The sequence below is a fragment of the Malus domestica genome, chromosome 07, assembly GCF_042453785.1.
Source record: "Malus domestica chromosome 07, GDT2T_hap1".
NCBI lineage: Eukaryota > Viridiplantae > Streptophyta > Magnoliopsida > Rosales > Rosaceae > Malus > Malus domestica.
In genome coordinates this window covers 34,104,941-34,210,635 of record NC_091667.1, presented here as the reverse complement: position 1 = coordinate 34,210,635, position 105,695 = coordinate 34,104,941, and the positions used below count along the sequence as shown (strand labels likewise).

Genomic DNA, 105,695 nt, shown 5'->3' with positions numbered 1-105,695 from the left:
TGATTTTGGACTTAAATTCTAACGAACTTCACCACAAAGATTTAAATTCAAATTTTTTACCATTAAGCTGTCTTCCGAGTACTATATCACCACGAAGACAATTTAGCTAATTAGGCCTAAATTTAAAGATAATTTCATTGATATTCCTCATAGACCCTTTTACAAAGGAATCCGGATTTTCGCCGGATCCTCTTTGTGAGGATCTCGGAAATTCGTGAATCGTACATTGTGCGGTCATAAGTCATTGATATTTTTATTTAAAATTAAACATAAACAGTACCGAACAAAACTGACAGCATAATGTACGATGAACAGACATAATTCACGGATTCTCATGATTCTCACCAAAAGATCCGGAGAGGATCCCATTGGTTTACAAAGGTTACCAAACTAATAATAGGGGCATTTCCGTAAACTCCGACTCGATTGGTCGCATCTCCCAGCAAGGACTCTTACCCCTAGATAAAAAAAACCGATTATAAATAACAGCTCTACTGGGATGGAACTTTCTCATCAGTCTCTACAGCTAATCAACTATTTTCATTTATATTATACAGGGCTCGCCTGTTGCTGTTCGAGGTTAGAATATTCAATATTTTTTCTCATATCTCTAAGATAATCAGCAGTTTAATCACCATGTCTAAGTCTCTTTTTTTGCTAAACGTTCTGTTGATTCTATCGACTTGCTATTTCAAAGTTTAGTTTAAATTCAATGCTAAGTTTTACTTAATATTTATACCATATTTTCAGATTTTGCGATGAACGAATTAAAAATGATATATCTGGAGAGATGTCTTCAACTGCGAAGCTTCTTGGAATGGAAGGGATAGGAAAGAAAAAGACTTCAGGTATCTCATTCAAGGATTTTGCTATTCGTTTTGTATTACTTTCTTTTCTTGAAGATTTCTGTATTTCTCCATTACGTCTTATAGTTTCAGACTTTCAGGGGATATGCCAGCACCACAAATGGTAGTTGCCGGCCACCAAGGTTGGCCTCGACCACATCAGCTTTTCTGCCACTGTCACAATCAACGGCCTCAACTTCTCCGCTTCATCTTTCTCACAGGTAAATGGTAGTACTGCATGTGGAAAGAAACTTTGTCTTTTTATTTACATGCATTTGGGTTTTTTTAGGGTTTTTATTTAAACGCATATCCTGAATTGAATGACGAAATTCGGAACTTGTGAGAATGTTGAATAACTACCTACCACTTGTATTTGATTATCTCGGATATAATTTATGTCTCAATAGAAAATCGAAACTTGTGTAAATGTTGATTAAGTACGTTAATTACCATTTGTGTTTAATTATCTAGGAGATAATTAATGTCGCATTCGAAATTCGGAATTTTGGGTGGATGTTGATCAACTATGTTAGTCACCATTTGTGTTTAATTATCTGAGAGATAATTTTCTCATTCGAAATTCGAAACATGTCTGGACGTTATCAACTATGTGTGTAACGATTTTGTTTTGTTTAATTATCTAGGAGATCATTTCTCATTCACCGACAGTTAACGTTTTGAAGATTATTTCACAAATATAAAGAAAGATATAAAGAAAGATATCTTGGAGAAGCTTCTGTCTGAACTTATTTGTTGGTGGAAACCGAGCCTAGAAATAACATTTTTCATCTCAATTTTGGAGCTAGGTTGCTAGAAACTGGAAATTTGTGTTATATGCTCTGCATTTTGTTAAATGTGATAGTTTTGAGCATCTCTAAATATCTCTTCTTTTTCTTTTCATAGAATACTTTTGGTTTATTTAAAAACTTCCTCCAAAAATTGATGCAGATGGAAAGCTTGTCTGGTGGATCTCATATGCCGGTTTTCGTTTCCTCAGTGGAAATAAAAAAGAGAAACTTTTATGGATCAAGAAGCAATATTTCTTTTCATAGGATAATTTTGGTTTATATAAAAACCTCCTCAAAAAATTGATGCATATGGAAAGCTTGTCTGGTGTACCTCACATGTCAGTTTTTGTTTTGTTAGTGGAAATAGAAAGGAGAAACTTTTATAGATCAAGAAACAACATGCAAAAAGTGCAAGTGTATTTTACTAGCTACAAATTAGTGTCATTGGCTAAGTATTTATATTCTTTTTAATTTATTACGATGTTTCTTTATGTAAATTTGAGTGCTTAAAATAGTTAAATTTCTTTCTATTCTTTTATTTATTAAAGTTGTGTTTGTATTTTCAAAGCATTCGTTACATCAAATTCCATGAATATGTTACCTATAGTTCTGATGGATTTTTTTTTTTCCAGTTTCATAGATGTAAGTAACTATCCTATGAAATGTGAAGTCATGGAGGATGAAAAGGGATGGAAAGGGTTGTTGTTGGGGTGTGTGTGGAGTTGATGGTTTGAGAAGGATTGTCGTTGTTTCAACCATGAAAGCGAAAAAAACAAGGATTGCTCTAGAAACCATGTAAAACTTAAGAACCTAGGATTTCACTTTGATGGCATACCCTCCAACAGTAGGAGAAAGAGGAGTTCGGTTAAGCCACACAATGGGCTATATAATTTGGTATCAAATTCGTCATTTATGAGATTCGAACCGAAAACCTCTTACTTATAAGTAAAGAGAAATATCATCAGATTGTAGTACTGAGTGACAGGATGCATATATTTATAATGGTTTCAAGATTACATTCAGCTCCGTCTTCAATTTGATCTTGCAGCTGCATGAACCAGAAGAGAAAGAATTTTTAACTGTAAAACAAAAAGTGTAGACTACTAATATCAACATCAGACCACAACTCACGTGAAGTAAGTGCCATATAATATGAGATATGCGTACTTTTTAATATACGTACCTTTTAATCTGAGATCGTTTCTCCATACTTATAAAAGCTGATCGAGAACTCACTATACTGTCTTCCAAGGTGATGGGGAGCCTCCCAAGAAGAAGTTCTTGTTGCGAGTTAGATATTAGTTAAAGTGTAAATATAGTCTGTTCATTAAAAAAAAAAAAAAATAGTAGTTGTTGTCCCGCATTGATGAAATACATATGTAATACCAATTATAACTCTTATATATACTCCACTTTGGAGATTAATGAATATATAAGGGTCTGTTTGGTACTCTACTTGAATCCAACCTTTTAAACTCAAAAACAATTTTCAAGCTTTAGGCCTTAAAAACTTGTTTGCTATGATTATTTTCAAAAACTGAACGCAAAACTAACTAAAAAATATAGTCTATTAAACATAAAAAGTGAGTTTTTAGAATTTTTAAACTTAAACTCACTCATTTCTTTTATCTCCCTCATCCCCTCTCACTCCAATCTCTCTCTCTCTCTCTCTCTCTCTCTCTCTTTTCATTCTCTCGATTTTTTCTCTTACTCTTCTTTCTCTCTATCTCGTTTGATCCTCTCTCTTCTTTCTCTTTCCTTCAATCATCTCTTACTTTCTTTCCTCCTCTCTCCTCTTTCTCCATCTCCTGCAACCCTCTCTTTTTAGATCTCTTTGTCTAATTTAAGTCGTAAAATATAAAAATTTTAAATCGCGAATCAGTCAAGTTTTTTAGTCTTAAAGAAAATTATTTTCAAGAAATGTTTTGAAAAATGATAAAAAAATTTCAAATAAGATACCAAAGAGACCTTAAGAAATTCACAAATATTGTCATATATATTTTTGGTATTTACCATGTTTAGTTTAATAGTTCTACGACCTGAAGATTTCCTTGCTCGATGAGATCAGTCGGCAACATTTGGCGACACATGAGAGGCAATGAATGCATGTTCGCTTTCCACCGAGTTTACCTCTTTTTTAGAGTTACTCCATTTTAGTTCTCATAGATCAGATTAATATGAATAGCAAGATCACAATAAAATTTGCTAGACCCCGTTACTGAGTGAGCTAGTCTTAAAGGATAGTTTGTATGACATTAAAATGATCGTTTCTCGCTACCATGTGGATATGTAATGCTTGTGATTATACTCATCTTTTGGCTTCATAGTGACATAAAACTCTCGGGTCCTAAAAGAGTCGTCCCCTTGAGACTTATAACATATTTTGCACTGAAAGAAGGACTACAAATTAAAAGACCGGTTCGGTCGTATTCTTTGCTCGTTGAAATGTAATGGTATTTGTTTCCTTTGCTTTTATTCAGTATATCAATGCCACTAATTTTCAAATACTCAATATAGCTTACAATGAAATACCACTTGAAAACAATTATTAACAAATAAAACGTAGGGCCCAGGTGTCTAGAGGGGTTGGAGTACTAGAGGCAGGCCATCGGAAGGTCTCAGAGATAGGACAATAGAAGGGGCAGAATGTTGGAGAGATGGTAAATGAAAACCTAGATAGAATTAGGGTTAGAACTATCTTGTACTCCAAGAAAGTCAAGTTTCTACCAATGCACATTCTCCCTCCAAACCCAAAAGGCAAGTACCCCATCTCGTGCTTGCACCCCCCGTGGATGTTGTCCTTGAACCTCTCCGGCTTGAACTCGTTGACGTCGTCGTCCCACAGGGCCGGGTCGTGGTGCATGCCGACGATGTCAATCCACATGTTTGTTCCACTCGCAATCGACAGGTCGTGGCTCACTTGAATGTCGGCTTTGGCTTGCCTTTGTTCATTTGGTGCTGAAGGGTATAGCCGCAAGACTTCGTTCATCATCACCCATCCCATCTGCATGATTAAATTAATCACAAGCGATTAGTTCTCTAATCATTATTAAGAACTTAAGATGCTTGATTACTGATTGGACGGTGAAGCCACTGGGGTATTGCAAGGTGGCATCCGCACACATACAAAAAATTGTTGCTCTGTTATTATGTGTGACAGTGACGTGTTTTTCTTGAGCAAAAAGGATGCAATGGGAATATCATGAGCACCTTTCTCACGTGACAAAGAGCGTGGAAATGACTCTGTTGTTTGAACGCTGACCATTTGACCAAATATGTCTGAACAAAAGCTGGGAATACGGTTCGGTACACCAAGTTTCTTATACAAATAATTGAAATTTTTTCTTCAAGTATATCCAACCACTTGTATTATGATAATTAGTGTAGCGAGTTGTGTTCTCAACATACTGAAAAATCTCTTCATAAACCGAATTAATTACGATGTGGCACGTCATATGTTATTATATAAGTATAATGACATATGACGTATGTGATTGTGTTTCAGACATGCTGAAAAAATCTCTACAAGACCAATATTTATGGACCAAGCTATTAGCTCGGTATTTGGTCGACGTACTTTCATAACCATGCGTTGGTTCTATATTTATAGAATTATAAGCGTTAGACGTTATCTTTATAGAAATTCTGATGCACCATATATATATAAGTTTATAACATGCATGATATAATATGACGAGACAAATGTGTGACGTATAAAAAGAAAAAAAGGGTAACTTTATGTATTCTGGTTTGTCCCATGATAGTGTTTATGAAGCGTGTCTTTTATTAAAGAAGCATTCTTTTGTTTACGAAGTTCACGTTTAAATTATGAATAATCTTTTATCTGTTATTGTACAATCTTACGGAGTTTAATTAACGTATCTTATTGAATGAAAAAAAAAAAGGAGAAAAAAAGGTTTACCTTCTTTAGTCCAGAAAGCATGTTCACGTCAATTTCTTTGTCTCCGACCACTTCCCTAATCTCCTCTCTCAACTGATCTTGCCAATCCTGGTGGGTGGCCAGGAGCAACATTGTCCATGTGATTGCCAATGCAGTTGTCTCATGACCTTCAAAGAAGAATGTCTTGCACTCATCCACAACTTCTTTTGTAGTTAAGGACTTTGTAAACCTTCCATGTTCAGTCCGTTTAAGCAACAAGCCAAGCAGGTCGTTCTGCGGCCCCGACCCTCTGATCATTTTGCGTCTTTCGTCAATTAGTGACAAGAACAATTGGTTAATTCCTTGCCCAAGTTTTCTGGCCTCTACGGCTTTCTTAGGGTGCATCATTTTCCCGAAAGGAACTCCCACGAAACGGATCGTTTTGAATAGTGTCGTTTGCAAGGCTCTTAGTTTTTCGAACACTAGCCGGCCACTTTGGTAGCTGATGCCAAAGCTGGTTTTGGCGATGATCTCTCCAGCGGTTGCCGTGATTTCTCTCTCGACGTCGAATTCTTGAGTGCCGGAATCTACGAGGGTCGTCCAATTGTCTAGCATTTTGGTGGTGGTCTCCACCATTAAGCTCACCATTGCCTGTATACCATTGATTGAATGTGAAATATAATTAGTGGGTTTGATAAAAAAAAAGAAGTTAAAGTTAAAGCACTAGAAGAACAAATGTGCTTCACGAATTAAGGTTTATATTATTTTTGTGGAACATAATAGTTGCTTATTTCCGGTTTGTTTATGAATTACACATTCTAGTTAAAAAATGCACCACACCTTTTCTTATTAACCTGAGTTAGTAAGAGCTTGATCGTCATTAATTTATAATGAAAAAAATATATTAAGTACTTTATTCTGATACACTGTGTTTGATATATATATATATGTTAGGTTTTGAACTTACACATATCATGATAAGGATACCCAAACGTGGGTTTAAACCAATTAGGAGTCATGGCCATGTCAATAACTGATCTCCTAGAATTAAGGGATATGGGACGTGATAAGGATGCTTGCATTGCTCCACGTCAAAGGAAACTGATGGCTGCAGTTCATAGCAGTTGCTATCCAATCATCATGATAGATGGAAGTTGGAGAAGTTCAGTTCAATATAATAAAGGATTCCCTGCTCACAAAGAACACGTTCTGTAATCAGGGGTTCTATCACCATTGGAACATAAGGTCTTGAGTGAGTAGAAGAATTCTTATGCGTTACCAGTCAACACATCCTGCACCAGATCTATCAATTGGTGTTGCTGCTGTCTTTGTTGCTGGACAGATGGGTTCCCAGGTATGGGCGATCTCTTTTTAATGCCAACTCTTGTAATGTTATATGTAAGATATGTTGTTTGTGATCCTTGTTGAAGACTAACCATTTATAGTTCCTACATTTGGTATCAGAGCAAGGTTAGTCTAATCGGATTCAAACTTAATTATCTTAACATTTATACCTATATCATTTACTGGAAATATTTGTTGTACGGGGAAGAAAATTGCCTCAACCTAGCCCCTAATGTTAGCATCGGTGATTGTTGCCTTGATTCATGACAACATCTAATTCCCTACTTCATGGCTGCCTTGGTTAATGATATTTCATTTATTATTTTGAGGCATTTATTTATGACTATTGTGATTTCTTGGTTCATGGTTGCCTCGATATCTTGTTGCCTAATTCCTAATTGCAAGTTCCTGTAATGTTTCTTGATTGTTTATATATGCAAGAACAAGTAAAAAGATGATTCGATCACCAAACTTGTGAAACTCAATCTTTGCATAGAGAACCTGCATGTGGCGTTCATCTTGGTTGAAAAGACACAAAATTAGGCAAATTCTACAAAGAAGGGAAATTTTGAGTAGTTTGTTTTTGTGCTATGTTGCATGCTCGTAAATTTTTCTCTTCATAAGCATGCGTTTTTTTTATTTCACTTTTCTTCCTTGATCTCCTTGGGTGCATGCAAGTAAAGTTGAAAATAAACTATTTTCATGCACCGGTTGATGGTGTGTAAATGAACATTGCGAGACGATGGTGTGTAAATGAACATTGCGAGAATGTATGGTAAAATTATACTGCAGTGTGTGTGCTATCTGCTGCTGTAATTCTTCTGGTAAAGTTTCCTCGTTAAACAACAGATTGAGTGCATGCTCTGGGACATGACTAGTCAAATGATGTTTTTCATTAGTTTATTAGTATGATTATATCCCATTTATTTAAAAATGGAAGATGAAGTGGCTTTATGATCTGCATATGCAATGTGTTTGGCTGCAGTGAGAATGCAGTTTTCATCTATTTCTGTTGTGATCAATATAATGATCCGTATATTGTTGGAACTATATCACTTTGAGTTTTATCTTTTCTGCTACTATACTAACAGTTTGGTTTGCAGTAAATGTCAAGAACATTGTTCGATTACAGTAAAGGAAGAATGTTTGTGGTTTAAAACTCAAGTAATGTTCACATTCTTTTCCAAAGAAGGGGATGTATAAATTATTGGTAGTTTTAATCAGTGTATGGCATCATGTAGATCAGGCCATATTCTTGTCCAAAGACTTGTAATAATTGCATGATAAGATCCTTGAATGATGGCTATACAGTGAAGGTCAATGGCAGTTTATATCTCTTGCCCAAAGGTGTGATATAAACATGCATTTAACAATCACTAATGATTGTTTCAAGTTTTCCATGTCTTCTTAAGATAGTCCGTACAGTTTTCCAGATGATTTCAACTGGCGTATCAGGATAGATTTAAGGACTGGGAATCTTCACGTTTTGAGATTGTGCCGCTGTTGTGTTATGCGGGCAGAAGCAAATGCTGAGGTATCATTCTAATGCCTTCATTCTTTCCCATGTGCGCTGTCAGAAGCATTCCCATGTGGTTACTGTTAAAGTGTAACCTTCAGACTTCTTTCCCATGTTTGTTACACAAATCTTTCCCATGCGTGCTGTCAGAAGACAGCAGATGGTGCTACTGCATGTGTGCTGCCATATACTTGATATAATTGCATGAAAAGATCCTGTAATGGTGGTGTACAATAAAGAATGAATGGTTGCTTATAGTTTTAACTAAAGGTATGTTATAAGCATGCATCTCAACTATTTTTCCATATCTTCTTCAGTGAATACCTCGGCTATGAACTTGTGATAAGAAATCCTAATGCTTTATGCATGTATAAAATTCGTATGATGATTGCTACAGTTTTTTTTCTATAGCATGATTAATTGTTCTAATGCCATATGTTGCTGCCAAAGTTTTATTCACTGCAGGAAAAGGAATATATGGTTTGGAGATTAAAACATTGTAAGCATTGTGCTTTTATCATTCTATAATTGGTAGTCATGCAAATGATGATCGATATCTGATTGAAATCAGTTTCTTGATATCTAAGTATGTATTGGCAATAGCCATTGGTGTAGATTGTAGCTTAGTAACTTTATGTTGAACTTGAATTTGGCTGGTAGATTGCAAGGTTGAACCTGATACATGTGAAAATAATCTATAATTAGATTTTACTTGTGTAGAAAATTGGTTTTTCATTTGACGTTTGGATGATTTCTACAATCAAATTGAAATGCTATAGTTTTATGCAGGTTTTCAACACTAATAATCTCTATACTTGAACAAATGTTTGAATAAATCTTCATCAAAGTGGGAATTATTAGAAAATTTTGTTCAAGGGATTCTTAATTGAATTTTATGAGTGACAGTTCATTGCATAAGACCAATCTTTCAAAAGAAAGAAATAGTGAATGGCTTGAACTGTGATATAGTGTGTAGTGTTTTATAAAAGTTTTAAGTCAACTTTGTTCCCTTGTCCAAAGACATGATTTGAGTTGTAACTTGAAATTTTTGTGAAATAGCTATGCAAATAAGGATGCATGATTAAGATTGCATAACTGATATTTTATGTCTCTTGCCCAAAGGTGTTACATAAATTGCATGTCATGGTTATTCACTCAATGACTAGTTTATCTGCATAAGGCAGAATTAGGCTTGGTTGGAAGCATTAGGCAAACTCATTGGAGTTTGATAAAGGATCGGATATGATTGTATCATATTTGATGTTGTTTTATATATATATGTAGTGTTTGAAATGATGAATTACTAATCAAACCGAGGTTTAATGAGCTGGTTATTGTAAAAGGCTTATCATTAGAGCCAAACAAAGGCTTGACAATGATGTTTGGTTTGATCAGTGGGAGTGTAAATAATAGACATGTTAAATATGTCTATTTGCTCTATTAATATCATGCATGAGTAGTTTTGGGGGATGTGATTTCAGAGTGTTAGTACAAATTATGAAGTACTAATTTTCTGGGGTTCAACTTTTGAAACTATTCATGGCAGATATGAGTTGTTGTATGGTTGACATGACTTAAGTGATCACATAAGGAACATGATAAGTGGAAGTTCAAAAGTGGGAGAATGTTAGGTTTTGAACTTACACATATCATGATAAGGATACCCAAACGTGGGTTTAAACCAATTAGGAGTCATGGCCATGTCAATAACTGATCTCCTAGAATTAAGGGATATGGGACGTGATAAGGATGCTTGCATTGCTCCACGTCAAAGGAAACTGATGGCTGCAGTTCATAGCAGTTGCTATCCAATCATCATGATAGATGGAAGTTGGAGAAGTTCAGTTCAATATAATAAAGGATTCCCTGCTCACAAAGAACACGTTCTGTAATCAGGGGTTCTATCACCATTGGAACATAAGGTCTTGAGTGAGTAGAAGAATTCTTATGCGTTACCAGTCAACACATCCTGCACTAGATCTATCAATTGGTGTTGCTGCTGTCTTTGTTGCTGGACAGATGGGTTCCCAGGTATGGGCGATCTCTTTTTAATGCCAACTCTTGTAATGTTATATGTAAGATATGTTGTTTGTGATCCTTGTTGAAGACTAACCATTTATAGTTCCTACAATATATATATATATATATATATATATATATATATATATATATATATATAGAGAGAGAGAGAGAGAGAGAGAGAGAGAGAGAGAGAGAGAGAGATGTATACCTTCAAGTTTGTTGGGTTAAAAGCAGGAGTGATAACATGGCGGTGACGTGCCCAGTCATCGCCTTCGGACATGAATTAGGCCATTACCGAACATCGCCGCTCTATCGCGTCGGAACACCGCAGGCTTCCCCCAGTTCTTTGCTGTCACCTCCGTAGACAGTTTTTTCAGTAGCCCTGGATCTGCCATGTACAAAAATGGCTCCGTCCCCAACCAATAAACGAACATCTTCCCTGCAAATATACACAAACACAAATTAATCATTTTATACCATTTATTGAAAAGAATATTTGAACGTGGAAAAGTGTTCTGAGATGATTATCAAAGGAGCCCATAAGCGTGTGACTATACGTACCGAAAGAGTTATGCCAGCGAGCAAAAAAGGGAAAGAGAGTCGAGTGTATGTCATGGGAGATACTTGAGCTTTTAAGATTGATGTTCTCCTTTTTCCTCTCACTGATATTTCCGAAGGGAAAACTTGGAGATGGACCATCTAACCCATTTTTCTTGAGCTTCCTCTATGCAAGAACTGGAAATTGGAAAACCCCACAAGGAAAATATTAAACTGCAAAAGACGTACAGCAGCACCATGACGATGGCGATGATGAAAAATCGAACGATGATCTCCATTTCTCTGTCTTTCTTAACGTGTGTAGTAATATGCAGGCTTATATTTTTGTGAGTTGTGAGTAATAAGAAGAGAATGGAGGGAGTATTTATAGAGGAGGAGGGACGACGCTGAATCGCTTCAAAAATGTCGGAACTCGAAAGTTTGACCATGACCTACACAACTTCTATGAGGTGGCTTGTTTTATTGATGACTTGACGGTCTTACTAAGGGCGGGCCTTAGCTTCGTTTGAATGGATTTGAAGGTATTCCTTTTTCTCCTCTATACTTTTTAGGGGGTGTGTTATCCGCACACACTTCTTTACTTCTCACATATCTTGTAAATTTTCATTTGTCGGATCGAATGAATTGAAGAATATTAAATAATATAAATAAACAAGGCGTTTGTGGAAACTTGAATGAGTGTGTGGATGCACCACCTTACTTTTTATTGTAGTAGCTAGTAACTTAGCAATCATTCAGAAGCATTTTTAAGATGGCATAAAACATTTTTAATGAAAAATATTTTTGAAACTAATTCTTAGTAAAAACACAAATGAATCTTAGAAAAACACTCATAATTGTTTTTCACAAGAAGCAGATAACTGGTACTTCTTATATGAAACATTTCAAATGTTTTTAGAATCCAAAAGCATTTTCTGTAAAAGTGTTTTAAGTTGTTTTAAAAGAACTTCCAAATGAGCCTTAAATGTTTATCGTGCAGCTTTACAACTATGAGTTAAGTCAATTGATTAGAAAATTATGTCTACTTTTTGTACCTTCGTTGAATTTTAATTTCAATGTCTGTGAATTTAGCTAAGTCTGCTGGTTTATAGCTGTAAGTTAGACAAAAATGGTGTTTGCTTTTTGCATCTTGGTTGAATTTTTATTTCCACATATTTGAATTTAGCTAAGTTTACTGGTTTACAGCTGTAAGTTAAGACAATTGTTTATAAAATTGTGTCTGTTGAATTTTTATTCCCAGATATGTGAATTTAGCTAAGTTTATTGGTTTACACTTGTGAGTTAAGACAATTGATTAGAAAATTGTGTCTGCTTTTTGTACTTTGAATTTTTATTTCCGCATATATGTGAATTTAGCTAAGCCTACTGGTACTAGAGCAATGTGTTCTCCTCCATGTGTCAAAGTTTGAATTTCTTCTTTATAGTTTAGATCAATTTTTTAGAATAAATTATCGATCGTCTAAAAAATAAAGAAAAAAAACCTCATTCCCTTGCATTGTTGTAGTTTTGAGTCAACATTGCTTTGCTAATAAAAAAAACGAATAATAACACACTAATAATATTAAGCTTTATTAGCATGTGGAATTCGTTTTATATCCTTTTCTCCATTTACAAGTTAGCAATTTTAGGTTTGTTTGGTATTTTACTCGAATTCAACTGTTAAACTCAAAAACCGAAGTGTTGAAAACTTGTTTGGTAAAACTTTTTTCAAAAACCGAACTCAAAATAAACTTAAGAATTAGCCTAGAGTTTTAAATTTAAAGCTCCCCTTCCTCTCTTCCTTTTCCTCTCACACCTAACCTTTCTCTTCTATCTCTACCATTTCTCTTTCTTTCCCTTCCAATGTTCTCTATATATCCTTATCCTCTCCTATTTCTCTCTCCTCTGCCTCTCATTCTCTCTCTCTCTCTCTCTCTCTCTCTCTCTCTCATCTCCCCTATTTCTTTCTCCTCTTTCCTTTTGTAAGAGTATAAGTAAGGACAACAAGCATCAAGAGCAGAGTCCAAGTGAAAGCAATTCAAGGGTCTAGATGAGGACAAGTGTCACAAGATCAACAAGGAAGTTACAAGGCTGTTAGGATATGGTGCTAAGGTTGTTAAGTTTGTTAAAACTGATATATTTCATATCTTAGCTTATAGAGCAAGATATGTAAGGATATAAATACAGATATCCAAAGATGTAAGACGATGATGAAAAATACACAAGAAATATAAAGAAATCTTCTCTGAAATCTCTCTGTCTCTATCTCTCTAAATTTCAGTTTCTTCGACTACCTTCATTGAAGCTACTGCTTCAATCTTCACATGGTATCATCGCCGATCCGACTGGCGCTTCCGCATCTCAATCAAAGCTTTCATTTCTTCTCTCTATCCTCTAGTTTGCAAACTATTCTGTGATAAAACAAAATATTGGCGTTGTTCGGATATTACAGAGCCTCCAGAACTTCGTCTTCGCCTTCTGCCTATCAACTGTTTGTTAAAAGGTCTCAGTGAATTCCTTGTATCCCAACTCAAAAATGGTTACTGCTGATCAGCTACGGATTGTTCAGTCTCCAATCACCGGTCTTATCTCTACCATTTCTACGTCAGTTACAGTCAAGCTTGATGATTCCAACTACTTAACCTGGAGTTTTCAGATTAAACTTCTCTTTGAAAGTCATGGTATTCTGGGTTTTGTTGATGGATCACGAAAATGTCCTCCAAGATTTGATACGGATGCTACAACTGAAGGGATTGAAACCGATGATTATCTTGTATGGAAGATGCATGATTGTGCTCTTATGCAATTAATCATTGCCACCTTGTCTACAACTGCAATGTCCTGTATTATTGGGAGTAACAGTTCTCATGAAATGTGGGTTAATCTTGCTGAGCGATTCTCGGTAGTCACAAAAGCAACAATCTTTCAGATGAAAACTGAGCTCCAAAACATTCAAAAAGGGTCTGACTCTGTCTCTGTGTATTTGCAAAAGATCAAAGATGCGAGAGATCATCTTGCTGCTGCAGGAGTAATTTTTGATGATGATGATATCATCATTCTTGCCCTGAAAGGTCTTCCTGCAGAATTTAACACCTTTAGGTGTGTTATAAGAGGCAGAGAAACTGGCATTTCTCTAAAAGACTTCAGGTCTCAACTGTTAGCTGAAGAAACTACAATTGGTCAATCTTTTGAGTCTTCTCCATCCTTTAGTGCTGCAATGGTTGCTAGTGCTACCACTGACAAAGGGAAAGCTCTCGTTCTTGATCAAGATTCTTCTCATTCTGCTGAGTTTGGATCTAGTTCTGGCATCAATGATCAATCATACAAGAACAATGGTGGTGGTTTCCGTTCCCCTAGTTATAATTCTGGTGGGCAGTATTATACCAATGGGAGTCCATCTAGCAATTTTGGCAGTACTTCTCAGGGTTCTTATCACTATGGCGGGTACAAGGGTAACAACTTCAGAGGCAAAGGACGAGGCAGGTCATATCAGTCTGGTTCCCGAACTTATAATCCTTTTCCAAATCCAAGTCCTTGAACTCTTGGTGCCCCAAGACCATTTCAGTCTCATTGTCCCGATCATCCCTCTGACATACCAACTTGTCAAATATGCAACAAAAAAGGGCATGTTGCAGCTGACTGTTTTCAGCGCCATAGTACACCGGTCTCAGCTTCTCATTCTCCGATTCAATGCCAAATTTGCTGGAAGTTTGGTCATTCCGCTATTCAATGCTATCATCGAGGGAATTTTGCTTATCAAGGAAGGCCACCAACCCCACATCTCTCTGCCATGCATGTTCAACACCATCCATCTGCTCCTGATGATCAATTCTGGGTTGCAGACACAGGGGCAACATCTCACATGACCTCTGACCTAGCTAACTTGGAGTTGGCACGACCATATCAAGGCAATGACACGATTACCACTGCCAGTGGTGCAGGTTTACCTATTTCTCACATAGGCTCTTCCAAATTGCATACATCCTCTCATACTCTTGTGTTACAGAATGTTTTTCATGTTCCCAAGCTATCTCAGCCTTTACTCTCCATTTATCAACTTTGTAAGGATAATCGATGCCGATTTATATGTGATGATGTTTCTTTTTGGGTTCAGGACAAATTCACAGGGAAAATTCTTCTCAAGGGGCTGTGTAGGGCTGGTTATTATCCTATACCTTTTCACATTTCTCCGAAGCTGCCATCTGCATCATCTTCGTTTCACAAATGCTTTCTTGCACAACCAGTTAGTACAAGTCTATGGCATCGACGGCTAGGACACCCCTCTAATGCAATCACTTCTGCCATACTACATCAACATCAACTCTCTGCATCTTAAGCCTCTTGTAAAACAGTTTGTACACCATGTCTAGAAGGGAAATTTACCAAGTTACCTTTTTCTTTTCCCACAAATAAATTTGTACATCCCCTAGCAATCATTCATAGTGATGTATGGGGCCCTGCTCCTATCTTGTCATATGAAGGGTTTAGATACTATGTAACCTTTATAGACGAATGTACACGATTTACATGGATTTTTCCTTTGAAATTTAAATCAGAAGTGTTTGCTACATTTGTCAAGTTTCATGCATTTGTGTGTACTCAATTTTCTGCCAAAGTTAAAATTTTACAAAGTGATGGTGGAGGAGAGTATATTAGCTCTCAGTTTCAACATTTTCTCACCACCAATGGTATCCTTCATCACAAATCATGCCCACACACTCCTGAGCAGAATGGATTAGCTGAACGTAAACATAGGCACATTGTAGAAACTGCCCTTACTCTCCTTCAAACTGCTAAGTTACCTAATCTCTTCTGGTTTCATGCTTGTGCAACTGCAGTCTATCTCATCAATCGCTTGCCCTGTGTCATTCTTCACATGAAATCTCCTTATCAACTGTTATATGGTCATCTTCCACACATTGGTCATTTCAAAATTTTTGGTTGTGCATGTTTTCCTCTATTGAAACCATATAACACTTCCAAATTACAACCCAAAACAGCTACTTGTGTGTTTCTGGGCTATGCAGGCGATTATAAAGGTTTTCTATGTTTAAATCTTATTCAAAACAAAATGTACATATCTAGACATGTGCTTTTTGATGAATCCACCTTTCCATATGAAAAGTTCTCTGTTTCTGTCCAATCCTCACCTTTGGTAGTATCATCTCCATCATTTCATCCTTCTCCGTCATTACCATGCATTACATTGACTAATCAAGTCACACCATCACTTCATACTCATGCATCCTCATCTCATCCTACAACTTCAATGCATTCAGCATCTAGTACTCCAAAATCCTTGCCTGCATCTAGTGCCTCAGATTCCTTGGCTGCATCTAGTGCCTCAGATTCATTGGAAACACTTACATCTGTCCCACATATGCATACTTCTCTTCCTCCAAGTGTTGACATCCCAGGTACCATGCCTACACAGTCCCCCATCCATGTGGATCCTGATTTCCAACCCGATCATCTTAATGTTGTTCTCTCATTACCACTGAATGTGCACCCTATGGTCACACGTTCCAAGAATGGTATTGTCAAACCGAAGGCTTTCTCTGCTAGCATTGGCTCTCCGTCTCCTGTCTCCGAGCCAAAGACATTCAAAGCTGCTTCTAAAGTTGTCGAATGGCAAACTGCAATGCAGGAAGAGATCGATGCCCTTCATTCTCAAAAAACATGGTCCCTAGTTCCTCTTCCATGTGACAAGAACTTGGTTAGATGTAAATGGGTATATAGAATCAAGAAGAATGCCAATGGCACTGTGGCAAGATATAAAGCCCGGCTTGTAGCCAAAGGGTACAACCAAGAGGAGGGTGTTGACTACGGTGAAACATTCAGTCCGGTGGTTAAACCTACAACCATTCGTCTTATTCTTGCCTTGGCATCACAGTTCCACTGGCACCTCCGGCAACTTGATGTCAAAAATGCCTTCTTACATGGCGTTTTACAGGAAGATGTGTACATGGAACAACCTCCAGGATTTCTCAGCAACCAGTATCCATCTAATTATGTCTGTAAGCTTCACAAGTCCCTCTACGGGTTAAAACAGGCTCCAAGAGCATGGAATGATAGATTTACAAGTTTTCTCCCTGCCTTGGGATTTCAGTCTTCACATGCCGATCCATCGTTATTTGTTCAATCCTCTCCACAAGGCATTGTTGTCTTACTGCTTTATGTGGATGATGTTATTTTAACTGGCAGTTCCTCTCAGTTAATAGCTCAAGTCATCAAAGCTCTTACTGCTGAATTTGAAATGAAGGATTTAGGTGATCTCCATTATTTCTTGGGGCTGCAAATTAGTCCCACTGCAGAGGGTTTATTTGTTTCTCAATCTAAATACATCAGTGAGTTAGTTGCCAAGGTGGATTTACAGGCTTGTAAACCTTGTGCTACTCCCTGTTTACCATATCATCGGCTCTTAAAGGATGATGGCAAGCCATATCACAGTCCTGATCAATACAGAAGTATAGTGGGAGCTCTTCAATATCTCACATTTACGAGGCCTGACATAGCCTTCTCCGTGAATCAAGCCTGCCAGTTCATGCATAATCCTATGGAGTCCCATGTCATTGCAGTCAAACAGATCATCCGCTATCTCAAGGGTACACCAGATTATGGGATACATTTTAAACCTGGTCCCCTCTCCCTTCTATCCTATAGTGATGCCGACTGGGCTGGGGATCCAAATGACCGCCGTTCCACCTCTGGCTTTATTGTTTTTCTTGGATCCAATCCTATTTCCTGGTCCTCAAAGAAGCAGCATACGGTCTCTCGGTCATCCACAGAGGCTGAGTATAGGGCTCTTGCTATCACAGCTGCTGAACTCTCTTGGATTCGACAATTGCTTTGTGATTTACATATTCCTCTCTCTCACGCCCCGTTGATTCACTGTGATAACCTTTCGGCCATTGCTCTTTCCACGAATCCTGTCTTTCATGCGAAGTCTAAACACATTGAGATTGATTATCATTTTGTTCGTGAAAGGGTGACACGAGGAGATCTTCATGTTCATCATGTTTCTTCTGCTGGTCAGTTTGCTGATATTTTCACAAAGGGTTTATCTGCACCCTTGTTTCAACATCACTGTGGCAATCTCATGCTCAGTTCCCTAAAGCATGAGATTGAGGGGGGATGTAAGAGTATAAGTAAGGACAACAAGCATCAAGAGCAGAGTCCAAGTGAAAGCAATTCAAGGGTCTAGATGAGGACAAGTGTCACAAGATCAACAAGGAAGTTACAAGGTTGTTAGGATATGGTGCTAAGGTTGTTAAGTTTGTTAAAACTGATATATTTCATATCTTAGCTTATAGAGCAAGATATGTAAGGATATAAATACAGATATCCAAAGATGTAAGACGATGATGAAAAATACACAAGAAATATAAAGAAATCTTCTCTGAAATCTCTTTGTCTCTATCTCTCTAAATTTCAGTTTCTTCGACTACCTTCATTGAAGCTACTGCTTCAATCTTCACACCTTTGATGTGCTCTCTCCTCTGATGCTCTTTCTCCTCTTACTTTATGTTGAATTTAGAAGTTCTCAGTGTAGGATGAGATTTTTTTTTCTTTAAAAATAATTGTAGATTTCATACTAAACAAATTTTTTAATTAAAAAACTGAAGCAGCTGGTGTTGTTCATCGAGAGAAATTTGGAAGAGAAGGTAGAGTTATTATTCTATACAGCGATGTGCTTTTCTTAACATAACTCTCTTTTAAGTTTTAATCAATATACAGCGATGTACTTTGTGAATCAGGTATGAGATGCAAAGATTAAAGTTCTTGCAAGCCTGAAGCAAGGTACTGAGGAAGAATGCTTGGAGTGGAATAAATTATCGTCTTCTCTCAAGGTTAGAGCTCATATTGTTATGGTATAGATGAAATGATTTAGGTCAATATGATCATGAATTAACTATTTTAGGTCATTTGATGACATGTAAAGGAAGTTTTATTTGATCTCAGTTTCCGGCATTGTCGATATGGTAGGGTTCTTACATTGAGTTTGTTTCATTCAACGTGGTTAGTGGTGCTCTGACTTCTGAGTGACATGTCATTAACTTTGCATATGTTACACATGGACACGACACTCACATTTGAGCTTAATTTAAATCTGTTCCAGAGCTATGAATTTTGACCTGTTAATTTGTACTTCCAGTCGGTGCATGTATAGATATGTATGTAACAATTATATTTGGTTTCAAATTGAGCATCTGCTTATTAAAGCCTAGTTTGGTACTGAGGTGATTCTGAAAAAAGCTGGTATCAAAAAAAGTTAGGAGCTGTTTTTGTGTTTGGTAAACATTCAGCATCAGCTTTTTTTTCTTCACAGTTTTGGGTGAAAAAAGCCAAAAACAAGAAGCTGCAAAACCCAGCTTTGAAAAACCGGCTTTTTTTCACATCTGTTTTACATAAAAGTTTACCAAACACTATAATACTACTTTTTTTTTCAAAATCACTTTAACAAAAAAGTTTACCTGCTTTATTTTACAGCTGTTTATTCTCACATCACAGCAGAAGCATTTTTTTTCTTCAAAGCACAGCAATACCAAACCAGCACTGTTGAGACAAGCTATTGAAATTGTTATATTATGCTTGAGGTTTTTATAGCATCTATGGCTCACATGTTGCATGTACCTTATGTTTCTCTTTTCAATCTGAATATCCTAAATACACCCCATTGCTTGCCAAGATATTGGAAGCTGTACCTTCTCGGAACAATGACAAGGACAAAATCTCCCATGAAAAAGAGGTAGCGTAGTGATAAAGTTTGTTTGTTTGGATGATTTTTGGTTATATTTTTGGATCGGTTTTTGGGGTAGAATGGCAGAGAATTGAGAGGATATTGGGGTGTTGTTTTCAACTTCAAGGTTGTGCTGAAAATGCAGCAGCCATAGTTCATTAAGTAGAGAAAATGTGAAAGGGTATGGTACATTTCCATCACCCATACTTGTGTAAAAAAGTTGGTGATTAGACAATATTTAAACACTAAAATCACCTTACTACTCCAGATTAAATCCTAGCCCTTCATTGGGATTTAAGTGATTTAATCTGGAGTGTACATTTGTCACTCACACATTTAAACAAAACTAGCCGTTGGAGGCCAACTCTTCATTTCTTCTTCTTCCTTCTTCGATGCAGAGCCCTTTGCTCAGGAGATCCTTGCTACCTTCGACCTCTCGAGGACTCCAGGAGCTGGTTAGCTTCCAACACGTAGTACAACCATATGGCCAAGAACGATGTAGTTTTGTAAGTTTTTATTCACTTGCAAGTGAAGAAATATAATTCATGTTCCACTTCAAGAAGTTGTGGGGTTTGTTGCCACGTGATTACCTCGCCACATGTTTTGGGTTTAGGGTAATTGTTCATGAGCAATGGATCTCCATGCAGAATAACCCATCTTCATCATTTTTCAATACATGATGAACCGATTCGTAGTTTGTATAGATAGTAGGTGTATACAACCTTTCTAAGCTCAAGGTGCGGGGTTTGTTTATGCAGTGATTTAATAACATTTATCACGTGCTTTGCTTTGCAGGTTATTGATGCAGCAAATGAGGTGGTTGACAGTGTTGACAGAGATGAGCTGGCAAAAAATTTTACACTAAGAAGTGATCCCGATGATGAAGAGGCAGAGGTGTGTTATTTGTTAAAGCATACTTCTTGTTTTTAATCCGTCTTTCTTGAAACCATTGTGAAGAGCTGCCAAAATTATTTCAGAGAATCAACAATTCTTACCTGCTTTTTTTCATAAGTTTATCTATAGGTTAATAATAAATATTACTGATTCTTGTCATAGAAAATTAAAAAGAAGATGGAGACAACCCGTGATCAATTAGCAGAGGCATTGTACCAGAAAGGACTGGCACTAGCAGAGATTGAATCTTTGCAGGTTGGAATAGTTAATTTCTTTCGAAGTACTTTCATGGTCATCTAAGGTTAATCTTCTGTTTCTAAAATTTGGTATAAAGTATGTGAAAGTTACACGGCCAGATTTTATTTGAGTTGGTCAACCTCAGATGGTTGTATGTTTGGTTATGTCAAGCTTACTTCTTTCAAGGATGTTGAGCTTAAAAACTTATGAGGAACTTTTTATTTTCGTAGAAAAGCATCTACGATTGCCATGCGGATATGAATATATAGATAAGCTTTAATAAGAGGGGTATTGTGTGGGATTTTTTTTAATGTTTCACTCTTTTATTCTTCCGACTTTTTATATAGAGATAAAAAAAACACCACCCGTGAATTAAGTGGAGCAACACCAAAAGTGAATAGAAAGAATCTCCATATAAGATTAATTTTGAAATAAGGAGAGATTTCGTTTGGAAGGCTTCCTCAGATAAAGCAATGATTGGTTGCGTCACGCTTGAGAAAACAATCCAAAGTCCAAACACAAAACCATGCAAATGCCCACGCATCTGCACGGCTGTCCAAACGCAAAACCATGCAAATGCCCATGCATCTGAAAAAAGAAAGAAAAAGAATTCAAACAAAAATTCTTAGGTGCTCCGAGTATCAGTAAACTTGGTTGGTCACATCTTCTAGCAAGGACTCTTACCCCAAGATAATAGCCCTGCAGCGATGAAGAAATTTTTAATTGGGACGGGAAGATGGTACATTATGATTTTTTATGTAAATGATGGAAAATTTTAATTTTTAAGTTATTAACCTTTTAACACACAAATCCCACTATTTAATTTATATAGGGACATGCGGTGTACCATCTCGTGTGACAATCACACTAAAAAATCTCTTCCAGCAATGAAGCTTTCTCATCGGTCACTGGTGTAGTCCCATCAGCAGGAGGCACTGGTTGCGCAGAGGGCAACGTGGGTGACAGTGCCAACTCTGGGTGGCCATCAGAAAAACCAAGGTCATTTTGTACCACAGGAGTCGAAGCCATAGTAGAAAGAAATGGGCAGTCATCCTCGTTGAGTCGAAGCCATATCAGGAACCGTAAAGGTGTAAAGTTATAGATAAATAAATAAAAATAACACCACCCTTGAATTAAGTCGAGCAACGCCAAAAGTGAATGGGAAGAAGAATCTCCATGTAAAGATTTCAAATTTATGAGGAGAGATTTCGTTTGCAAGACTTTCTCCGATTAAGCAATGGTTGTCTACGTCATGATTAGAAAACAGTTTAAAGTTCTAACACAAAACCATGCAAATACTCATGTTGAGATGTCAATTCAATTCAAATTAAAATTCTTAGGTGCCCCGATTATCTGTATTTTCAGTATTTTTACCATAAGATCTTGATTTTATATATTTTTAAACAAAGATTACAAAATCCTGAGAGACTAAATTGTGAATAATTTGTTCTCAAACTAAATTACAAACTATATTTATAGAGAACTAAATCTAAGAAACCCTAAATCGAATGCGCTAAGTACAAAATACCAAACATTAAAATAAATATAAATAATAATATTTTCCAACTAAGCCCAAAATACCAAACATTAAAATAAATCTAAATAATAATATTTTCCAACATAAAGTATTCGAGGTATTAAGTAATCTAGAGAAACAAGAAAGTCACACTTCCTTGAATACGCTTGCTTCTTTACAGCAATTTATGCGAAACGGGTTAAATGTCGTGGGAACCCTAACGAGCTGCTATATAAGTCGAGCTTCAGCCGTGAAGTTCACATTTCCTCTTCGCTGCCGTTTAGCTCTCTCTCTCTCTCTCTCTCTCACAGAACTGAAAACCCCAGCTGCTCCTCCATAGCTGCCTCACCCCATCTCTTCTCTCTAACCTCTCATCCGTTCTTGCATCTCAGAACCAAAACCACACAAATATCCCAAGGTAAAACCCCAAACTTTTTCTTTGCCGTCTCCATTTCTTGATTTCAGAACGAAAAATAAAATACTAACACTTGCAGGTGGTCTTTCTGTGCTACCCCAACGCCGATCTGCGCCTCCAAGAGGGACAAACAAAACCGCTTAAAGTCTCCAGATCCGTGAGCCCAAGGTATAGATCTGTACTCAGTGCATGCTCAGTCGTGATTTTGTTTTCTGGAAACTCTGAATCTGTAAACTCTTAATGAATTTGTCATGCATGAACATATAGATCTGTGAATTTTCATCAATGCTCATGTATCTGTCTTGTTTGTTTACTAGTCCTCTCTCCCTTGATAGTTGTGGACCTTATCATGTCGGACCGACAATCCCAACCCTTGACCTCACAAATTGGAGAGGTACTAACTGATTTAACAACGCTGATTTCTCAACTTCAAGTTGAGGAGTCATCGGTATCGGCAGAACCTGCACGTGTCGATCTAAAGCAGGCATTTATCGACAGGTTTTTAAACCTGTTGAACACGTCTTCTCTAGAAGACCTAGAAAATATGAAGGTGAAATCGCTTACCCTGCGTTTTAGCGTTTTATTTTGGTCTACTTTGAAATTTCTAACTAATTTGAGTTCGAAATTTCGTGTTTAGGGTATCGGCGAGACGAGAGCCGCAAAAATAATGGAAGTGCGCGCGGAGGAGGAAACTCCTTTTACGAGCGTAAGTTTTTTTTTTTTAAAGCACACACAGTTTTGGGAAATTCGGAATACTAAACATATTTGAACAGTCTCTTCTCATTCCCTCTCTGTATGGTTTTCAGTTGCAATGTGTTTTTTGCATCGGTCCGAAAGAGTCCCTGCTGTGTATTTCAAAATCTCCAGCATTCTTCTGTTCAATCACTTAGAAAAGTCTCAAACCTTTTACAATTTGTTTCCAACTATCAATTCAAATAAGCAAACCCAAAAGGACTCAAATAAAACATTTTTGAAACTGAAGGGTAAGTTCTGGCTATATATAAAAATTTTCCTTCACCATTTGTTTTCCTATTCCTTTTTCTTCAATTTGCTCATTTTGTTTTTCCTGAATTTTTTTCTTGTATCAAACTATCCATTGATTTGCTTGGTCAATTAAATTTACCAACTTTCTCAAATGCCAAAAAGGTAAAAACTTTAAAAATGCAGACACTTAAACCATTTATTTATTTTAAGTTTCGTCTAACCGCTTCTTCTTTTTTTCAGCTTGCTGACCTGGGAAAGATTGGCCTGTCGATAAAGCAGGCTAAGGGTCTTGTGAGGAAGGAATTCGCCAGGATGCTCGATTAGTGCAATATATTTTATGTGTCGTTTGATAGGATTTTTACTACTTATGTGAATGCGATAAAAACCTCATATTTTACTTGCAAGAATCACAAGGTTATTGTAGTATAAACGGATCTCGCAAGGTCATTCTCTACAGGGATTATTAAATAATTCGAAACAAACCAGATTCCAATTAATGATTGGAAAGTACAAATTTAGATGATTGATTTTATAATCTACTTAAATTAAAAACGAAATTAACTATTAATGATAAGACAATCTGCAATATTAAAACTAGAGAGAAAAGAAAACAGTTTTGAGAGAAATCAAATTAAGAAAGCACTAGGGTTCCACCATCACCTAGCAATCCTACGAATTTTTACCTATTACTTATGATCTATACATGCTACTTTGAAGGTTAGATTTTCCTAATTCATATTCTACTTGGAACCTCCAACATAGAACATATATCTAACATGCAACCCGTCCGGACGTTCGGATCAAATCTAAACATGAAAGACTCATTATGCTTTATGAAAATCTTTTGAAAAACCATGCAATCCTTAAGACGTGATATTCATCCTAAGAGAAATTACAATTATTAATCACAAGAAGCCAACATCAATTTCAGGAACCTTCCGACCAAAATTGCATCAAATTACTTTTCTAAAAATCCTAATGGTGATCAGGCATTAAAACAATTAGATAGTTTTTATTCCGGTGATTAACAATTCAAAGTACGCATGCAATCAATCATAAGTAATTAAATAAAAATCACATATTCATGCTAAGGCTCAAGGTTTTGCCCTAGCAATAGAAATTAGTTCCGCATATTCATAATTGAAATCATAGAAAATATATTCAAGAACAGGATTGAAAGCACCTTCAAGTAAAAAAAATCTTCAAAACCCTAATAATTCTCTCTGTCTCAAAAAATTGCATAAAAGAAAGCGTTTTTTTTTAAACTGTAGACGGCTAGACAATATATTTGCCAAGCCACCACCCCAAAACCCTAGAAAACATAACCCTAAATTAAATGATAAAAATTCGTCTAAAATCTGAACAGCCACGTTTTTGCCCATAAGCTGCTCCAAAACTGGCCCAATATAGCTGGATTTAATGTTTGGGATATTCTGAACACTTTTCCAGAAGGCCACGAACCCATCCGATGTCATCTTGGGCTTCAAAAACGCAATTAAAGCCCAAAAACGTCATTTTCCAGCACCGCACTGCTTCTTTATTTCATCGCCAGAAAATAACCGCTTGGTGGAAAAATCCCAAATTTTGATACGATAAAGCTAAGTGACTCACGAACGTCCTCCAACTGGAATTACTCCAAAATTCGTCCATTTGGTCCTATTTTGCTCAAGAGGAAGTCGAAAGTCCTATATTGAAAATACAATTCAAAGTATCAAAATTCTTCCAAAATATTAACCAAAATATACTAAGATTAGGGTAAAATATATAATATAAAATATACTCATCATCGTTCTTATCTGAGTAATTAGTAGTCTGTCAATTGCTCAAGTCAGCTATGAAAACCTTATATAATGTATGTCACGTCTAAGGTCGAAACACCTTTGTTAATGTAGTAGAAATTTGACTTATGCCTAATGCAGCTTTCCAAATGTTAACGTCCTAACGTCCATGGCAGTAAACAATGCGACGTCCGACAATTAAACGTGTTTACATGGCAATAAGGAGTTCTCAGAGATCAGATTAATATGATTAGCAATATCACAATAAAATTTGCTAGACCCCGTTACTGAGTGAGCTAGTCTTAAATGATAGTTTGTATGACATTAAAATGATCGTTTCTCGCTACCTCGTGGATATGTAATGCTTGTGATTATACTCATCTTTTGGCTTCATAGTGACATAAAACTCTCGGGTCCTAAAAGAGTCGTCCCCTTGAGACTTATAACATATTTTGCACTGAAAGAAGGACTACAAATTAAAAGACCGGTTCGGTCGTATTCTTTGCTCGTTGAAATGTAATGGTATTTGTTTCCTTTGCTTTTATTCAGTAAATCAATGCCACTAATTTTCAAATACTCAATATAGCTTACAATGAAATACCACTTGAAAACAATTATTAACAAATAAAACGTAGGGCCCAGGTGTCTAGAGGGGTTGGAGTACTAGAGGCAGGCCATCGGAAGGTCTCAGAGATAGGACAATAGAAGGGGAATGGCAGTATGTTGGAGAGATGGTAAATGAAAACCTAGATAGAATTAGGGTTAGAACTATCTTGTACTCCAAGAAAGTCAAGTTTCTACCAATGCACATTCTCCCTCCAAACCCAAAAGGCAAGTACCCCATCTTGTGCTTGCACCCCCCGTGGATGTTGTCCTTGAACCTCTCCGGCTTGAACTCGTTGACGTCGTCGCCCCACAGGGCCGGGTCGTGGTGCATGCCGACGATGTCAATCCACATGTTTGTTCCACTCGGAATCGACAGGTCGTGGCTCACTTGAATGTCGGCTTTGGCTTGCCTTTGTGCATTTGGTGCTGAAGGGTATAGCCGCAAGACTTCGTTCATCACCCATCCCATCTGCATGATTAAATTAATCACAATCGATTAGTTCTCTAATCATTATTAAGAACTTAAGATGCTTGATTACTGATTGGACGGTGAAGCCACTGGGGTATTGCCAGGTGGCATCCGCACACATACAAAAAATTGTTGCTCAGTTATTACATAATATGTGACAGTGACGTGTTATTCTATTCCGATCGAGCAAAAAGCATGCAATGGGAATATCATGAGCACCTTTCTCACGTGCCAAAGAGCGTGGAAATGTATCACTCTGTTGTTTGACCGCTGACCATTTGACCAAATATATCTGACCCTTTTTTCTTCTTCTTTTCTTTAGGGTTTTAGGGTTGCACATTTGCACAAATTTTTTCAATACGCGGGGAACACGGCTCAGTATATCAACTTTCCTATACAAATGGTTGAAATTTTTCTTTAAGTATATATAACCACTTGTATTATGATACTTAGTAGCGAATTGTGTTCTCAACATACTGAAAAATCTCTTCATAAACCGAATTAATTACGGGATGACACATCATATGTTATTATATAAGTAGAAATTTTTTTTTAAGTGTCCCTCCACTAGTATAATGACATATGACATATGTGACTGTATCTCAGACATGCTGAAAAAATCCGGACCAACATTTATGGACCAAGCTATTAGGTATTTGGTCGACGTACTTTCATAACCATGCATTGGTTCTATATTTATAGAATTATAAACGTTAGACTTTATCTTTATAGAAATTCTGATGCACCAGATATATATAAGTTTATAACATGCATGATATAATATGACGAGACAAATGTGTGACGTATAAAAAGAAAAAAAGGGTAACTTTATGTATACTGGTTTGTCCCATGATAGTGTTTATGGAGCATGTCTTTTATTAAAGAAGCATTCTTTTGTTTATGAAGTTCACGTTTAAATTATGAATAATCTTTTATGTGTTATTGTACAATCTTACGGAGTTTAAATAACGTATCTTATTGAATGAAAGAAAAAAGGGAGAAGAAAAGGTTTACCTTCTTTAGTCCAGAAAGCATGTTCACGTCAATTTCTTTGTCTCCGACCACTTCCCTAATCTCCTCTCTCAACTGATCTTGCCAATCCTGGTGGGTGGCCAGGAGCAACATTGTCCATGTGATTGCCAATGCAGTTGTCTCATGACCTCCAAAGAAGAATGTCTTGCACTCATCCACAACTTCTTTTGTAGTTAAGGACTTTGTGAACCCTCCATGTTCACTCTGTTTAAGCAACAAGCCAAGCAGGTCGTTCTGCGGCCCCGACCCTCTGATCATTTTGCGTCTTTCGTCAATTAGTGACAAGAACAATTGGTTAATTTCTTGCCCAAGTTTTCTGGCCTCTAGGGCTTTCTTAGGGTGCATCATTTTCCCGAAAGGAACTCCCACGAAACGGATCGTTTTGAATAGTGTCGTTTGCAAGGCTCTTAGTTTTTCGAACACTAGCCGGCCACTTTGGTAGCTGATGCCAAAGCTGGTTTTGGCGATGATCTCTCCAGCGGTTGCTGTGACTTCTTTCTCGACGTCGAATTCTTGAGTGCCGGAATCTACGAGGGTCGTCCAATTGTCTAGCATTTTGGTGGTGGTCTCCACCATTAAGCTCGCCATTGCCTGTATACCATTGATTGAATGTGAACTATAATTTAGTGGGTTTGACAAAAAAGAAGAAGTTAAAGTTAAAGCACTAGAAGAACAAATGTGCTTCACTAATTAAGGTTTATATTATAATTGCGGAACATAATAGTTGCTTATTTCCTGTTTGTTTATGAATTACACATTCTAGTTAAAAAATGCACCACACCTTTTCTTATTAACCTGAGTTAGTAAGAGCTTGATCGTCATTAATTTATAATGAAAAAATATATTAAGTACTTTATTCTGCTACTGTGTTTGATATATATATATATATATAATATATAGAGAGAGAGAGAGAGAGAGAGAGATTATACCTTCAAGTTTGTTGGGTTAAAAGCAGGAGTGATAACATGGCGGTGACGAGCCCAGTCATCGCCTTCGGACATGACTAGGCCATTACCGAACATCGCCGCTCTATCGCGTCGGAACACCGCAGGCTTCCCCCAGTTCTTTGCTGTCACCTCCGTAGACAGTTTTTTCAGTAGCTCTGGATCTGCTATGTACAAAAATGGCTCCGTCCCCAACCAATAAACGAACATCTTTCCTGCACATATACACAAACACATATTTGAACGTGAAAAATTGTTCTGAGATGATTATCAAAGGAGCCCATAAGCGTGTGAGTATACGTACCGAAAGAGTTTTGCCAGCGAGCAAAAAAGGGAAAGAGGGTCGAGTGTATGTCATGGGAGATACTTGAGCTTTTAACATTGATGTTCTCCTTTTTCATCTCACTGAGATTTCCGAATGGAAAACTTGGAGATGGACCATCTAACCCATTTTTCTTGAGCTTCCTATATGCAAGAACTGGAAAAACCCAGAAGGAAAAGATTAAACTGCAAAAGACGTACAGCAGCGCCATGACGATGGCGATGATGAAAAATCGAACGATGATCTCCATTTCTCTGTCTTTCTTAACGTGTGTAGTAATATGCAGGCTGATATTTTTGTGAGTTGTGAGTAATAAGAAGAGAATGGAGGGAGTATTTATAGAGGAGGAGGAGGAGGAGGGCCAACGCTGAATCGCTTCAAAATTGTCGGAACTCGAAAGTTTGACCATGACCTACACAACTTCTATGAGGTGGCTTTTTATTTTATTGATGACTTGGCGTCGTCTTACTAAGGGCGGGCCTTAGCTTCCTTTGAATGGATTTGAAGGTATTCCTTTTTCTCCTCTATACTTTTTAAGGGTGTGCTATCCACACACACTTCTTTACTTCCCACACATTTTATCAATTTTCATAAATTGAAGAAAATTAAATGATATAAATTAACGAGGCATGTGTGGAACTTAAATGAGTTTGTGGATGCACCACCTTACTTTTTATTGTAGTGGCTAGTAACTTAGAAATCGTTCGGAAGCATTTTTCAGATGGCATAAAATGTTTTTGGAATTAATTCTTAGTAAAAACGCAAATGAATCTTAGAAAAACACTCATAATTGTTTTTCACAAAAAACAGATAACTGGTGTTTCTTAAATGAAACATTTTAAGTACTTTTAGAATCCAAAAATATTTTTTGTAAAAGTGTTTTAAGTTATTTTAAAAGAACTTCCAAATGAGCCTTAAATGTTTATCGTGCAGCTTTACAACTGTGAGTTAAGACAATTGATTAGAAAAGTGTGTCTACTTTTTGTACCTTCGTTGAATTTTTATTTCAGCTTATGTGAATTTAACTAAGCCTGCTGGTTTATAGGTGTAAGTTAGACAACTCTTAGAAAATGGTGTTTACTTTTTGCACCTTCGTTGAATTTTTATTTCCACATATGTGAACTTAGCTAAGTCTACTGGTTTACAATTGTAAGTTAAGACAATTGTTTATAAAATTATGTCCTGAATTTTTATTTCCAGATATGTGAATTTCGCTAAGTTTACTGGTTTACAGTTGTGAGTTAAGACAATTGATTAGAAAATTGTGTCTGCTTTTTGTACTTTGAATTTTTATTTCCGCATATATGTGAATTTAGCTAAGCCTATTGGTACTAGAGCAATGTGTTATCCTCCATGCGTCAAATTTTGAATCTCTTCTTTATAGTTTAGATCAATTTTTTAGAATAAACTATCGATCGTCTAAAAAATAAAGAAAAAACCTCACTCCCTTGCATTGTTGTAGTTTTGAGTCAATATTGATTTGCTAATAAAAAAACGAATAATAACACACTAATAATATTAAGCTTTATTAGCATGTGGAATTCGTTTTATATCCTTTTCTCCATTTACAAGTTAGCAATTTTAGGTTTGTTTGGTATTTTACTCGAATTCAACTTTTAAACTCAAAAACACTTTTAAAGTCCTAAGTGTTGAAAATTTGTTTGGTAAAACTTTTTTAAAAAACCGAACTCAAAATAAACTTAAGAATTAGCCTATTTAGAGTTTTTAATTGGGTAAATTACATAAAACTACCTCAACTATTGGACCAGTGACAGTTTCATATCCCATCTTTAAAAAATGTCAATGGCATACCTCATCTTACGAATTTGAGACAATTTCATACCTTCCATCAGTTTGTCTGTCAATCTTCCGTTAAATAGTGAAATGGCTTAAGATGGGATCCACTTTTTATTAAAAAAATTAACAAAAAACAAATTAAATATTAAAAACTAAAAAAATAAAATCTTTTTTTTTTTGCATGGGGGACCCACCCTGTTCTCCCTCACCCTTTCTTCCCCATCCATCCGTGCTCCCCCAACCTACCTTCAATGCCAAAACCAGACACCCCCTTGGGGCCCTCTCTTCATCCATCTCCACCTCCCTCCCATGGCGCTCCTCCCCCTCCTCCTACACACCCATCACCCTCACCAAATTAATCCCTGTAAATATCCCAATTCCACCCAAACCCTAACCCTAAAATTTGAATTCGCCAATTTCGAAAAAAAGAAAAGAAAAGAAAAGAAAAGCTCATCTCCCCCACATGAATGAGCTGTGACACAAAAAAGTGTGAGCAGTTTGAGGGCGCGAGTCTGCATTATTTTTTAAGGGAGTGAAATTTTTTCTCTGTGACCGCAGCTTAGCGGAGTTGGAGGTTGAAGGGAATGGCTACTTTGATTTCCAAGACGCAGCAAGTTCAAAGCTTGCTGTGATTTTGGGTTGAAGGTTGCAGAGATTGGGAATCGCCGTGGAACACCTCCGGCCACCCGCGCGGTTTTTGGGCTTTAAAATCCCCAAATTTGGGTGGAGATTGTAGAAGGGAGGTTGTCGGTGTTGGATGGTGGTGATTCGACGGAAAAAATGGTTAAAATCGCCGGAATTGGTTAGGTTGGGTGTGCTGGTGCAAGTATCGACAGGAAGGAAGGAAAGCTTTTTTTTTTTTTTTAGGATGTGCTATTCACACATCCCTTTTTACTTCTCATACACCCCTTGTTAATTTATGTTCGTTGATCTTCTTCAATTCATTATATCCGACAGCCGAAAACTAAAAATGTGTGGGAGAAGTAAAAAGGGACGTGTGAATATCACACCTTTTTTTTTTTCTTCTCTTCTTTTTTCCCCCTGATTCCTGATTGGTCAATTCCCCTTGTAGCTGATTGGTGAACTTGTTGTGATAAGAAAGGTGTGAGGGGGATAAGGGGTGGTCCCCCATGCAAAAAAAAAATTTATTTTTTTAGTTTTTAATATTGAATTTATTTATATTAATTTTTTAATGGAAGATTGATAGACAAACTGATGGAATGTATAAAATTATCTCAAAATCGTAAAATAATGTATGACATTGACATTTTTTAAAGATGATGTATAAAACTGTCATTGGTCCAAAATTAATGTAATTCTATGTAATTTACCCTTTTAAATTTAAAGTTACCCTTCCTCTCTTTCTTTTCCTCTCACACCTAACCTTTCTCTTCTATCTCTACCCATTTCTCTTTCCTTTCCAATCTTCTCTATATATCATTATCCTCTCCTATTTCTCTCTCCTTTCTCATTCTTTTTCTCTCTCTCTCTTCTATCTTCTCTCCTATTTCTTTCTCCTCTCTCCTCCACTCTCTCCTTTGATGTGCTCTCTCCTCCCATGCTTTTTATCCTCTTACTTTATGTTGAATTTAGAAGTTCTCAGTGTAGGATGTGATTTTTTTTCTTTAAAAACAATTATAGATTTCATACTAAACAAGTTTTTAAATTAAAAAAATAAAAATATTCTCACGAGATGTTCTCAGTTTTGAATAAAAAAAAATATTTTGAAAAATGATGAAATTTTTTTAATAAGATGCAAAAATGCTCTTAGTTTAAAGTTTTTTTTTTATTCTAAAGAATAAAAGTATCCAGCGTGTTTTCTTTTTTGACCACAAGCCCCTTTTGTTTTGTCAAAGGATTTGATCATTCAATTCGTACTAGTACCGGGCCTGCGGCCGAAAAGCGTTCTCTGTCAAGCGTCTGCGTGGGCGCCGGCTCACCGTCCTTCACTCCTTCTAATTCAATTTTTTTTTTAAATGCCAGTTGTAGCACATTGATATATCATATTAGGTATACATGTAACGTCAATAATGAATTTAGTTGATTAAATGTTAATTGTATGTATCACTTGTCAAATAAGATGGTATACCAATGTAATTAAAAATATGGTCTTTTAACATTATTTTTTTCTTCTAATTTTTTGTTTTATAACATCACATATTATCTTGTACTACCCCTGTGGTTCCAATCGGCAATTGTTTTGTGGGAAAAGTTCGAAATTATTAGAATGATATTGTGGTTTGAGAAGTTTTGAACTCGTAATGCATGAATGTAAACCTAATATCTTACCACAAGATATATTTAAACACATTTTGTGTGTTTAAGCACTTAATGCAAATTTTTTGAGAACGTTCAATCACTCAGTGCAAAATTTTCATCGGAGGTAGGGTTGCATGAACTTATGCGTGCTGTGTGAAAATAGGACACGAGAGCATTTTTGCTCACTATCATATCTATGATGTATGCTTACTATAAACCTAATAATTTATCATGTGTATCATTTCACTTAACTTTAGTTTTTTTTTATTTTTTTTCAAAATTCAAAAAGTAACATTTAATGCATTAGGTAACCGGTTTGCTAACATGGAAAGGGTTCCGGATCCCTTTCCTGCTAACATGATGAAAATAATGCATTTGTCGAATAGCATGTTATAGACAGATTTTGTTTGACCATATTTAACCAGAAGCTCCATGTGAGAAACTTCTATGGAGGCTGTGAAACAAACGTGCATCAGTTTAGAGGGAATTATCTAAACTAACGTGTTTCATGCATTCTTTTACTGCTCACCGATAAATTTTTAATTGTGACGGGTACATCACGTGTTTTAATAGAAGTGATGATAAATTTTATTTTTTAAGTTATTAACTTTTTAGCACATATATCCCACTATTTATATAATAATACGTAGTATACCGCCCGTGTACCTGTCACACTAAAAAATTTCTCCTGCTCACCTTACAATTTTGCAACGGACTGCCATGGTTTTCACGTTTGAACCGAATTTGTAACGATTGCCGCCACAAATCAGTTACCTTCTTCTTTCTTCGTCGAACTCCAGATTGGTGTCCTATCCATCATTACCAATAATGCATGTTATCTGTTCGTTCAAGTTCTGCATCATGAAATAGATAACAATTTAAGGATCTATGATACAGTTAAAATATTGACGTTACAATGATGATCATATCGACCACCTATAAAAAATCGTGAGTTTCAGTATCAACGACAGGCATCATTTTAAGGAATGTGGTTAACTGCAACCTATAAAAACCATATGTATATGTGTATACGTATGTATGTGTATATAATAAGATAACGTATAAAACTTGTGCTCTGTATGAACTTCTACCTAGCTTTGCCTGGGCCGAAGGACGGTTCCAAGGACAAGGCAGTAGGGACGCATTCTCGTCCATCCTGTGAGGAGAGATTTTTCAGTGTTACCGTAATATGAGATAGTACACCATATGTTTTTATATAAATTGTGGGTTATGTGTGTTAAAATGTTAATAACTTAAAAATTAAAATTTCCCACCACTTGCATAAAAACACATGATGTAACATCTGTATTCCGTTACAACTAAAAAAATTTCCCTGATGAGAGTCCCAGTCTTGATTCTTTTGCGGTCAAAATTCTAGAGTTGATTGCCAATTTCATTTCCTTTATTGTTTTTCTATTTGAATCATTTTATAAGTAACAAAATTGACAGTTAGAACAGCTTAATTTCAACATTAAAAATAATGCATGCGAAGAATGCAATTGACTTTTCTGCCACACGCTCTCATATACTAATTCCATGGTGATAATTTTACTACAAGTGCATGCAAACGGTTTTCATACTTTTCTACGTTTCTCCAAATTCTCCTTTATTTCAAGAGAATTTTAACGAAAATTTTTCGATACTGTTCTTTTAACAAAAAACCACATTTTTACACTAAAAAGTCAATTTTGATACTATTCACTTTACTATTTATTTTGTCTTTATCGTTAAAACTCAAAGTTTTCAAGCATTTTTAATTAGTTTTCCTTAATTTCAAGTGTAAAGTTGACTTTGACACGTTTTTGAAAAAAGAAATATATACTTAGATTCTGCATGACATGCGGAATTCAAATTAAGAGGGTGTATTCAATTGCAATTTTAAGGAATTTTAATAAATTTATAAATTTATGAATTTTGATGAAATTTAATTAATTTTAAGAGTTTTTTTATATTTTATTTTATTTTAATTTTGAGAAAATTCCTTGACAATTGTATTTTTCTTTTTTATTAGTGGAATTGTCACTTAATCACTTACTTATGATAGCAAAGTTGGAATGTGATTGGCTTTGCAATCTTAATATAAATGGTAAATTACACAAAATTATATCAATTATGGGTCGAATCACAATCTCATACCTCATATTTAAAACATGACAATGTCATACCTCAACTTATGATTTTGTTGCAATATTATACCTCCGTTAACTTTTATGTTAATTTTTCTGTTAAATCCTGACGTGGCATGTGCGGGGCCCACTATTTTGCTAATTAGAATAAAAAATTAATGAATTAATAATAAATTTTTATTTTTATTTAACAATTAATATTAATTATAAACAAATAATTTTTTGGCCCCCTCATCCCAATCTCTCTCCTTCAAACTCTCCATTCTCTCCCAACGCACCCCATAAAACAGGCACCAGCTAGCCGGAAAATTTCTACTCCGTTCACCCTAAAATCTCTATCAAAACACACGAAATTTATCTCAAAATGAAGATCACAGATCGAATAGTAGAAATGCACCATTTTTATGCCAAGTCATGGTCGGATAATGGCATGAGAACGGCCTGAGGTTGTCAACCCAAAACTAGGCTTTTGGTTTCTCGAGAAATCGAGGCAGATTCAAGTCTCCCATGCTCGAATCTGAACCTCACGATGAAGGGGAAGTGATCCGTGGTCCAAGTCTCGTCCAATCTGACCAGGAATTAACAGATTTTCATCTGAAAACTGTGAGGTGGTTTAGGGTTTAGTCCATCTATGTTGTTGTATAGAGAAGGTGAGAGGTTAGAGAAACTGGGGAGTTGAGCGTTGAGGGAGAAAAGAAGAGAGAGTGACATGGTTGTGGTGGTGGTCTGGTGATGGCCATTCTCTGGGGCTCAGCGTCTCGGTGAATACAAAGAAGAAAAGATGGTGAGCGTTGGGAGATTTTGGGGAAAAAAGGAAGATAAAGGTTTTGTTTTTTTTAAATTAATTTTTAATTGTTAAATAAATAACAAATAATTTTTTTTATTAATTAATTTTTTATTCTAATTAGCAAAATAGTGGGCCCCGCTCATGTCACATCAGCATTTAACAGAAAAGTTAACGGATGGATAACATTGCAACAAAATCATAAGTTGAGGTATGACATTGTCATGTTTTAAACATGAGGTATAAGATTGTGGTTCGATCCATAGTTGAGGTAGTTTTGTGCATTTTACCCTAATATAAAATATAAAAAACTTGCACAAATACCACCTTCTAAACTTTCAAGATCATGTTTGTTTACCACCTAAAACAAAAAAATAATTCCTATTATATCTTACCCAAACTTTAATCTGGATTATCAATTAAAATAATTCCTTTTTGAACATATGATTCATATTCACAATACATAAGTCGTGAAGTCGTTTATCATGTTGTAGCTAGAAAATGTCAACTGCTAGTTCTGAGTTCTCATGTCCAAAACAAATGGAGCGAAGCTAGATACGTAATATGTTGAACTGATCCTTTATATGTTAGTGACAATATTTTAGTCATGTCAAGTTTTCAAGTAAAATGTTGGAAACATCATGTTACAAAATTTTTAAGGGAGTTTTAACGAAACACTTTGTGTACTGTTTACTTTTAACAAAAAATCACATTTTTACCTTTTACTTGTACTATTTACTATATCTTTATTTGTTATTTTTTATTAAAGCTAAATTTTTTTTAACTTTTCGTTAATTTATCTAATTTTTAATACTCATTTACTATTTTGACATCACATCATGGAAGGTACAATAATCCAAGTATAAAATCATGTTTGTTGCATTCATATTAGCTTATAGCTTATAGCTTCTAGAGTTGGGGGCTACTAGTTAGTTTGTAAACCACTAGTTTGTTTTCATTGGGAGGTCGTTGACTTTGTTTCAACCACTAGTTTGTTTGTAAAAATTTTAATGCTTATCTTTGTTCTAAGATACTTATTTAGACTAATATAGGGAATGTTATCTCAATAAAAATATTTGGACATAAAAAATTGACACATTTGTTGATGATATACTCGCTAATATATTTGACGATATATTATTTAATGGGATAAAATTCAAGAGACAAACATTTTAATAAATATTTTTTCATTTTTATAAGCTCTTGAATCCATTTACATGTGACACTTCTAACTAGAAGTTAAGATGACTTCCAAATGACGCAATGACTTCAAATAAAATATTTTTATTTTGATAAAGGAATTTTGTGAAGTTAAAATAGCTAGATCTAGCCTTCATCTTCCTCTTCTGCCGGTTAGGTCTGCAACTCTCCAACAATAGCAACAAGTTATGCGATATTGCCTTTGACAAAATTCATCTTTGTCTTTGATGCCGTGAATAACATGGGACATGACCTATGCCATGAAAAGAAAGGGCTAATAGGAAATCCAAACATGAATATATACTATTCCCAAAAATTTATGTTATCTGCGATGAAAATATGGTTTGTCTTCCTCATTCATTTACAATTCCCTCGTGAAATTTTAACATCCAAACATCACATGGTTATTTGTTTTGTAGTTTGTTGTAAAAAATTCATGCGACAAACATTTTACATTTTACATGCATATATGGTTATTTGTTTTGTAGTTTTGTTGTAAAAAATCCATGTTATTAACATGTTACATGTATATTGTGATCACTTACTTCACTAAATGGCTTCCTCCCTCCTTGTTCACGTTTGCAGAGTTTTCATTTGTTTTCCACTTAAAAGTATGACTCTCTATAAACTCTTCGTCATTTCATCTCTTTAGTATAATTCTCATGTTAATATTATAAAATATTATGCTAAAAAATTGAGGTGACGGAAAGTAATTAATCACAGCACTGGAATTCAAAGGAATCTCCATCCCCCATTCTCCAAAGATGTGGTAGACTTTGGCTGCGGATCTCCATCCCCCAATCTCCAAAGATTTGGTAGACTTTGACTGCGAATCCACACGAGCCAAATAGGCTTCTTGGGTTTTTGTTGTCTGAGAGAAATTCCCTGTTGTTATTCTTTTTAAGTTTTAATCTTTATTTGTTTATTTATTATATTAGTTATAATTCACATCATCATTCATGTCATTTGATGATTAAAAGTCTCCACAACACACTTAATTAGGACATTTGGATGTAAAATCTAAACGTTCATAATAAATGTAAAAGCATTTGTCAAAAATATTTGGACATAAAAGACTGACACATCTGTTGATATACTTTCTAATATATTTGGCGATGGTTTATTTGAATATTTTATGGTTTTTGTGGCTTATTTTTCCAAAAGGCAATCGAACACAACTCTCTAACACAAGCAGTTTAAATCAACATCTTAAATTAATTTCAAATTTGTTGCCCTCGATCGTCAATTTAGAAATTTAGGAGTTGCCTTGAATCTGAAACTCACCAAAAGCGTTACAAACGAGAAACTTTGGGGGGTTTTCTTCATTTATTTTTTCAACTAACAGTGAGAAGCCGTGTTAGAACATACATGTAGAACCTTTTCACATTAGAGTTTAAGATTTTGATACAAATGCATAAAAAATAAAAATAAAAATGCATAAGTAGTTCTAGAAAACTAATTATTGTTACTGATCACTGTGCACAGACGTTAAATAAACCCTAAAGTTTGTAACATTAAAATGTGGGTAAATCATCTAACATTCCGAAAAAGAAAAACGTTAAATTGCGAATGAGTATTGTGGAGCAAAAAATAATCTTAAAAATCATGGAGCTGACACGTGGATTACTTCCCAATAAACACAAGACTGCCTTTATTAAATGAGCAGAGACCATTCTCATTCACCACGTGCAGTTGAGATAAAGCAAGCAAAGAACCATGACTGCTCAAAACACCTCTACTCGTTTTGCTATACATAAAAACTAAACACTCATTCTCTTAAAGTTTCTGACTAAGCATTGGAGTTCTTTTGACGAAACACCCCACACACCCCCCCCCCCACTATACAAAAAAAACTAAATATTCATTCTCTTAAAGTTTCTGACTAAGCATTGGAGTTCCTTTGACCAAACATCTCCCCCATCTTATAGTGGGCATGCGAGGTTTTTGGTCTTTGATCAAAAGTGTTGATTGTTTTACAGGTGTAGTTTCGTCAATCAAAGGAAGGTGGAAATTTGCATCGATAAGTATGATCACATGTCCCTCTATGCCTACATGCATGTCAATTCGAGTTTTTGTGATTTGTAAATGAGTTATTTTAGTGTTATTTCTATTTATTTATAAGTGAGAGATTTTAAGTTCGACTTTTATAAATAGTGAGTTTAATGTCAATTTATTCGTCATCCCATAATATAATTCACAACTGAAAATTATCTCCTTAACTCTGAATAACATGTACTAATGTTGGTTAGAAATGAACTTGAAATTGCAATAAAAACAAGGGAACTTTAACAAAAAGCTCACGATACTGTTCACTTTAACGAAAAATCACATTTTTATAATAAAAAGTTAATCATAGTACTATTCACTTTACCTTTTATTTTGTCCTTATCATTAAAACTCAAAATATTCAAGCCATTTTCATTAGTTTTCCTTTTTTAACCTTAAAAAAAATTATATAAATTAACATGGACTTCCGTCGTGAGAGATCCTTAAGAAAATAAATTTAATCTTTTGCTCTATCTAGCTGGTGTAATAGAAAAACGTTTACAGCGATTATATTAATTTCAAAATGATTGGACTAAATATTTTGCCCATATGCAAACATGACGCCCGCAATAATTTACTCAAACATATTTCTTATTTTAATTAGTAAGCATATATCAATTACAACTCCAAGCCTTCTAACGCTGCCATTATAGAACCTAACACACTCATCAGAGTTCCTTCAATAAAGAGAGTAAAGGATATGGGACGCATGTTTTGATACACATTTTGACACTTAGTTTCTGTTGGATATATGTCAACAATTTGTGATAAATTAATGTATGCTAATAAATAAACAGTATATGAACAATGAACTAATATTAAATAGAAATATTGAAGATCGAGGCTTGCGTACCGCAATGTCCTTGAAACATAAATTTCGCCCCTACTCAATGCTTGTAGTTCTCCGGATGTCTGTTTCACCAGGATTTAACGATCAAGTTAGAATTTCAGCACCGAAAAACTTAACTTCTGACGAATTTCCTTGTGGTACTCTCAATAAGAATGCTATAGATTATAGAAAGAGATTTATGTTTTCTATGTTCTAAATGTGTCATGCAGACGGTTGTATATATAGAGGGATTATGGCGAATTTCCTTGTGGTACTCTCAGTAAGAATGTTATAGATTATAGAAGGAGATTCATGTTTTCTATGTTCTAAATGCCATGCAGAGAGGGATTATGCATGTTCGCAACAGGTATAAGAATGTGATGTGACTGTTGGGAGACATCTCTTCAGATATGGTGCAGTGCTCTCTGCGTTTTTATTGACTTTCAGATGAAGTCTGTTCAAATAAAAATTAATTATATATTAATTATATATATATATATTAATTACCAATTAATTAGTGCACCTCAAAGCCCAACCCCAAGGGTGAGCCCAATTTTATTTTCCAAGGTCTATTACTCCAATCACTTTCTATAAAGGACAAAGCCTTATAAAGTGATGAAATTTTTTAGGAATGGCCAATGTGAGACAAAGAAATTTCTACTCAAACTACTTAAATTTCCAACAGTTTTGAGGACTCACTTCCTAATGTGTTTTATAGATCTAAATTATTTATATTTTAGCACATTATTCATAGACTATCCTTGCAAAAAATTAGACAAATCCACAACCATTATGACATTAATTAGTAGTGAAGCAAATGGACAAATACGATTTTACAAAGAAACACTAAATTTAATCCAACGGTGATATGATTTTGGAATTTGGATGATTTTTTGTATATTGACATGATTTTTGAGGTAAGACATAAAAGATAAACAAAATTGTAAAACAAACCACCTCAGCAGTATATCCAATGCTTGAATAATTTCCTTTTTAATGGTTGGAAGCGCCTGGAATGCATGCACAAAGACATTGGTCAAAATAAGCAGGCTTATTCGATACAAATTGAGATATTAGGACTAGCAGAAATATACCTTGTGTAATATCTCAAGCCCATCAACTTGCTTCTTAAAATCTGTAGAAAGAAGCCGCCCATGCACATCCTCTCTAAAGCACTTCGTCATATCATTCTGCATGTAATGCACGAGTAAAATACTTTTCATAAATGCAATGACAATGAAAAACTCGAGGAATTGTTCTGTGAAATCTGTACAAGTGTTCTATCCGAGGCTCTTCAAACTTAAAACTTTTTAGCTGCCAATCGCTCTCTATCCTCCTGCAGTTCAAATCCCCATTCATCAGCAGGCTCAAGATTAGTACACAAGTTCAAATTCCATGCTATTGTCATATGTACCTTAACTGAATCTTTAACATTTATCAAGGCCTGTGACTGGACAGCTATATCTTGGACGGACAGCATTGAATTTGATCCCTTCGTGGGAATTGTCCTCTTTGCAATTCAATGGACAATCAATTAATATGATCATAACGTCTAAAAAAAAAAGTTATCAACTACGCCGGAGGGACGTACTGAAGTAGCTTTGGCTCCATGCTTCAAAACTCCATTGGAAGCAGACTTTCCGGCCTTTGAAATGCTTTTGGCTGACTCAAAAGATTCTAAGAGGAAACCATTCAATTTAGTTAATTAGTTTAATGCATTACAAGCAAAAACACCATAGGTGAAAAGATCCATGAGGCTTCAATCGTTCAACAAGAGCTAAAGTTGGCCCATGAATATCTCTCAAAATCTTCACAACCTAAACCAGTAATATAAACAAATAAATGAGAAGATATCAATCAATCGAAATGTGAAAACACGTTGTCTAGCACGCTTTACCGTTTCATGCCCACTAACTCTCAAAATTTCAGAAACGCATGTCTCTGCTGCTTTACGAACATCTGAGGATTTATCCTATAAAGGATTCCAAGTCATTTCAGAAGCGAGTAATATATGAATAAACTTAAGCGTATATATATGTACTAGCATATACACATAACATACACATTTGTGTGTCCGTTGTGTCACGGAGTGTGTCTGGTACTTGAACTTTTTACATCATCGTAAGATTTTTTCAATGTGTGCTTTGATGGATGGACAGGGTTAAATAAGACAAGAATTTCTTATGATAATCAATTACAATTTACCGTCAAAGCAGAGGAAGCTGGTTTCAGAAGATGAGCAGCATCAGAGAAATCACTTAACCCAGAAATCTGTCTTGTCAACCACTCGAAAAGATCTTTCCACCCTTCTGCACCAAGCTTGGTGTCTGATATAGCTGCTGTAATACAAGGAGCCTACAACAACATACTGTTACACTACTTGACATGAGACTCAAATTTCAAATCACGAATAGAGATAAAAGACAGTCACCATTTTATCAAGATGAACAGCGGAGAGCCATGAGTCTAAAGCAGTTCAAGTGCATTGTCTCATATGCTTCTTATTGTCTCCTAGACATTTCAAAACATCCGACAGAATGCCCTGCAATTCGTGCAAAAGTTCAACTGTATTAAAAACAACAAAAAAGATGCTTCATATAAGTAGTTGTCAATTTGGATATAAACAAACCTTGCTCAACATTTCAGCTGGTGCGCCTATTGCAGATGCAACATTACCAACAACCGTTAAGGTTGCAGCGACCAAGTTCTTGGTTGCTAACTTGCTATCATATAAGCGCCCCCTTAAGGCAGCAAACAACTCCGCTGGCAGCCAAACAATAAACAAGTTATCAAGAAATTGAATGGCGACTATTCTGTAGGTAACAATAAATATATTGTTTGTACCAGTTAGTTCCAGTTGGCTGGATGCGCTTATTATCTTCTTCTAAAATTTTATTGACAGCTTCTTTTGACTCCAAGCGAACCTGGAAGATGGAAAATTAACACACCCAATATAGCTTCTAACAAATGACAACTTTCTTAAAACAACCATTAAAAACAGCATACAGACATAACATAATACAAGACATTAGTTGCCAATGAACAAGAGACAGATTAAGTAGATTCCGTTGTCCCAACACTTCTCTTGAGAACCACAGAAGCACCCTGGAAAATAATACAAGACATTAGTTGCCAATAAACAAGAAAGACTGATGTATGCAAACTTTGACTATCATAAGGAATACCTCAAATGGATTCTTTTCATACTCTGCGTCCAGTGCACTGAGTAGTGCAGGTTTAACATTAGTAAGAAACCCTTTAATATCTGAAACATAGAGATAATCTTAGAAGTGCCGAAATGAAGATGAGGTATGGAGCATCCAAACTAAAAAGACTAGTCACCTGGACCACCAAATTTATGTATAGCACCCAAAAGCTTAATAGTAGAGTTCCTAGTGGCAGCAGCACTGGACTGCAGTCCAGTTTCTTTACAAAAATCAATCAATTCCTGTAAAGCATATGATCCTCTTCATGTAAATTACTAAGTACTAATTGATGACTGGAACAGATGAAAGAAAACAAAATTGGCTAAATCGGAACAGAATCCAAAAACCTTAAGTTTCACATGTGCGACACCAAAGTCTTCAACTGCTGAAACCATCCACAATACTCCCTCGCTGAGAACCTTAGAGTTCTTGTGTTCTTTCATAATTTTGTAAAGCTACAATGAGCAGAAATACCAATCAATCATTCGAGAATGAGCAATATATAGTGCATGCTCATGGGTATAAGATTAAGCATCCTTGCTTTCAGGAAAAACAGAAGGCATCCAGAAAAATGGTGGCTAGTAGAAGAATCACATCTAAACTTACTCTTTCAAAAATTAATCCTGGACCTATGGCTTCAGAAAAAGCAGTGAGGCACTTCATGGCATGGGTCCGGGTCTTGATATCTGCAACCCGTTCACTAATACCTGTCAAAGTGCATAACACCATTAGAAGCTAGATTTGACAACCATATATGTTCATCCACAGCAACAACCTGAAGAGAGACAGAAAGCAAACCAAGCTCCAATCCTGATGTCTGATCTAAATTAAAATAAAAACTCACAGAAGACAAAGTACTACACATTTCTTGGGAAACTTCTTTGCAGTGGACGCCATGTAGGTAATAACTTCAATAACCTGTTGCTGAACCTGCATTACTCAAAATACGCGTCTTAATAAATTTTACACCGAAACACTAATAAGAAAGAAAAGCAAGCAAGATCTTATTAAACCTGCCTAACAAAATATTCAAAGCATAAATACCTGAACATTTTTTTTCACTCCAAACAGGGACAGCACAAAGTAAACCAACCAACATCTCAATTGAATGGTCAATGTCCTGTAAACCTTCGACTTGCTGTTTAAATGAGGATATGGCTGCAACAGAATCGAATATAATACATTCAACCAGAATATTGCATGGAAAACATGGGAATATCAACCATGTCAATTGACCACCAAGGACAAAAGGCAAACACATTAATCAACAACAGAACAGAGAAAAAAAAAACTAGTTTACCATTGAAGAAACTACTAAATATACATACAACACAATGGAAAAAAAAAAATTGATGAGATGTCAGAATATAAGTCACCTCAAAGAGTTTGAGCTATCCCCCGAGTTTGTTGGAACCAAGTTTGATGTCATTCTTGTTGATCCACCTTGGGTGGAATACGTTCATCATGCTCCTGGTGTTGCTGACCACACGGAGTATTGGGCATTTGAAGAAATAATGTGGTCCTGCAGTGGGGCTTTTGTGGTTGTGAGGGTATATGTTGGGTGAAGACGAACAAAACTAATACAACTCCTGGTTTGCAGCACGATTGTGTACATGTTCATCCTATTACCTGCCCTCCTCCCTTGATGAAAATGCTTTGTGGTAAGTTAATTGTGTTTTAAAATGGTTTTGTTCTGTTGCCAATACAATGAAGGAGCATTGCTTGATGGGAATAAAAGGCACTGTTCGACGCAGCACTGATGGCCATATAATCCAGGCCAACATTGATACAGATGTAATAATAGTCGGGGAACCCGCGTACGGCTAGTAACCACATCAAGAACGCTGGGTTTTATTGCTATGTGTGAATCACTGAATCATGGATATCAAGTTGAAGAGTGGTGTAGGTTTTTATCTCAATATTTCTGTGATCAAGTCTTATGATGTGTAGTGAGCTGGTGGCAGTAACAGTCTGCTATAGAGTTTGCCCTTGGAGGGATGTGTCTAAAATGAGTTGAATGTTTTATGCTGTTGGTTTTGTACCATAGTAACTCGGTATTCTTGTTATTTTAGTTATGTTTTAGACATTAAATGGTGACACAATGATCTCTGTAGTGAAATTTTACTTGAGCAGGTCGGTCCTGAGAATTTGGGGCCCTTAGCCAAGTCTTTAAAGTGAGGCCCTAAAGTTATTTGACTTCAGACCCTTTGTACATTGACATGTGTAAATTTTTTTCTTTCTAAATACATAAAAAGTTTATTTCTACAACAAATATCTTTAAAAATGAATATTGAATAAAGAAAGATATACAAACATTACTCGTCTCTCGTTTTTAGATGCAAATGCACTTATTAGGTTTACATAATCTAATTTTTCAACAAATTCAAACCGAAAGAAAAATCTCTTCCCAGTACGCCAAATTCCAATCATTTTTTATTGTTACAATGTCGCTTATTACGTTCAATAAATGAATGAATGGTTGAATTACAAAGACAACATCTTATATCCAGGGAAAATACTAGAGTGAAGATGATAGTAATTTTCGTATACGCGCCTAGGCGAACGAGATGGATTTGAATAATTTATTATATATTATATAAACTAATTAATTTGAACATTAAATAATGTCATTTAAAAAAAAAGGTGAGTTTTAGCCTTTTAGGTACTTAATAAAGATATATATTATATGGTGTGATATTAAAATAATGTAATAAAACCCCATAAAAAAAACATAAAGGTGATAGTTAAGAGATAAGTAAAAAAATAAAAATAAGATGGTGTTGACTATTTAAAATGGAGAAAACGTGCAATTATAAAAATAGATAATGGGATAATTTTAAGTAAAATTGTGTTTTCTTCTTCCTTGCTCAAGGCCAATCCTACAACAAAAGATTTTCAGATTCCGGCATTTACATATGAGCCCGCATAGCTCCCGCCCATCCCTGTCTAGACCTGTCTAAAAATTGGAGGCCTTAGGCAGACGCCTACTCCAGCTACCCTCATGCTCGACCCTGTACTTGAGGTGTAAACACGTAGAAAACAGTCATATCCTTGAACAGTTAACAAAATGAGGAATAGGGGTGAGAGAAAAACATTAAATAATTGACAAGTTAGGATTTCGTAAAGAGACAGGAAACTATTGTTTTCTTTCATACCAGTGGTTCATATTATAAACCTCATAAATTATACCTATACTAAAACCCAAACTCGGGTGCACTATTTATGAATAGTGTGTGGACGAAAATGCCCCTTAAATTGGTCTTCCCTGTGTTTTTTTTTTCAACTCTTTGCACAGAAAAATGGCGATTTTTGCCCTCGCTGTCCACATATTTTTCATCGTTGGCCTTCTCTTAGGGATGACAATTTAATCCGTCAAACCGATCTCCACAGATAACCGAACCGAATAGTTCAGTTCCGGGAATCAAATTTCAGGTTTTTTACTGTTATAGATAACCGTTGGGTAAATTGTTCAATTTCAAGTTCAGTTATAGTTATAGGGGTATCTGTTCCGAACCCATACTCGAACCCACGCCGTTTTCATTCTTTAACAAAAAAATATAAATATTTATTATTTATATTTTTTTTATGAAAGAATGAAATCCTTATTATTTTTTCTAGCAACTTTAATACTCCATCTTTAATACTGCATGGGGAGACTCAAAAAGTCTTGAGGTGCCGTGCACGCTTCAAAGCTTTTGAGTTCTTCCAGAAAACGTACCTCTTGAGATGCAGATTGTGCAGTGTGCAGACTTCAAACTTCAAACTTCGAACCCTAGTCTCCCTGCCGTTCGTCTCCTCTCCTTCGTACTTCTCTATTTTCTGGCCGCTCCCCACTCTTCTCTTCCCCTCCTTCCCCTTTCTTTAATTATTATTATTTTTTAATAAGTTCTAAGACCTAGCTGCAAATAAGCCCCTTTTACATCTCTGAAGCTTCGTCTCAGTGTAATTTCGCCGCTGAGGTTTGAGAAATTCGATGAAGATGGGTCACGGTTTGCAGCTGGAGGTGGTTTGAGCTGTCGCAAGTCTAAGCCTAGAAGACAAGTGCAGGTTGAAGGTGGAGCAGCTGCAGGTGCAGGGGGATAAGTCGCGGGGTTGCAGAGGCTGGGTTGGCCAGGGTCTGGCCCATATAAAATAAGGGGTTGTGCAGCCGTGGGTTGCTGGTGAAGCAAGTTTGAAAATTGCTGCGATTTTGGGTTGAAGGTTGCTGAGGGAGTGGGGTCGGTGATGGGAAGAGCTTCAGCAAATTGAAGCTTGCTGCCGCAGGTCTGGGGCGTGGGAGGAGGGTGAGACCGTGGGTGGCTAGGGCTCGTGGGTAAGGTGGTTGCACAGTGGGAAAACCGTTAATCCGTTACCCAACGGGTTTGGTTACAGGAAATACCTGTTCGGGTTTTCTACGGTTTCCGTTGCCATCCCTTTCTCTGCCGTTTCATTCTCCGCCTTTCGTTTTGCTTCTCTCTCTCGCCGTTTTCTGCAATTGCCATTTTTTTTTTCTGCCCCGTGTACACGTGTTGGTCATCGCGGAAAGGCCCATTTGCTTCCATTCGCTGATCTTAGAAAGGGCATCCCTCCGTTCTCGGGTTCTCTCAGAGGCGTCTTCTCTACCCCGCGTTCCCCGACTTGCTCCATCGTGGCAATAGCTTTTGCGCTTTCTTCCACCCGTAGAACCCACTCTATTCAGATTGTCTGGGTCCTGCGATTTTGTGATAATCTTCCATGGTAACTGACTTTTGTTTGTTTTGGTTGGTCTGACTTCAAATTATTTGTTTTGGCTTGGTGCGCATGATATAAGCTTCAAATGATCTAATCTATGTGTGTTAATACTTTTATGCAGGTATTTCTTATGTTCTGGGTGCACAGATTTTACCTTATTCCAATGGTGGCCCTGGATCGCATATGCACTGTTAATTTTTTTTTTTAATTCTTTCTTATCCCTTGTCTCTCTTCCCTCTCGCAGTTCTCCCGGGACTCAAGAGAGTCCTAACAACAACATTTGAGCTTTGCATATTCGAATTTACCCCTCTATCAAAGAGTTCAATAAGCCCAGTCTGCGGTGGGCTTTCCGACGAAGATGCGAGTTTTTTCTGGCCAATTTCAGGCCTTTCCCACCTTTTTTGGGTCCGATGAAGGTAATAGGCATACAAAAGATCTTTTTTTTTTTTACTTACTTTCAAAATTATTTTGTAAGTAATTTTTGTATTTGTGAATTGCTTGATTCAAATGTTATATCTCATCTGCATATTGAGGTTTTCTGGGATAAGGGTTCCGCACTCCACAATTTTGATATAAGGCTAGAGATCGACGACGTACTAAAACCATCTAATTTGTCTAATGGACCGCCATAGCTGTTGGCCATAATGCTTGAAGTGGAACCATGTAATATATCCTACAAACATGGGAAGAGAACGATGCTCCATATCAAGTTTTAAGAGATCACTTCAATCTGTTAGGGCTTTGCATACAATGGCTACATATATATATATACATATAGATACATACACACACACACATTTGATCATGTCGACCAAATTAGACTCGATTACTAATCTGTGGTGAACTGGATAGATTCATTTTATGCAATAATTTCTTATTCAAATGATATAAAGAAATTACTGAATAACTGTTAGATCAAACTTCAAATTTTGTAGTTTCTTTTTTCGCTTAAGATAATGATCTATAGTTAGATTTATGTTGTTTGATAGATGCATATTTTGCAGATAATGAATCTGGAACACATAAAAAATCTACCATGCAGTTTATGTAGATGCTTTTGCTTGGATGGATGGTCACGATTTATGAATCAATTGGTATATGACGATTATGCCACATCAACTTCCCAAAATTTTTAAAGTTATATTGAACTGTTTCTTGCGTTAATTATTTTGCAGCATCCTTATGTGCAGTGTACGGGGTTTTAGTGTTTGGAGCCCTAGCCGCATCTGTTGGCCAAGTAGCTGTGTCATCCCTCATTGCCCTTTTCGGAGATGCCACTACTGCTATGGTAATTTTCACTTCTTAATCTTTGTAATAAACTACATTATGAAATTGATACACGCATTTAACTGGTGAATTTACATTTTGTTCTGGTAATGCAGATTAAACAGTGAGGAGTTCCATAAACGCACCTCGGTGGGTTTGTTCGATGAGGATCCCAGCTTTCTTTGGCCAATTTCAAGACTTTCCGACCATTTATGGCTAGGAAGAAGGTGAAACTCTACACCCTTAATTAGCATAGGTTGTGAATTCAGCTCAGTTGCAGATAGAGTATTTAAACTAAATAGTAAGTGTTGAGTCCTTTAATACTTCAACTTCCATTCGTGGCTTTCTAGAGTTAATATAGCAATCAATGATTCAATATATCTACATACGAATGAAAATAACTGAAATGAAACCGTAGTGAACTGAGCAAAAAGACGACTTTACAATTGGTTACAGATCTGGGCAAAAAGGCCACTTTGCAATTGGTCACCAACGAGGGTGCAGCCACTTGCAACTGGTTACAGAACTTCCTGTGAGTTTAATTCTAAAACTTTTGATTGAAAATTTTTATGGTTTTTTTTTATAATTTTTGTTATCTCTGCTGTTGTTCTAGATTTTTTTATTTTTTTTTTTATTTGTTTACGATAACTCCGCCTATGTCTTACATGGCCGGTCCCAAGCCCGGATAAAGGAGGAGGGGGAGGGCGTCAGGTAGTCGACAGCCGGCACTCCATGATCACGTCGAATCCTTATGAAAATGAATCCAGAACAAAATCGCGCTAAAGCTAGGGCGTCACCCGTAAGTGGCGCGCTGTGTGGCCTGAGCACAGTGATAAGTGAGCAAGGGTCGCTGTATCTCCATCGGCACCCGGATGCAGTGTTAAATGAGCAAGGGGGCCATAGAAACTTCTTTTCGAACGACTCCACTCAAAGTTGTTTGGGAGCATATGCTCCTATCAACTTTACCCGGGACACACAAAAGAAGTACTTTGATCCTATTAGACGGGGGAGGGTGAAGAAGCTAGGACAGAAGGGTAGAGTTCAAGAGAGCAAAATGCGTTTAGGAACGTGGAATATAGGAACCTTAACGGGAAAATCTATGGAAGTAGTGGAAGTTATGGTGAGGAGAAGGATAAATATTATGTGCCTACAAGAAACTAAGTGGGTTGGTAGTAAGGCAAAGGATCTAGAAAACTCAGGGTTTAAACTTTGGTATTCGGGCACAAATAGAACGAGAAACGGTGTTGGCATCATCGTGGACAAGACCTTGGTACAAGATGTTGTAGATGTCAAGAGGGTAGGAGATAGAATCATGGCAATCAAGATTGTAATAGGACAAGAACTTATCAATGTGATTAGTGCGTACGCACCTCAAGTAGGGTTGGATACGAGTTCGAAGGAGAAATTTTGGGAAGATCTTGGAGACTTGGTGCAAGGAATTGCTCAGACGGAGAAGTTATTTATAGGAGGAGATTTAAATGGACACGTGGGCAGGGAGACAGGCAACTATGGAGGTTTTCATGGTGGCCATGGTTTTGGGGAGAGAAATGAGGATGGGGAAGCTATCTTGGATTTTGCAATGGCATATGATCTCTTCTTAGCCAACACCTTCTTTAAGAAGAGAGAAGAACATGTGATCACCTACAAGAGTGGGTCGTCAAAAACACAAATAGATTTTCTTCTAATGAGGAAAGGGGATCGTATAACTTGTAAGGATTGCAAAGTTATACCAGGAGAGAGCGTGGCTAATCAACATCGCTTGTTGGTGATGGATGTACATATCAAAAGAGTAAGACAAAAGAACAAGACTTGGAAGTGCCCAAGGACTAGATGGTGGAATCTAAAAGAAGAAAAACAAGCAATTTTCAAAGAGAAGGTAATCACCCAATGTGTGTGGGATAGAGAGGGGGAAGCTAGCCAAATGTGGGATTCCATGGCTAGTTGTATCCGAAAAGTAGCAAAAGAGGTATTAGGAGAGTCCAAGGGCTTTGCCCCACACCAAAAGGAATCTTGGTGGTGGAATGAGGAGGTACAAACAAAGGTGAAGGCTAAGAAGGAATGTTGTAAAGCCTTATACAAGGAGAGGACTGATGAAAATGGTGAAAGGTATAGAAAAGCGAAGCAAGAGGCGAAGAAAGCTGTCAGAGAAGCTAAGTTAGCGGCTTACGACGATATGTATAAACGACTAGATACCAAAGAAGGAGAGTTGGATATCTATAAACTATCTAGAGCAAGGGAAAAGAAGACAAGGGACCTAAACCAAGTGAGGTGCATCAAGGATGAGGATGGAAAGGTTCTTGCTACAGAGAACGCGGTTAAAGACAGATGGAGAGGTTATTTTCATAATCTTTTCAATGAAGGACATGAAATGAGTGCTTCTTTAGGGGAGTTGAGTAACTCAGAAGAGTGTAGAAACTACTCCTTTTATCGTCGAATCCGGAAGGAAGAAGTGGTTGTAGCTTTGAAGAAGATGAAGCATAAAAAAGCAATAGGCCCAGACGATATACCAATCGAAGTGTGGAAACTTTTGGGAGAGACAGGTATAACATGGCTCACTGACCTTTTCAATAGGATTTTGAAAACGAAGAAGATGCCAAATGAGTGGCGAATGAGCACTTTGGTGCCTATCTACAAGAATAAGGGCGACGTACAAAATTGCATGAACTATAGGGGTATTAAGCTAATGAGTCATACAATGAAGCTCTGGGAGAGAGTCATTGAGCATAGATTGAGGCAAGAGACACGGGTTTCGGACAACCAATTCGGGTTCATGCCAGGGCGCTCAACCATGGAGGCAATCTATCTCTTACGAAGATTGATGGAAAGATATAGAGATGGGAAAAAGGATTTACACATGGTCTTTATAGATTTGGAAAAAGCGTATGATAGGGTCCCAAGAGACATTCTTTGGAGGATTTTAGAGAAGAAAGGAGTACGAGTAGCATATATCCAAGCTATAAAGGATATGTATGAAGGAGCAAAGACTGCCGTAAGAACTCATGAAGGACAAACCGAAAGCTTTCCCATAACTGTAGGATTACATCAAGGCTCATCCTTAAGTCCTTACCTTTTTGCGTTGGTAATGGATGAGTTAACACGACATATTCAAGATGATATTCCTTGGTGTATGCTTTTCGCAGACGATATAGTGTTGATAGATGAAACTCAGGAAGGGGTAAATGCAAAGCTTAACCTTTGGAGAGAAGTGTTGGAATCTAAAGGTCTTCGCCTAAGCCGATCAAAGACAGAATATATGGAGTGCAAGTTCAGTGCAAATGGAGGCCAAAACGAGTTAGGGGTGAGGATCGGAGATCAAGAAATACCAAAGAGCGACCGTTTTCGTTACCTAGGATCTATCTTGCAAAAGAACGGAGAATTAGATGGAGATCTCAACCATAGAATACAAGTGGGATGGATGAAGTGGAAGAGTGCATCCGGCGTGTTGTGTGACCGCCGTATGCCACTGAAGCTCAAGGGAAAATTTTATAGGACGGCAATAAGGCCGGCGATGCTGTATGGCACAGAATGTTGGGCGGTGAAACATCAACACGTACACAAAATGGGTGTAGCGGAGATGAGGATGCTTCGTTGGATGTGTGGGCACACGAGAAAGGATAAGATTAGGAATGAGGATATCCGGGGTAAAGTAGGAGTAGCCGAAATTGAAGGAAAGATGAGAGAAAATCGGTTACGGTGGTTTGGACATGTGCAAAGAAGGCCTACTGACGTTCCGATTAGAAGATGCGACTATGGGACAGAGGTTCAGGGCCGAAGGGGTAGAGGAAGACCTAGGAAAACTTTGGAAGAGACTCTAAGAAAAGACTTAGAGTACTTGGATCTAACGAAGGACATGACACAGGATCGAGCACAATGGCGTTCTAAGATTCATATAGCCGATCCCACTCAGTGACTTGGATTTTCCAAGTCTCCAACCGAGAAGTTTTCCTCATTCGGGAAATTAAGAGAACACTACCCCAACCTACATGCTCCACTCAGAAAGCTTCAACATACAAGCTTTAACAAAAGAAAATTCAAAGAACTTAGCGAAGAAGGCTTTGGTGTATTTAACACAATACGTTGAAATGAAGGAAAGCTTATTTATTGATATCCCCGATAAGCTACAAATATGTACATATACATGAGTCAAAATAAGCACACAAGAGGGAGCCTTCACAAAGGTTGCTTAGGAGAAGTCTCAGCAGTCGGTAGAGCCCCAGAAAGAGAAGGCACCGGAGGGGGATCATTTGGAGCCTCAGTACTGGACAGAACCCTAGAAGGAGGAGGCATCAGAGGTTGATCATTTGGAGCTTCATTACGCGGTACAGCCCTAGAAGACGAAGGCAATAAATGCCTTTGGAACAAACCCACAAATCTCTGATGATCAAGTAAAACCTGACCATCAGTTTCCTTCATCTGGTCAAGCTTCCTCTTCATGTTTGTAGCATAGTCATGTGCGAGCCGGTGCAACTGTTTATTCTCATGCTTGAGCCCTCTAATCTCCTGTTTGAGACTCATCACTTCAGCCGCCAATGATTCAACTTGGCGGGTTCGAGCAAATAGGCGTTGGGCCATATTAGACACAGAACCTGCACACTGAACACTGAGAGCCAGCGAATCCTTAACAGCTAACTCATCAGACCGTTTGGAAAGTAGTCTGTTATCTTTGGGAGTGAGAAGGTTCCTGGCCACCACCGCAGCGGTCATATCATTCTTCATCACGGAATCCCCAACGGTAAGAGGACCAGTAGGGGAGACGAAGGATGGGCGCCATATGTTGTCTGGAGAAGCCGGGGCTGCCTTTTCAACAAGGTTCAAGTCAAAACGACGGTCAGAGGGGCCAGACATTTTCAAAGGTGTTGAAGAGAGAAGAGGTCGGACAAATCAAGATCTTAGAAGTGCAAGAATGAAGCTTCTACTGGTGGAGATTTAAGTGTGCTTTGGAACTTAATGCCAGCCCCTATAAAAATCTGCACTCGACGAAGCTTCAGAAATCGAAGAGGCGCCTGCTCAGAAATCGAAGAGGCGTTTGCTTTCTCAAAAGCTGGGCTGCTTAGAGATCACGAGGGTTGATCTCAGAAATCGAAGAGGCGTTTGCTTTCTCAAAAGTTGGGCTGCTCAAAGACCACGAAGGCCAATCTCAAAAATCGAAGAGGCGCTCGCTTTCTCAAAAGCTGGGCTCCCTAGAGACCACGAGGGCCGATATCAGAAATCGAAGAGGCACCTACTTTTCCAACCTTTTCCAGCCTTGTCAGCACCTGTCACACGCACACTCAGTTTTGCGGAAATTATGGGCATTCTGTCAAAGACTTCTGGGGAAGTAGAAAACACATGAATCTTACTGTTCAATCACCCACTTCCTACACGCAACAATAGCTCATGGGTACCACAGATAACTTTGCCAAAGTTCTCTGCCAAAGTTGAGCACGTGAAGCTTGCAGCTCCCACTACATCGCTCTGACCAAGAAGGGTAAAAGAATAGCAAAGAAACAGCACTAACAAAGTTTAGACCCATAAATTTTGAAGGTCTAGCTACCATATTATTACCCACAAGGGTAAAGGAACAGTACCACTGCTGGATAATTGGAAAGTCCCTGTGTGTCAACCTCTGTGCTTCGTGGCAAGGTAGACTAGCAAACATGCCCAACCTTTACTCACATTCGAGAAAACACTCCCAATAAGATTGCTTGCTCCAAAATCGAAGAGGCACCGTCCTCCGAATCTCGAGAGCCAGACTCCCAACATGACTACTTTCTTAAAAATCGAAGAGAGGGTAAAGGAACAGTACCATTGCTGGATAATTGGAAAGTCCCTGTGTGTCAACCTCTGTGCTTCGTGGCAAGGTAGACTAGCAAACATGCCCAACCTTTACTCACATTCGAGAAAACACTCCCAACAAGATTGCTTGCTCCAAAATCGAAGAGGCACCGCCCTCCGAATCTCGAGAGCCAGACTCCCAACATGATTACTTTCTCAAAAATCGAAGAGACACTGCTCCCCGAATCTCGAGAGCCAGACCCCCAACATGATTGCTTTCTCAAAAATCGATGAGGCATCGTTCTCCGAATCAATCGAAGAGGCGCTCGCTTTCTCAAAAGCTGGGCTGCTCAGAGACCACGAGGGCCGATCTCAGAAATCGAAGAGGCACCTACTTTTCTAGCCTTGTCAACACCTGTCACACGCACACTCAGCTTTGCAGAAATTATGGGCATTCTGTCGAAGACTTCTGGTGAAGTAGAAAGCACATGAATCTTACTGTTCAATCACCCACTTCCCACACGCAACAATAGCTCATGGGTACCACAAATAACTTTGCCAAAGTTCTCTGCCAAAGTTGAGCACGTGAAGCTTGCAGCTCCCACTACATCGCTCTGACCAAGAAAGGTAAAAGAATAGCAAAAAAACAGCACTAACAAAAGTTTAGACACATAAATTTTGAAGGTCTAGCTACCATATTATTACCCACAACTGTAAAGGAACAGTACCACTGCTGGATAATTGGAAAGTCCCTGTGTGTCAACCTCTGTGCTTCGTGGCAAGGTAGACTAGCAAACATGCCCAACCTTTACTCACATTCGAGAAAACACTCCCAATAAGATTGCTTGCTCCAAAATCGAAGAGGCACCGTCCTCCGAATCTCGAGAGCCAGACTCCCAACATGACTACTTTCTCAAAATCGAAGAGAGGGTAAAGGAACAGTACCATTGCTGGATAATTGGAAAGTCCCTGTGTGTCAACCTTTGTGCTTCGTGGCAAGGTAGACTAGCAAACATGCCCAACCTTTACTCACATTCGAGACAACACTCCCAACAAGATTGCTTGCTCCAAAATCGAAGAGGCACCACCCTCCGAATCTCGAGAGCCAGACTCCCAACATGATTACTTCCTCAAAAATCGAAGAGACACTGCTCTCCGAATCTCGAGAGTCATACCCCCAGCATGATTGCTTTCTCAAAAATCGAAGAGGCATCGTTCTCCGAATCTCGAGAGCCAGATACCACAGACCACTTTTTCAAAGTGCTCTGACAGAGTTAAAACATGTGAAACTGGCAGCTCCCACTACCGTGCTATGACCAAGCAGGGTAAAGGAATAACATTACTACTTGTTGTTAGGGAGACTCCTATATATGTCGACCTCCATCCCCAACGGACAGGCAGACCTGCAAAAATGCTCAACCCTTCATCATATCTGAGAGGGCACTCCCAACGAAGCCTTTCGAAATATTCAGCTTTCTTTCCCCCCGATAATACCTCTGCAAACAAGCTATACTAGAGCAAGAATATCTCATATCATCAGGGTTAAAAGCAAGAGTATCCCATATCATGCTTTTTCCCTGTCTTTTCTTTTGGCCTTGTTTTTACCTGCAAGACAAGGAGAAAGAGAGCAATCAGTCAGCACTTGGAATCAAGCTTCCAGCCAGGAACTGACTGCCTGGAACCCCTTACCTGATTACTTACCTGGCATTGCTCTCGAGTACTCATCTTCAACATCTTATGTTTCCAGGGAAGATTCCGCATCTGCTTGAGGAACAGATAGGGCAAGTGCGAAGGATACAAGGAAGCATGTGGAGACAAGCGTAACAGCACACGTGCCGATACATTCATTACTCTGTCAAAAGCAAAAGTATCCCATATCAGCAGGGTGGAACGTACTCTAGATTTGATGGACTTGTTTTGACCCTCAAATTCTTCAGTCGGCCTTATACTCTGGAGGAAACCAGAAAACCCTCCAGCTCAGTTCAAGAATAAGCCTGTGGAAAGTTACTTCTTCAAAAGCAAAAGTATCTCATATCATCTCTTCTCATTTTTCTTCTCTTTATCCTTCATGCTGCTGCAAGATGGGGAGAAGGTGAACAATCAGTCGGAGCTCTGATTGCTTACCTTGTCTGTCACCTCTTTCAGCAGACCCCCTAGCTCGGCGACTTGGGGGACTCCTACTACATGGTTTGTATCGCGCTTGACCAAGCCTGAAACTACAAGTAAGCTTCAAGTGAAATTGATACATTACCTTGTGCATCTCCACCAGTTAAAGATACCACCCCTGGATGGAGGAAGAGTACTTCCAGAGAAGATGCCACATCTACCTATGAGACAGATAAGGCAAGTCAAGACGACACCACACTCCGATACTTAGAAGTTTCGTGATTACGAGATCATTCTCCCACAATATTTCCTAATGTCATTTGTACTAAATCATTCACTTGTACTCACTAAATGAGAGCTTGAACCTATGTACTTGTGTAAACCCTTCACAATTAATGAGAACTCTTCTATTCCGTGGACGTAGCCAATCTGGGTGAACCACGTACATCTTGTGTTTGCTTTCCTATCTCTATCCATTTATATACTTATCCACACTAATGACTGGAGCAATCTAGCGAAGATCACAAAAAGCGATCGTTTTCGCTACCTAGGATCTATCTTGCAAGAGAACGGAGAATTAGATGGAGATCTCAACCATAGAATACGAGCTGGATGGAAAGAGTGCATCCGGCGTGTTGTGTGACCGTCGTAGGCCACTGAAGCTCAAGGGAAAATTTTATAGGACGACAATAAGGCTAGCGATGTTGTATGGCACAGAATGTTGGGTGGTGAAGCATCAACACGTACACAAAATGGGTGTAGCGGAGATGAGGATGCTTCGTGGGATGTGTGGGCACACGAGAAATGATAAGATTGGGAATGAGGATATCCGAGGTAAAGTAGGAGTAGCCGAAATTGTAGGAAAGATGAGAGAAAATCGGCTCCGGTGATTTTGAACATGTGCAAAGAAGGCCGACTGACGCTCCGGTTCGAAGATGTGACTACGGGACAGAGGTTCAGGGCCGAAGGGGTAGAGGAAGACCTAGGACAACTTTGGAAGAGACTCTAAGAAAAGACTTAGAGTACTTGGATCTAACGGAGGACATGACACAAAACCGAGCGCAATGGCGTTCTAGGATTCATATAGCCGACCCCACTTAGTGGGAAAAGGCTTTGTTGTTGTTGTTGTATTTGTTTACGATTTTTATCCGATGTATATGTGTAGGCACACAAATTAGAGTTTTTTGTTTTTATTTTGAAGGAAAACGATGGAAAGATGGACTCCTATAAGATTTCGGTTTTTTGTGGGTTTTCAAGTTTTTCCTTGGCTTCAAATTTTTTTTTTTTGAATCTGTCTGCAATGTTTGCATTGACCATTTCATTGTTTTTGGCTCGCATAAATTTTGTTCTGGTAATGGTGCAAGGAAAGACAATTAGAGTTGATCTCTTTCATTATTATTATTTTTCGTTTGATTTAATAGGTTGTCAATCCATCGTCTCAACTTTTAGTTCAGAACTTCATTTATCACCCACATGTGTATTTGTTTACATAATCATTGGTTGGTTACCATTAAATGCATGTATAATTACTCTTTATTAGTTAGGTAAAATAGCTTTTGTTAGTTAAAGGGCAGTAGGGAACAAGCAATAAGGTAAACCATATGGTTGGATAGAGATCATGGATACAGATTTGTTAATTAGGTTTAATCAATGATTATTTGCTTTGTTAGTGTATTGTAACAAATTTGGCATATAGATTTCTAAAAAATTTCAATCGTGTGCCTTGGCCGAAGGCAAATAATTTTTGTTCCCAGTTGGTACAAAGGGAGAAGAAAAGAGGTAAAAATTTTATGATTCTTGTTTTATGCTTTCGATTGGTGCTATGTGGTTTTTAATGTTAGTTGTTCAAACTCTATTAATTAGGTAAAATAGTTTTTGTTAGTTAGAGGGCAGTAGGGAACAAGTGGTAAGGTAAACCGTATGGTTGCATAGAGATCATGGGTACAGATTTGTTAATTATGTTTAATCAATGATTATTTGCTTTGTCAATGTATTGTAACAAATTTCTTTGGTGTATAGGTGTCTGAATATTTTAACCGTGTGCCCTGGCTGAAGGCAAATAATTTTTGTTCGCAACTGATACAAAGGCAGAAGAAAAGAGGTAAAAAATTTGTGAGTGTTGTTTTGTCCTTTCGATTGGTGCTATGTGGTTTTTAATGTTAATTGTTCAAATAATTTTTAATTTTCTTTACCCTCTGTTTCATATCTTTATTGTTTATTTTCTTGGTGTTTATTGGTGTTTCTATTTCTTTTGTGTATGGAGATTAACTGTGTTTTGTTTGTAGTCATTGTTGGTTTTAGCATGTGAATTAGAATGTTATTATAATTTTTTTTCAGCTCTATCAGTTTTTGGATTATGTTTATTACGTTGGACTACAATTTTCGACTTGGTAATAAGTGCTGGTTATTCTCTACTAAGATCCGGTGGTTGACTACTGTTCACCAAGGGCAAAAGTTATGCTTGAATATGGACTCCGCAACCAAAATAATGTAAGAAAGAAAAGTCACAATTTAAAATGCTTAGAAAACAAAATCACTCTACCTTATAGCCATTGAGTGCACTGTACCTTATAGCCATTGAGTGCACTGTGCATAAGCTCCGATATTTCCACAAAAACATCCTCCTGGGAAGCCTCGTGGTGAAATATTATGTCAAAGGTAAAATGATGATTTTGGCTTGTAAAGTTGACAAAACATTTATGGTGAAATTAGATCCAAATAATTCGTCTCTATGATTTTAAATTAGATAAGAAAAAAAACCAAGCATTAGAGTGCCCATACCATTTTGTAGCAAGATGATGTCTCTGTCGAGAGATTTTGTTGCGGTAGGATAAGAAATTGTAGGTGCTTCATCCTCATCAGCTAGCCATGGTCGGTAGGATAAGAAATTGTAGGTGCTTCATCCTCATCAGCTAGCCACGGTCGCACTCGACAAAAGATCTTAATATTTCCTTTTAATTCGTATTAAAGAAGAAGGTTAGTACCTAAAATCTTCAAATTACGATTCTCTTTTGCGTCATATGTTGTTAAATACATCTTATATATTAAATACACCCCACTTATATTCCCAAATTGCCCTTACACCTCACACTTTCTGCATATATCTTACTCTCTACATACATCCCACATCTAAAAAGAATCAAAGAAATACACAACTAGGTTTCTATCATGAATATTAAACATCAAATATGAATGTTTTTTTCTCCCACGAATATCAAATACAGAAATCATGAATATTCATAACAAATGAGATATTTCATTTGATATTTGACAAGCACGAGATTTATGTCAACAAACAAAAAAATACGAACAAATATGGATGAATGATAGTAAACATGTGAAACAACCAATAATTCTAGGATTTTTCTTCACGTTTAGATTTTTGTCAATTTTAGGGTTTAGGTCTATCAGTTTGGGGGTTTATGTGAATTAGGGGTTTATGATTGAATTGGTCACTGATCGATCAACCATGTCAACATCACTTTTATGTTGTTTGGAAGAACATGTGCTCAATAAAAAGGCAGATTTGACTATTGCATTTTTCATGGGATCAACATTGTCATTGACTAGACATTTAAAGAGTAGAGCAAGAAGAAAAATATACAAATTGAACATAACGTAGTGTTATGATCCCGCATCGACTACACTTATGGGGTTGTAGGGGTTCTTAAGTCATTGGGGTCCTCCCACCTATTAGACTAGTTTTTTGGGTTGGGCTCTTCCCTTGGGCTTGAGTACCTAACATTGGTATCAGAGCCTAGGTTCCCGACGCTGCGGAGGAGGCGACCTGGAAAGGACTACCTTAACGGGACGACCAAGGGTGCGCCGCCGCTAAGAGTGAAAGCCACCAGAGTAAGGGCCGCCGTGGGCGTCGGCTTCCGAATGGTGGTGTAATGTTATGACCCCACATCGACTACACTTATGGGGGTGTAAGGGTTCTTTAGTCCTTGGGATCCTCCCACTTATTAGATTAGTCTTTTGGGTTGGGCTATTCCCTTGGGCTTGAGTACCTAACATTGAGTACCTAATATTGGTATCAGAGCCTAGGTTCCCGACGCTGCGGAGGGAACGACCTGGAAGGGACTACCTTAACGGGACGACCAAGGGTGCGCCGCCGTTAAGAGTGAAAGCCACCAGAATAAGGGCCGCCGTGGGTGTCGGCTTCCGAAGGGTGGTGTAATGTTATGATCCCACATCAACTACACTTATGAGGGTGTAGGGATTCTTAAGTCCTTGGGGTCCTCTCACTTGTTGGACTAGTTTTTTGGGTTGGGCTCTACATAGGGTGTATAAATAAAATAACTTATATTAGAAAATTTATGGGATCTAAATAGTTATTTTATATTAGAGTGTTAAATTATTTAATAATAAAACAATATGTGGGGTGCATTTAACAAAGTGTGAAGTGCTAATAAAAAAACTTACCGTAATAGTGTTATGGAGTTTTTTTTTCTGAGGTTTTCTCCTTCAAGCACGATTCTTTTCTGTTCCATCTTCAGTTTTTCATTTGAAGCATCTAAATCATGCTTCAGTGTGTATTCTCTTTCCTGGAAAACCATGCTCATAACAAAAATAAATAAATAAATAAAACGTTTTGAAGTAAATGCCTTAGTATTTAACATTTTAAATTAAATATATATTCCTTTTAAGATGAGGGGGGATTTTAATTTTCTCAAAAAATAATAAAAGCAAAACAAAAGTAAAATGAATCCAATACCAATCTTAATCGACTTCACTCTTTGGGCTACTAATGTAACACTTTCGGTCAAACGTTCCAGCTCCTCAAAGTGCCTCACTCTTTGGTCCATGATTTCTCCCTTGCCATCCCAGTCATGTGGCACCTACACGTAAATCATAGATGTTATTTTATATATCTATAGACCAATGGAGCTAATTCATTTCCAAGCATGCAAACAATACCTTGAGCCTCATCACATCTCTCTCTTGCTTCAATCTATCAATTTCTAATTGTTGTGCTGATTCTTTTTCCTGAAAAATTGTGCGTTTTCAAAGTAATGTGAGTTATAATAAAACCATGATATTGAATATGTTATGAGGACTATTTAGACTTATATTAATGATGGACTCACTAGTATTTTAATCATGATAAAATACACAAGAGGGAAATTATTAGAACTAAAGATAATGGAATAAGAGTTGGTTACAAACTCTTAAAATTGCAAACACAATTGCTACCATGATAAGAGGAGTAGTTGTGATCTCACGTAAACAAAACTGTATGGTCTTATCTTCTCAAACATGAGGTTTATATGCACTAGCTCTATCAAGAGTGAAACTATTCTGAGTCCTAGAGAAGAGAAGATTGATGTGACTCTATGCTATTAGGCTTCAGTCATGACTAGTTAGACCACATATTGTTATTATTATCCATTAGGTCCATCTACACCTTAAATCTTACTATCCTTCAATGTATTTAAACTTCTTTTCGTATGTAAAGAGGATTATGAATAATATATGAATTTACTTTAATTTATTTTCCATTTCAACATTTACTTTCTTGCAATTTCCTTTTTATCAAGTATGATCCTATCAAAGATCACTGCAAAGGTTTTGCCCCAACAACTTTACAATTCGTTCATTAGAGTTTGTGTTGGTTGTTTGGATCTTATGGCTAATCCTGCAAGTAAGTTTTGCTTCTTTTATTTGTATATTAATAATATATGTTAACAACGATATAATATATGAATGTAGTATAGTGATCTGGTTGATCAAGTTCTTTAAGTATCAAAATGCCAACAATGCACACCACAATATTATAAATATATAACAAAAATAAAAGTAAAACAAAATAAAAATTAATACAAACCTCTAAAGCTTTTAAACTTGCAAGGATATGTGGCACAAAATTTATAAATTGTTCTTGCAAAAGTCAATCAACCTGTTTATTTTTGTATTACATTCTATAAACTTGCAAAGTCACCGACCACTATTTGTATTACAAGGCATATGGATACCAATTTCGTTCTTGCAATTTACACATAGCAATGAAAAACCAATAAATAATGAAAAACACTCTAGTAAATGGTGTATATGAAGATGTATAACACATACATCTCTAGATGTGGAGCCCAAGTAACATCACATAAATAAAAAATTCACATTACTCAAATCTGAAGTACCAAAATATGCAAAGAGGGATAACTTTTCCACTAGCTTTCATTCCAGTATTGGCCAAAAATCTTCACTATCCCTTAACTCTTTCACTGAGAAAGCCTTATCTTCCTCTATTTGAAGCAATTTGGAACGAAAACCCTTCAACCCCATCAATGGAATCGACCATTTTCTTTATCCTCTAGGCCAAAATCTCCACATGCCCATACATTGAGTAAAACACCATGAAAATCCTCAACTTCCTTTGTGCTTGTTCTTGCTGTGGGAGCCCAATATCAATTGGGTTTTGTTTTTGTGTGGGTTGGATTAATTCTGGTCTGAAACAAGGCCATTGGTTTTAGGTTTGGGAGATCATGATCGGAAGCGCCATTGGTGATTTGTTCTTGCTTGGCACACAGCCACCTACTCAACCCATAAAAATTTAGAAAATAGATGAGCAAACTACGGTCACAGTGGGTGGGTCTCAGGGAGGGATGAAGGGTGGCGAAAGGAAGTTAGGGAAATAGGGATCTCATGCAGGGCAAAAAATGGAGAAAGACTACTGTAGATAGAACTCTTTGGCCCTGAAATAAAATGTTAGATTGTTTAAGTCATTTTCTATTTATAGTTTCCTCTCTAAAATTTATCAAAATCTTATAAAATCATAATTTGACTACACCCTCCTTATTCTATTTTTCCAAAAATCAAAGTTATGGAATGAAAAAGTAAAGTTAGAGCTTACCGAAAGCGGAGTCGGAGAAGTCCTGCTTTGGTCGTTAGAAATCATTAATCAGGTGGAGGCGAAGGTTGGATTATCTAAGGATAAGAGCACGGGGAAGAAGAAGAAGAAGGAAAGGGTGGCGTAAAGGAAAAGATAGGACAATGCTTTTTCACTAGAATGACATGCGCAGGGTCGGATTATCCAACGGGGAAGAAGAAGAAGAAGAGGGAAGGTGTGGGCAGAGGAAAAGACAGGAGATTGCTTTTTTACTATAATGGCATGCTCATGTCTAATCACCTAACGCTCCATCACCTATCTATTTGTTTCTCTCTCTAAAAGTTTTCGAAATATCTGTTTTAGCTATGTACAACTCCCTCCCTCCTCTGTCTTTCTCTCTCTAAAAGTTTTGGGCTGCGTTTTTTTTTTGCAATGTACAACTCTCTCTCTCTTTCTTGTCTCTAAAAGTTTTGGGATGCTCCTTTTCAACGTGTACAACTCCCTCCCTCTCTCTCCTGTCTTTGTTTTTCTTTTTTCTAAAAGTTTTTCAAAGATCATTTATTCAGAGTTGTCGATGTAGGGTGTGGAGTTCTCTTCTTCTTTTTCTTTCTTTCTTTATACTATGTAAATAGGGAATTTTAATGAAAAACCATATTTTTACACTAAAATGTCAATCGTGGTACTATTCGTTTTACCCTTTATTTTGTCCTTATCGTTAAGTTTTCAAATCATTTTCGTTAGTTTTACTTGTAAAATAACTTTTTAAAACATAAAAAACAAAGGAAAATTAATGAAAATGACTTGAAAACTTTGAGTTTTAACGATAAGAATAAAATAAAGGGTAAAATGAATAGTATTAGGATTGACTTTTTAGTGTAAAAATATGGTTTTTTGTAAAAGTGAACAGTATCGAAAGATTTTCGTTAAAGTTCTCTATTTTATATTGTATAAAGAAAGAGAAAAAAAGAGAAGGGAACTCCACACCCTGCATCGACGACTCCGAATAAATGATCTTTGTAAAACTTTTAGAAAAAGAAAGCACTCTTATTCTTCTTCTTCCCTCTTTTCCTATGCCCCAACCATTCCCTCTTATTCTTCTTCTTCCCTGTGCTCTTATCCTTGGATAATCTGATCCTCAACTCCACCTGATTAATGGCTTCTAGCGACCAAAGCAGTGCTCATCTGACTCCGCTTTTGGTAAGCTAACTTTACTTTTTCATTCCATAACTTTGATTTTTGGAAAAATAAAATAAAAATGGTGTAATCAAATTATGATTTTGATGGATTTTAGAGGGAAAGTATAAATAGTAAATGACTTGAACAATCTAATATTTCATTTCAAGGCCAAAGAGTTCTATCTGCAATGATTTTCCTCCATTTTTGGCCCTGCCTAAGATCCCCATTTCCCTAACTTCCTTTTGCTGCCCCTCATCCCTCCCCTAGACCCACCCACTGGAACCACAGTTTGCTCATACATTTTTTAAATTTTTATGGGTTGAGGAGGTGGTTACGTGCCAAGTAAGAACAAGCAACCAACGGTGTTTCCGTTCATGATCTTCCAAACTTGAAACCAATGACCCTGTTTCACCAAAATTAATTACAACCCACACCAGAACAAAACACATTTAATATTGGGCAAGAACAAGCACAAAGGAAGTTGAGGGTTCTCTTATTCAATGTATGGACATATGGAGATTTTGGCCTGGATGATAAAGAAGGGTCGATTCCATTGATGGGGTTGAAGGGTTTTCGTTCCAAATTGGTTTAAATAGAGGAAAATAAGATTTCCTTAGTGAAAGAGTTAATGGATAGTGAAGATTTTTTGCTAATAATGGGATAAAAGCTAGTGGAAAAGTTATCCCTATTTGAATTTTTGGTGCTTCCGATTTGAGTAATGTGAATTTTTTATTTATGTGATGTTGACTTGGGCTCCTATAGCTAGAGATATATATGTTATACATCTCCATATACACCATTGACTAGAGTGCTTTCCATTATTTATTAGTTTTTCATTACTATGTGTAAATTACGAGAACGGAATTGGTGTTCATATGCCTTGTGATGCAAATAGTGATTAGTGGTTTTGCAAGTTTAGAGAATGTAATACAAAAATAAATGGGTTCATTGACTTTTGTAGAAACAATTTGCAAATTTTTTGCCACATATCCTTGCAAGTTTAAAAGCTTTAGAGGTTTGTATTTGGTTTTATTTTTGTAATATTGTGGTGTGCATTGTTGGTATTTTGATACTTAAAGAACTTGATCACTAGACTACATTTATATATTATATCGTTGTCAACATGTATTATTAATATACAAATAAAGGAAGCAAGACTTACTTGCAGGATTAGACATGAGATTTAGACAACCAATACAAACTCTAATGAATGAATTGTAAAATTGTTGTGGCAAAACCTTTGTAGTGATATTTGATAGGATCAAACATGATAAAAGGGAAATTGTAAGAAAATAAATGTTGAAATGGAAAATAAATCAAAGTAAATTCATATCTTCATTCATAATCCTCATTACATACGAAAAAAAGTTTAAATACATTGAATGATAGTATGTTTTGAGGTGTAGAAGGGCGTAATGATATTACCTATGTAATGAGCTTAATGGATAGTAATAACAATAGGTGGTCTAACTAATTATGATCGAAACCAAACAGCATAGAGTCGCATCAATCTTCTTCTCTCTCGAAGTCAGAATAGTTTCACTCTTGATAGAGTTAGTGCATACAAACCTCATGTTCGAGAAGAAAGACCATACTGCAGTTTTATTTACGTGAGATCATAAGTGCTCCTCCTATCGTGGTAGTAGTTGTGTTTGCAGTTTTAAGAGTTTGTAACCAACTCTTATTCTATGATCTGTAGTTCTAATAATTTCTCTATTATGTATTTTATCATGATTAAAATACTTGTAAATCCATTATCAATATTAAGTCCAATTAATTTTCGTAACATATTCGAGATCATGCTTTTATTATAACTCGTTACTTTGAAAACGCATAATTTTTTAGGAAAAAAAATTAGCGCAACAACTAGAAATCGGTAGATTAATGTAGGAGAGAGATGTGTAGGCTTAAGGTATTGTTTGCGTGCTTGGAAATGAATCAGTTTCATTTGTTTATGGATACGTAAAATAACATTTATGGTTTGCGTGTTGGTGCCGCATGACTGGGATGGCGAGAAAGAAATCATGGATCAAAGAGTAAGGCACTTTGAGGATCTGAAACGTTTGACCGAAAGTTTTACATTAGTAGCTCAAAGGGTGAAGTCGCTTAAGGTTGGTATTGGATTCGTTTTATTTTTGTTTTGCTTTTACTATTTTTAGAGAAAATTAGAATCCACTCATCTTAAAAGGAATATATGTTTAGTTTAAAATATTAAATACTAAGTCATCTATTTTAAAACGTTTTATTTATTTATTTTTGTTGTCGGCATGCTTTTCCAGAAAAGAGAATATACCTTGAAGCACAATTTAGGTGCTTTAAATGAAAAACTGAAGATGACACTGACACAACTAGAAGAACAGAAAAGAATCGTGTTTGAAGGAGAAAACTTCAGGAAAAAATTCCATAACACTTTTATGGTATTCTTATTAGCACCTCACTTTGTTAAATGTACTTCACATATTGTTTTATTACTTTAATATAAAATAACTATTTAGGCTCCATAAATTTTCTAATAGAAGTTATTTTATGAATACACCCCCGTCATGTTCAATTTGTATACTATTTTTCTTCATGCTCTGCTCTTTGGGTGACTAGTCAATGAAAATGTTATCCCATGGAAAATGCAATAGCCAAATTTGCCCTTGTATTGAGCACATGTTTTCCCAAATAACATGAAAGTGATGTTGGCATGGTTAATCGATCAGTGACTAATTCAATCATAAACCCCTAATTCAAAGGAACCTCTAAATTGATGGACCTAAACCCTAAAATTGACAGAAATGTAAACGTGAAAAAAGACCCTATAATTATTTAGGCTGTTTCACATGTTTATGATTATTCACCCATATTTGTTCGTATCATTTGATGTTTGTTAACATAAATCTCGCGTTCGTTAGATATCAACTAAAATAACTCATTTGTTATGAATATTCATGATTTTTGCATTTGATATCTGTGGGAGAAAAAAACATTCATGACAGAAACCTAGTTGTGTATTCATTTGCTTCTTTTTGGATGTGGGGTGTATGTAGAGAGTGTATGGTATATGCAGAAAGTGAGGGCAATTTGGGAATGTAAGTGGGGTGTGTTTTAAAATTTAATTGGAAAAAAGTATTAGTGGGTTGTATTTAGTATGTCAGATGTATTTAACAATATGTGGTTTAGAAGAGAATCGTAATTGGAATATTTTAGGTATGAATCTTCTTCTTTAATAGGAAGTAAAAGGAAATATGAGGGTCTTTTGTCGAGTTTGACCGTGGCTAGCTAATGAGAATGAAGCGCCTGCAGTTTCTTATCCTACCGCAACAGAGTCTCTTGGCAGAGGCATCGACTTGCTACCAAATGGTATGGGCACTCTAATGCTTGTTTTATTTCTTATCTAGTTTAAAATCATAGTGACGAATTATTTGAATCTAATTTTCTATAAATGTTTTATTAACTTTGCAGGACAAAATCATCATTTGACCTTTGACAAAGTATTTCACCAGGCTTCCCAGAATGATGTTTTTTGTGGAAATATTGAAGCATTTTAAAATGGGGCACTTTTCTTTCTTCCCTTATTTTGGTTTCAGAGTCCATATATCGGGGGAAAACAAAAACAAGAAGTCAATGAGGTCTTAAATCTTATCGATCTCGCTGGAAGTGAGAGATTGTCGAGGACGGGTGCAACCGGAGAGCGGTTGAAGGAAACCCAAACTATTAACAAAAGTTTGTTATCCTTGAGTTGCATGATGTCTGCTTTGGTGAACAAGGAGGACCATGTTCCATTTAGGAATTCCATGCTAACCTATCTTCTACAGGTATAGTAATCTGTGATAGTTTTACCGTTATTGTTGCTTGCTTTGTTCTCAAGGAATTGTAGTATTTACATCACATCTCTTTTCATGCATAAACATCTTTGTTTGGGAGGAGATTGCAAGACGCTGATGTCAGCGTCGCGCAAAACTTGTCTTCCATCGGGGAAACCTGCTGCTCCCTTCGATTTGCTTCTACAGTTCACACTTGTGAAGGGATTCCTCGAAGACAAATGACCATGAAGAACGTGCAACCAGGTCTAGTGTAAAGAGGACAACCGTGAAGATGAGGACAAACGTAAAGACCTTGCATGTAGGTGTGGAGAAGTTGCAACCAGACAATCTAGCTCCGTCTGGTGTCTAGTGAAAATTTATGAGGTTTAGAATATGAACCACTAGTAGGAAAGAGAACAAATGCATATAGCTTCTTGGCTCTTTAAGAAATCCTGATGTGTCAATTGTTCGAGGATACGACTGTTTTCTACGTGTCTACACCTCAAGTAAAATTTCGCTACAGAGATCTTGTGTCACCATTTAATGTCTAAAACATAACTGAAATAATAAGATTACCGAGTTACTATGGTACAAAACCAACAGCATAAAACATTCAACTCATTTTAGACACATCCCAAGGGCAAACTCTATAGCAGACTGTTACTGCCACCAGCTCACTACACATCATAAGACTTGATCACAGAAATATTGAGATAAAAACCCACACCACTTTTCAACTTTATATCCATGATTCAGTGATTCACACATAGCAATAAAACCCAGCGTTCTTCATGTGGTTACTGGCCGTACGCGGGTTCCCCGACTATTATTACATCTGTATCAATGTTGGCTTGGATTATATGGCCATCAGTGCTGCGACGAACGGTGCCTTTTATTCCCATCAAGCAATGCTCCTTCATTGTATTGGCAACAAAGCATTTTCATCAAGGGAGGAGGGCAGGTAATAGGAAGAACATGAACACAAGAAAAATTGCACCAACCTTTGAGTGCTGAAACATACTATGGGCATCGTGCCGCAAACCAGGAGTTGCATTAGTTTTGTTCGTCTTCACCCAACATATACTTTCACAACTATAAAAGCCCCACTGCAAGACCACATTATTTCTTCAAATGTCCAATACTCTGTGTGGTCAGCAACACCAGGAGCACGATGAACGTATTCCTCCCAATGTGGATCCACAACAATGACATCAAACTTGGCTCCAACGAACTCTGGGGATAGCGCAAACTCTTTCAGGTGACTTATATTCAGACATTTCATGAATTTTTTATTTTTTATTTTTCCATTGTGTAGTATGTATATTTAGAGGTCGCACTTGGTGCGATGGCAAGTGCCTTCGCCCATGAGCGGTAGGTCTCGGGTTCGAGACTTGGGAGCAGCCTCTCCATAAATGGGGGTAAGGCTAGCCGACATTCACCTCTCCTAGACCCTGTGTAAAGCGGAAGCCTTGTGCACTGTGTACGACCTTTTTTTGTGTAGTATGTATATTTAGTAGTTTGTTACAATGGTAAACTACTTTTTTTACTTTCTCTGTTCTGTTATTGATTAATGTGTTTGCCTTTTGTCTTTGGTGGTCAATTGACATGGTTGATATTCCCATGTTTTCCATGCAATATTCTGGTTGAATGTATTATATTCGATTATGTTGCAGCCATATCCTCATTTAAACAGCAAGTCGAAGGTTTACAGGACATTGACCATTCAATTGAGATGTTAGTTCGTTTACTTTGTGCTGTCCCTGGTTTGAGTGAAAAAAATGTTCAGGTATTTATGCTTTGAATATTTTGTTAGGCAAGTTTAATAAGATCTTGCTTGCTTTTCTCTCTTATTAGTGTTTCGGGTAAAATTTATTACCTGGCGTCCACTGCAAAGAAGTTTCCTAAGAAATATGTAGTACTTTGTCTTCTGGGTGAGTTTTTATTTTAATTTAGATCAGACATCAGGATTGGAGTTTGGTTTGTTTTTTGTCTCTCTTCAGGTTGTTGCTGTGGATGAACATATAAGGTTGTCAAATCTAGTTTCTAATGGTGTTATGCACTTTGACAGGTATTAGTGAACGGGTTGCAGATATCAAGACCCGGACCCATGCCATGAAATGCCTCACTTCTTTTTCTGAAGCCATAGGTCCAGGATTAATTTTTGAAAAAGCAAGTTTAGATGTGATTCTTCTACTAGCCATCATTTTTCTGGATGCCTTCTGTTTTTCCTGAAAGCAAGGATGCTTAATCTTATACCCATGCGCATGCACTATATATTGCTCGTTCTCCAATGATTGATTGATATTTCTTCTTCTTGTAGCTTTAAAAAAATTATGAAAGAGCACAAGAACCCTAAGGTTCTCAGCGAGGGAGTATTGTGGATGGTTTCAGCGGTTGAAGACTTTGGTGTTGCACATATGAAACTTAAGGTTTTTGGATTCTGTTCCGATTTAGCCGATTTTGTTTTCTTTCATCTCTTCCAGTCATCAATTAGGACTTAGTAATTTACATAAAGAGGATAATATGTTTTACAGGATTTGATTGATTTTTGTAAAGAAACTGAACTGCAGTCCAGTGCTGCTGCCACTAGGAACTCTACTATTAAGCTTTTGGGTGCTATACATAAATTTGTTGGTCCAGGTGACTGGTCCTTTTAGCTTTTGGGTGTGTTAATTTTCCATCTTCCAGGTTCGCTTGGAGTCAAAAGAAGCTGTCAATAAAATTTTAGAAGAAGCTAATGCATGCATCCAGCCAACTGGAACTAACTGGTACAAACAATATATTTATTGTTACCTACAGAATAGTCGCCATTCAATTTCATGATAACTTGTTTATTGTTTGACTGCCGGCGGAGTTGTTTGGTGCCTTAAGTGGGTGCTTATATGATAGCAACAAGAACTTGGTCTCTGCAACCTTAACGGTTGTTGGTACTGTTGCATCTGCAATGGGCGCACCAGTTGAAAAGTTCAGTAAGGTTTGTTTATATCCAAATTGACAACTACTTATATGAAGTATCTGTTTTGTTGTTTTTAATACAGTTGAACTTTTGCATGAATTGCAGAGCATTCTGTCGGATGTTTTGAAATGTCTAGGAGACAATAAGAAGCATATGAGACAATGCACCTTAACTGCTTTAGACTCATGTCTCTCTGCTGTTCATCTTGATAAAATGGTGACCGTCTTTTATCTCTATTCGTGATTTGAAATTTGAGTCTCGTGTCAAGTAGTGTAACAGTATGTTGTTGTAGGTTCCTTATATTACAGCAGCTATATCAGACACCAAGCTTGGTGCAGAAGGGTGGAAAGATCTCGTCGAGTGGTTGACAAGACAGCTTTCCGGGTTAAGTGATTTCTCTGATGCTGCTCATCTTCTGAAACCAGCTTCCTCTGCTTTGACGGTAAATTGTAATTGATTATCATAAGAAATTCTTGTCTTATTTATTTTAACCCTGTCCATCCATCAAAGCACACATTGAAAAAATCTTACAATGATGTAAAAAGGTTTAGGTAACAGACACGCTCTGTGACACGGACACACAAATGTGTATGTTATGTATATATGCTAGTACATATATATATACACTTAAGTTTATTCATATATTACTCGCTTCTGAAATCACTTGGACGTCTGGAATCTTTTATAGGATAAATCCTCATCTCATATGTTGGTAAAGCAGCAGAGACATGCGTTCTGAAATTTTGAGAGAGCTGTCCGTCCAGATATAGCTGTCCAGTCACAGGCCTTGATAAATGTTAAAGATTCAATTAACGTACATATGACAATAGCATGGAATTTGAACTTGTGTACTAATCTTGAGTCTACTGATGAATGGGGATTTGAACTGCAGGAGGATAGAGAGCGATTGGTAGCTAAAAAGTTTAAGTTTGAAGAGCCACGGATAGAACACTTGTACAGATTTCACAGAACAATTCCTTGTGTTTTTCATTGTCATTGCATTTATGAAAAGTATTTTACTTGCACATTACATACAGAATGATATTTCGAAGTACTTTAGAGAGGATGTGCATAGGCGGCTTCTTTCTACAGATTTTAAGAAGCAAGTTGATGGGCTTGATATACTACACAAGGTATATTTCTGCTATTCCTAATATCTCAATTTGTATCAAATATGCGTGCTTAGTTTGACCAATGTCCTTGTGTATGCATTCCAGGCGCTTCCAACCATTATAAAGGAAATTATTCAAGTATTGGATATACTGCTGAGGTGGTTTGTTTTACAATTTTAAGAAAAGAGATTCTAAGTTCTTGAAGAAGCAAGTAAAGATGCTCCAAAGAAGCAAGGTCCTAAGTGTTCCAAGGTAAAGACTCCATTGATATGCTGGAAAATTAAGAAAAGAGATCTTTAGTTATGCACCTCCTTAAGTTGCACATTTTTTACTTTGTTTTTTCAAAAGTGTATCTTTATAAATCATTTTTGGAATTTTAACAGATTGTTGAAGTACCAGAGACTATAGAACAATGTGTCGTAGCAGCAGCAGCTATGAGATTTTCAATCCTGATAGATTCTGAAACCGATGCTCATGGGGGTAGTTCTTCTAGTATGAGTACCAGGGACAAGGTTGGTATAAGTATGGTCATTTTTAAACACCAGGGATAGTTTGTTCTAATATAAACGTTCTTGAAAGCTACTCTATCCTAATGTGCTATTTTCTGCATTCACAGCGAAAGCATGATGCTTTGGAGTTGGATGAAGAATTTGCTAATAACGAAGTGGTTATTTGGCGTGCTAATTTTGAGGAATTCATTCGCTGCCTAAGGCACAAGGTTGGTTTTCTTCTGCTTTCTTGTGAATTATAATTATCCATTCATATTAATGAGAGCAGTTGGATTTTCTGGTTAAACATGATATGTTGAGTATGTTTTGGCATAATCTGGATTTGTTTATGCGGATGCTCTGTGGCTTTATTGATACTAACTGGTAGAGATAGTTTGGTTTTTGATGACTAGAAGAAGGTCAAGAGTGAGTTAAATGTTGCCATGCTTTTCAGAAACTACATGTTGGGTTTGCATTTGAGTTCAAAGTTCAAACTTTTCCCTCTTTTGTAATTATAGAGTTTGGTTCATTGAAATGAACCTTGGAGTAGACTGAACATCCAAATGGGCATTGCTTGGTTGACAAAAAAGAATTAATTATGTAAAGGAAAGGGAAATCCTCCATGGAATGTCCAAATCCTACCTGAGTTCTTTCTCTGCATTATTATTTGTGTTCCTATACGCAACCTTATCATTTTACGAGATGCATTCTTTTATCTTTTGATGTGGTTCTACATAGTCTGCCTGAGGTGAAAGTAAATTTTCGTTTTGTGGTCTAGGCTTGCGTCGAGAATGTGAGAGCACGTCTGGATGACGGAGCTGCACTTGTCTTAAGAGCAATGCTTATGTCAACTAGAACTGCAGAGAAGAAAGTAAAGACGGAAAATTCAGGTAAACTGGAAGTGTGGATTATTGCGTGGTGAATTGGTTATTTTCAGTTCAATTTCTCGGCCAAGAAAATGTTGATGAGTTTAGAAATAACATGATACGTTAATAATTTCTATAGGCCAAGACAGTGTTGATTCAGAACTACTTAAAATACAAACAATTCAACAATAGTAATTGGGGAGGAGTATTCTTAAATTTCAGGTAGACGGGCCATGGGCCCACTCCAACAACACCGATATTGTCCCCACTTGGCCACTTGCTCAATTCGTCAGGTGTGGGGTTTTATTGCAAAAGGTCTCGGTGTTAGTTAGAGTGGGATAATTCTATATAATTGCTTGTTCTCATTACCTCTGTGGGACAACTGGGATTCCAACAAGTATGACCAAACAAAAAAGAAAAGTTTGAAAATTAGCCAAGGAATAACCTTAATAAATGAAACCAACAAATACAAATAATAATAATTTTAGAAATAACATGAAACCTTAATAAATGAAACGAAGGAATAGTTTCGTTGATTGTTTCGCTGATTGATTTTGCAGTTCCTGTATCATTCAGTACTATTTATGAGGAGGTGATAAACAGTGAAGCTGGTCGTAATTTGACATGTGATTACGTCAAAGCTTCCCTCAGCCTGTTCTGCAATGAAAGGGATGTAGATGGGGATGAGTCGTATAGTGTTGGTACAGTTCGCTTCTTCTCATACAATTGATTTCTGGTTTTTATTTTTCCTTTCATCTTTCTTATGGATAACATAGTAACAGATTTGTACTGAGTTTTCATTGACGCATTTATTTCTTGTACAGACTTGAAGAAAATTCTTGAGCTGGCTCAGAATGATGAGGTTTTATCTGATTTTGTTCTTTCAAGATATATGAAAATTCATTTTTATTCACCAGGACCGATGTCAAAGTACCTTTTCTTTTCTGCAGGTGGAGTCAATTGTTTTGAAAAGATATGGGAGAGATGCTTATAAAATGTTTAGGCTACTGTCGACTTCAAGTCGTGCACTTGAGATGGATAAGGTAATAACATTGTTATGAGTTCCACCACTCGCATCTGTACGATGAATTATTCAGTTTATCATGACCGTTGGTAGAATGACCACGGAACTTTACGTGTTTGGAGCAAGTCAAGGTTTTTGTTGTTAGAATAGCACATTTGATATTTCGAATACTTTCTCCAATATTTATAGATTTCAGATATGACACTTGTTGAAAAGAAGGAAATTCCCACAATTCTCTATAAGCTGTGGAAGGATGGAGGTAAAGCACTTCCCTGTTATATGTACCACGTGCACGCGCACACGCAGCCGTGCTAGTGTTTTTACTTTTGCACTCTATGACAATGTGTCATCTCGTTGCAGAGATTAGCTGTGACGGGAGCCAGACAGGCACAATTCTTGGTGTGGAAGGTAGACAGGCCCATTGTTTGGAAACATGTTTTAGATGAGATGTTCCACACAGCGCTGAATCTGAGTCTTCGACTGGTGTACGAGGATGACCAAATTAAAGAGGTTCGTAAAAACACACAATGTTATGGTTCTAGTATGTTCAGTTAGGAAACGGTTCAGGTTAATATTCTGAACAATCGAAGTTGTCTCATATTTGCAAGTACAATTTCTCCCAGCGCACAAGCGAACAGGGCCATTAGGGAAACAATGGCAAAGATTTAGAAATGTGGTTTATGTTATGCACGCATCCCAATTGAAGATTGATGATGCCATCATGCTCTTCCATGACTTCTGATTCTACATTTGCAACTCTTATTTATATTTTGGGTTTGGTCTTGCTTGTTAGAAACAAAGGGTGATAAGGGTGTTGTAGAATTTCAATCCGGGATCATAGGTGATGGAGAGGAGGCCAAATATTGGTATATTGTTTTTTATGTTTTAAAAAAGTTGAGTAAATAATATCAGAATTGACTTTTTAGTGTAAAAATATAATTTTTCGTTAAAATGAACAGTACCAGAAGTTTATCGTTAAAATTCTCAAAAAACAATATACCAATATTTGGCCTCCTCCATTCTACATCACCTATGATTGGTTCACCATGGCATCAGATTGCAATTTTTGCACTGGCCAAATCAATCATTTTTTATCTCTTATCGATTAGCTCTTAATCTAATGATATATTCAAAATGATGAAATATGTCTGAAGTACGTATTTTTGTCTCCGTTTAAAGAAGAAAACAAAAAACTCACATCCATACCAAATAATTTGAGTAAAGAAGCGAGGCACGGAAGTCGAATACTAGTTCAAATTAACAAGGGCTGAGACTGAATACCACTTGGAAGAAAATTCTACATTGTTGTCAAGGACAGAGGCAGCTAAGGCCCACCAGGAGCAGCTACCCCACTAAAGCTTTGTGCATAGGCAAAAAAATCACCATGGTTACACAATTTAAATTTATCGTATTTAAGTACTTTATAGAAGAAATTCTACTATTAGGAATTTTGTTTTCACAAGTATAATTGAAGGTTAAGGTCAACCCCACTAAAAAAAATTCTAACTCCATTCCTGATTGTTGTAACGTAATTTTGAGTAAGGATTGGAAGACAATTCTACACATTTTGTTGTTGCTAAGCTTCCCAAGAATTCTTATGCACTACAAGGGCCGGATTGAAATTCTACAGCAACCTTTCTTACAAGCAAGACCAAACCCAAAATATAAATAAGAGTTACAGTTAGTGTAGAATCAGAAGTCATGGAAGAGCATGATGGCATCATCAATCTTCAGTTGGGATGCGTGCATAACATAAACCACATTTCTAAATCTTTGCCATTGTTTCCCTAATGGCCCCGTTCGCTTGTGCGCTGGGAGAAGCTGTACCTGCAAATATGAGACAACTTCGATTGTTCAGAATACGAACCTGAACCGTTTCCAAACTGAACATACTAGAACCATAACATTATGTGTTTTTACGAACCTCTTTAATCTGTTCGTCCTCGTACGCCAGTCGAAGACTCAGATTCAGCGCTGCGTGGAACATCTCATCTAAAACATGTTTCCAAACAATGGGCCTGTCAACCTTCCACACCAAGAACTGTGCCTGTCTGGCTCCTGTCACAGCTAATCTCTGCAGCGAGATGACACATTGTCGTAGAGAGCAAAAGTAAAAACACTAGCACGGCTGCATGTGTGTGCACGTGGTACATATAACAGGGAAGTGCTTTACCTCCATAAGCAAGTACTCATCATTCCACAGCTTATATAGAATTGTGGGAGTTTCCTTCTTTTCAACAAGTGTCATATCTGAAATCTATAAAGTATTGGGATGAGTGTTCGAAATATCAAATGTGCTATTCTAACAACAACATAAACCTTGACTTGCTCCAAACACATTAAATTTTGTGGTCATTCTACCAACGCTCATGATAAACTGAATAATTCATCGTACAGATGCGAGCGGTGGAAGTCATAACAAAGTTATTACCTTATCCGTCTCAAGTGCACGACTTGAAGTCGACAGTAGCCTAAACATTTTATAAGCATCTCTCCCATATCTTTTCAAAACAATTGACTCCACCTACAGAAAAGAAAAGGTACTTAGACATTGGTCCTGGTGAATAAAAATGAATTTTCATATATCTTGAAAGAACAAAAGTCAGATAAAACCTCATCATTCTGAGCCAGCTCAAGAATTTTCTTCAAGTCTGTACAAGAAATAAATGCGTTAATGAAAGCTCAGTACCAATCTGTTACTATGTTATCGATAAGAAAGATAAAGGAAAAATAAAAACCAAAAATCAATTGTATGAGAAGAAGCGAATTGTACCAACACTATACGACTCATCCTCATCGACATCTCTTTCGTCGCACAACAAGCTGAGGGAAGCTTTGACGCGATCACATGTCAAATTACGACCAGCTTCGCTGTTTATCACCTCCTCATAAATAGTACTGAATGATACAGGAACTGCAAAATCAATCAGCAAAACAATCAACGAAACTATTCCTTGGCTTCATTTATTAAGGTTTCATGTTATTTCTAAAATAATTATTAAGTATTTGTATTTGTTGGTTTCATTTATTAAGGTTATTCCTTGGCTACTTTTCGAACTTTCTTTATTGTTTGGTCATACTCCTTCCCAATGACTTGTTGAATTGTTTGTATTTTAAGTAATTCTGAATCAACACTGTCTTGGCCAATAGAAATTATTAAGGTATCATGTTATTTCTAAACTCATCAACATTTTCTTGGCCGAGAAATTGAACTGAAAATAACCAATTCACCACGCAATAATCCACACTTCCGGTTTACCTGAATTTTCGGTCTTTACTTTCTTCTCTGCAGTTCTAGTTGACTTAAGCATTGCTCTTAAGACAAGTGCAGCTCCGTCATCCAGCCGTGCTCTCACATTCTCAACGCAAGCCTAGACCACAAAATGAAAATTTACTTTCACCTCAGGCAGACTATGCAGAACCATATCAAAAGATGAAGGAATGCATCTCATGAAAAGATAAGGTTACCCATAGGAACACAATTAATAATGCAGAGAAAGAACTCAGGTAGTATTTGGACATTCCACAGAGGATTTCCCTTTCCTTTACATAATTAATTCTTTTTGTCAACCAAGCAATGCCCATTTGGATGTTCAGTCTACTCCAAGGTTCATTTCAATGAACCAAACTCTATAATTACAAAAGAGGGAAAAGTTTGAACTTTGAACTCAAATGCAAACCCAACATGTAGTTTCTGAAAAGCATGGCAACATTTAACTCACTCTTGACCTTCTTCTAGTCATCGAAAACTGAACTATCTCTACCAGTTAGTATCAATAGAGCATACAGAGCATCCGCATAAACAAATTCAGATTATGCCAAAACATACTCAACATATAATGTTTAACCAGAAAATCCAACCGCTCTCATTACTATGAACGGATAATTATAATTCAAAAGAAAGCAGACAGAAAACCAACCTTGTGCCTTAGGCAGCGAATGAATTCCTCAAAATTAGCACGCCAAAGAACCACTTCATTATTAGCAAATTCATCCAACTCCAAAGCATCATGCTTTCGCTGTAAATGCCGAAAACAACACATTAGGATGGAGTTGCTTTTCAAGAACTTGTATATTAGAACAAACTATCCCTGGTGTCTACAAATGACCATACTTATACCAACCTTGTCCCCGGTACTCATACTAGAAGAACTACCCCCATGAGCATCGGTTTCAGAATCTGTCAAAATAGAAAATCTCATAGCTGCTGAAGGTGCTGCTACTGCTACAACACGTTGTTCTATAGTCTCTGGTACTTCAACAATCTGTTAGAATTCCAAAAATGATTTATAAAGATACACATTTTGCAAAACAAACTAAAAAATGTGCAACTAAAGGAGGTGCATAACTAAAGATCTCTTTTCTTAATTTTCAAGCATATCAGTGGAATCTTTACCTTGGAAGACTTAGGACCTCGCTTCTTTGGAGCATCTTTACTTGCTTCTTCGAGAACTGCTTCAGGAGCCGGGCAGCGTTCCACAAAATGAGCGTTCACAAGTTTAAGAAAGCTTTTCTCAACAGTATCCTTAACTGCATATTCTCCTGTTTTGAAAAATCAAACAAAAACCTATAATTTACAAAACAAAAAACATAGCAAGTTATGGGAACGGATACTAGTCGTACACCCAAACACAATGAACCCAATTAGTTGTAAATTCAATCAAAACCAGTCAACAAAAAATGCAATCAAACACTGAGAAAAGGGTTACCTTCAGTTATTTGTTTTAAAGTAAGCCTACCATTCTCAAGCAAATCCTTAATAATTAGTTCACACTGCAAAACAATGAGTAAAAGGCTATAATCTGAGAATTGATCAATTAAAAACAAACAAACCAAAGTCAAAACCAAAAGAGGTAAAAAACTAACCTCTTTATCGAATTCCTGCGAAACAACCGTCATGAATTTGGCAAACCTCCATCGATGGAGTATGTTATCGATCAGTGCTACATACTGAGTGACTTTCGGGCCCTCTGAATCACATTCACAAACCAAGTCACTCACTTTATCATGCACATTGATCAAATCAATCAAATCCCAAAAGGGGTCACAAAATTTTCAACGAACGCTGAGATTGTTAGGGTTAGGGTGTGAGAGAAGCACCTGCTTGGTCGACGGAGAAGGGCTGAACGCAATTGTGCTGGATTAGGATGAGGAGGGAATTCTTGACTTGCTGAGGGGTGAGCTCCGTGAACCCAATTAGGAGTCTCAGTGTTAGGGGTCCTCGTTTCAGAAGATTTTCACACACTTTCTGCATCCGTAAACACATTAATTAGTAATAATTACAGAAAAATTAGGAAAAAAGAGGGGGAAAGGTGGAAGCTTTAGAGAGAGAGAGTACAGCGACAAGATTGCCGAAGTGGGAGGTGATGATGTGTACGGCGTACTTGACGCCGAAGTGGGTCGCCGGCATCTTCTTCTTCTCAGTTGAGGAGTGGCAAAGATAGGCGGGAAATGATCAGAAAACTGCACAGGCGAGAGTTGCAGGCTCTCAGCTTTTTTTTTTTTTTTTTTTTTTTGGTTCTTTAATTCAAACACAGCCGATCGAACCCTATTAAGCTAATACGGGCCGATTAACAAGGACCAAATTTTAGCCCTTACTAGGCCTGGTCCGTAATTTGGGCCGAATGGCAACCTCTAGACTGGATTTATTAAGAGAAACATCATCTCTTTGTTTAAAAGGGATATTATCTGGTAAAGAGTTTGCAACTCAATTCGTTAAGAGCATTCGTGCTTAAATATGAAATTTTTAGATTATCCCTTTGTTCAATATCGATTGTAAGAAGAAAAAAAATGCTGATCACCTTGAGAATTGTTGAAAAGTTCAATTGATTTGCTTCAAGGCAACGTATTGAGATTACGTCGCTTATATTTCTTTATTTTACGTGACAAACTAAAATTTGTGTATACGATCAGAAATATATATAATTTTCTGTATTTATGAATGATTGAAACGAAAATATGTCATATTCAATGTTGAGACTTGAGAGGGGTATGGGCATGGTTAAGACGCAAATAAAACTATGCACTTGCTAGTGGTTGTTGTGCTTCCTTAATTTTGTCTTAATAATCAAAAGAAAGCAACCGACGTAAAGAGTGTTACTAACCTTTTTTTTTTCAAATTATAGACAGTAAATTAGTTTTTTTAATACAATCAAATATTTAAAATAATAAAACTAAATTAAAAAAGAACAAATTACAACGCGTGTAAAGTAAAGTGTCATTATCTATATTGGGAATAATGCTGAGTTTTTTGGTGGCAAGAATAGATATTTGATTACAACTTTTACCTGCTTTATATGAACATGCAAATGCAATTATGCAATTGCCCCCATATTCTCTTGTCGGTTCCCCTTACCACTAACATACCCCGTTTAGAGATTGATTACTTTTGAACCGATTGAATGCCGTAGGCCACATATGTTCATATATGATGTGGTATTCATTCGTTATTACATACACGATACCCCCCATTAATTAATTGCCCACATAATCCATACATACAACTTACTTATGGTATATGAAGAAATATTTGAAAACAAAGTATTAGCGAGACGATATTTTTGTAATGTATGGCATTGTCGCGATATGCCATATTATTTAAGGAAGACGGATACGTGATATTATTTTTTTACATATGTTTTTGTAGGGTTCACTTCGTAATGTATTTGAATGATCTGATTCGTCTATCGTTTAGATATTTCCTCAAATATCACGTCTACCAAAAACCACATAAATCTGAAACTATTAAGAGTTTAGGGTTTCTTTGTAGAACCGTATTCGTCCATTTTCTTTACTACAAATGCATGTCTAAATGGTAATGAATTTGTCTAATTTTTTTCAAGGAAGACCTATGAATTATCTTCTAAAAGATAGAAGACTCGGATCGTTAAAATACATTACGGAGTGAGCCCCATAAAAACTTGTGTAAAATGTTGTGTAAAAAAATGATGTCACGGATCCATCTTCTTATTTAAGAAGATTTATCTTATTAAATATTAATTGTATGCATCATTGATTACGTACGTAGATAATATATTATTGAAATGTGGTTCAAAAATGTGTGAATTCTAGCAGTACTTGTTGAGAAAAGTGGTTAGCTAACCTTTAGTAACTAGGTAGATTGGAAAAGATAGACTGATAGGAAAAGAAGCATCTCATGACTCATACGCAAATGAACCTTCCCATCACACGAAATGCATGAACAGAACAAAAAGGGCTTCACTTGTGCATTTAAAAGACAGCTAACCTTCTCCTTTCGTATATAAACTCAACTGATCAAGAACCCAAATAACCAGTTCCTGAGACTTGAATCACCATATATGCCATATGCATATTTCTTTTGAGAGCTAGGGTTTTGAAGAATATATATCTAGTGCAGGTGGAGGCTTCCAAAGGGATCGCATTGATCTAATTGATCATATATGTCAAACATCGTCCGTACAGACATGGCAGGTTATATATGTAGTTGGATCATGCGATCCCTTCGGACGTTTCCATCATCTGCTCTAAACCTCTTAACTCATCTGATAATCGGTTTATCCAGGTATGAAATCGAAAGTAAACCCTCTTTACTTTGCCAATTAATTTGATGAATTTTTTGAGAGCTTATTAACTTCATGATCATAATTTAGTTAATTTTGTTAATTCGCAGATGGTTATTATAGGGTGAGGCTTGAAATGTTTGCAGAAACTTCACTGGCTAGGTTTTGTTTAACTGGAAAATAGATGCAAATAATATATCCACCTAAGTGCTAGCTAGATTGATCATAAGCATATAGCTGATGAGTGTGTGTGTGTGTGTGTGTGTGTGTGTGTGTGGTTACCTGTTCTTGTGCTAATTTCTTAATAGGGTTCGTTCTTAGTTTGATAATGGTTGTTCCATTATCTTCAAAGTCTCCGTACAATTCAGTTCACCATGCGCCTGCTGTGATCACGCAGGGCAAAAGATGGATCATTTCATCATCCATTTTTTATAGAAATTCATAGCCATGCATATTATCATTGTCAAGAAACTGTGATGTTTTAAATCACTGGATTCAAACAAAATAAAATTAAGAACAGTCTTCTTACACTACAAAATCCTGCACGAGATATTTTATCAGACAAATGTCGAAGTCAACGTCTCATCGAGAAATTTAGTATTAAAACAGTAATTATTGTCGGATATTTTCTTGGCCCATGGAGCCATGGGGCCTCGCCGATGGATAAACTCACACACACATGTGGATGCAAATTTCTTCTTTTTTGCTCTTAGACAAAATTATATCTACAAAATAAATAACACTTTAGGTCAAGGTCAAGAACCCCATATGCCCACGATGAATTGGGGGGACTTTAGCCAAAGAACCTCCGTTGTCAAAGTTAGAATTTTGAGAGAAAAGTATTTGGAAAATTTAGAGAATGAATTGGGAGGGGGGGAGGGCTTTGGCCAAAGAACCTCTGATGCCAAAGTTAGAATTTTGAGAGAAAATTGTTTGGAGAATTTAGAGAACTTAGTAAGAGAATTGGAATTGAATTTTGGAGAGATTAAGGTAGTATTTATAGGGGTGTGGCCGGCCCCTTTAGGAGGAGGAGGACCGGCCACTTAGTTGGTATTTTGGGTGAGGTTCATGATATGTAGCTAATTAGGAATAATTGAATAATAAATCAATTAATTAGTTAATTAATATAATTAAAAAGGAATTATTTGGGGGTTACCTTGTGGAGAGGATTTGATGATGATGGATGAAATAGGTTTAAAAATAAATACCTATTTGGGCATTTTTTACTTGATTGTGGGATGATTGTCCACTGCTAGCGCGTAGGAATTCTGGTGTGCCTCGAGGGTAATTTTATCAATTTTACTAAAAAATTCATATGTCACCTCTTGATTATTTTTGGAGGTGGTGTTCTACTGCCGGTGCATGTTGCTCCTATGTAGAAACTTTTGGGGCAACGAAGACAAAACTTGTTTTTGAGTATGTCATTCTAGTGTTCGTCTGCCCTTGGCGCGCCTTTGGGCCGAGTTGTTGCGTTCGTCAGAAAATTTTGCATCTGCCAATGTCTATGCTTTTATCGTCGCCCGTCTAGATTGGGCGGAATAGTGCGTCATGAGGATGACTACATGTTTCTGAAAGTAAAACTTGAGCTTCCAGGTTGCAACAACTATTGCCAAAGTTAGCTTTTGTATTTCTGGTAGCATTGAGAAGAGCTTTTGAATTGTGGAATACAGGTAGTCCAGCCCCCAGCTCTTCTCGTATAATGGTAGAGCTTATTGCTGCTTCAGATACCGTCAAACATGCGAATAAGTCATCCGGTGCTTTCGGTTTGGATAGTAGATAGGTGATGTCAGGTTCTTTTTCAAGTCCTTGCATCTTGATTGGCGAGCATTGTCCCAAAATGCATGCTTATCTGTCAGACTGAAAGAGTATGCCAAAGTTAGATGATTAATTTTTCTAACAACGGGTGGTTTGCTGGAAGTCCTTTTTGGAAGGCTGCTCTGCCTGCTCGATCTCATCCGTGAAGGGTGAAATGCTTATGTTGGTCATGTCCCGTCGTAGTGTCTCATCGGTAACCTCATTACGTGCAATCGCTTAGTCAAGAGTCTCTCTACTTCTTCCTGAATTTACCTTTGTGAAGGTAGCAGAGTTCTCAGCTGCCCCTAGTCGTGACCTGCTGGTCTAGCAAATGAGTGAATTTCTCGTATGCTGTCTAGTGATCTTGAGTCGGATTGAGTGACTGCTTCTTTTCGTCAGTCGTGCTGCCTATTTCAAAGTGAGGTGGATGATGCTCCTTGAAGGCTTAGCAGCGAATGAACATTTTGCATGGAAGGTTGCTCATGTTGACTATCGGAGTGTGACCCCAACCTGAATGTATGCTCGTCTGTGGGCCTAGTCGAGAGTGCACGCTCCTCCACACGCTAAGACGGGAGTATACGCTATCTAAAGGGCCCAGTCAAAAGTGTACACTGCCCGAACGTTTGGTTCGTGGCCGGTCTAGTGACTGCTTGCGGGGAAGCAACTGGAGAGGTTCTTCGTCTGCCCATGTCCTACTTCGGGACACCTTGTCTAAGGTAAGTTGCATCTCGATACGCTGCAAGAGTTGGTTCACTAAGTTCGTTTGTTGTGCGATAGCGCTCGTCAACTCTATGACTTGTCGAGACAAGTGTTGTTCTCCATTTGGGTTGGAAAAGCTTGGAAGGAATGTATCTCTTTGAGCAGTGGAAGTCGAGATTTGATCTTGGACCGATTTGGGCTGCTTGGAAGGCTACGGGAACAGGCTAGGCCACAAGAGTAGGCTGGGTCATGGGAATAGTCTAGGCCACAAGAGTGGGCTACTCATCGGGAGCATGATGGGCCACAGGAGTAGGCTGCTAGGCGTGTGGCGCACATGGGTGCGAGGCTAGGGCTTAGGTTAGCAACGCGTTGGGTTCACGTCGAGTTTGGGTGGCATTGGCCGACTCGACTAGGGCTTGGGCCTTTGAAGGTGGAAGTGGCACAGCTCGGGGTCGTGGTTGTGGCGCCATGTACCTTGTCGTGAGTGGTTGCCAAGGTGGTGCCTCGTGGGGGGTGCCGCTCCACTCACCTCTATGTTGAGCCTTGAAGATCGCCGCAATCCTAATCCTTGAACGTTGGAATTTTCGTTCGTCGAGGTTTCCAAATCTCTTGCCATTTGTACTTTTCTTTTACGTTTTATTAAAGAATTTTTAGAAGTAAAAATTCCAAGGATAAGGAACGTACGAAAAATCTACAAATAAGCAAGGAAAGAAAAAACCTTAGATGCGAGAGTCTTCTACGAGCGTGTGACTCAACTCTCAATGAAAGCATCAATTTGTGGATGCAAATTTCTTCCTTCTTGCTATTGGACAAAATTGCACCTACAAAACAAATAACACCTTAGGTCAAGATCAAGAGTCTCACGCGCCTACGATGAATTTGAGGGGAGGCTTTGACTGAAGAACCTCCGATGTCAAAGTTAAAATTTTGAGGGAAAAATGTTTGGATAATTTAGAGAATTTAGCAAGAGAATTGGAATTGGGTTTTGGAGAGATAAAGGTAGTATTTATAAGGGTGTGGCTGGCCCCTTTAGGAGGAAGAGGACCGGCCACTTGGTTGATATTTTGGGTGAGGTTCATGATTTGTAGCTAATTAGGAATAATTGAATAATAAATCAATTAATTAGCTAATTAATATAATTAAAAATGAATGATTTGGGGCTACCTTGTGGAGAGGATTTGATAAGAATGAATGAAATAGGTTTAAAAATAAATACATATTTGGGCATTTTTGACTTAATTGTGCGATGATTGTCCACTGCTCACACATAGAAATTCCGATGTGCCTCAAAGATAATTTTATCCTTTCCAAAAATCCACGTGTTGTATCTTAATTGTTTTTGGCTCTACAACACACATATGTTATTTATGCGCATGCATGAAAGCTGAACTACTACTCTGATCCCTTCATTTTTTTGTCGTTCTGGAATCAGGGCCAAATATATGAACTAGGGCTGGGCACGGGCCGGGCCGGGCCCATTTTTGAAGGAACCGGACCGGACCCGGAATTAAAGGAGACGGGGCGGGCCAGGCCGGGCATTACAATTTTGAAAATTAGAACCGGACCTTACCCGGCCCGGTTGAAACGGGCCGGTTCGATCCGGGTACACGGGTCCTTTTTTTTCCTGTTTAAAAATGTTTGCTGCACACAGATTGCAGTTTCTCACAAACTGCAATTAGTGCAGTTTTTTGCAGTTTCTCACAAACTGCACAGATTACAGTTTGCATTTTGCAGTGCACAGATTGCACAGATTGAAAAAAACTGCACAAATTCCACAAATTTCACAGATTTCACAAATTTCCCAGATTTCCACAGATTCCACAAATTCCACAAATTTCACAGATACCACATTCTACAAAGTATGAAGCAAGACAAAACCACCACTCAATAGCACCGCCGAACTCCCAGCTGCAACTCCACCAACAGCTGTTGCACCTGCAAGTTCATCCGAGACACAGAAACCAACCCAGAAGATTAATGCTTGCTTCTGCAGTTGCTTCCTTCTCTGCACATCCAAAGAATCCCACCAGCAGCAGAGCAATGGAAGATCCCAAGATATTTGTGGAGACTAGCTTAAGGAAGGCTCTACCCAGCAAATCGAATCTAATGCCATCCATTTGCAATTTTATTACAATTTTATTCATTGATCCCCGAAAACCCACTTAAAAATTTCAAACCCAGAAAACTTTCAACCCAATAAAACAAATTAGCCTCAAATCATACCCCTAGAGAGATTGCAGAGACTGAATTCAGTAAATTACCTTAATTTAGGGAGGAGATGAGATGATGGTGGTGGCCGATTTGGATTCGTAGGACGAACTGACGGAGATATCGACAAACTGTATTTGAGCAGAGCTCAAGTTAACGGAGATAGAAAGACGAACTGACGGAGTTGAGCAATAGCAGATCTTGGCAGTCCAGTCATGGATCGTGGCGATGAGGTCATCGTCTTCTCCGATGGTGAGCCCATCGTCTTCTTCGACTGCTGTGATGTCGACGCAGTCGAGGGGTGCGAGAACGAAGAAAGAAAGTGGGGTAATCGGGGGAAGGGGACTAAATGAGTAAAGCATATGTAAAACGGGTAGGTTCGGGGCCCCTGTATTCTAAAATTATGGAACCGCCCCGCCCCTGTAGATACCCTATCCCCGCCCCGCCCCGCCCCGCTTTGTCTCTACCAAATTTGGCCCCGCCCCGAACCCGGCCCGAATCGACAATACCCGAACCGGCCCGCGGGTCTTGTACCCGTTTGCCCAGCCCTAATATGAACATGTACTCAAAGACATGGCAGGTGTGAAGGAACCCCACATGATTAATGAACCAATAATCATCAATAAAAAAACAAGTTAAAGCAACAGTAACACCATTATACTGGATATTTATTTATCAGTGTCTTTCGCTAGCTACTAGTTTCTACCAATCTGTACAGAGCATCATATTCCTATGTCCGAATTGCTGAGCTATAAGCTCTGTTGGTGCAAGATCGAAGAATTGAAGCTTTGAAGAATCAGTTTCTGGGTTCTTAGTTAGAAATGTTCTTAAGTTTTTATGTTTGTTCTTATTTGTAATGGATGGCCAAGATTAAAACATTAGAGGGTGTATATTGTGTCATCTGTCAAATTAATCTGATGTAACTAAGGGGTGGTTTGGGAGTAAGGTGCTTAAAAAAAAGCACATATGAAAAAGCTGTGAGGGTTTTAGGCGTTTGGTAAACTGAAAAAAAATGGCTTATTTTGGAAGATGTTGTGAGAATAAGCTGAAATTAAAGAAAAAAGCTGAAGCTGCTATTTGCAGCTTTGGAATTTTTTTTTTTTTTTTCAAAGCACACACAGCTACAGTGCTCCTTTAATGAAAAGACTCACTATCAGACTGTTTTTTTTTTCTTCCAAAAACACTTTTACAAAAAAGTTTACCAAACACTCTGCTGATTTATTTCACAACCGCTTATTCTCACAGCAGTTTTTTTTCAAATCACAACAATACCAAACCAACCCTAACTTACATCATGTAAGTAAGTGGTCATTCTCCAGCACGTCATCAAAGCTCACGCTGAAAGTGTGAAGGATTGGAATGGCTAATTCCCTCATGCTTGCTGTGTGAGGTGTAATCGATTCAAATCAAATCTAAGGGAGCAACGTACTCACTTTTCTTCATCCACGGTCTCTGATAGTAATCTGTGTAGAAAGTAATTCCCTCATGCTTGCTGTGTGAGGTGTAATCGATTCAAATCAAATCTAAGGGAGCAACGTACTCACTTTTCTTCATCCACGGTCTCTGATAGTAATCTGTGTAGAAAGGTTAATATAAATGGTTATTTAAAACATGCATAAAGTAAATACTTTTATATATATACACATCACAAGCTTTGGACGTCAAGAAACAGAATCTCGAAGAGTAAGAAAGCTATGCATGATCGCTCCTGAAGATCTATAGATTTGTAACCTAATGTTCATTGCAATAATGAATATTATAACTGGCTGCTACTAAACAGGGGTGCGTATTTCTTTTTTCTTGTTTTTGAGAATAATGAGAAATGCATATTTATTGGAAAAAATAATTACAAAAATGTTTGAAAAAATGCAATTGGATCTCATGGAAAAGGAGATGGTTAAGAAGCCCAAAGTCCCCAAACCCTCTTAACGACAGCTCTTAACAGAAGCCCACACCATGTCTAAAAGTCACAGACTCACAGTTCGATGCATGGAAGTCAATTACGATTCAATACCTCAAATACCATCCATGGAAATCCTCTTCCGCACATTATTTTTAACGAGTGAGCGTTTAGATTTAACCAAATGAACAGGAGAGCATCATTCATGTCATGTAAACAAAGGCGAAGTATTAAGTCTTCCAAATCAATTATCATATCTTGTTAAATTAAATTGAGACTAAGGTCCAAAGCAATTTAATGTTATTCAGTACTACAGTATAGTAGTATTCCTCTTATAAGTTAAAGGTCTTAAGTCCGAATCTTGTAAATGATGAGTTTGATACCAATTTATTTCATCAACCCTTTAGTTAAAAATATTGTTTGTATTAAAAACAAGGCCAATTTTTTTTCTTGATCCCTGTGGTGACACGACACTTTCAATGTGAGCCTTGTGGTGAAAAAGTTAATAATTAAACCTTGGTAGTGAGCCCTGTTAGCAATTGAGGTCCAAATCCAAACTTTTGTTAGTGTTCCGTTAAATAAACTCATGTGACTATCATGTGGATGAGTCAAATTCATCATTTCAATTCAAATTACATCCTATTCCATGGACATCTAGCATGACTTAGATATACCGTATACATGTGTTCTCTCTGAGTGAGTTATGACATGCACTTGTTTCTCTTGTGAGTTGGCATCTGATTCCAGTGTACAAAGCAAATTGAAACAAAAGGGAGATAAATTACATTAACCGAAAGAAAAAACAACTTCATCATTTCTCATACCATAATGTATTGTGCACACTAATGACAAAAGCATATATCCAAGCCAAAAAAAAAAAAACACAAAGACAAAAGTATGTCTTCCACAATATATTGTGGTTCATCATAACAAATAGTCATTCAAAATATTTTCCACAAAATAAACAAATAATCTAGTTTTTCACAATACAAAATCAATTCCCTTCGCTTCATCAATTTTTTTTTTGCAAGGTATTGTGCTTTTTCATTTGTTGATTTTGCATGTTGTGCATTGGGGCCATTCCAGAAGGTCTATGCAAACTAGTACAAATTGATAGAAGACTTAAAATTCAAATAAGACTAAGTCTCTAATTCATGATCAAAGACGTGTTGACATTGGAAAAAAAAATAGTTTATCAAAAGTAGTAGGATTTCTAAACGAAATCATACCTAAGAAATTAGGTGCAACTTTACATTCACCTCTTCTCCTAGCCATTGACATGGTTTTATAGGTTTAGTTACATTGCGTTTAAGTTTTTTTTTTTTGATAAAATCTAATTTCAGTTACACCCTAAGTCATACTAGATGTCCACCGCATACAATGTAATTTGAATTGAAATGACGAATTTAATCCCTCCATGTGATAGTCACATGAGTTTATTTAACAAAAGAATAATGGAAGTTTGGATTGAACCTCAATTGCTAACAAGGCTCACTACGAGAGTTTAATTAACAACTTTTTCACCACGAGGGTCACATTGAAAATGTCGTGTCACCACAGGGATCACGAAAAAAATTTGACTTAAAAAAATGTCCGAATCAATAAATGTGTAATACACTATATATCGTGTCACACACGGTACATTCCTCTTCGTCCGCAAACGCAGAAACTAGGAGCTACTGTTTGTGGGACAGTTTCTCTCGTTCCCATGAGTTAATTATGACTTAATGCTTAACTCTTAATCATTCGAGTTAAGTGCTTGACAAGAAATTCAAAAGAAAGTTAGGTCTAATCACACTTTTGTTCCAACTCCCGGAGTTAATTTCGGGGTAACAAAAATTCAAAGAATTGAGGAAAGCATGGCTCCCCAGCCGTTAAAATGGGCATGGAATTAGTAGGCAAAAAGGAAAATTCACACTTGAAAGTCTAAACTGATGTCTCAGTCGGTTAATAACTATTTCTGCGCCTTAGTCCATGCCCTAACAACAGCAATCTCTAACCATTGTTTACTCAAAGGTTTGACTCCGCAAACCACGGGGGAGAGCATTCCATATTATATGGAGGTAGTTTTTCTTCAACATTTATAATAAATTTATTTTCATGTAACTGGAATCATGTCATATTAGTATACTGCTCAAATTATAATATGGATATTTATGAATCAGTAATGATATTCTTATCATGTTTTTATACTATATTTATATACCACCTTATATGGCATCTGATGTAGACAGCCACATCATTTAAATTAATCAGAATTTAATTTAAATTAAAAACCATTTAATAAACCAATAATTAAATAAAAAAACTATAATTAAATGGTGATTGTAACATACGAGGAGTCTTCTCCTTCCTTCCCCGTTCAATCTTGCTTCTTCTCCCATTTCTTCTTCCACTACTGAATCAAAGAACCTGCTGGAATGATCTTCCATTTTTTTCCTCGGTGGGTGCTGTCTCTGCTCTGTGAATAGCTCTGGTGTGGTGAGTCTGATTATTTACATATTTAGGTGAATAAGAATAGTATTTCTTACTGTTTTGACACTTTGTATTGTTTGATTTGATTTTTTGGCGCCAAGGTAACTTCTTTTCCAGTTACGTTGACGGAAGAAGATTACTTCTTGTAAAGTTTCAATCTTTGGTTAAAACGATGGAGATTGGATATATCTGCCTAAAGGGTTTGAAAAGTCAGAACTTTTAAATGTGATTTTGTTTTTGGTGTACCATCTTTTCTTTATTTGGGGTTTAGTGAAAGCTTTTTGTGATGTTTAATGTTGTAGAGTTTGATCAGAACTAGTTTATTATGGTATTGTTAGAAAGCCAGCGATATAAATCTTCAATAATTAATTAGGAAAATAAAGATTTGATTAATCCTGAAAGAAAAGAGGGAACTTGGGATTTATCTACCAAAAGGATATGAAAAATTAGCATTTTTTAATGCCATTCCGATTTTGGTGTTTTGTTTAGTTGGGGTTTAATGCAAGATTTTTGTGATGTTTGATGTGGTAGGGTTTCAATGAAGGCCATAGAGAGAGAAAAGTTTTTGAAAGGCAGGGAAGTAAGCATGTCGGAGAAGTTTCTTCCAATGGAGGTGAAGTTGTACTGGAAGTTCGAAGCGAAGAGATCAATGCAGCAAAAGGATTTCCCTCCAAAGGCTCAGAATATTCAGTTCTCAAGCAAAGCAAAGTGGGCTCACCCGCCAAAGCATCGGTTGAATCCAGTTTTTTATTTTATTTTAATTATTGGCTTATTAAATAGTTTTTAATTTAAATTAAATTTTGATTAATTTAAATGATGTGGCTGTCCTATCAGATGTCACATAAAGTAGTATATAATTATGGTATAAAAACATGTTGAATATTCTAAAAGCGAGTCGTACAACCAACGTTTTTTTACATATGTAAAATTCTAACAGACCACCTTATTGTGTTAAAAAAAAAAAATTAAAGATTGTAGGATTTCTTGTATAGAATGTTCAACAAGGTCTTACGGAAGCCGGTAGCTACGTTTTACTTTTCAATATTTTCTTCCAAATACCAGTAATTGCCATGGCCCATGAAATAGGGAAACGTATGTTTTACAATATAATGTGTTCATTTTCTCTCCATCAAGCTGACCAAGAATTGACGAAAGACCGGCTTTAAGATCTGTCCATAAAACATAGACCTGCTGCCCTATGAAATATGAACCATCTGAAATTAATCAGGACAAAAACAAGAACCATCACCTTAAATGAGAGGTTTTATACTCGATTCTCACTAAAAACGAATTTGAATCATATTATTATTAACTAATTGTGAGACTTAGCCTACTTCCTTACTCTGAAGATGTAGATAATATTGTTAGTAAAAAAATAAAAACAAGAATTATCACAGAAATCAACATCATATCAAATGTAATATGTTTATGACATTGCGGATATGCGTACAACGTGGTAGATCATGCAGTTTCGTACACAACTTTGCATGCATACGCCTAATTAATTCGGACTTTTCGTTAATTAATCCATATATAATATTGTCCTATTTGTAAGATGGTCGTGATTAGTGGGTTGGCGCCATAGCCATGGACAGCTTTTAGACATGTATATTATATTTATACGGTGCCTTTTCTTGTTTATTTGTTGATATAAATTTCGGTTTTAATTAGTATTTTTTTGTTACTTAATATTACTGTTTAGTTGTGTTCCTCTTTACTTGTAACTGAGAGGTCCTATGTTTGATTCTTGTCATAAGCGAAGTTAAACCACATTATTATGACAAGTTCATTGTAAGGTTTAACTCACTCTTATACTCCGTTAATGTATATATTATGTTTGTTTAAAAAAAAATAGTACTCTTTTTTGTGATTGTGTTCGTTGGAACTGGAACTATTGCTGAAAGGAAAAGAAAGTATCGATTGGTTTTACATGGGGTGCCTTTTGCCATTTAGGCGTCGTTATCAAATAGTGAGGAACGTTAGCTCCATTGACTTCACTAATACAATCATAGAAATTTGAAATAGGCTTTTTCGTCAAAATGAATTTTGGAATTGCATAACTCTTTATTTTAGTTAGTAACATTTAAAATCAATAAAAACGGTTTTTGTGTTTGTTCATCATAAATTATCTTGCTTAACACAGAGATTTTTTAGTGTGTCGGGAATACTGTCTGGGACATTATTTGTCATAATATAAATGGTTGAATACTTGAAAAGGAATTTTCAACCACTTGTATTATGACATTTGGTGTATTAGTCTGTGTTTCCGGCACACTGAAAAGTATCTTATGTTAATTAAGCATATACATACATAATCTCCCATGACCTGAATACTTCAGCAGCTGGTACATTGATATATATACATACAAACCATGCATCTACGCCATTGATAGCGGAGGAAAGAAGTTGCGACATATACATTTGACTTGTAAGTTAAAATTGGTGTTAAGGTCAAGATAGAGAAACCTCTCGAACACGGGCTTCGCCTATGGACTCCGCTATATCTCCACTAAAATATAAAGTAGGGTTCCTGTGCATTTTTTCACATATTCAAAGTCGACCACCATCTGTAAATTAATAATTTAACTATATGTTTCTCTTTCTATATGCTACAGTTAACCTACAATTATATAAAATGGCTCTCCCTACCATGCATTTACACAAACACACGATACAAGTTTCTCCTCCTCTTCATCTCTCTAGCTCAAGTTCACAAACCCTAGCTTCTTCTGTTCTAGTTACAGATGGCTTCTACCATGTGCTTGAAGAACATCGCAGTGTTGGCTCTTTCCCTTGCCGTTTGTGTCCAAGCCACTCTAGGTTTGTTTGTGTTAATTACTAGATGGTTTGATATTAATTTGTTTTCAGTTTTCAATTTTGTTTTTCTTGTTTTTTTTTTTTTTTTTTTTGTTTGAAAATTGAAAACTTGTTTAGTAAATGTTGTCGGTTTTTAACTTTCTTGAAAACTAACAATATTGATCAAACATGCTGTTATCTATCGAATATTTATCGAGATAACTAGCCAATTATGTGCAAAAAATATGTAATACATTGCATGCTTGCAGGAGGAATAACATGTGAGAATCTAGACCACGATGCATGCGCATTCGCGGTGTCATCGTCCGGCAAACGCTGTGTGCTTGAGAAGCACGTGAGAAGAAGCGGGGAGGAAGCGTACACGTGCCGAACATCAGAAATTGAGGCCGATAAGTTAAAGGACTGGATCGAGAGCGAGACGTGCATCAAGTCTTGTGGGCTTGATCGCAAATCCTACGGCATCTCATCAGACTCTCTCCTGGAGTCTAGCTTCACACAAAAACTTTGCTCCCCTCAGTGCTACGGCAGCTGCCCCAACATTGTTGACCTTTACTTCAATCTTGCTGCTGGTGAAGGTAACTATATATTGTTAATTAGACTGTAAATTCAAACTGCATATTCGTACAAATCAACGTGAATAATTGTTCAATTCACAATCTAACAACATACGTCAAGCAACAAAACGTTTTCGAAAAAATCTTAATGGGAATAACATTAATTAAGTATTGTGTTTCGGTTGTAGGTGTATTTCTACCAACACTATGTGCAGCACAAGGAGCAAATGCTCGTCGAGAGATGTCGGAGATTCGTAGCTCTGGATACGTCGCACCGGGACCAATCAACGCGAAATTGACAGCACCAGGACCAATCAACTCAGTGAACTTGGCAACTGATTATCCACCAGTGGAGGTTGCCCCAGCACAGGCTCCTTTCTAAGTACACCAGCATGCATGCACTAAGGGCTGAGTTTCCGGCCGGGCTTGATAATTTACACCAGAATATCATTATGTGTTATTTAAATTATATATATGGAACTCAGAATTCAGAAATACAACTTAGATTAATTAGGTGAGATATATATGTGTGTATACAAGATTGTTTTCTAGCTTGTGTATGCTTTAATATTTGGATGGATTTGATAATAAAGATATTTTTCTACAGCTTTTATGTGTTTTGTTTGTTTCTTGAGTTGGCGTCATTTTTGGGAGGATAAAAAATAATTTTTAGTTTGGTATATGGAAAGCTAAAACTAAAAAATAAAATACAGTACTGAGGCATAAGTCAACATTTAAATTTAATTTGAAAACGGCAATTGATAGACTACCCTAATGGCTAGAACACATTTCTTCAGTCTACTATGACTCGGGTTTAAATTCTTCCTCTCCTTTAGAGTATTTAAGAAGTAGAACGATAGTATGTATTTAAGACAAATTAATTTGAAAACTAAAAGTATTCAAAAGAAAATATGTATTGGTTAACTTAACGGACACACCGATAACTTTGTAGTTTGATCGTACTAAACGTTGGACAAATTAATATCACAATATTATTAAGAGGTGGAATTGATTGGAAATTATTGTAATAATTGAAAGCAGAGAAAGTTTTGAATCCATTAACTACTACAATAATTTAGTGAATTTTACTGTTTTAATTTTCTCTTCTACAATCGTTCTCTTATTTTTTTTCATTAATTCCTCCTCAAATGTAATTTTAAAATAAAAATCATGAGTACAAAAACCACCCCTATAAAAATAGTCCATCAGAGCCCATGAGAGACAAAGTTCTGAAGAAAATTAGCCCACCAAATTCCATGTGGCTACCCACCTTAACTAAAAAAATAATTCGACCATTTGTATTATGATATTTAGTGTACTAAATCGTATTTCTTGCTCACTGAATAAGACATTGCCCAAGCATATGCTTTTGAGCACGCCAGTTTGTCTGTCAAATTGCGTTGATTGATAAGCATTGGCATTTTGGTGGGTTTAGGGTTTGGCCCCCAGGGACCCGGACGATAGAGACATCCCAACTGAAAGCACAAATTAGTATTTAGTATGATGGCTTTAATTTTAACTTACTCCTCCATCACCACCCAATCACCCATACTCCATTCAAAGGAGGACCACTCAGATTAAACATTTCATCCCTAGTTTCTTCATCAGACGGGTTTATTGAACGACAGTCCACAATAAATTAATTAACATTGACGAGGAAATAGAAAGTATGGTTGAATGACTATGGCAACGCTCGCACTAAGTGAAATCACGTGGTGCCAGGCCAATAAGAATTTTTTTTTGTGTCAAAACGTTGGACGAAGTAGGTTGACCTCCGCGTAGGTACGTACCATAATGTAAATGCTAGACCGTTTGTGTGTGGTTTGAAGTTTGAACAGTCTACTTGATCAGACTATCACACACACAATTTTATTGACACCAAAGTATAAAAAAAGTCCCATATTTTTGTGAAAAATGTATGTAATCTGAAAACCCTATCTAGAAAGAATCCAGCAGCCTTTCTTTCATCCCACAGCACCTGCTTGCCTCAATGAGCACATGCAAACAATTCAAAAAATTAACACTTTTCCAGAATTTCACATGTTGTCTATCTTTTTGTTTTTGTTTTTCGTACTTTCTATCAATTCAATAATTCATGAATACAATGCAAACGATGGTACTAATTAAGGCCTGATAAATAGGTCGTGTTTGTATTATATATTAATGGGTTGTATTGTGTTAAACTTGTTACCTTAACAAGTGACCTAATAATAACCCGATCCGTTAATAGGTCGTATCGTTTTGTGTCGGATTACGAGTCATGCAAAAAATTATCATACTTAATGTCAAAATCTGACAAACGATATCTTATTAGATTTTTAACGAATGACCCGATAACAATTCAACTTGTTAACGGTTTCTTAACGAATGACTCGATAACAACCCAACTTATTGACAAATGGACCCCAAACATGCTACATTATGTCGTTTTGTGACGAGTTACCTGAGTCATCAAGAAAATTTCAAGCCCTTAAATGTAAAACAAAGATAAACACAAGAAACAGAGGCCATGAAATAAACCCACCATCAAACAAAATGCACTTTTAATCATCACAATGTTTACATAACACCAACAATGTTTACATAACACCAACCTCATATCACAGACTCGATTAACACATTCAATAAACATATTTTCGGACCACTGAACTGCTACCATCTAAAAACTAAGGACAATGAAAAAAAACCAAACAGGTGAATAATGGCCGAAGAACTGACGAGAATCCAGCAATTCAAACCCCAAATAAGGAATTAAGAAACAAAACCATAATTAAATCCACAACATAAATGAAGCAAAACAGAGAACAGATGAGAATCGAGATCCAAGATCAAGCCTCCTCCTGAGCTTCCTCCTCTTCTTCATAGTCGTACCCCTCCTCATCGGCTGTAGCATCCTGGTACTGCTGGTACTCTGAAACAAGGTCATTCATGTTGCTCTCTGCCTCAGTGAACTCCATCTCATCCATTCCCTCTCCGGTGTACCAATGCAAGAAAGCCTTTCTTCGGAACATAGCAGTGAACTGCTCACTCACCCTCCTGAACATTTCCTGAATGGAGGTGGAGTTACCAATGAAGGTCGAGGCCATCTTCAGACCGGTTGGTGGAATATCACAAACAGTGGACTTGACATTGTTTGGGATCCACTCAACAAAGTAGGATGAGTTCTTGTTTTGCACATTGATCATCTGTTCGTCAACTTCCTTGGTGCTCATCTTGCCACGGAACATGGCTGAAGCAGTCAAATACCGTCCATGACGTGGATCAGCGGCGCACATCATGTTCTTTGCATCCCACATCTGTTGAGTGAGCTCTGGAACAGTAAGGGCCCTGTACTGCTGTGATCCGCGGGATGTGAGTGGAGCAAACCCAACCATGAAGAAGTGCAGTCGGGGGAATGGGATGAGATTAACAGCAAGCTTGCGAAGATCTGAGTTGAGTTGACCAGGGAAACGAAGGCAGCAAGTTACGCCACTCATGGTAGCAGAAATAAGATGATTGAGGTCGCCAACTGAACCAAGAAGGAATCATTAGTTAGATTATGTAATGTTTCACAATTTAGCATATAAATGTAACAACAGAGCCATTTTAAGGACAATTTCAAAAGGCATTTGAAAAATGGCGCATCAAAGAGTGAAACAGTGCCTAAGAAGTTACGGAATACAAGTGAAGGAAAATTTCACAGGTGCCAAGTAATTAGTGTTCCACCTATAAGCACAAGGCTACAGGCTTCTGTGTTTATAAGCAGGACCAATTAGTCCAATTGCATAACCTATACAATGGTGACCCGAAAGAAAAGGACCAGCAAGAGAACCTTACCAATGCAAGGGGACTCAACCACAACTTGTCAATATAAAAAAAAGGGCAACCCCTAGCCAACAATGCTTTTTGGTCTGCGAGGGTCAGGGGAAACGTCTATCTTACGCAGGGAACATCTATCTTACGCAGCCTTACTCTTACTTTGCAAAGAGTGCCTCAAAGACTCGAACATGTAACCTTTTGGTCACAAAGGAGCAACCTTTCGGTTGCGCCATGTGCATAACTATTACTGCATACAATTTGAATCTTATGCACTTTTGATACGGATACAAACAAAGATAATATGAACAATTCACTCTCGAAACCCAATGTAATAATCACTATTCAACCAAGTCAAAATTCAATTCCTTTTTACTCGACATAAGCATACCAAAACACAATATCAAATCCCACATACTAATGCCGAATCCAAGATAGTATAGCATAAACATATTCAAATTCAACTTGGTAAATTTCAATTACGATTCAACAGGATACATTATACAAACAGAAGAAAACTCACAGCTGGGAGTAGTGAGCTTCAGTGTCCGGAAGCAAATGTCGTAGAGAGCTTCGTTGTCCAAAACCATACACTCATCTGCATTTTCAACAAGCTGGTGAACAGAGAGAGTTGCATTGTATGGCTCAACGACGGTGTCAGACACCTTTGGCGACGGAAACACGGAGAATGTGAGCATCATTCGGTCCGGATACTCCTCTCGGATCTTGGAAATGAGAAGAGTTCCCATTCCGGACCCAGTCCCGCCTCCCAAAGAGTGACAAACCTGAAATCCTGTTGCCAAACAAGTCATAAACCCCACAATTCGGACACTATAACGCAGAAATTGTATCCAAACAGAGTATAACCAAAATCTTGTATCCAAAAACTCGAAATTTTGGAAAATGTACACTGATCAAATGATCTAGCAACTAAAATCGAACTCGAATTATACCTTGCAAGCAATCGCAGTTCTCGGCCTCCTTCCTGACGACGTCGAGAACGGAGTCGATCAACTCGGCGCCTTCGGTGTAGTGGCCCTTGGCCCAGTTGTTTCCGGCGCCGGACTGGCCGAAAACGAAGTTATCTGGGCGGAAAATCTGGCCGTATGGCCCAGATCTGACGCTGTCCATGGTTCCCGGCTCGAGATCCATGAGGACGGCGCGTGGGACAAACCTCCCGCAACTGGCCTCGTTGTAGTAGACATTGACGCGCTCGAGCTGGAGCTCGTTGTCGCCCTGGTATCGGCCGGTGGAGTCGATGCCGTGCTCGGCGCAGACGACCTCCCAGAACTTGGCGCCGATCTGGTTCCCGCACTGGCCTCCCTGGATGTGGAGAATCTCACGCATTTTGGAGAGCGGTGGAGGAGAGAGAGCGACTGCAGAGACAGAGGGAGAGAGAGAGAAGAATGTTCTCGGAGAGAGAAATGGTCAGGGAAGAAGACGAAGGGTTTGGGGGAGTGAGGGACTGTCGTCTGGGGATTTATAGCGGGCTGGGATGACGGACGAGTTTGACGGCGCCGTTTGGTTTGAGTGGGAATTTAAATTTTGAAAAGCGAACTGTAATTTCGGGAGGCAGAAGCCTGCGACCCTCTTGCATTCCTGCTAGGGACGTATTTTATGTAAGCCGTTGATATGGTTGGATATTTGGGAGTCAATTTTGATTGGCGGTTTGGATGGTAGGGGATTCGGAGGGATTGGTGTGGTTGCAGGGATGCTGTGCTTAACGCTTGAGAAACGACTGCAGATATTGTGTTGTACGCGCTGAGGTGGATGACGGTTACGCGCCAGCGGTATTGTGGGGTAAATGGGATGTTGGATTGGTTTGGATGAGTGCACAGAGAAAGTCTTGCGGAGTCGCACATGAGTCTCGCACCGGGACACGTGACTGGAATAGACTATACGAGGGTCATGTGAGTGGCATTTTTTGGAGATCAAGATGACTTATAGAGACATTTCAATTTCTTTTTAATCATAAGCTCGGCTTTCACATCAGCATCGGATTTCGAACCTGAAACCTCTAGTTTTTAGTTTTAAGAAAATTTAGTGTGTGTTTGTTTATGTTCTTAATTTTGGAGATGGTGCTTTTTAAGTAAGTGTTTTTCTCTTTTTTCTCAAAACTTTGGATACATCACAAAGCATGTGTTTGTTTTTATAGGATCAAGTCTTAGTTGTTTTAGATTGAACGATTATATTATGTGGTTATCGGGTCACACGTACAAGACATATTATTTTTTTCTTCATATTATGGTTTCATACTCCTTTCTTTTATATCTCACTCTTAGTGTCCACTACACTTATACAGTTATCTGGTCACAAGAAATTGTGTTCTCTTCTTTATAAGGTGTTAACTCTAAGAAAGTCTAATCGTATTGCTCATTCTAAATTTGTACTAGGTCTTAAGTTCAAATCTCTCTTCTCATTAATAATAAATAACAACAGGTATTTAAAAAAATTTAAAACAAATCGTCGATAACTATAGGAGTCGTGATTCGGACTCTCACATCATCTATTAGATATAAAATCGATTACATGAAGTGTGGTCTATGTTTGTTTATCAACACTTCAACAACTTTGGGAAATTATATGGTTTAGATGTCACATACCAAAGCTTTTTCCTTAATATATCTTTGGGCCACAAGTGAAGTGAGATACTTTGTTGGAGACAAAAATAATGATGGCCTGTACCAAATGCACATTACACTCAATCTTAGATTAGTGAAAAGTGGCCCAAAAGAGAAGAAGCAAAGTCGTCATCATCGTAATCATAGCGAGATCGAGTGTACCCATCACTCAACCCTTCGTGCCAAAGCTAAGAAACTCCATCATTTCTAATTTTATAGGTAAAGCTACTAATAAGATATGGCCACCCATCAAACCAACTTACTTGTCACATGTTTCATCTTCATGTGTTATACGTGACGAAAGACGCCAAGAGATGAAGTTGTAAAACTCGTTATATGCAAGTTATTCTTTATAATTTGAGGCATATGTATGTTTACATGATGAAAAATGTAGAGAGATGAGGTTGTAAAACTCGTTACACACAAATTATTCTTTATAATTTGAGGACAAAAATTTATAACGATATTCAAAATTCAATTATGTCTTGTCATCCGTTTTAACTTTATCACATCGCATTGTGAGACTGATTTGAGATACCAAAAAAGTAATTGACTACTAAAGAGAAGCTGATCTACAATGAGAATGCCACAATCATCGCAGAGCGAGTCCTACATTTATCACGCGTTTTAACTTTTCAACTCTAGCAATATAAAATTAATTTGTGATCATATAAAACTGCCAAAATGACACTATCGTTTCATAAAGGTATTCGCCGGTTTTAGAGAGGGCTCATTGGCTTTGCAGGAGGTCAGTGGCAAAGAGCAGAAAGGTTATGACTCCGACAAGGATTCAGTTTGCGACACCCTTACGCTTTAGTTTGCGGACATTCCAAGCAAACCCAACATTCATGTTCTTGACCCCATAAGTTAATCAATAGGATAGGATGGTCTTTTTACTTGAGATTGACCAAAGGCTGAAACTGTATTGGACCATAAGCCCAATAGAAATATTCTGAAGTTCTAATGCTCGGCCCATTTAGTGATCATTCCTATCGGGCCAATAGGAACGCCGCAAAGCCCATGAGGCAATGAGACCATGAGGCCCGGAGCTGAGGTCAATAACTCATTATGATGAATTCCGTTGACTTTTAGTTAATCGAATGAATTACCCCCATTTTACACCCTCTTTAGTTTTTGTTTTCTCCATATTGCACATTGAAATGTCCGCCTTAATTTACGATTAATGTTTGTTTAGTTGTTTAATACTCCAATTAAATTAGCAACGTGAATAACGTGAGAGTCGTTTATGAAAGTGCATAAAAATCGCATTTGTAGGGATAGGCAATGGTTATGGCAAACGGGTAACCGCTGTTATTTACCAATAACCGTTTAAGCTCTTACCCGCATAACCGTTTACTCGTTGGGTAATTGCATAGACAGTTAACCATACCCAAAATCACGTACCCATTTAACCGTAACCATAACCTGTTTTAAACTTGTTTACCAATTTTTACTCATTTTACCCCCTTTTTTCACCCATCACATTTTTTTAACAACTTAAAAATTAAAATGAAAATTTTCATAATTTTTAAACACCGTTAGTGGTATATTTAACATGTATTTCCATATTTTCATATTTTAAATCTTCAAAAAACTTATACATATTATTGTACCATTGATGAAACATGTTACGATTGCCGTATGCTCACGTCATACAAGTCGTTCTCATTACAAAACTTGTATGGTTATCAATCAATTAATATTATAAGAAAAAGAGAAAATAAAACAAATACTAACACATCAAAATAGCAACTCAGTGTCCATGAAAATAAATTAGGAAGCAGTCTAGGACTCTCGCATGGAGATTAGTCAGCGGCACCACAAACAATTGCTCTTTCCTCAATTATTTATCACATGTCAGACCAATCCAAACCTCCAATCCAATTAATCCAAAATATAAATCATTGAATTTTGAATAAAAATAAAAAGAGAAAACTAGGTTTTGTAGTTGATGGAAGTCAGAACGAGGTGGAGATGAGAGAGAGAGATGAGCGGCAGAAGTATGGGAGAGGTCGAACAATTTAGAGTTTTTAGTTTTTTTTCATTTACATATATTAAAATAAACGGTTAAATGGGTACCCGCGGGTAATAATTATAATCACTCATTTAAATTTCACAGGTAAATGGTTATATCTATAACTGTTTATTTGTTTTAAATAATTACCCATAACCATAACCATGAGTTTCAAATGGACGGGTAATCGCGGTTACTCATACCCGCGGATATTTTGCCCATCCCTACTTGAACCATTAGAATTTTAATTACCGCATCCATATAGTCTAGCTAAGCGAATTTTATGCATCATTGTTTGATACAGTAACATACTACACCAAGGGATGGTATTTTTTATTAAGTTTCACAACCGGCGAGTCATTATAAATAAGAATCGAACTCTTACTAGTCGATTGGTTGTAATTTTCTACAAGTGGAACCACTGACTTTCCTTTAGGAGGCTATCTTGTGTAAGGAGGCAAAAGCCATGTTGGTTTTTATTGTGTATTCCTTGCGGATGTTTTAAACACCTACACACTCCATCCAAGGATGATACTATAGGAGAGTTCAAGCTGCTTAGAGAAAAAGACAGGCACAAATAGTAATAATATAGCAGATCAAAAGTAAATGATTGGTGCAGCAAATCTTGATGGGGACCAACCTCGCAACAAAGTACCAGTAGTTCTGGAAAATGGCAATAGCCATAGCAAGTGATGGTGCTTTCATTGCTTTGGTTGATGATCTTTTAATTACTGCAGCTGCAGGTTAATGAATTCACTCTTTCTTCTTTCTTGTTTGCTGCAGCTGGAATCCATAATCCAGTTGGATTTTATCATTTGAAGATTTTCTTTTAAACTTGATATAACAACATATTACATTTAAGCATGGAACGGTTTAAGTTAAGTTATGTAACGAGCAGTAGTGAATTATGATTGATCTCACGATTTATAAAGTTGTATATAAAGTTTCTCATTTACTAGTTTAGGAATACCACTAAAAATACTTAAAAGGGTATTTGGCCGATTATAAGAATCGGAAGGGACATTCATTTCACTTCCGAGAGATGTCTACTTTCTAGACTTAAGAGCAAAGAACCCAAGGTTATGATTGTCTTATATGCATGGTTTGTTTGCGGGTGGGTGGTTGCATTGGTTGTGTGTAAATAGAGAACAATTAAATTGGATGAGAACAAATAAATTATACTTGGTATAATATTTTGGTGGATATGAGTGTTAGGTTTTTACCCATGTGTCTCGTTTTGTGTTCAAAACTCTTATTTCTCTTAAATTATTGTAATAGTTTCAACAATTTGTAGAAAATTTATGTTTATTTCAAGGGTAACAATAATCTTCATCAAATCACTTGTTTGTTGGAAAATCAACTAATCTCATTGTCAACGAGCTCAGCTAGTAATGTCTATATGATAAAAGGTCGTACCCAGTGCACAAGGTTCCCGCTTTACGCATGGTCTGGGAGAGGTGAATGTCGGCTAGCATTACCCCCATTTATGGAGAGGCTGCTCCCAAGTCTCGAACCCGAGACCTACCGCTCATGGGCGAAGGCACTTGACATCGCACCAAGTACGACCTCTAGTAATGTCTATATGATATTCATAAAAAATTATAAAAGAAGAAAGATCGGCTAAGCCACGATTGTTCACTTTTTTGAAGACCGACACCAATAGGCATATACATGTGGTACTTGGTGACATTAGTTTTAATTTTTACTAGGCTTTACTTTACTTGTACATAGCAACACTTAATTATGTGGACTGCACTCTGAAATTTTACTTATCACAAATGAAGATTACACGTGATATATGGACCATTAATGAAATGCTCATTTCTCTTAACGATGCCCTAAAAGAAAAACAAAAAACTTAACCTAATTAATAATTTTTTAATTAATGCTTAACCTAATTAATGATTTTTTTATGTATGCTTGCGGTGCTTAACCAAAACAAGCTTTACCCTGTTTGTAATGACTAGTGTACCCAAAATATCAATTCGTGAATTGTGAAGAAAAACAAAAACATTATACACTATCGGACATATATGATATGCACATTTGTTGCCACAAAACCAACGAAGCAATGAGAATATGAGGC

General features: G+C 37.1%; 7 protein-coding genes, 6 long non-coding RNA genes, 1 other non-coding gene and 1 pseudogene across 22 annotated transcripts; 8 read left to right on the top strand and 7 right to left on the bottom strand.

Annotated features, from left to right (window-relative positions):
- Positions 1–4,079: 4,079 nt before the first annotated feature.
- On the bottom strand, positions 4,080–6,161 carry LOC108172642 (cytokinin hydroxylase-like; annotated as a pseudogene).
- A 300-nt stretch (positions 6,162–6,461) lies between these two features.
- Positions 6,462–7,471, bottom strand: LOC139197482 (uncharacterized). Its single transcript, XR_011582924.1, has 2 exons — positions 6,793–7,471; positions 6,462–6,702 (listed from the first exon to the last, which is right to left on the bottom strand). It is a non-coding gene; the product is annotated as an uncharacterized lncRNA (long non-coding RNA).
- Positions 7,472–18,671: 11,200 nt separating this feature from the next.
- LOC114825809 (tripeptidyl-peptidase 2-like) lies at positions 18,672–21,088 on the top strand. Its single transcript, XM_070825831.1, has 5 exons — positions 18,672–18,689; positions 18,919–18,974; positions 19,540–19,681; positions 20,468–20,566; positions 20,729–21,088. The coding sequence occupies exons 1-5, from the start codon at positions 18,672–18,674 to the stop codon at positions 20,864–20,866; spliced, it is 453 nt and encodes a 150-aa protein (XP_070681932.1). The 3' UTR covers positions 20,867–21,088.
- Positions 21,089–22,517: 1,429 nt separating this feature from the next.
- Positions 22,518–24,215, top strand: LOC103420780 (kinesin-like protein KIN-10C). 4 transcript variants are annotated; one of them, XM_070824994.1, is made up of 5 exons: positions 22,518–22,737; positions 22,857–22,902; positions 23,070–23,284; positions 23,372–23,440; positions 23,959–24,215. In XM_070824994.1, exons 3-5 carry the CDS (start codon positions 23,084–23,086, stop codon positions 24,040–24,042), a joined length of 354 nt encoding a protein of 117 aa, XP_070681095.1. In that variant the 5' UTR covers positions 22,518–22,737; positions 22,857–22,902; positions 23,070–23,083; the 3' UTR covers positions 24,043–24,215. The 4 variants fall into 4 exon arrangements, with proteins under 4 accessions (XP_070681095.1, XP_070681094.1, XP_070681093.1 ...); XM_070824993.1 differs by having other exon boundaries at positions 23,052–23,284; XM_070824992.1 differs by having other exon boundaries at positions 22,523–22,737; positions 22,814–22,902.
- A 1,790-nt stretch (positions 24,216–26,005) lies between these two features.
- Positions 26,006–29,174, bottom strand: LOC114826167 (cytokinin hydroxylase-like). Its single transcript, XM_029106164.2, has 4 exons — positions 28,852–29,174; positions 28,533–28,762; positions 27,586–28,194; positions 26,006–26,571 (listed from the first exon to the last, which is right to left on the bottom strand). The coding sequence occupies exons 1-4, from the start codon at positions 29,117–29,119 to the stop codon at positions 26,143–26,145; spliced, it is 1,536 nt and encodes a 511-aa protein (XP_028961997.1). The 5' UTR covers positions 29,120–29,174; the 3' UTR covers positions 26,006–26,142.
- Positions 29,175–41,342: 12,168 nt separating this feature from the next.
- On the bottom strand, positions 41,343–42,257 carry LOC114825808 (uncharacterized). The gene is made up of 4 exons (XR_003774597.2): positions 42,116–42,257; positions 41,808–41,882; positions 41,502–41,727; positions 41,343–41,420 (listed from the first exon to the last, which is right to left on the bottom strand). It is a non-coding gene; the product is annotated as an uncharacterized lncRNA (long non-coding RNA).
- A 643-nt stretch (positions 42,258–42,900) lies between these two features.
- Positions 42,901–43,348, bottom strand: LOC114825807 (uncharacterized). Its single transcript, XR_011583012.1, has 3 exons — positions 43,253–43,348; positions 43,096–43,175; positions 42,901–43,015 (listed from the first exon to the last, which is right to left on the bottom strand). It is a non-coding gene; the product is annotated as an uncharacterized lncRNA (long non-coding RNA).
- A 4,755-nt stretch (positions 43,349–48,103) lies between these two features.
- On the top strand, positions 48,104–68,303 carry LOC139197616 (uncharacterized). 3 transcript variants are annotated; one of them, XR_011583170.1, is made up of 7 exons: positions 48,104–48,242; positions 48,831–48,920; positions 49,002–49,114; positions 49,209–49,319; positions 49,549–49,624; positions 58,972–59,053; positions 68,173–68,303. It is a non-coding gene; the product is annotated as an uncharacterized lncRNA (long non-coding RNA). The 3 variants fall into 3 exon arrangements; XR_011583171.1 differs by lacking the exon at positions 68,173–68,303 and adding an exon at positions 59,372–59,481; XR_011583169.1 differs by lacking the exon at positions 68,173–68,303 and having other exon boundaries at positions 58,972–59,102.
- Positions 59,680–59,953, top strand: LOC139197617 (uncharacterized). Its single transcript, XR_011583172.1, has 2 exons — positions 59,680–59,796; positions 59,847–59,953. It is a non-coding gene; the product is annotated as an uncharacterized lncRNA (long non-coding RNA).
- Positions 68,304–69,885: 1,582 nt separating the features above from the next.
- LOC103439757 (uncharacterized) lies at positions 69,886–75,975 on the top strand. Of its 4 annotated transcripts, XM_070825476.1 has the most exons (16): positions 69,886–70,003; positions 70,814–70,926; positions 71,066–71,174; positions 71,434–71,719; positions 71,807–71,917; positions 71,994–72,143; positions 72,390–72,834; positions 72,919–73,065; positions 73,197–73,325; positions 73,430–73,531; positions 74,080–74,191; positions 74,728–74,868; positions 74,992–75,029; positions 75,118–75,210; positions 75,381–75,450; positions 75,552–75,975. In XM_070825476.1, the coding sequence occupies exons 9-16, from the start codon at positions 73,248–73,250 to the stop codon at positions 75,635–75,637; spliced, it is 720 nt and encodes a 239-aa protein (XP_070681577.1). In that variant the 5' UTR covers positions 69,886–70,003; positions 70,814–70,926; positions 71,066–71,174; positions 71,434–71,719; positions 71,807–71,917; positions 71,994–72,143; positions 72,390–72,834; positions 72,919–73,065; positions 73,197–73,247; the 3' UTR covers positions 75,638–75,975. The 4 variants fall into 4 exon arrangements, 3 of the variants coding, with proteins under 3 accessions (XP_070681577.1, XP_070681578.1, XP_070681579.1); XR_011583168.1 differs by lacking the exons at positions 69,886–70,003; positions 70,814–70,926; positions 71,066–71,174 and having other exon boundaries at positions 71,506–71,719; positions 72,594–72,655; positions 72,739–72,834; positions 75,388–75,450; XM_070825477.1 differs by lacking the exons at positions 69,886–70,003; positions 70,814–70,926; positions 71,066–71,174 and having other exon boundaries at positions 71,506–71,719; positions 72,594–72,655; positions 72,739–72,834; positions 75,552–75,784.
- Positions 75,976–76,579: 604 nt separating this feature from the next.
- LOC103439760 (uncharacterized) lies at positions 76,580–80,735 on the bottom strand. Its single transcript, XM_008378367.4, has 14 exons — positions 80,530–80,735; positions 80,292–80,439; positions 80,058–80,161; positions 79,901–79,964; positions 79,588–79,733; positions 79,316–79,456; positions 79,112–79,210; positions 78,451–78,562; positions 77,965–78,105; positions 77,805–77,842; positions 77,623–77,715; positions 77,365–77,448; positions 77,116–77,265; positions 76,580–77,018 (listed from the first exon to the last, which is right to left on the bottom strand). The coding sequence occupies exons 1-14, from the start codon at positions 80,599–80,601 to the stop codon at positions 76,884–76,886; spliced, it is 1,527 nt and encodes a 508-aa protein (XP_008376589.1). The 5' UTR covers positions 80,602–80,735; the 3' UTR covers positions 76,580–76,883.
- Positions 80,736–82,337: 1,602 nt separating this feature from the next.
- LOC139197894 (uncharacterized) lies at positions 82,338–83,249 on the top strand. The gene is made up of 2 exons (XR_011583270.1): positions 82,338–82,734; positions 82,843–83,249. It is a non-coding gene; the product is annotated as an uncharacterized lncRNA (long non-coding RNA).
- Positions 82,570–82,688, top strand: MIR393A (microRNA MIR393a). Its single transcript, NR_120938.1, has one exon. It is a non-coding gene; the product is annotated as a microRNA MIR393a (primary transcript).
- Positions 83,250–94,466: 11,217 nt separating the features above from the next.
- Positions 94,467–95,785, top strand: LOC103439761 (uncharacterized). The gene is made up of 3 exons (XM_008378368.4): positions 94,467–94,628; positions 94,874–95,200; positions 95,368–95,785. The coding sequence occupies exons 1-3, from the start codon at positions 94,553–94,555 to the stop codon at positions 95,559–95,561; spliced, it is 597 nt and encodes a 198-aa protein (XP_008376590.1). The 5' UTR covers positions 94,467–94,552; the 3' UTR covers positions 95,562–95,785.
- Positions 95,786–97,694: 1,909 nt separating this feature from the next.
- On the bottom strand, positions 97,695–100,565 carry LOC103439762 (tubulin beta-1 chain-like). The gene is made up of 3 exons (XM_008378370.4): positions 99,928–100,565; positions 99,498–99,767; positions 97,695–98,687 (listed from the first exon to the last, which is right to left on the bottom strand). Exons 1-3 carry the CDS (start codon positions 100,319–100,321, stop codon positions 98,008–98,010), a joined length of 1,344 nt encoding a protein of 447 aa, XP_008376592.1. The 5' UTR covers positions 100,322–100,565; the 3' UTR covers positions 97,695–98,007.
- Positions 100,566–105,695: the final 5,130 nt, after the last annotated feature.

Excerpts from the sequence above, each read along its gene's own strand:
- LOC114825809 (XM_070825831.1), top strand. Across the intron at positions 19,682-20,467 it reads AAATCTCCCATGAAAAAGAG|GTTATTGATGCAGCAAATGA; the intron begins GTAGCGTAGTGA and ends TTTGCTTTGCAG. Across the intron at positions 20,567-20,728 it reads CCGATGATGAAGAGGCAGAG|AAAATTAAAAAGAAGATGGA; the intron begins GTGTGTTATTTG and ends TTCTTGTCATAG.
- LOC103420780 (XM_070824994.1), top strand. The coding sequence starts at position 23,084 with ATGTCGGACCGACAATCCCAACCCTTGACCTCACAAATTGGAGAGGTA. Across the intron at positions 23,285-23,371 it reads AAGACCTAGAAAATATGAAG|GGTATCGGCGAGACGAGAGC; the intron begins GTGAAATCGCTT and ends TTTCGTGTTTAG. Across the intron at positions 23,441-23,958 it reads AGGAAACTCCTTTTACGAGC|CTTGCTGACCTGGGAAAGAT; the intron begins GTAAGTTTTTTT and ends TCTTTTTTTCAG.
- LOC114826167 (XM_029106164.2), bottom strand. The coding sequence starts at position 29,119 with ATGGAGATCATCGTTCGATTTTTCATCATCGCCATCGTCATGGCGCTG. Across the intron at positions 28,195-28,532 it reads TTAACCCAACAAACTTGAAG|GCAATGGCGAGCTTAATGGT; the intron begins GTATAATCTCTC and ends AATGGTATACAG. Across the intron at positions 26,572-27,585 it reads TGCTTTCTGGACTAAAGAAG|ATGGGATGGGTGATGAACGA; the intron begins GTAAACCTTTTC and ends TTAATCATGCAG.
- LOC103439757 (XM_070825476.1), top strand. The coding sequence starts at position 73,248 with ATGAGATTTTCAATCCTGATAGATTCTGAAACCGATGCTCATGGGGGT. Across the intron at positions 73,326-73,429 it reads GTATGAGTACCAGGGACAAG|CGAAAGCATGATGCTTTGGA; the intron begins GTTGGTATAAGT and ends CTGCATTCACAG. Across the intron at positions 75,030-75,117 it reads AGCTGGCTCAGAATGATGAG|GTGGAGTCAATTGTTTTGAA; the intron begins GTTTTATCTGAT and ends TCTTTTCTGCAG.
- LOC103439760 (XM_008378367.4), bottom strand. The coding sequence starts at position 80,601 with ATGCCGGCGACCCACTTCGGCGTCAAGTACGCCGTACACATCATCACC. Across the intron at positions 77,716-77,804 it reads AGCTGGCTCAGAATGATGAG|GTGGAGTCAATTGTTTTGAA; the intron begins GTTTTATCTGAC and ends TCTTTTCTGTAG. Across the intron at positions 77,266-77,364 it reads ATGAGTACTTGCTTATGGAG|AGATTAGCTGTGACAGGAGC; the intron begins GTAAAGCACTTC and ends ATCTCGCTGCAG.
- LOC103439761 (XM_008378368.4), top strand. The coding sequence starts at position 94,553 with ATGGCTTCTACCATGTGCTTGAAGAACATCGCAGTGTTGGCTCTTTCC. Across the intron at positions 94,629-94,873 it reads TTGTGTCCAAGCCACTCTAG|GAGGAATAACATGTGAGAAT; the intron begins GTTTGTTTGTGT and ends GCATGCTTGCAG. Across the intron at positions 95,201-95,367 it reads CAATCTTGCTGCTGGTGAAG|GTGTATTTCTACCAACACTA; the intron begins GTAACTATATAT and ends TTTCGGTTGTAG.
- LOC103439762 (XM_008378370.4), bottom strand. The coding sequence starts at position 100,321 with ATGCGTGAGATTCTCCACATCCAGGGAGGCCAGTGCGGGAACCAGATC. Across the intron at positions 99,768-99,927 it reads GAACTGCGATTGCTTGCAAG|GATTTCAGGTTTGTCACTCT; the intron begins GTATAATTCGAG and ends GTTTGGCAACAG. Across the intron at positions 98,688-99,497 it reads GAAGCTCACTACTCCCAGCT|TTGGCGACCTCAATCATCTT; the intron begins GTGAGTTTTCTT and ends TTCTTGGTTCAG.